This window comes from Liolophura sinensis, chromosome 6 (genome assembly GCF_032854445.1).
Source record: "Liolophura sinensis isolate JHLJ2023 chromosome 6, CUHK_Ljap_v2, whole genome shotgun sequence".
In the NCBI taxonomy this organism is placed as follows: Eukaryota; Metazoa; Mollusca; class Polyplacophora; order Chitonida; family Chitonidae; genus Liolophura; species Liolophura sinensis.
In genome coordinates, this window is record NC_088300.1 from 27352146 (window position 1) to 27486477 (window position 134332).

General features: G+C 37.9%; 3 protein-coding genes across 3 annotated transcripts; 1 reads left to right on the top strand and 2 right to left on the bottom strand.

The window, feature by feature from the left end:
• Positions 1-4801: 4801 nt before the first annotated feature.
• LOC135467987 (ligand of Numb protein X 2-like) lies at positions 4802-60473 on the top strand. Its single transcript, XM_064745963.1, has 15 exons — positions 4802-5032; positions 36702-37183; positions 46961-47053; positions 47862-47977; positions 50725-50825; positions 51227-51310; positions 51965-52094; positions 53734-53800; positions 54196-54226; positions 54756-54872; positions 55047-55226; positions 55639-55761; positions 56527-56714; positions 57216-57374; positions 58116-60473. Exons 2-15 carry the CDS (start codon positions 36879-36881, stop codon positions 58249-58251), a joined length of 1830 nt encoding a protein of 609 aa, XP_064602033.1. The 5' UTR covers positions 4802-5032; positions 36702-36878; the 3' UTR covers positions 58252-60473.
• A 578-nt stretch (positions 60474-61051) lies between these two features.
• LOC135468627 (uncharacterized) lies at positions 61052-65139 on the bottom strand. The gene is made up of 3 exons (XM_064746990.1): positions 64962-65139; positions 64468-64607; positions 61052-64006 (listed from the first exon to the last, which is right to left on the bottom strand). Exons 1-3 carry the CDS (start codon positions 65085-65087, stop codon positions 63661-63663), a joined length of 612 nt encoding a protein of 203 aa, XP_064603060.1. The 5' UTR covers positions 65088-65139; the 3' UTR covers positions 61052-63660.
• Positions 65140-65488: 349 nt separating this feature from the next.
• On the bottom strand, positions 65489-74489 carry LOC135467064 (uncharacterized). The gene is made up of 11 exons (XM_064744824.1): positions 74433-74489; positions 74094-74150; positions 72136-72202; positions 71534-71678; positions 69869-69919; positions 69458-69630; positions 68070-68184; positions 67533-67631; positions 66849-66942; positions 66157-66240; positions 65489-65590 (listed from the first exon to the last, which is right to left on the bottom strand). Exons 1-11 carry the CDS (start codon positions 74487-74489, stop codon positions 65489-65491), a joined length of 1044 nt encoding a protein of 347 aa, XP_064600894.1.
• Between the last annotated feature and the right edge of the window lie 59843 nt (positions 74490-134332).

The following is a 134332-nucleotide window of genomic DNA, read 5'->3' on the forward strand; positions in this document are numbered from 1 at the left end:
TCATCACACTGCGCTAGTGCGCTAACCAACAGAGCCACGAAGGCCCCCGCTTCCTGTTATGCCCTGTGTGTATTAACATTTTATGATGTCAAAAGCCATTAATACCAGCACATTCTTGCCCCTTTCTACTGTTTGTCACTGTCATAACACCTCAACAGGACTTACAGTTAATAATTTTGAAAATTGCCCCTTTGTCATATTAGTATATCCCAAAGGGATTATGCTGTCTCAGTATCCTTCTGTGCATCCAGAATCACAATAAAACTGAAAGCACTTTGGTAAAGATTTCATATTTGGTGTGTACATTCATATTGAGATGAACTAAGTAATGCATGAAGTAAATTTCTGGTTTCCATCCAACTGATTAGAAGAAGCATTTCACACTGGTTCATATTGAGGGAGCTGCTGAACTTTCTTAACGAAAATGGGGCTATTCGGATGAAATTTATTGTTTCCATGGTAACATGAAATCCTGTTTCTGTGCACACAATGCAAGTTATACTGATGTACACGTACATGTATATTTCAAATTTGGTATTCATATGGGGACTTTCATATGAAGTCCTTTCCAATTTGCCCGGTTTCTTCCCACCATAATGCTGGCTGCCATCATGTAAGAAAAATATTCTTGAGTACGGCAGAAATCAGCAGTCAAAAAAAGAAATAAATAAATACTTTCCAATTTGAACTGGGACTGATTTTTAGGTTTCTACACATGTATAACTACCTCAGCCAACTGGAAATAGTTTTTAGGACTTGAAACTTGTCGTTTTCAGTTGATTGTTAAAGAAACCTACATGAAATTTTTTTTCACCTGACTGTTTTGCATTTAACAAATTTAACAGTCATGTAAGCAGTTGTGTGTGTCACAATCCTTTCTCTTTCCTATTTATTTTACCATTTTATTTGTCAACTGCAAAACAAGAGCCTAACGGTTCCTGTTTACAAAATATTTGCCCTTTGACAGTATTACTATGCTCCTCACATATTTTCAGGGCATATGTACATGATGGCACACCATGATAGTATATGTATCAGTTAACCCGAGGAATTTATCTGTTACTACAAGCTGCAAAATTCCTGTTGGGCTTAGAGACCATCACTCTTCCATACATATCTGTTAAGTTTGAATATAGGCTTTTTTTTGTTGTACCTGGGAATAACTGTCAAAAGCAAGCTATTGTCTATTGTCTTGGGATGAAAGATGCAGTTTTAACTTGTACATACATGTATGTTTATCACAGTGTCAGACATAGATATTACATATGTTTATAATAGTTAGAGCGTCAGTCTCAAGGTCTGGAGACACGTGGTCAAACCTACGTTGCATCATACTGAAAACATCAAAAATGATTCTTGTTGCTGCCTTGCTTGGCATTTAGCACTGAGAGGTTAGAGCAAGGCAAGATGACTGGAATTTCCCTTTTGAAAATTTTTCTGTTACCTCTGTAAAAAATACTGATTGTAAAATCACTGATCAATGATTTGGGTAATATGGAGTATATGTAACTTGTAATATAAAGCTTATGGAATGGTCTATTCTTTTTCAGAAAAGTGACAATCTTAATACATGTAAAGTATGTCTTTTGGAATTAATATGAGACAAAGTAGGCTAAATGGGTGAATTATTCTGTTTTATGTCATGTCTTTTTTTTTAATGGAGAATTCTCTCGCAGTTAAACTTGAAGGAAGGGTTCAAGGATCAAATGGGTGCTTATCATGGTTAAGCTAAATTTCCAGGAAGTTTCTTTAAGAGTTAAGTAATCTGCTTCTCTTTTTTTTCTCCTACTAAATGTCTTTGGTATGAGTTTGAGGAAATTCATTCACATTGACATGTGAATCAAAAGAAAAAAGTTCACTATTGGGGTTCAGTAGTTTAGTTTTGCTGAATCTGTCTAATTTTGAATTTTAGATTTAAATGAAATGAATGATTGTTCCAGTCATGCATGTTCATGTATTAAGAATGGAAATGTTATCACTCTTTCTTGTACGTGTTCTTTTCATGTGGTTTCAAAACCATGTCTTTGTAATTAAAGGACTAATATTTGCCTGAATACATGAATAATGACTAGCTGCTAATGTGTTGCTCAGAAAAACATTAGAGTACCAGTATTAAGAAAATATGTGTTCTGGATTTCTGTGTAAAGAAAGCGACTAATAACAATGATTAGCTTTTGTATGAATAAAAACTTCCTGATTGTAGTTTATCATCCATGGTGGAACAGAATTACAGGCAACGGGAAAAACTTCACAGTCTGATTAGCACATTTGTCCTGGAAGAAGCTTTTTTATCATTTTTTAAATGTTTTTACAGATAATAATCTATGATATAAATCAAGTGTATCTCGTCATAGATCTTATGTTGGTTGTACCGTTTTTCTTTGGTTTTACGTCTGCAGTGGTGTACACTATAAGTTGGCAAGCAAGTAAAGGAGGAAGTTATGTTCTGACAAGAATGTTGGTAGATGAGAGTTTTGATGGTGCAAAGTTATTCTAGCTGGATGATTTCCAGACCTCATTAGACTGTGCCAAGTAATTTATCTTCCTTTTTCTGCGTTGGTGAGTAAAATTTACCTCCTTAATAGTTCCTTTTTCTACTGGCAGACATTTTCCCATTAAATCTTGTCTTTGACCAAGCCAAAGTTTTGTGTGCTTCTTTTTTTTTTTTTTTTCTTGGATAGCTGTGTTCTGGCGCAACACATTTTCTTGGGTTATTTTGGTCTTTTGTTAAGGACTGTCAGTTGTGATAAGGCTGTGTACAATAACATGCAAGTTTCTTCAGCAAGACTTATGGCTTTAAAGGTGTACTTTGTGGCAGTAAGTAATTGAGTGATTATATACTGTTATTATGTTAGGCGCCTATAGCTGTTTTTTTCTTCCTTGTTTTACTGAAATGAGAATAGGTTCTATATGGGCCAGTTGTGTTCAATAAGCCTATATCTGATTACAATTCATACGGGGGAAAAAAAAACATTGCTTTCTTAATTCTTTTTCTCAAGAATTCTCATTCCAATAACCAAATCACCTGAAACTGTCCTGTTATGACTGAATCACACAGTTGTGTTTCTCTCTTCGTTGATAGCTCCCTGTGCATGCATGACCTGATGTACATAGATGTATGTATCTACATGTAACTGTATTTATGCAAGTGAAAAAAAATGCCGGTTTCCAGAATATAGTTATGTCGCTTGATTTATATAGGTATTTCGTTTCACCCGGCTATTTTCTACTATAAAGGCGATGTCCTGTGCGTTTAAATGTTTCCAGCTTCTCAGTAACTGGCTAACCAAATGCTGATTTTACAATTTTTCTGTTCAGCTATGCAGGGCTTACATTATCTTTTTGAGCAATAGGCTACCCTGGAATAGTAGTTGGATGGATGTACCTGACAGATAATGAAATGAAGTAAATTGGGACTATTGTCAGAGTATGAAGGGACTGCTTCGATGGCCGAATGGTTAGAGCGCCTCAAAGTTGGATGACCCAGGATCAAGTCCGAATATGGTCATATCAAACACTTTAAATTTGTACTTGTTGCTGCCTCACTTGGCACTTGGCACTAAGAGCTTCATGCAAGGAAACTGGACAGGTTGGCATGGTGTCTTCTGCCTGATACTTCAGCATGATACTCGCCCTGCCTCAAAAAGTCACAGTATATGTACACACACCTAATGACTCCTCGTCATGACTGAAAAATTGTTAAGTACGACGTTAAACCCAAAGCATTCATTCATTCAAAGTACTAAGGTGGCTGATCAGTTTTTTTTACAAAAGTAACAGGCTACTTCCTTGTATTTTTTTCAACCTAATGCACAACAAATATGTCAAATGTCTGAAACTGAACGCAGAAGTGCACTCCATTTGATACAAACAGCATTTGGTGAATGTTGTCAAAACCCTCATGTTATAGTGGTGACATGATGCTATGCAATGTATGTGTAGCCCCCGTGTAGGTAAAAAGCTCTGTTAACTTCTTATGCGCTCTAGACATAATTTGGGAAAGATTCCTCCAAAATGCAGTTAAATATGTGAGATGCCTACTGAAGTAAGCTGCTGACTGAAATATTGAAATGTGAATGTGTGTGTAAAGATGAGCTGGTTTGTCATGATATACTGAAAGATCCAGAAAACTCCGACTTTATAGTTCAAACTACACATTACAAGCTGCATATTAAAACTAGGCCATATTTGTGGGAAAATACAGATATACACATGTATATGTAACAGTTTTGAAATGGAGAGAGAAAAATAAATCTGAAATATCTCAGTGCAGTATTTTTACATCTAGGGCCAACTGTTTTAAATTCATTTGAAGTGCCTGCAGTGTAAATGGATTCCAGAATGGAGTACTTTGTTGTATTGTTTTTTGTACAGAGAAACCTTGCATCTCTTTAACATGCTAGCAAATGCACATGTTAAATCATTTGTTTGTCGTGGCGTAGAGTTTTTTTTTATACCTGAGGTTGTCTTATTTGATACATGCACATCTTCTCATTATTTGCATCCATCATCATATAACATTGCATCATACATCATAGGCTTTTATCTGTTATCTTCTTTTACTTTATGCTACAAGTGGAGATTTAGAGTATTGCCAAGAAAACCCATATCAGATCATCTGTAGACTATTTGTTGGTTAATGAGTAGAAGATGTACAACAGGAACTGTGTTTGGCATGGCCTGTTGGATATTTCCGACTTGTGTCTAGGTTACTGCTCCATGTGCAATCCTTATCCAGCAGGCTATTTTCTACTGTGTGCCAACTTTATAGCTATAAAGCACCTCTTCTATCAGAAACAAGTGAAAACACTCTGGCGCTGCTTCGGTGGTAGCACCACACATGCTGTACAGTCCCGAGAAGATGAATGCCAAGCCGACTAGTAATGGTGTTGTTAAGGTGGTGGAAGCGAAGCCTATCCAGGTGGGCATGGTGGTCAATGTGATTGTCCTGCTGGTCTTGCTGGCTCTCCTGCTCAGCTGTGTCAACTGGTAACGTCATGTCCTCCACCCCCACAGACTTCAAACTTTACAGGTGAGCTGTGGAACTCTCAGGTGATGATAGCCCTGTCATTGTTCACAGTCTGTGCTACATATTGTTGGCCATAATTTAGCTGTTAAACCACACAGATTAATACACATTATATTCTCTCAATATCATTATTCATGCATCTGTCTGTGTAAATATGGTTGTAAAGTACATTTATGTCAAGGAATGCAGGAACCTGTATACTAATATACCAGTTTGCTGTTTAGTTTTCAGGCAGTGAAAGTTATGGATATAGTGAGATTTGAGCTCCTGTCACTTTGGGTCTTTTTTAGTCAAATGCATATTTATTTCTGTTTTTATCTGCTGGTTAATCAGCCATTAGGGGACATTTTGATACCCTGACCATTTAACTTGGGCTAATGACTTGATAAGGGGCCCAAGTGTAAGACAGCATCAACTTTTTGTGGGATGTAGCAGCTATTGCAAAGTTTCATTTGTTCATATCCATGTATAGTTTTTAACTCAGAAAATTGTAGCTGTTGGTGAGATTTGAACTCATGACTGCAATTACAATAGATATGTTTTACATAGATATTTGGCTCATATCATCAGTGTATGTCGATTAGAAGGCATTACGAACAATCATAACTGCAAAAACTGAAAGTATAGGTACACCTATGTATGTGTTGGAAATATGTGTTGATGACCCATTTGTTTAGACCTGAATATGTAGAAGATGTTAAACAACAGTGACTGCCTAATGAAAGACACCTGGCTGCCGTGAGGTTCCTACTCCTCATTAGCTTTTACCGTTTGTGTTTGTAGATCTGTACACAAGTCGACTCCCTTTTCAGTAGGTGCTAAGTAAACATTACCTGAGTCAGAAATGTGCAGGATAATTTTGGGGGCACTAGAACATAGAAAATGGCAGGGTTTCTTTGTGGACCGTCTGGCATGGGGAGAACATGTATAGCTCCAGGTACTAATTTGGGGCTTGTATACAGTGTGCATAGATGAGTGTGGGAATTCGGTGTTAACTGACCTGGCTAACCCCCAGGTATGTCCAGTATAACAGGAAACATGGACAAGTACACACAACTAGGGTGGAGGCTATTCTAGGTGAAGCAGGGTGAGAGCTGAATTCAGATAAGAGGGAAATTGGGTGAAGCAGTGTGCTTGTACTGGGCACATGGCTGATATAACTTCCACCTGTTGTGTGCTGTTTTAACTGCAGGCCAGTTCCTCACAGATAAGTATCCTGATAGGAAGCTGGCAGGTCATTGTACTGGTCTATATGATGTTAGCCCTTCTCCTATTGCAAGTCGGTTTAAGTACATGCTGTAATAAGTAATAAGGAGTATTCAACTTCCACTGACAGATGTCGCGAGAAAGTATAAGAGATTACATGAGTGCCTTTCACTTTACTCAGTCGATATTGGCTTGACCATCAGTGTACATACACAAATTAAAATGTTTAGTCGTTCGCTTGTTTTTGGGAGCACGAAATTATTGTGATGACCTCTAATTGAGACCAGATCTTCACAAAGATGACTTTGCATCATGCAAGTATTCTTAATTTAAGACACATGTATGATGGTTTTTTGCATGAACTTCCATGTTTCTTTACAATGATATAGATAGGATCTAAGACATTTCACAACATTAAATCATACTGGCTAAACGTGACATACTGTACACTCAAAGTTATGAATAGATTTTAATAAAAAATAAACCATTCATCTCCCTTTGATATGTGTCTACAAAGTACTAGCACTGACTACATAAATTTTTTTTTTTTTTTTTTTTTTTATATTTGAAAGCTTTGGTATAGATTAATTTCAGAGCAAATAATAATAAATAACAAATCCTGTGTGAAGTGAAAGATCTTCCTGCATTCTGTTACCCCCTACTCACAAAGCCTTGTTCCTGCAGACATTCAGCGGAAACCACATACTGATCCTCAAATGTGCAGATTTTAATGGAAGCACATAGCTAGCGAATGTTGTAAACTTTAAATGGGATAATAAGTCTACCGGCGCCCTAATGACATCACCACCTTGCATTTTGAGATTGGAGTGGTTATTATTTAATATAGGCATATCATAAACAAATGCACGGAAAAGTTAACAATTAAGCTGTTGTCAACTGTACTTTATCTTTTAATAATCTAAGCATTTTTTTCTTAAACCAGCAAACTTCAATATACGTATGTTCCCATAGAAACTTCAATTGATAAAAAAATTGTTCATAAATTTAATCCTCAGATCGATCAATTCTTAGGTTACATGTACATGTATATCATTCACTCCTCGAATTAAAAATACATAGGTTAGAATATTACTAATATGCTTTGTTTTATTTCTGTAAATTTATTCCATTCAGGATCTAGTTGGTATTAATGTGATATTGAGCTCTTTGCTTGATTGTTTCTGGATAAAGACCTGCATTCATGTAGAATGCTGAAGGTATTAAGGACGTGTCAGTCATGGATAGTTTCAGTTGGAAACTAACACCAGGTACTCAAAGGGCTATAAATACGGGACAAATTGCTGTAAGCCAAGGAGGCTGAGGGCCAGTAAATCCAGCTACACACTGATTGTTTTCTCTGTCCCTGATGGGTAGCAGGGTGGGTCTTTTGGAGAAATCAGAGAGATATGGATATGTTTGCTAATTTCAGTACAGCCAGCTAGGAGCTCTCAGGTTAACGGGGTCTCAGTTTAGGGTATAAGGTGTGAACAGCATTATGAAGCCATCTGATGACACTTAGTTTAGACATGAGTTATCTGATGACACTTAGTTTAGACATGAGTTATCGAAGTATTGCCTTCTGGGCCTCACAGCCTTCCAGCCTTGGATGAGGCGTGACAGGGAACAGCAGCCTAACTAACCAAGACTCTTACTTCCTACAGTCCATACTGTCTGCATTCATGCCCCCCCCCCCTCCCATCCTGAACCTGGTGAAAATCTAACATTCAATCGCTTCATATCTGTATTTTTTAAGTTTTTCAAACATTGCTGACTTTTCAGTTGAACTTTGTTCATGGTTTGATTTTTTTATCTTTGCCCAAATATTTTTGGTGTGTTGTAAATTCCTTTGATGTGAGACTTTTTATACCATTACTGAAGTCCTGAAATGTCACTTACCCTAATTCCTCAATCTTCTCACATAGGAAAGTGCAAGTTGTGCAGCTTTATAATACAATTTTGAAGAAGAAGAAAAATCCTGTGGTCAGTTCCAGGGTTTCACAAAAATTATTATTTTATCAGTTTACACAAAATAATGCCCTAAGATTATGCTTGAAGAACATGCGAAAAGGTTGAAGAATTACGGTATCTGTACTTTTTGTTTACATTTCCTTTTCTCCTCTCTTGTTGTACGTGGGAAGGTCTAGCAGCAACCTGTGGATGGTTGTGGGATTCTTCTGGGCTCAGCCCAGTTTCACTCCACCATAATGCTGGCCACCTCTGTATCAATGAGTATGGCATAAAACTCCAATCAAATTAATAAATAAAATACATGTAAATATATTTCCATTTCAAAGAGAAAGCAGATATGATTTACAATGTTCAAGTGCTTGTGACATGTAAGCCTTTTATTCTGGAAATTTAATACTGAAGTCCTGAAATGAAATCACTTGCTTTTTCTTTCTCTATTTTTTGAGACATAGAGAAAACAAGTAGGATTTATAATATTCAGATGCCTTGTGAGCCTTTTTATTCAAGTACTTGTACCTTGTGAGCCTTTTTATTCAAGTTCTTGTACCTTGTGAGCCTTTTTATTCAAGTACTTGTACCGTGTGAGCCATAAGTTCAACTACTTGTACTATTTGAGCCTTTTTATTCAAGTACTTGTACCGTGTGAGCCATAAGTTCAACTACTTGTACTATTTGAGCCTTTTTATTCAAGTACTTGTACCGTGTGAGCCATAAGTTCAACTACTTGTACTATTTGAGCCTTTTTATTCAAGTACTTGTACCTTGTGAGCCTTTTTATTCAAGTTCTTGTACCTTGTGAGCCTTAAGTTTAACTACTTGTACCTTGTGAGCCTTAAATTCAAGTGTATGTGTGTTGTGAGCCTTTCATTTAAGTGCTTGTACCTTTAGTTTTAAATTCAATCACTTGTATGTTATGAACCTGTTAACATTTCTATTATGTCACTCAGTTTATGTTTCTGTTTCCTTTTGAGATAGAGTGGAAATAGATATGATTTATCACATTCAAGTACTTGTACATGGACAGGAATTTGGTAACCCTTGTTATACATTTATTAATATTCACTGCTAAAGCCTTACCTGAAAGTTTTGTCATTGACAAAGAGAAAGTAGACATGATTTACAGTACTCAGACACTAATATACAGAGGAACATACACAGCAAGAAATCACATGTGTGTTCCCACGCTCCGTTTTCACAAGGAAATTGGTCTGCTGGGATGACAGGTAACCGCAGGTAACACAGGTAAGATTGGCTATTTATAAAGTTGTCGCCCGACCCACTCACAGGTGTCAGCCTGACAAGGACCGCTGATGAGATAGCTGATTGTCACGGCAGATTATTTACGTTTAGCATGTATCTGACAGTGTATCAAAGCAAGTGAACATGGAGGGAATACTTGATTACCCCTGTCATGATTACCCCACATGTAACCTGTCAACTGTCCACATACATCCCCTCCTCATGAATGGACCTACCCTGTATATAGTATACATGTAGGTCTATACACTATATGCTATAAACTTCACAAACTGTATATGATGCATCAGTTTGCATATGTAAAAGCTGTGTGATAAAGACTTAGTGCTGTTATACTATTTAGAATATTTCTGAATCCATTCTGTTTTTTTTTTTTTGTTTTTTTTTGGTTCTTTTTTAAAGATGATTTCTTTTGCTCCTTAGTATGTTTATTTGTAATTATTTGTCGAGTTAGACATTGACCCTCCCATCATTTCAACTAAGTATTAAAGAGTAACATTTATGGGACAGTCATGAAAGCACTGGAGGTTAGAATGGCATCTTGATGTCTTAAATTTTAAGAGGCTTTTCCGTAGTAAAGATTTTGTCACTCCTGACTCCCGAAGGACACAAAACCATCATGGATATTTGATGACTTTCCTATCCCAAAAATTAGCTGTCTGTGAGATTTCCGTGTGTTGTTGATGAAAGTTTGATCATCATATCTTAGGCCAAGATATGGTGAAAATTGCTTTGTAATTAAATGTTTCACAAAAGCCATAACATTTTTATTAATGATTCTGTTTTAATTCATTTCTTTAAATCCTTATCTCTAACTCTTTTTTTTTTATCTTTTTTTAATTGTTTTTGTATGCTGTATTTAATAATTCATAGCGTAAGTGCAGTCTGGTTTCTCAGGGTAGAAGAAATTAGGCATACAATGCCCCTCTCCAAACCGCCTGACTATAGGCTACAGGGAGACCATTTTATTTTGTTTAGATGAGCCAAGGCTATTAACATTTAAACTGGTGAGTGAAGTAACTGTGCTTTCCGACTGTTTTGACGTTTTAGGACAATGGCAGGTTGAAAAGGATCGCTCGGCAATTGAGTTATCTCTTTTCAGACCTTGTCATACAGGTGTAACTTTCTTGCTGTGACCATTAGACTGTTTGAAGGGAATGATGGTGAAGGGCAATGTGTCCCATGTTAATGTCATTGATATCATTCAAGTGTGTGTGTGGCATTTAAATCTAGCATTACCGTTTGTCTGTCGCCAGATATAATTAAAAGGTTAAAGACATTCCAGTGTAGGGAAGGTATGGAGCTGTCAGATCTAGTGTAGAGATCGGAATGTTAAATCATGTCTCAGTCTGTGGCAGGTGCTCAAACTTGTCTTGTTGAAGGCAGGAATTTGCTGCTGAAGTGAGTAACCTTGATGGGGTGTCGACGTGTCCTTCAAGTTTGATTCAGACTTGTTCTTTACAAAGTTGGGATTGTTCGTGTACTGATCCACTGTTTTGAAGTTGAATCACTGTTGCATCTGCAGCTGACAGATCCCCTGGGAGTACATTGACCTGTCAATTAAAGTACCTGTTCAGTGTAATAGTGGGAAAATTGTACACTCACATACAGTCATCCATTTTGCTTGTCAAGCTGGCATTATGCTAGGTATCAGTTAACCATGATAGTAAAGGAATTCAGGAAGTTCAGTGTATTTTGAGTGGAATGTGATAACGATAAGTGACGTAAAGTTTCGCCCCGTTGGGTACTGTCGTATCTGTAGGTTGTACAGATGTTCAGGGAATCTCTAGGTTATACAAGTGTTCAGGGAGTGGGTAGGTTGTACAAATGTTCTGGGAATCAAATAGGTTGTACAGAGGTTTAGGTAATCAGTAGGTTACACAAATGCTCAGGGGAATCAATAGGTTGCACAGATGTTCAAGGAATCTGTACATTGTACAAATATTCAGGGAATCCATAGGTTGTACAGATGTTCAGGGAATCAGTAGGTTGTAAAGGTGTTTGGGGAATCTGTAGGTTGTACAGGTTTCCAGGAATCCGCATGTGGTACAGATGTTCATGGAATCAGTAGGTTGTATAGATGTTCACGAAACCAGTAGGTTTTACAGACGTTTAGGGAATCAGTAAGTTGTAGAAATGTTCGCAGAATCATTACCTTGCTACATGTACATCTGTTTTCCGTCTTTGCACTAATGGGAAGGGTGAGTGAATGCTTATGGTTTAACATTTTTTCAGTCATATGTTGATGGAGGAATCCTTAGAGTACATGTAATGTGCCTCCTTGTTGCAGGACTGATTTCCACCTCTCGTGTATCTAGTGCTGCTTCACTAAGATGACTTACTGAAGTAAGATGCCCCACCTGAGGCATTATACTGATATGTGGTCAAGCAGTAGTTGCACTTAATGCTGAACGCCAAGCAAGGAAGCTATAACTTCCTCTTTTAAGGTGTGACATGACACAGGATTGACCCTGTATCTACCGCCCTTGAAGCAGACACTCTACCAACTGAGCCGTCGGGGCTGGTCTAATGGCAAGAGTATTTGGAGTATATGGGGACTGTTAGAGGAGATATCTATCTGCATGGTTACTATAAATCTAGCTGGTTAGAGCTGAGAACTGTGATGTACAGCGACTGGGATCCATTTACATTTAGATCATCTGTCAAGTAGCTAAATGAGATGGATTGTTCATTGTCTACAGATATGAATAAATCACTCAATTTTTGATTAGACCATGTCTGTGTGGTACCAGTTTTATCTATGTGACCACAAATGATCCCTGTGGTTCCAAGAATTGAAACATTATTTACAGCAAAACTCTTTTTCCCCATCATGAATGGTTAGACACGGGCGTGCATTTGGAATATTACCTATGCTTCGATGGTAATAGCCATTAACAATAATTTATTGTAAATTATTTCTACTTTCAAACTTATTTGTTGAGACTCCCTATTTAAGCTTATTGTTTTTGACTGCTGCCAGGGAAATGATTACATGTGTTTGACAGTGTGCTTTGCTATTTCCAGTTTATGGTTTTAAGATGTAATCCATGGTGTCGGCCATAGACGCTCAATAAAGAGCAGCTTGTCATAAATCAGAGTGTTACTCCAGTAATAGATGTTGCTCAGGGGAGTCTGGTCTCATCCCACATGCCTCATCAGGCGTTACAGTATTTGCCAGAAAAAATCACCGGAAAAAGTGCATTTTTTAAGAGACAAATACAGGCTCTTGAAATATTACTTTTGGTATTGGAACTTAAATACATTTTTCCATTAGGATATCATACTACCTTCAAAATAAACCTCAGGACAAATATCTAAAGTGAACAGAACTCACAGAATTGAGGAAAAACCTGTAAATTGGTCATGGACAAAGTTTTAGGTCAAACACAGTATTTTTAACTCTGTAATACTGAAACCTCTAGCTCTCAAGTGATAGGTATAGATGAGTGTGAGCTAAAATATCGTATGGTTGGATAGATCATCAGCGATGGCTGTGCTGTTATCTGATGCACATCACTGGTTTGGACAGTCCAAGATCACAGGTTCTCTGCTATAGCGTGTGCAATCAGATCATTGGTATTCTCCTGCATCGTCTGGCTGCCATTAGATGCCACTACACCTACTGGTTCATTATCAATCAGCTACATGGTGACTTGTTTGTGTGGGGTAAACACACGTACACTAACACATACATATGCACATATATATGTGTCTGCAGAGATCATTCTTTTTGTTTTATAGAGATCAGATCCATTTGCTTTTGCCCCGGGAGGCCATTACCATGTTATTGACAGTTAAATGTTGGACTGATAAGACGGTATTTCTGTGAGCCGGGTGCTTGTGGGTCTGCGGTAATGCCACAGTTCATGAGATGCCTGCTGTAGGCCGTACCTACTCTTATGGTATTAGCATTAGACTGATGAAACTTCTGGCAGATCACTCATCCAAGGATACTGTATTGGGCTCTCTCTCATACCTATATGATCATGTGGTAATGCACACAAACCGTATTTGTCCTAAAAATTCATTATTGTAGGCTAATAAAGCTCATAAAATATTACTTTTGGTATAACGTACCTTCCAAACAAATGTGAAAACACTTTAAAATTAGTACAACTCTCAGAAGCAAAATGGGTAATTTAATCTTGATCAACATTTTAGATCAAGTGTACATAATGTACAAGTTTACATACACACCCACATGTACAGGGCCTGTGGTCTAAATACGTATATTTCCACATTTTTGTTCTTACACAATGGCAACATAATTTTTCTGTTTTTTGCATTGTTGAAGATGGCAGATGCAGATGAATTTGAAAACATTTTCATTTACATTTGAATGCAAACAATAGTTTTGCTTCAGGACATGTCAGCAAATGCACTTAGACCTTTGCATTTTACCTGAATAATGACATTGACATTTTGAACCACTTTATTGCAAATTATCTTAAGGGTGGATATCTTTTGTAATCCTTATGTCTAGCCTCATGCCTTTTCCTTAACACATTACTTTTTATTGCCACATTTAATTAAATGCCCCAAGACGAAGTTATTGTGTTGTGAAGACATTTTTTTTTCCCACTGAACTGCCGATGAAACCTTCAAATGCTATGCATAAAACACATACACACAAAAAAAAATGTTCATAGAATTTCTCTTGAAATTAAAAATTGTTTTTTTAAAAAGCTTGTTTATGAGTATCCTTAACCAAAACTTTTTTTGTGTTTGCAGTTGAATGCAAACTGAAGCAGGTGTTCCGAAGTAGATACATGGACGTTTTGCGTGAAAACTTTTTGGTGTGTAACCTTTGTTTGCTTTGCTCCAAGTTGCACATCCACATGTTCATGTAGCTGTGTGAGTGTATACACATTTGTAGTATGTACAGATTGTACAGATTCGCAACATAAACATGTATCAGCAAGTCTTCATTGCTATTTTTGGATGCTTAGTGCTGAGTGATGGGTTTGCGTTTTGGTTAACACAAAAGCCTTTACAGTTACATGCATGTACCTTAATATATCAGGTTATATGTGATTTGATGAACCCAAAGGAACATTTTCAATTTTGGACAAAAATATTAGCATGGTGCATATATATATGTTACATTGTTTAAATAAACAGATGCTATGCATCAAGTTCTTTCACGAGAACACCGTCATTAGCTGCAGTAGGCAGCACTGTAGGTTGCTTTATCTGTTGATCAGTTGGCCAGATTTTTGACATTCTGTCTTTTAACCTGGGCCCTTCACTTTAACAAGATGCCTAAGTGCAAAATGAGCCAGCAGTATGTCACAGCTATTGTGAATTTGTCATTATAGGTATAGAAATGGTCTCTGCCATGAGGGAAAGACACCATGTCATCACTGCTAAAAGAAAATTTCACCCATTAACACCAATTAATTTGTTACTACCAATTAATGGTGTTGTTTTCTTTGCCAAGGGATGGTCTTGTTGTCTCTGCATGTAATGAGATTTGTCCCCGTGTCATTGCTGAATTCCCCTGGTACATCCTAAAAACTTGGGTCACATAGAGGTCATGATGCTAATTCATAGTCTGTCAGCTCTGATGCATGCACACTTTAATAAAGAAGATCAAGGCTTATTTTCAGTGACATTTAAATTTGCTCAATGCATCAGACATAGCAGGAGACTGTCAATATTTAATACACTATGTTTGCATTACAGAACATCCATGGATGCCCAGTTATTTTGTGAAATAAGAAGGATTGGTGGATCTTGCATAATAAAGCAAGTTGGCGTGGAATAATCAATAATCATGAAGTAAGAACAGATCCTAAGATGTTTTGGAAGAATATAATTCATAAAGCCAACTTGCCGTCCCTGCCATTTTACATGTTTGATATGGTGATTTTCCTGTACTTAGCTCATGTTGCAAAATATTTGATTCTGTTAAACAAGTCAAGGGTATAAAAGCTGGTTAGTAATTGCTGGAAGAATACATGGAATGAAAATAGGATTCATTATTGTGATTTTAGTATTTTAGCCCTATATTCCAGCAAAGTGATTCTTTTAGCATCTATGCATCTGTTACCTGCTGACATATTTTTCACTAGATTTTAGTCTCTGAGAAGAAATGTACATGGACTTGTTTATTCATGTGCGACTGCCAAAGGGACCAGTCATTTTGTCAACCAAGTGTTTTATGTTAAAGATGAATGTTCATGGTGTGTAGATCTGAAAACTGATTTGTGATGAATCATCTAACAGGCATAAGTATAGTGCTAAAGCTTTGATTAACGGTATCTATTTTTGGTACATTTCTGGGAATGGTTTGTTCTGGGATCGATGGCTTGTATTGTCAAGAGCCCATTGTGTGTAGATTAAATGATCATGAATGGCAATAGTAGATGTTTGGAGTCGTGAGCAGCGTGAGGTGTTTTAGATGTACATGTATATAAACCTGCTTCACATGTTTCTGCGCCTGATGAGCTGATGTGGTTTGACTGTGGACTTGAATCATTGGATTGTTCTTTGTGGTTCCTGATACCTAGTAGTGGTGTCTGGTGATGTTTTATGATGTCCCTTACTGGGTGGTGACAGCACTGGTTGCCCGGTGTTCTTCATTGCTCTTGAGATGGTGTTTTAGCCAGTTAATAAGCATTAAGCTAGTAAAAATCTTTACCTGCACTAGTAATTGCTTGGTTGGTGTTTTCACCAAATTGCTAAAGGTACATGGCATATTATCATCCTAAAGTACATGCATGCGTGTATATATCCTTTGTCTTCCTTTTATGTAAAATATACGAAGAAAAAGTATGCCTTGACAAAAACCCATCATGCGCTAGATGCACAAGAATACGACTCATAACCATATTGACTTTGAGATTCATTTTCTGTAGTAATTTTGGCGGCCATATTTAATTCACTGAAAGTCAACTATAATTGGTTGCACTTCACTTATTACAGAAGTGAGTAATATATGATCTGCTGTGTATTATCCATACATTAAAAGATGTAAAGAAATGAAATCTGATGTTCTGATTGGTAAATAAGTTTAATGACCAAATATTTTGAATTTCTCCTAAAGCTGCATTTTACTTACTGTTTTATAAAGAGATTAACACAGAACTTGCTACGTCAGTATGATGGGCCTGGGTGAGGTGTCATGTCTGGTGTCTTCAGCACGATATTTCAGCGATGACAGCACTTTGGCGGCATGGACCTGCCCTGCCACAAGAAGACACAGTATATGTACATACACCTAATAATTCTTCGTCGTCATATTACTGAAAAATTGTTAAGCACAACACAAAATCTCAAGCATACATAAATATACACAGATACATTTTGAATCCTGCACTGTCAAATTATCTTCCGTAGGCGAGGTGTCTCTAAGTGTTAATTTGCTGTAGGTTTCCAATGCTATCTTCTGGTGCCCATACCCTAAAAAAACTTTACATGTATTTAGGACGGGTGCATGTACCTAATTGAGTCTGGCTAGGTCCAGTTGTTACAGAGTACCTGGTCGTGGTTAGATTAACATGTACAGTGTACAACAATTTGACTGGTACCCAATTATGTGTATTAATCAGAATTTGGAGCACCACAAAGCTATCATAATTTGATTATAACTACCATGGCAACACATGTCAAAAGCATATGTTGTCATGGTAGTTAAAATCCACTTACCTCTATTAAAGATAGCTTTGTGTGCCAGGGTTCTGGTTCGAAGTGCTGTACTAAGAGGTAGTGTGGTTGCCATGTGCTGATAGGATTATTAAGGTGGTAGGGTAGTGTGGTGCCAAGTGAAAAGATGTACAGAGGTACTATGGTTTCCTAGTTACCATTGCTGATGAGGTCTTGACACTCAAGTTGTTACTGATGTGCCCTAAGGAACATGTAGTTACACGTATACAGTAGGTTGTAGTCAAGTGGTTAAGATGCTTGCCTTTTTATCGCTAGGATATACAAGGTGCAGGTTCAAACCTACCCTACAGGGAAATTGAAGATTTTCCGACTGTTATGGGTTATGGTTTTTTTTTTTTTTTTTTTTTTTTTTATGACAGTAAACAGTCAATGGCGATTGTTAAGACCACTTGTCTTCCAACAGTATGCTGAGCATACATTTGTCGGCATGTTACATGTGACAAAGTTTGTTAGTAACTTGTCAAAAGTCAGTGGTTTACCTCTGGCATTCTGGTTTCTTCCACCCAAAACCTGACTGCTGTCATAGAAACGAAAAATTCTTGAGTATGGAGTTGAACACCAATCAAATAAATAAATAAAATGGAAATTATATTTGACCTAAAATTTTTTTCATTATTTTGAGAGTTCCAGTGATTGTAGAAAAATGTTTTGAGGTTTGTTTGCAAGGTAGGGTGATTATTATAATTTCCCAGTGGAAAAGTGTAAGTTTCAGCATCAAAAGTAGTGTTTTCTGAGAAATTTTATGGTCAATTTTTTTAGAGTAGTTCCAGTAAATGTAAACATTTTACTGTTGTGTATGTGACAAGGAGCTCATAGATATGCACAATGTAGTTTCATGCACAATGTAGTTTCATGCACCTATTAAAGGTACACTGAAAGAAAGTAAAAAGAAATTAAGTATTATGTGTAAAGGGGAAAGACTGAAAGCTATTAATCTGAAACTATTTTTCCTGATTTTCATTTTTTCCCCAAGATTTCCTTTAGTGAATAAAGTGTAGTCAAATGGTTTAAACTATAATGACATCATTACTGAATTTTCAATCTTACAAGTATACTTTTTGTAAAACCTTAAAACTGGCCAACCCAATTAGTCTAGTTTTGTCTCCAAAATCAAATTTGAAATGTGCATAAATGATGCTTAAAGTTGCTCTTTCATAAGTGAAAATGTTGAGGATATAGGGTAAGTAAAGCAGTTTTCTGTGATGTTTCCTCTATAAGCACCAGATGAGTTTTTCTTTTCTTTCACTTTAGTGGTTTTATGCTCGTTGTTTACTCTTTTACTGATTTCCTGATACTGTATGCCTAGAGATACATAATTGCAGATGATAAGGATTCTGATGTGATGTATCCCACTGGCCATAAACCATGGTCAAACTGAACATGTCTGGACTTGTCCAAGCATTTATAGCTGCTGATGCAAGAAGAGAGCTATATATTGCTCCCTGATCAGCCTTATGTCAAGGCTATTTATACACAGCCCTGTGTTGTACTGTCAGCCTGTCAACAGGAAAAGATAATTTGGCTTCACATATGCCCCATTTAACTGCCGCAGAACTCACAGGCCGATTGTCCAAACCAATTAAGTAAATGTATTAAGCAATAAATGCTGTATGGCTCTGTTTCACCTTTATCAACATGTGTGATGAATGAAGAGACTTTAGTTTGGATAAAATTATGCCAGTGCAGTCTTTATTGGATTTTTCTCATGAGATGTTTAACGATGTAGCTACATCATCCTGGTGACTAACATTATCGTATTTACTATTACACTTTATTGCCATATTTATTTTTGTGCCTAGAACTATTCTTAGCTCTTATTAAGGTATCATGTTCAAGCATATATTTAAATTCATTATGTGACAATAGAATATCTGTATTATACACAATACATCACTATCACAGTTATTTAAATTTATTATATGACAATAGATGATAGAATATCTGTATTATACACAATACATCACTATCACAGTTAGTTAAATTTATTATATGACAATAGATGATAGAATATCTGTATTATACACAATACATCACTATCACAGTTAGTTAAATTTATTATATGACAATAGATGATAGAATATCTGTATTATACACAATACATCACTATCACAGTTAGTTAAATTTATTATATGACAATAGATGATAGAATATCTGAATTATACACAATACATCACTATCACAGTTAGTTAAATTTATTATATGGCAATAGATGATAGAATATCTGTATTATACACAATACATCACTATCACAGTTAGTTAAATTTATTATATGACAATAGATAATAGAATATTTGTATAATATACAGTAAATGACTATCACACTTTGATCAAAAGATAAAACATGCCATTGGCTATAAAAGTATTTAATTGTCATCAAATAATTTTGGTGGCTTAATGAAAATTTGATCAACCAAAATGAATTTCAGTGCTGTTTCTTTCATTCTAGATTTACATAGATCTAGTTGTATATACTAAGCATAATTTAAAATATTTTGGTATGTGGATTGATAGTATGAGGTTTTTTATTGTAAGCATCCACAATTTGATAAAGCAATTTGCTAATAAATTACAGGAAAATGAACTTTGTATGGATTTGTGTTGAGCCATTTGCAGTCTTCAGATTGTTTCACTGACAATGAAACATTGCTTAGTTATGATCAGTTTATTTTTCCATATGGGAAGTCATTTTTCTTCTGATTTCTAAGATGTGTTAAATATTCATACTGTCCCTTTTTTTACATTTTTTTTTATTTCCATCTCTGTTTATTTTGCATTGAGATGAGAATTGACCACACAAGGGGTTTATTTATTAATTTGTTCCCAAGTTCATATACAAACAGTATGTATGTGTCTATTAAGCCTTGGTTATAAACCTGAGTAATGTCATGAAGGCAGTCTATATATAGTGTTGATGACAGCTTAGATTGTCTCCTGGTTTACACAGGCAGATTGCCTCTCTATCCACTGAGCGAGACAGCGTTGTCGTCGTCAGTAAGCGTGAGTGTGTCACAAGGTGCTGTTGTGTTGTGCAGCCAGCTAGCTTACTTTGATTTCTGAGCTACTGACCTGTAAACATTCACTCAGCATTTGAACCAGCAATTGTGAACACATCTATATCTGACAGTGGCTGAATTAAGGCTATTAATTGCCCATAGTAAACTCAGCTGTCCGAAAGTGCATCAGTACGTGCGACACTCTACAAATGGTGCTGATTTACTGTATGAGTGCTGAGTGCTGGCTGATTGAGCTCCACAGGTGAAGACACTGGTCACTGTTTACCTGGCCTGCCTACAGGTGATTAACCACCTGAATAAGGTGATAACCAATGCAAGACAGTCTTGTGTGATTGTGTCAACACATCAATAGCAGTGATTTATCACAAGGATTCAAAGAAGAGATTTTGTATACAAGTAAGTTTGAGCATTTATATTACGGACATGTACCATAGGCTTTAAGTTTTACATTGTCTACCACTTTCCACAGGTTAATTTTGGGATTTGATGTGTAGCTATACATGAACATAAATATTGTAGTACATGTATGATTGGGTTATGTGAAAATATGCTGGGAACATTTTTATGTTTTTGATTATTGTACATGTATGTCCTGCAGATACATGTATATATACATGTACTTATCAGTACATAATATGACAAGCTACTGACAGCATGTCAGCTGAAACATGTGATATGATTTGGTGCTCACAGTATGAGGCCCACAACTGACTGCTGTCTTTATTTATACTCTATTTATTCAGTACTGGAGTCTTTAGATTTGCTCAGCCATGGGTGCATTCCACTGTCGTTTCATCCCGCTCTGGTCTCTTTAGTTATACATTGAAACAGTTTCTTCTACAAGTTGTGTAGATGGAAATTTTAGCAGCCTTATTTTCTGTGTCAGTGTAATTTCTTCTCATTGGTTACACTATCCCTTGGCTGCTCTAACAAACCAATCTCCTCCCAGGATGTACATGTATTTATGAAGCATAATTCTATCCTCAAGCTTTATTACTTTGTAGGCTGTTGCCACGTGGTACTGTTAACATCCCGTGGATTACAACTATCCTACTTTATGTACAGTAAATGGATGAATCTTTTATGCAGTTCATTTTCACTGGAATGTAAGAAAAAAAATGGACGTAACAGAAAAAGTGGTAAATCCTTTCATTGGTATAGATATATTTCATATCTCAGTTTACCAAAATGTTTCAGTGTATCTGTGAAATCAGGTATGTGTTGTTTTTTTGATCTAGATATGTGTTGCTAAAGATCAGATTTTATTTTAGGACTGATTTCTTTTCCTTTTTTGGGGGGTAGCTGTCAGCTGTAAATAATAAAGTAAAATTTTTATTATGAAGCACTGTGGCAGTTTTAAATGGGTAATTTATTTTTGATGCTTACTTACAATGTTTAAAAGTTACAGTTTCATGTTTATGAGTTTTCATTTCTCAAAGGTACCAGGATGTTACTTACATATGGATATATACATGTATGTAAATCTTCCTTGCATGATATAAAAGTCTGGCAGCTATGTCCTTTTTACCTTCCATACATCATTAAACCTGAGTGCCTATTGATGTGCTTTGCTGTTAAGCTAGCGGCTAAATCCCTCCTGTAGACGTTTTATTGAGGGATGTGTATTCACAAAAGAATGTCCTATTTTTCTTCTTCTCTTTTTTTTTTCTCTTCCTCATTTTGTGTGTCAGTGTTCAAGTTAAGCTGCAGTATAAATAGCTGTGAATAGCTGGTTTGTTACTGGTGCCTGTGCTCAGGAGTAAGTTTCTTTTGCATTGAGGTGCATAGAGTTGTGACGGCTGTGAAAAAGCTGAGGCACTCCTGCACATTCTTCCTGTCTGAACCTAGCCTTTGTATCAGTTGGTCTGTTGCTCTACACTTAAGTGCCTGGTGTTCAGGGACGATTGTTTTTATCTGTCGTACAGTATGCTTCAACTAATCTAATATGCTCATGTAGATGCTAGCACTTGATAACACAGTTCAGTTAATATTTATAAAGTTCCTGCAGATAAATTTGACACACTGTTTACAGAGTGCTCTGGCAATAAGTTGTCCCATGTTGAGTCTTTTCTTTATTCCTTTGTCTTTATGCATGTCTATGTTCACATAGAGTGAAGCTGAAGAAAATTACAACAGACTGAATTTTCTCTGACAAATTAAAATGGATTGCTATCAGTATATTAATAATGCATAGATGGTATCCATGTAAACATGTGTGAAAAAAAAAAACACAATCGTGGATCTTTATGTTGAGTTACTGGTAACTAAATACTTGAACTCTTCTGCCAGTCATTATGATTGTTTTTACATGTTTTAGGGCATAATAAGGGAGTTTATAAATTCTGTGTCTCTTGTGAAAAAAAAGAGAGAAAAAAAATAGGGCTAATTTTCATTTCATTTGACATTAAACTATAAATGTCATAAATTATAAAGGCCCAAGTGTCTTCTTCACATTGGTGTGGGAACTGGCAATAAAAATATCTCTGTTCATCAAGAATGTCTGTAATGTGTCATGTTACTCAATCTTCAACTTCCGCTCCATTTAACCTTTTCCAATGAACCCGGTGATTTAATAAACTGGATTGACGCAGTTACCATGTACAGATGTAACATGCACTGTACTGCTGGAGCAAACTTCAGTACACTGTTAGACTTCATTTCTAATGGTGTAAATGATCTAAAATTTTACCTAAAAATGCATATTTAAAGACAAATTAATGTTATAAACTATTACTTTTGGTGCTGGTATCATCCTACCTTTCAAAGAAACCTCGGATCACTTTTGTACATGTGCTAAGATCAATAAAGCTGTCACAGTTGGGCTATAAAATGAGTATGAAATTAGTCAAGAGTAAAATTTGGTCCTTTTGCCATATATGTACGTGACAAGACCAGGCCAAACCAGAAAATAAAATAAAGACAGAATTGGCCCTTATTGTCCACATACAAAATGATTCATGTTGTGCTTCTGGTCAGTCGAAGGACCACATCCTGGATGGTATGGTAATGTGCATGCTGGCCAGAGTTGGAGGGAGAATAAATTATGTCAGGATTTTGCCTTTCATCTCTCTTCATGAGTATTCATATATGCAGTGTTTCAGCTACTGTCCTGTTTAGCAAAGATTACAAACATGTACGTACAAGTGCCTTCTGAATGTGTTAGCATATATATTGTTTTCTTGCTTTTAGAACACTATATGAAATGGTGTACATGCAGAGTGTCCCTGTGTACTGATTGTTTTCTGTTTGTAGTACATGTATGCTTTTCTGCATTCCAACCACACTTTTAATAGTGTTTAGTGTACAAGTATATTTGCTTGACGTGCAGATTTGTGGTCATTTTCACATACAAGCCATTGGTAAAGTATGGACTTTTTATTTGCTCATCAGTGTGCATGCCAGTTATGAAACAAATTTGTCCTGTACCCCACTTGTATGTCAGTACATTGTGCCAGTGGTAATGTCAGATGTTACATATAGAGGAACATTGGAAATGCACATGTATTAGAAGTTATAGTGCTTCTTACATGTGTAAATATGCAGACCTAGTCATCTACACATGCATGTGTACACGTATTTCAAACTGCTCAATTTCTACCTACTAGATTTTGGCGTAATTTAATAAATCCTTTGTACTTATTCTTCTGGCCTTGAAAGTCAATCAACTGAGCTCCTATGTATATTGATAGAAACTCTTTTTTTGTATTTGAGGCTTCAGTGTGGAATAACACACCTTTACAGTTATAAAAAAGAACAGCACTTATTACTATAGGCTAAACTGACAGTATCAGTGTTGTGATTTAAATCATTAACCTCACTGAGTTCTGATATTAACCAGTGTCAGGGTAGAGGACACATGTGGTTGACAAATATATGTACATGCATTGCATATATCTGTTCAGTTTCATTGAGTGTGTTTCAGTGAAGGAGCTACTTCGTTAATTGGCATTTTCCATGTTTTGGCCTTCTGTCATTTGTACATGCCAACCAGGTAGTAGCCAGAAATGTGAATATATAGGTGCCCAAACAGCCCTTTTTTGAGACCATTTGGTTCAAGCAGGATGTCAAGATTTAAAATCATTTAAATTTTAATATAAATAAATGTGAAAAGTGATGAAGACAGGGAGCCTAGCACTGACTTTGTACTTCACCTGTCCATGTGGCTGACTGTCAGCTGACTAAACTGTATTAAGCTCAGCTGCATGTGTCAGTCAGATAGAGCCCTGTCATCATTCTGAGTCTGTGTCCTCTCAGTGCTAGTGTATGCATGTGACAACAATCTCTGTGGTTACTTCCCCTTGGATATGGATTTTCTTATTAGACTTTTGGCACTCCACCAAATCTGTTAGCAATCTCTTTCCTCCAGTGTACAGAAATCAAACAGATGGAAATTCGTGCCGCCAAGAATAATCAATGTTTGAATTAGGAGAATGTAACAGAAGCAGGCTTGGAGCTTTAACCCCAGCTTTCCACATCAAGAAGTTAAGACATTACCCTTGGTAAGTGACACAATAGTTTCATTCTCATCATCACACCAACGACAGACTTCTCGCGGTGTTCTGCTACATTCAGATTCATCTCCCTTTGTCTGTATTGTTGTTGATGTTGTTTCATGGATTAGCAGGATGGTTAGCCTCGTGGCAGACTCCTGTCCAAATCTCAGTGTCAGCCGAGTGTAAACTCTACCACCCTTAACGGTCAAACAATGGGCACAGACCTCAAAGGGTAAGGTCAGTGCTGTGGCCGTCACAACAGGGCCTCTGTCTGGTCCAGCCAGCCGTAGACATCCCACGACTTTTGCTCGTCATCTTTATCTGTAATAGCCAAGTATTGATCTGAAGACGCATCAGGCCAGGCATCAGCCAGCCATCCAGCTAGCAGCAGACGTAGACAGGGGATAATAATGGTCATCGTAAAGCCCACTCTTGTTCCCTATAATCAGCTTACCCAGCAGCCGGCTGTCAGATATAACCTAATACATATCTCACATTTAGAGCCGGTCTCACAACATTTAGATATTGCTTTTATGGTTTTTGTGTGATTTCTTCCTCCCATAGAAGCCTTGTATATGTTCTGGCACACTTGCCTAGGACAGCCATACGTTCATCATTTTGAGGTAATACAGTTTATTTATTTTCCCAACTCGCATTCTGTGATGACATTTAGCACCATATTTCTCATTAGATTTCCATTGACAGTGGGACTGTTTATGCATGAGCTCAGTTCAACATAGATCATTTTGGATAGGTCTGTATGCAGGATTATTGTACAGTAATTACTTACAGCACTCACCTATTTGTCCCACCTGTCATACTGCTCATATACATATATGTGAATTGCTCCCATTTCCTCATTTCCCATGCCATACATTTGAACATGATTTGATGTGTGTATTGTTGTGTACAAATTTAAGACATACATGTTCAAGCACAGTGACACATGTAGTTTCAGAAGAAAAACCAGAGAGCTGTAATCTTTGTTTTTTTGATTGGTGTTTTACACCATACTTAAGAATATTTCACTTATACGATGGCAGCCAGCATTATGGTGGGAGGAATCCGGGCAGAGCCCAGAGGAAACCCACAATCATCCACAGGTTGGTGCTAGACCTTCCCACTTACGGCCGGAGAGGAAGCCAGCATGAGCTGGACTTGAACTCACAGCGACTGCTTTGGTGAGAGACTCCTGGGGCATTATGCTGTGCTAGTGTGCTAACCAATCCTTTGTACATTTACATGTAGTACCTGTAGCTATCATCCGCCAACAAACATCCGCTGCTCCACATGTAAAACGCAACAGTTGTTATGGTGAACCTATATGTGTGCATGTAAATTTCATTGTTTCCAGACTCATAGGGAATGGAAATGTATTAAGGTGAAGTATTAAGGTGAAGTATTAAGGTAAATACATGTATTGAGCTTCAGGGTGCTATGGAGTCAGTCCATTTTTATACATGTACGCATTTAATGTATTACAAGATAAAACACTAGTGCAGTGTATGATGATGAAATGTCATGGGTGTTTGACAGTCACCTGTTCTAGGTGTGCACATACATGTAGGTAAAGATTATGGTCTATGGCTATGGTATATTTGCTGAGCGAATGGGGCCAGATTTAGCATACCTGTACTCACCTGACAGCCTGATTTATGTGCAGAGCTTGACTCCTTCATGTACCTGACCTAATGATATACAACTAAGTGACAGGTGATATCAGCTTGACAGGAAGTTACTGTAATATATACCTCTAGGACAGGGGGTAGGAAATCACTTGGTGAATTTCCCTATGGATGCCAGCTTCAGGTACATGGAAGTTTTTGGCTATCAGTTGTGTAACATTTATAGATTGTAGTTTAAATGTTGTGCCATCATATTTGTGGTTTTAAAGTTGTTAAATTTTCACTCAAGGTAAGGGAGTAAGGTCATCTGAAATGGCTGGATCTGCAAGGTACATCTAGTAATGGAAGTAGGTGTTCTGGTTTACTTAAGGCTGACATAATTCATCTGTGCAGCAAAGTAATGCTTGTGGGTAATTCATGTAGTATGGCATTGTATGTGTGAAAAGTTTGTATAAAACTTAGAACAGCAAATTCTTGAAACATTCTGATTTGTTTCATGATGACATAATTTCATCTGTAAAATGGAGTAGCTCTATAAATATACAAGGTGTTATGTAAAAAGTTCGTGTAAAATTTAGAGAAAAAAACGGTAGATTCCTTTAGCAATACTCACCACACCTCAGACTTAAACTGATAATGCACCAGATTGATCTTGGATTAATTACTTTATTTCTAATGCCTTAGGCTATTATTGTAGGACATTGTCTGTGTGTACTCATTTGTGTTGCATTCTAGCTAAGAATAGCGTGATGAAATCACTGGGAGTTTTCAGTTTTATGCATGTGTGTGGAAGTATTGCCCTCACCTTGCTGTTTTTAGAAAGATGTTAAATGAGTTCAGCATGAACACAGACTGTCTGTTAAGATGTCAGTATTTTATAGGTTTTTTTAATACAAAATGTAGTTCTCTTCACAGTTATATTTAATAATCTACACAAATGATTCTAGAATTTGAGGGTCCCATAGTCAGGGAAGATTTCTGTAACAGTGAGAAGCCAGCTAAATCGGTACTACCAAGCCATATAGGGCCTACATTGTACAGTGTTGCTGGCCCGTAGGATAGCTGGGTATATAGCAGTAATGTGGTCAGTATTATACTCTTCCTAAAAAAACAGATTGTGTCAATATTTGTCAAAAACATGTATAAAGGTACATGTAAATGATTAAGAAAATTCATGGGATGTCCTGATAAAACACACCTATACCTTAGTTACAGGTGTTTTGTATGACTCTGGTTGAGGTGCGGTGAAATTCTGCATATAAACTTGTCAGTCAGTTTTCATTGTCATTTGATATATTAAATCACAACTAGAACTGATTCAGATTTTGTTTCTGTCATCTGATATCTCGGTGTTGATACCCTGTTAAAAGTAATCACTAATGAATAATTTCTTCTTATTCTTTGTCTTCAAAACAATGTATTTGCTTTAAATGACCCAGAATTTCGTCCACAATTAACTATAAAATTTACTGTATTCTAATTCTTGAAAAGTGCTTTAAAGCTGATTTGGAAGATATTATGGTATCCTGCTGGAAAACTGTGTTTCAGCACCAAAAGTGGTATTGTATGCCATTAATTTGCCTCTAGAAAACCCCTTTTGTTGGCAAAAATTGGGGTCATTTTGAGTATCTAGATTGCAGCACATACATGATAGATCCACACTGCTGCAGACTTGTTTTTTGTATGCTACTGTCATTAACCTATTCCACTGTGATGGAAATAAACAGGTAAACAATCTCAACTGCCCTTCCAGCCTTGTTGCAATATTTATGTCTGCTAGACGAATCACTGTATTTATTTCAAAATTTATAAGGATAAATCAGATATTAATGGAAGTGTCTTCAGGAGATAAGCAAGCAGGAAGTTCCCTGTCTGATCAACTTCCTTCACAGTTCATTGGTCAACAACCTGTGATTTCAGGGACAGCATTTCACCAATCAGAACGGTGGTATAGGTAGCTTGTGGCATGGGTTTGCTGAACTTTGTTCTATATGCAAGCAGGTTGTTCTATTCGCGGTTTTAATACAGTTGAAGAAATCAGAAGGTACATCAGACAGTAGTTAAACATTAATAGATGTGATTGTTAGAAATTTCTAACTTGGGTGGAAAAGCACATGTTTTTGTGTTGGAAAACTACATGTTGTTTCCTATATGCCTATTTGTAAGCATTCACACAGTGTATTATATTTATTGCATTAAAGATGGCAAATTTTTGTATTGGATTAGCCTGGCTATCGTATAAATAATATGTATTAATATGTTATTCACTATATGTACGTATATCTGTCAAATGGTTGTGTATAAACTACATTCTGTGTACATGTAATTGGACCATCACATGTATATGTGCTAACACATTATACAGTATTCCCCTGTTCTGTTTCTTTTGGCCACAGCTTTGTGTTGTTAGCGGCCAATTGAGTCCTGCATGTGCAGATTTTCTCGTTTGTATTTTAAGCCAAGAGGCTCAGGTGTGTCACTAATAATTTATATAGACAGATATTGAAATACCTAATTATTGTTCCAGTCTAAATGTTGCCATAACTCACATGCCCTTCCATAGACAATTCAATATAACCAATTGGTAATTCGAAACACAGAATTTCTCCATCCATGTAGGCATAATTAGTTTACACAAATATTTAATCAATTTCTTGTAACAGATATTTTTACTGGTGTTGTTATGTATATACAATAGACATACAAAGTGTATGTTTATAAACATGTGTACATATGTTTGTTTCCCTGTACATATGTTTATTTATCAAAACAGGGCACTCTTTATATTTAGGCTGTTGTTGAAAGGCTAGGGTAATTTCCCTTTAGACAAGCAGCTTGACCTGCAGCACGAAGTGGACAATGGCAGGGCTGTCGTGGGAAAGTCTGTATTGATTGGTACAGTAGAAGGCTGCCCAAACAAAGGTTTCACATTCATATGAAAGACAGCATAGAATTTTGACTGTAATGTTCACTGTATTTGTGTGCTAACAGTCGCACTATGTATGCACATCAGCTGATATTTGTAATCAAGCGTTGTGCGTAAAGTCATGTGTCTTGTGAAATGCTGGCAGGATTATTGAATACTAATCCTACTCAAAGCCCTCACAGTATATGATCAGTGGCCATAGTGTCTAGATTGTATTTCACGATCAATGACAGCTGAGAAATCACATGGAAGTTACAGCCATTTGTATGAGCTAAGACAATATATTCCATGGCATGGTTTGGCAGATACTTTGAGATCTACTTTATATTCTTGTCTTTGTTAATATAAAGCACGTGTAGTTCTATCCAGTCCAAATGTGAATGCGATTTTTTTTCCCCTTTATTCTTTTTTTCTTTTTTTTCTTCTGCACTTCACTATGAATTGCTAAGCTCTGAGCCTTGAAGAATGTGTGATGTCAGTCAGCTGATTGGTCAGCTTGTAATATTCTAGAACATGCAACTAGGCCAATAGTCTGAGGACACCCCATATGTTCTGCGAGAAGACCCTTTCCACCCCTTCTTTTGTGCGATATGATTCCAAGAGCCTAATTACCGCCTTGCCCATTTCCTTGTACATCATGTATCCAGACCAGCCCATGCTGTAAGTAGGGGAGGTGGGAATGAAGCGGAAATGCTGAGAGGCCATTGTCTGGAGATGGGGTCGGGGGACTGCTTTAGTGTATTAGGCTGATGTATGGTTGTAAGCGGGACAGATTGGGCCAGATATATGTAAGCTGGTGTACCCTCGTCTGGCCCCTGTCTATGACCTCTAACTGATTAAGCACTATTGATTGGTTTGGAGAAAAGAGGCTGGTATAGACGCCTGGCTGGCCCACTCGGTTACCGTGCCCACAACTTGACCTCGGGCGGCGGACAGTTACCTTGTGTGGAAAGGTGTGGGCGGGTGGTGATCGAGGCTCTGGCTCAGCTGCAGTCATGTGCAGTCTACCATTCGGCTTGCTCTGGCTTCAGGCTGCTATTAGCCTTACAAATTTATGGACACAACATATTCCTGTAATTATGTGATCAATGTTCATGTAGTGCCTCTGCTCGTGATGCGTGTCCACGCCAGCTGTGTGCTCGTCTCTGGCCTTGGCAGGGTGTGAAGTCTGTCTGTAGGTTGTACAAATCCATGTGTGGGTGAGTAGAATGCATATCCAGTATTGGTCTGTACAGTTAAGCCTTGCAATAGCATGTATCACATGTGGCATAGCAAACAATCTATATTTATAGTACAGGACCCCATGATGTCATTTCTTTTTCAACCTCAGAGATTTCTCGATACCAATTCAGCTTTCCTCGTAGAGGTTATAGATTAATGGAAATCTGTTGGTTTCCTGTAGAAAAGGTGTTTGTTGCATAAGGTTTCGAGATAGAATGGGAACATTTAGTTTGTCGATCCCATTGGGTTATGTGCGGTAACATATTGTGAAAATTTACCCATTAACATTTAGTCTGCCAAGATGATCTGGGCCAACACGAAATCGGTTACATATGATTTGCTGATGGCATAAAACTGTGATCATTCACTGTCTCTTACCCACGGACAAGTTGCATAGATTGTGATAGACATAACTCCATAAATTGTTTCGTAAATGTACATTGGTCAAGGAATGGTAAGTCTAAATATCGAAGAACTTCCCATAGCTTCATGTTGCATGTATTCTAAAATTATCACCCAACATGTCTAGAAAATCTCTTTAGAACAGTGACGTCTTTAAGGCGACATTTTGCTGTTTATGAATTCAATACATTTGCCTGTTTGTCCCGATCGTAATGAAACTTGTTTTTTTTTTTTCATGAGTTTTTATTTAGACTGTATTAACTGTAACATATCATACAGAATCAGTGTTGTGACATTGCAGTTGGCTAAAAATCATTGATTAAAATAATGGAACGATTTTTCTGTTTTTCACTGCTATGAAAGATTATGGATAATTACATTTTTTGCATTTACAGCCTGTTTGCTTGAGAACAGGAGTATGTGTTTTAATGAGATTTGACAGCTTAAAGCCTGAAAAGCATTTGTTAAACAGACAGTTACTATAATTAGAGTTACCTAACAGCTTTTTTGTCACGGGAGAGGTTTACTCTTTAAAAACCAAGATGAAAGTGATAAGCATTGTTTTGACAGAACTTGAGCGTAAATCTTTATGTTAAAATGATGTGATCTTGTTTAACAGTGTACAGTTATCCAAGTTTGACTTCTTTAAAATAGTGGAAATAATTACATGTTCATTTATTCTTGTCACTTTTTTTTTTCCATATCTCTTTTTATAATTTTTCTCTAACAATGTCCAAATTTATTTTCCAAATATACCTTATCTGATCAAACCGCCCTTACCTAGATAACATATGCATGTTCATTGTAGAAATATATATGTGTATATGCACCTAGTTGTCCATGCATACATAGTTTACAATAATAGTTGTACTGAAGGTCAATTTAATACAAAACAACTTCACCCCTAGCATGTCTAATGAAGCTCTCCGCTGGGATATTGCAGAATACAAGGTTCACCGGAAAGATTTGAACGCATACATGTATGTTAAATCCAGTGTAAGTTTTTCTGTGATATGCTGTTGAGAGGAATCCTTTGATTATTAAACATAAAGTGTCAAACTATAATTTACCATTTAGGCATTTAGGAATTGAAAACAATTGATATAACTGACAACCACTGTATCAGTGAGTTACAAACACTGTAATCAATGAGTTACAACCACTGTATCAGTGAGTTACAAACACTGTATCAGTAAGTCACAACCACTGTATCAGTGAGTTATAATGAGAATAATTATTGACTCATACTGGTGCATATATTTTACATTTGATTGTCCATCTTGTCACAAACACAACATATATGACACTTGTATCGCCTTTATTTTGTCACCTCAGATTCCTTTCATTTTACTCACACTTAAAGATACCACTGTGTCTGTAACATGTTTTTGCATTAGATAGTTTATCGCTCATTAATCCTAAGATGTCCGTCTAGTGGATATGTATAAACCACTACAAGTAACATAACTTGTAACAGATGACCCCATTGCTGTTCACTACAAGTAACATAACTTGTAACAGATGACCCCATTGCTGTTCACTACAAGTAACATAACTTGTAACAGATGACCCCATTGCTGTTCACTACAAGTAACATAACTTGTAAACAGATGACCTCATTGCTGTTCACTACAAGTAACATAACTTGTAACAGATGACCCCATTGCTGTTCACTACAAGTAACATAACTTGTAACAGATGACCCCATTACTGACGTCCAAATTATGTATCTTGACAAGACTTGGGATTATTGACCTCCCAAACCTTATCAAATGACTGATGGACCCTCGATGTATGTGTATCCAATCTATTTCAAGGATTTTGTGTGCCCTAGTGTAAACTGTTTTCTGAACAGAGAGATTTTCTTGCTATATTTATTTATTTATTTGATTGGTGCTTAAGCTGTACTCAAGAATATTTCACTTATGTGATGGTGACCAGCATTATTGTGGGAGTTTCTTTCTCTAGAACCTTGTTCTATTATATTTTGGAGATACATATAGATGTATATGCTGTATGTGTTATCACAATTTTTGGGCTTGAAAGAGGTGCAAGTTGTGCAACTAACACAGAGCCCAAATTATATACGATCAGACAGCTCTGCTTGTTCAATCTGCTATATGTTTATTGTTTCCAAGCTGGAACTGGTGGAGGGACTTGATATCTCAAGACCTCTTTAATTGATTGTTTTCGAACTTGAACAGTTGTATAATATATCTGAGTAGATGGCTAGGATTGGTGTTCATGAAGCTGCACAAAACAATATGACAGCCACTGTCATCTTTGTGTGCAGGCCATTGCACTTTGTAAGGATGATAACTCGAATCTGTTTGGACCAATTGCCCTCAGACTTAAGACAGTGACATGAGATGATTGGGAGACCCTCAGAGATTGGCTTAACTTTGATGATATGGCAGCCATATTTCCTGGTTGATACATTTTGTGGGGATGACAACGTTTTGAACGTTTGTGCTTTCCACCAATCACATGCATTTTGATATCCATGGTGGGCTGTTGTAGGATAATGGCACACACTGACTGCTGTATGTGACTGTTGAAGAGGCGAATATGTGTACAGATAAAAGATTAACTTCACTAAGGCCAATATTAGGCAAGGCACATGGACTATGAGTCTAATTTTAAACCGAAAATAGATTTATTGCCAGAATACACTGAAATCCCAAGTGGGTGTATATCATTTTCATCGCCCATCATTTTTGTACACATTCAGAGTGAATGCAAAGAGAGGTGACCATACAAAACAAAATCCGCTGTTGTTCTCAAACAGTGGAACATTAGCACAAGATCATCTGATTCACAGTAGCAGTGTGGCCATTGGCAGCTATTCCTTAAAGGGACATACCGCCTAAAGAAATTCAGAATTTTTGTGTTGTTTCAGCTAAATACAAAAATAAAGTCCATTTGACTCCTATAAAACTAAACCTCCTTGGCCTTTATTTTCCGAAAAATGTCATTTAAAAGAGTTATAACGGGAAATCTGTCATTGCTGTAAACTGTCCGCCCGATAAGATTACTCATAAATGAGACAGCGCAAAGATTCCCACGGTGAAATGGTGGCTTGTGGATCGCACATCGGTCTAGTAAACCAAATACAATCATACTTAATTGAAGTTAAGTTACATGGTAGGGGCTGCATCACAACACAATACCATTTCAAAGTCTGACGAACATCAACTGTCGACTAGACAAGGGGAAGTAACCCAGTCAAAAAATGTCAGTCATCGGCCATGTTTCTATTAACTATAGTGACTTGCGTGAGTTGATGATTGAAGGGAAACCCTGGATAAAACTGAACATTCAATTGTTTACTCAGCCAGATACATGTCATTAGACATCTGGAAGTCTCAACTTTATGCAGATGATGTCTAACATAACAGCACAATTTTTTTCTGCGGATGTAATTTGTATCATGAAACATTTGCATTGCAGCAGCATTTCAACTTAGATGCTTTACCATCATGATTTGCAGATTCAGCATTCTGTAATGATCATAAACTTGTATTAGAATAAATTATATCATCGTAAGGCACAATGATAATATTGGATACCCGAAGTGCTTGGTTTTTATTTCTTAATACAGAGCATATGATGTGGGGTAACATATAAAAGTACCAAAAAGCTTCTTAGCTGTCTTCTTCGGGCGTAAAAATGGCTTTAAACTACAGTTTCTTAAGGCCGCAGCTGTCAGTCTGAAAATTAAGTAGCCCACAGTGATGACGTCTACAGGGGTAGCTCTCAAAACAACTTTGTTGGGGGGAGAGTCAAACTTTGGGGCACTGAGCTGATTGCTTGCTCCCATTGTGTTCATCGATGACATCATTTTTAAATATACCTGATCAATGATGGAAAATATGCATAAAATACAGGGGTTATTAAAAAAATTTTTTAGTCATATCTTTATTTTTCCTTTTTAAAGCCATAATTGTCGTTTTTTTATAGTACCTTTCATGTTTCCTTTTACAGATAATTAGGGCCATTATCGTAGCTATAAGAAAAGGTTACAAAAGAGATATACTGTCCATGAAGCTGACATTAGGATCATGTGTTTTCATTTTTACATACCACTAGTCTCGCTCCACGATTCGCATGTGGTACACAAAGGATAATTTTATTAGCAGTGAAACTGACATTCATGACAAAATAATGTAGTCACATGTCTGAGGCCACTCTCCAGTTTTTCTTAGGTGAAGTATGTGGAAGAGCGATCTCTCCTTTTTTTAGAGGGGGGAGGTGGGACAGGAAGGTCTGACATTGATGAATACCCTGTAATTACCCGCACAAGATCCATTGTTGTCTAAGATAGGTGCTGTCTGAGTTCTAGCCATGGGAGACCTGGCAAGCCAGACACACTAATTGATACATCAGAAGGAATGTTAATAGATCAGAATTCCTGATGAAGGAATTAACACAGCGAAAACGCTTTTGTGCTAATGCCTTGTGCATTTCTTATTCGTGTCATTTTTCCCCTACATGTCTAGTAAATCCTCTCAGATAGATAGATAGATAGGAAGTGAAGGTATTGTTGTAACCATTTACTTAGCTGTGTATTGCACATGTATACACTGGTATACAATCCCACTACAAACAAAGCTACCCTATTTCTTCTAAAATTTAGGACACTTGGTCTGCTCGTTTTAGCCAAAATATTCGTAAAATCTAACAGGAATATTCAGTTTCTTTTCCCTAACATGGTTGGACCATTTAATGAACAACATACTTGTATCTTTACTTTTCCAAAAGGCTGGTAAAGAAATGTAATATTCTATATATGTTATAATTTCATATTTTGTACTTAAGCTATGCATGTACTAGTATCATCATGTCTGACAATGTGTAAAAGATGTTATCTTAATACTCAACCTGGTAGCTGATACTCTGGTTGACTGATTCTTATTCACAAGCTGAACGTTGATCGAGACTGATAGCGTACACAGCACACAACGTGGTGAGAGCACGATATCGTACCCAGAAGACGCTTCAGTCCCGGAGGGTAATTCTTTTTCTGTGTGTCATACTGTGCAAAGTATCACACCTATAGACATGTTGTTGTTAAGTTCTTATTTATGTACATGTTGATTAGGCAAAGTGATAAAATATTCATTTTTTTGCATACTTGAATTCATGTTTCATCTATTGTGTATAGTGTAAGTGTTAGCACTTGAAGGCCTATCAGATAGATGTATTATATTGTACATCCAAATCCACAACTTGATGCTGTTATTTATACGTGTATGTAGTGGTGAAAACATGTTTGGGAACTGAATTCACAATATTGGGCTTATGTATAGGGCCTATTTATGCATTCATTAATGACCAGCTTTAGAATTTAAAGGGAAATGACTCCGTCTTGGAGACTTCGTGTATGGTGTGCAGCCATTTAAAATTCGCAGTAGAGAATCGAAATTGCTGTTGGTGATGTTTATTTACTGTGGGTTAAATTATCAGATTTGGGAAATGGCATAGCAGGCTGATTGGCTTTGGTACATCCCATGTTTTCCTGTGAGTGGAATTCAGGATGTTAAGTGCGATGTGTTCTCTGTTTTTTGTCTCTAAATTGTTCCCTCTTCTGTTACATGATGGGCCAAGTTGTCTGTACTGTATTTCGCCTAAAGTTTGGTCTGTAAAAAGGCTCTTTCGGAAGGACATGGCGGCTTTAACGTTATGCTTTGATGGCAATGCCTTCTTGTACCTAATTTTTCTATTAAGGAATTTAATCAAACTTAAGTTTACCTCTAAGAAGAAATCACTCAGAATCAAGCAGAATGTGTCATGTGAAAAATGATCATTTTCAGGTGAAATGTACACATGTAGTACCTGTAACACTATTCTGCCTGTGCTCTTACAATTTGTGACTTTGTGTGTTTTCAGATACCCCTGATGTAGCTGAGGACTTGACGGTAATAGTAACGATGGGCTAGACGATGACCATGCTCTTCTACTCTACTAACAGAGGTGTACATATTGCTTCTTTGAGCTTGACTGGTCTGAATGGCTGTGGTGTGAGTTGCTCCCCCTAGCTATCTTTACCTCCCCTCCTGCCACCACATGATGGCACTACAAGCAAGAATGTCCATGAGGCGGCGGATCCGGCGGGAAGCGATCTGCGCAGCCTGTGGACAGTTCCACGAGCCGGGTGGCACCCACCTGTATGATTACCACACGGCCGTGGACGAGGACCTGATGTGTCAGATCTGTCTACAACCCCTGGTCAACCCCATAGACACCAAGTGTGGGCACACCTTCTGCTCCCGCTGCCTGCGCAACTACCTCAAGGTGCAGCCAATGTGTACCATCGATAAGTCTGTGATCAACCTGAAGGACTGCCAACAGTCTAGTATACTCGTCAGAAGGTGAGTGGTCATGTTTTTTTATCAGCTAAAAATAATTTCTGATCGCAGAAGTTGTGATTAGGAAAAGCACCACACATTTGAACACAGTTGAATGCTTAAGTCTAATGATATGATCTGAATTTAAGAAACTAAAGAAAAATTCTTCCTGTTTCCAGGTTGGTGTTGAGGCACAAGGCATGCAACAATTAATGAGGTGTCACTTCTATTTGGGGCGAATCTTCTCAGACTGTTTCATAACTTTTTACATGCTCATCCATAATCAAGAAATAGCTTCGCAGTGAAGCCTACATGAACATTGCGATGCTGTTTAGAGTTGTAATTCTGAACAAGTGCAAATTTACAATAGCGTCAACATTCCAAAAAAAAGCCCCACAAAAATTGTTAAATGTCAAAAATTTTACCGACCAAGAGACAGACACACTGATTGACAGAGGGGGATGTATAGAACTGCTTGTTGCAGAGAATAAGACTATTGCATGAATACTCTACACATGTGTTACACTTTGAGATCTCATTAAATACCACATCTATATGGCTGTTACACCCTATTGCATGAATACTCTACACATGTGTTACACTTTGAGATCTCATTAAATACCACATCTATATGGCTGTTACACCCTATTGCATGAATACTCTACACATGTGTTACACTTTGAGATCTCATTAAATACCACATCTATATGGCTGTTACACCCTATTGCATGAATACTCTACACATGTGTTACACTTTGAGATCTCATTAAATACCACATCTATATGGCTGTTACACCCTATTGCATGAATACTCTACACATGTGTTACACTTTGAGATCTCATTAAATACCACATCTATATGACTGTTACACCATTGGCCCAAAAGCAGAGGATCTGTGTCTTACATTTGTCTAGCTGAAACCCCATTCATGATTATACATTCATAACCATGATTATTCTGAAAGGCATCTTACCTGAATGGCATAAGAGAAAGTGAAAACATCCTCAGTTATATGTCTATGTTTACAGTGAAATCTTTAAAGGCAAATAAAGGCTGTAATGTATTACTTTTGATAGTGAAACTTACATTTTTTCATGGAATCATCCTACCTTCCAAACAAACTTGAAGATTAACAGATCTCTTGGAATGCGGCACATTGAATAACTTAGTCATGGACGTAATTTTATGTTGAATAGAGTAGGTGTACATTAACAGAATGTAGTGTTGATATACATGGGCCTGTTTCTTGATGGAAGACAACATTGTACAGGCTATTAATATGATTGATGGAGTGCAAAGGGTATGTTTTATTTCCTAGTTTGAGACAATCTTTGGTGTAAAGCAGGTTCCAAATATTTGAATTAAGCGGGAAAAGAAAAGTATTTCATATTTTTCTTATTGTTTCATATTCCTTCATTTGTAAGAAGTTAATCCAGTATCAGGTAACATGTACATTGGGTAGTATAAAATCTGATATGTTTTTGTGATTTTCTTGGTGTGATGATGTGATCCACATAGATGGATGTATCACATGTATGCATTGCATTCACTTTTTCTACATGTTCCTCATGTAAAGAATGAACAGCACTTGCCATGGATCAGCCAACAAATCGAGGGGAGACAACTCTTACTGTACAAGTTGAATTACCTGTGGATCTCAGACATGCCATGTTGTAATGTATGAACATAAATGTCCAGGGCTAAAAAAAAAACAAACCTGTGGATCTATGTTCAGCATGGTTTATAGTTAGCCTTTTGTGAAAAAAAAATGAGGCATGAGAATTCAGATTTAAAGTACACTTTTTCTTACTAGTGGAAGATGACCAACACATGGTATTGACATTCAGATCAATGGAGTGGAATTGATATTGAAGTTTATGTAGTAGGTAACATCTGTGATGAAAAATGAGCATTCCATCTGCAGCTGACTCGTATTTTGATTGGATTTGTTCTGTCAAGACTCTTTTTATTTCAGTTCACATCTACTACATGTACATGTATATTTATGCCATTAGACATTTCACACACACTGAATAAATAAGACAATATGCAGATCCATTAATTTGTTTTCATGAGCAAGTTGATTATTTGCGAGTAATGAAATTTAGTTTTGAAACGGTATATTTATTTATTTGATTGGTGTTTTACGACATACTCACTTGAGTATGCCAGCAATGAAGTGGGAGGATACCATGCAGTGCCCGTGCTGAAACTGACGACCATCCACAAATTCCTTTAAGACCTTTCCACTTACCACTGGCAACTTGAGCTCACAGCGGCTTTATTGGTGAGAGACTCCTGGCTCATTGCGCTGTGTTAGCATACTGGTTACAGAGGCTCCCAGGTTTTGAAATGAAGTTTTGCTCAGAACACTCAACAAACTTGGCACACCATGAATGGAAGAACTTTAATAAACACATGCACATGCTTTAGATTAAAGTTATCCTGCTGACATTTTGTTCACTAGCTTAAAAGCTGTATGCTGAGTGACATTAAAACAATCAATGAGTGAATCAATCTCAGTCAAGCTCTTGCTCTGTCACAGTAAACAGGTGTTAACCGCTTTGCCCCCAAATTGCCAGGATGGATGTTTGAATAAATCTGGTATATTGATTACTGCAGTGTCTGCAGCTCATTTTTCCAATCAGGCTAGTATTTATAATGTGTAAAATCTCCTGGGAGTGCTGAGTACATTTTGTGTAATTACTGGAGAGTGGGTTTGGTGCTGTTAGCATAAGGGCACAGGCCTCCTTGGGGTGATGGTGTATGGACCCTGGAGGGTGACGGTCTGTGGTACCTAGTCTCATCAGTGCACTAGCAAGTCGTGTTGCTGGATATTGCTCTGACACTCACATTCTAGGTCGGGTGCGGGTAGGCCATTATATTTGCTGCTCATCAGAAGTTTTTAGGCTGATACGAGGATGCAAAGTAATTAGGATATGTTGTGGAACATAATTACAGTGTTGTAGGTGTGTAGGGTTGCATGTCTATAAAATATGATGTGGACAGGGTTTAGTTTTGACATGTGGTCAGCGCAGTGCCTGAAGGAGTTATACACCCCCTGTGATTTGCATGCTTCTATCTACATCGAAGCAGTAGGTCCACTTTTATGTTGGACACTGGCATGTACATGCATTTTAGTTTCCTTTAATTAATGGGTACTTTTTAGTTAGTGGACAAGTGCGGACCAGCTAACTTTATAGTACATACTTTTTACCATAAGCTGGAAGTTGGACTCAAACTGCACTAAAACATCTCAAGTCATGCTTTATAGGGCTTCAAATGTTTGGTATTAAGTGAAGGGAGGGGGTGGGGTGGGGGGGGGGGCGGCACTGGTACTTTTTGATTCCTATTTGGACTCCTTGGAATATGCGATGAAAAAGAAAACATGATATTTTCCAGGACCCAAAGTTAGGAGCATTTGGCCCCTAAATTGCCTTATTTTTTGAAGCCTTCTTTTAGTGTTTGACACGTATGGTTTATACGTACCTAAAATTGAACCAAACCTTCTAAAATGATTGTGTTGAAACATTTCACATAAAACATATCAAGTTTCTAGTAAAACGTTCAAAGCAGTTTCTGAAGAAAGATATTTTTATATCATAAATAACTATTTGTAACTAAATATTTTGCAAACATGTATTGCAAAAGATGGTGGAAAAAGTTATATAATGTTATATCACTTGCATGTGGCCTCTAAAACAGCAACTGATGTAGATCTGTTAGGTTTGTTGGGATGTATTTTTGCTTTGAGCAAAAATTTACTTCAAAAGCTTAACATAGATGTCTTTGGGACTACTTAAGTGGAGATAACTTTTTTGATTATGTCTGTTCAGTGTGACAGGTGCTGGTGTCGATCTGATACGGGCCTGTACAGTAAAATGCCTGACTGCCTCCATGGACAGCCAATAGGCTCTCTGTCGATAAGAGTACAAAAGCGTAGTAGGATATGGTGGTGTGTTTTGGCCAGTGTGGAGTGTAGAGCAGAGTTCATGTTACAAATGTGAGGCGAGCACGTCAACCCCTGCCGCTCTGCTGATTTAGTACACTACATTTGAGGACTGTGATTAAGTCCAACTTGGGTTTCCTGTATGCTGAGTCTGCAAGTAGCCCATACCTGTTAGTGTAAGGTTATTGATTAGAGGTGGGCGTGAGGCGAGCATTGAGGACAGACACTGGCTTTACCTGGCAGTGACAAGCTCAGGTGAGACCGTTGTGATTGGAACTGCCAAACTCTTAATTGTGTATTGACTCCCAGTAGTCTTGTTACGAGCCAGCAGAAAAACACACCTGGACTGCAGAGCCACACACAGTATAAATACTGTTAGCCACTATCCCCCAGCAACTGTGAAGGGAGAGGTTAATCACTGATGCTGAGGAACAAAAACTCTCTGTCTGATTACAGGTGTGACAGATTACGGATGCTGTGTATTGACTTGCAGTGTAATGCATCTGACAGATTATAAATGGTGGTAAAATAATTATGAGCATGCACAAGGCAAGCATCATTATTGTCATAGAATAAGAAGACTGCTGCTGCAGTCTGTCGTAAACTCGGAGGTGGTTTGGCTGTTGTGTAATTGGCACACGGGAATCATCATAGGAATATGGACGAGATGGAATTACTTTAATTATCCAGCAGAGCCTGGCTACGGGATTACCAGAGAGTTTAACTGACGGCTGAGAAACAACTTCAGGTACAATGGATGGCTGTATGTGTATTGTGTTCCTTGATGAGTGGGATTGACTCTGGGGAAAGACTGGCAAGATTATAGAATGAAATGATGGGCCATAGGCTTTATACATTTTGTGTAGGGGAGAACTTACTAGATGTATGTGATAAACATATTTGTTAGTCTTGATCATGAAAAAGATTTTGTGTGGCACCCAGAAATACATATATGCATGATAAAATATGTGAACAGTGTGAAGTCTGGCCAAGCCTACAAGACGAGCATGTGGAGAAAGCATTGTGTCTGTTTGGGAGAGAAACGAATGACTTTCTGTTAGACTAATTAAGGACTGATGTGAAGAGAGGTCCTAGTTAGTGGCTATCCCAGCCAGCAGTTATTTACCTCTGCTGGAGTTAGGCACTAGACCCTCTCCCCCCAATGGTACCTGTTATGATATTGACAATCTGAATCAGCTGATGTGTAATCCAATCTCTCTCTGCACGTGAACATGAATCGACATGATGGTGAAATAATGGCCACTTAAATATGTCAATACTAACATGACTCTATTGATTGATCGAGGTCTGCTCTGGGCCATGCCGCCAGTCAGAAGTGGGGGTATGGGAACTCCGGTGCGGCAACTAGAGGAACCGCTGTGTTTGTTTGACTGACAAAGCCCATTGCATGATTGTGCCTTTGAAATGTTTTGTGGTGGAGTTGAATCAGCTAGCTACCCATGAGAATGAAGCTGTGTGGTGTACAGTTCAACAAACTATTCACCTAGGTGGAGTGCTGTGTTATTGGTAATCAAGCCAGTAGGTCTTGTTAGTTCAGCTGGCTGACTGGTCAAACTTTGTTATTACCTGTATCAGACACTGGTATGAGTTCACGCATCACTTGCGATAAGATAGCTGTCTGGTTTATCTACATGTAATTGTCCTGGCTGGCTGCTGAGGAATAAGCCATTGTACCTGATGTTCACAAAAACTGACTGCCATCACTCATGGAGTGTTGCGAACTGTATATGCACTTTATTGAAAGTTGGCTTACCTTCATAACCTGGATGTTTAGGTTTTGCCTGGAGCGATGAGATTGCAGAAATCAGATTTCCGATGGAATTTGAATGTATGTTGATATATGGTTCCTTTGTCCCAAGAGACATTCAAAAGGGCTGAAAGCCACAAACTTGCTTGCATTGGAGAGTCCGGCAGTTTGTTCTGACATTTTCCTCACATGACATGCTGCACAGACAAACAGGCTAACTGATAGCCCTGTGCACTATAAAGGCAGCGGTGAATAAACTCTTTGGATATAAGGGGGATATAAAACTAGTAATGGTAGATGGCTTTGTTGTTTCCTGATTACAAAACTCAGCAAACAGAACAGAAACCAGTTAAGAAAACATGTTTAAAACATTGAAAATGAAAGGTAAGCATGTGATCAGTGGCACAGTTGACAATTTGACATCTCACCAGTAAACAGTAGACTGTGTGACAGGGAGGATTTGAAGTCAGAAAACCAGTGAAATGTGTGAAGTCAGGCAACAGTGTGACTTCTTTTCAGGGGACAGTTGATTGTGTGACATTGGTTGAATTGTACAATGGATTTTGTGACATCTGATCTGGGAAGATTGTGACGTATGATCAGGGGAACAGTGTATGATGTGGCACCATATCTGACAGTCAGTAACATTGTATGGTTTTAGAGTATGATCCGTTGAGTATGCGACACAGACTTGTACATAGATGTGGAACCAACAATGTCGGACGAGAGCCATCAGGGAGGACTTGGATGGCCTTTGTAAATTGAATTTGAGTAAATGTCTTCAGGAAAGTCTTGAGGGTAAATTCTGCCCATTTTATTCCTGTGTCAGACTGATTATGTGAGGAATAAAATACACTTTTGAAATTGGATGATATTGAACAAAAAAAAAATTGAAAGAAAACCCCCATTCTTTTTTGGAATGTAAAGTGTTGTCTAAAAATGGCTTTATATACAAGGTAAAGTTGTCAAGTACGTGTACCGGCACTTTTGGCATTGTTGCGTAACTACATCGCCAGAGGGAGAAAAACACAAGAATGCTCATGTTAATTTCATGATCGGCATGAATACAGGATGCACTGGTAATGTGATACTGCTGTGGTCGGTGTATATCAGTGCAAATTCATTGTAAGTCTTTGAAATCACCGCAGGATTGAGGACAGTTAAAATGTCAGCTCTGATGAGTTACTATGACTACGAGCACTCTTCACTTCTGCTTCTATCTCCATTACAGTAAGTATACTATCAAACATGCACAGTTTGGGATTTTCACTGATTTCCTCAAATACACACCCAGGGTTCCCCTTGTCCTTGACACACATGAAAGTGTTTGAATCTTCTTGAAAGGATTTTCAAGATCTTAAAAGTTCTTGGAAAAAAATTTTTTTTTTAATTACATGTATATACTTGTATTGTATTTTTGAAATAAACACATGGCTAAGCTACCAAAATGGTATCTGTTAATCGCCACATGAAGGCTCAAACGGAGAACTGAACAGCCCTTAAAAGTATTTAAAACCTGATAAAGAAGATTTAAGGTCCTTGAAAGTAATTTAGAATATTGTTTGTCATGGGGGAGAACCTTGAACACAGAAAACTTGCATAATGCACGTGTACTTGTTACTTCAAGTGTTTAGATTTTGGCATGGTTGTGTTGTGACAAGTTAATATTACATGTGTTATTACTTTTGCCTAGGTTGGTACTGTGTTGATGAAATATACTGGCTGTTTAAAAGTCAGATGAATTGATTAGTTTCTGACATGCCCCTAGGATTCTGGCTGTAAACCTGTTCTTATCTTTCACAACTGACAAGTTAATTTATTTTTTACAGTATGTGCACACAAATCAAGTTACGTAATATCTTCTGAACAGACCTGTCGTTATATTTAAAATGCTCCAGGCATGTACATGTACATATATGCTTACAAGAACACTAGTATAAAATGCACGTACTTGTGGAAGTCAACAGGAACATTTTTCCACTGTCTAGCTGTTTGTTTTAAGGATAAATTGTAGGTTGTACAGTGCATGTACATATTAATTAGCCTATTGATGCGTAGATTAATGGCTGCTTGCCCATTAATTTGGTTGATTGCCTAATAACGTGGATGGCAGTGATGCTCAGTAAAATGTGTACAAACCAAAGTATAGGGAATATTTTTCTGAAGATTTCAGTTAAGGTAGGAAAGATATGAATTTATTTCCATGCTTTTATTTTATACATGGATTTAATTAACCTTGCACATGTGTTATCAGTGCATAGCATGATGCCTGACACGACATTGTTAAAAATTAACTTACAAGTGTCAGTACTGATTTAAAGATAAGGACAGTGTTAATTACTCCTTCGTTTCTCATGACCCTCTTACACATACATGTACAATTTGAGGGGAAATAAGCACTTGACCTTTCAAAAGATTTATTTGCTGAAATTATAATAATTATCAAAAGTGTTAATCATATACATATATATTGTTCTCCTATTTCACTGTAGTAAGTGGAAAGGTCTGCCAGCAACCTGCGGATGGTCGTTTGTTTCCCCATCATAATGCTGACCGCCGTCGTATAAGTGAAATATTCTTGAGTACTGCGTAAAACACCAATCAAATAAATAAATAAATACATATTTCACTGTATGGAGCCTAGTCTTGGCTAGCCATGGCTGTTTGTCTTTGCCCCTGATACTGTTTGGAATACATTATTCTGTGTTTTTGTTTTGCCTAAAAAATAAAAGTTATGAATGAAAGATTTTTAAAAAATGAAAACATGACCAGTAGTCTGTATACTTTAGGTAGGCCTACATTGAGTCCTTAACCTTTTCATTTTGATTCATGTGCCGATTTAGTTTGATTTTTTGAGACTAAATTACTGGTATATTGGTTGCGTTGGCTAATTCCAGTGCTTCAGAAGATGTATACATTTATTAGCCTACATGCACATGTATAAGTTAGCCCATATGACCATTTCTATAGGATTATCCAGACCAATGAATATAAATATCTGTAATTTGTGCACCGATTCACCTGGCAGCACCAAGGCACACCATTGGCCAGAAATGACTTGTTTCATTAATGCAGCTTTCATGATCTGATGTTCTGATGTACCAGATCAATTGGAAATTACCTGTCAATTTGCTAATTGAATCTTTGTATGCAAATGTAGTAATGTAAAGTTACTATATTTGTTTATAATTTATAACATGGTCAAACTGGCTCCTGCTTGTAGCAGGAAAGGCGAACATATGTAAAAATGTAGTTCTGTGTAATGCATTGCCATGAGAGTCGATTTCTATGAAGTGCTATATTTAGAGCTTAAAAGAAATATAACTTATTGTGCACTAGCTACGACATTCTCACATAGGATTTTGTGCCGTCTTGCACTCAGGCCTTTTATTAAATTAATTTGCCCATGTTACAAAGTAGGACACCCATGGACATATTAAAAGGTTCTTTACGGACTGACCACCAAATTGAGTAAACGACTGAGTTATAGAGCTGCTTTGTAGTCCCAGCTATAAATGCATCTCCGGTGAATGTTGATTTTTAATAAAAAAAACTGGAGATTAAATTATTATCATTAATTCCTCAACCTTGTCACATATGTAAGAGCAACTTTCATTGCAATTTATGCACATTTTTAATTTCATTTCGGAGACATTTGTTGGATTAGCCAATTTCAGGGTTTCACAACAAGTATAATTTTATCAGTCAGCACAGAATAATACCTTCAGAATATGTTTGAATAAACAGCTTGCAAACATTCAAAAAGGTTGAAGAATTACTGTAGTCCAAGATAAATTTGTCAAAAGAATCCTGTGTGTTTTAGTTAGAAGTCTCTATAATACATGTACAATAGATCACCTGTATTCAGTAACTAGAGTCCCTCAGACAAATACACCAAGGCTATAGGGAACAGCTTCTGACAGCATTTTTTTGTCTTTTTTTTTTGATTTGTAGAACTTATACATGTACATGTATGTCTGTTCACATCTTGAAATATAGATTTTACAAATGGAGGTTTGATAACAGAGGTGTGACTGGTGTGTTTGTAGTTTGACTATTTATTTCCTGTGTTCTGTGTTACAGATTGTTGGACAAGTTACTGGTGGTTTGCCCTAATGTAGATTATTGTGAAGAGGTATTGCCTAGGTCAGAGCTCGAGGCACATCTCTTACAGAGGTAAGGCGTTTTCCACCTACTCCATCCATATATATGCATGCCATTTTTTTCTCCTTCCTCTGCTAATGCATTTTGACAATAGCATGCGATATGAAATTGTTTCAGTTGTCAGCCAAGTCTAATAGAAAATCTCCTGATTTACCTGTACTCGTCACGCTGGCTTTGAATGGCCCATTTTTCTGGATTGTTGTTTGATATTGATTTCGCTCAAGTGATATTTCAACATCAAAGCGAGACAGTAGTTGTAACACAGGATTAGGCTAACCTTCCATTACATGACAATCCTCTATCAATCCACATGCATTCTGTCTGTGTCAGAGTTGAGCATTTACAAATTACAATGTGCATATATAGGTAGTTTTATTTGCAGAATTATTCTTAAGTTTTTTTTCTGGCCATATATGGCAAAAGTTGAATTGTTACATTTTCCAAAACCATGCTTACTGGCTTCCTCACTGCCTACATGTATTGATATATACTGATAGATGAAATACCATTAACTTTAATACCTACATGTAACAACGTGAAAAAACATATTTGTATTGAAATAAACTGATTTGGTCAAGTTCAGTTGACTGGTAAACTTTTATAATAATAGGAGCAAATATAAGCAAAATTCAGACATGGCGCTCCTTGCATTTTGGATATGTAATTTTTTTGTTATTTGTCTTGATTTATGTGTTATTTTCTCGATCATCTAATGTAATGGACTGTTGTACAAGTGAATTGATGAGGGGGCTGACAGAAACCTCCAGTAAAATAGATAAGTTAGTAAATAAATGATAAGTCTGTGTGGTGTTGTGCTCAGGTGCCGTGGAGCTGTGACGAGGTGCATCAAGGCAGGGTTAGGTTGTACATTTCGTGGTCCAAGGAGTGCCCTGCAGAGTCACCTGTGGGAATGTCCTTACCGGGACTGTGAAGCTGGTATGTATGCACACTCAACCACCCCTTTCATCATTCAAAATTAATCCCTGGCAGTTCTGTGTATAATATGATCTGTAGATACTGCTGAACCTGGAGTCAGAATAAGGTTAATTTCAGAGTTTTTTCTCAGAATAGGAAGATTGAAAGAAAATTGTTTTTCTAATTTAGTTTTTCAAAACTGGCTATCTTGCACAATTAAAATGAAATGCATTTGATTTCTTAATTTTGTGGTCGAGAAGCCAGCACGGTGCAATGACCCAGGAGCCTCCCACCAATGCGGTTGCTGTGAGTTGAAGCTCAGCTCATGCTGGCTTCCTCTCTGGCCATATGTGGGAAGTTCTGCCAGGAACCTGTGGATGGTCGTGGGTTTTCCCCGGGCTCTGTCCGATTTTCTGCCACCATAATGCTAGTTTTTATCATATAAGTGAAATATTCTTGATTATGGGGTAAAACACCAATCAAATAAATAAATAAATTTCTCCATTTGTATTTCATCACTCATTCTTTTGATGATATTTTCATGTTCTTCTCAGACTTTTGTATACTGACATTAACCTAGGATTTATGGACTGCATCTGAAATAATATCATCTCTGTAGAAACTTGTACGACACAAATATGAACATTATCTTCTGTACATAAAAAATTATCTGACATTGTGCCATCTGACATCTGTCTGCATTAAAGTGAAAGACAGCACCTGACTAATGTTTATGTCCACTGAAAGACTACCATTCAAAATATCTTAAATTGGCATTAAGTATGTTTTTTTTAGATTTTTTCAACCCTGTAAAAGTTTGCATGAAACTGTCTTGACACAGCTTCAGCAAGTCTCCATTAACGAAGGCAAGTTGTGGACTTCGGCGATGAAGGCCAAAGTGATAAATATAGTTTTGTCAGAAATTGGACATACTGGAAGAATATTTGTTTCACTGCTTGAAGTGTCGATGCAGCAGGCCTACTATATCATTTACAAGGAACTCCAGCGACCCTGTTTAAAAAGTTCAGATGCAGATGCATAGCCAGGGTATTCCTGGTTTGGTAGCCTCTGGAAGGGTTGTGCTTGTAATTTTGACCCCAATTAAATGTTTACAAAATTACAATAGGATTGTTATACAGCTGGATTCATGCTCAGTTGTGAAACAAATGGAAATAAATCCACTGAGTACCACTGAGACTCATCTAAGCATTTGATGTTGTTGCATTTTATCCTTCAGTTTTGCAGCGGTGCCTTCTAAGATGAAAGCAGTGCTGACCTAGTTATGGCGGACGTCAGAGAAAGCACTTCAGCTTGAATACGGAGTTTCAATAATTTTACTGTATTTTATAAAAGAGAACAGAAAAATAACATCCTCTGTATGTGAAAAAGACAAAGGAGCAAAATTTAAATTCTTCAGTTGTATTAAATTCAGGGAAAAAAAATTACATCATACAATTTTTAAGTAATTTTAAGCGTTGTTCGGTGAGATGGCGTCTTCTCATTCCCATAAACATTCGGCATCCCGAATGAATTTTATGCTGACTGGGATATTTGTTATTTAGAAACTGCTGACTAAATGCTAAAATGAACAATAAAAATGTATTTGGGGAGATGATTACAGTTTGAGCCAAAACGGTATGCTACTGTCTGACATCTCAAAACGATGTCTTATGCAGTAGATTTGTGTTATCATATGTCACTTCATGGAGTGAATAGGTAAAGGCTATGTCAAAGCTTAGGTCGTGCAATCTAATAGCAACGTATTTAATTGGAGAAAATACTCAAGATGGCCACCTCAACTCAAACCAGCCATTTTGGTTTACATGCTATTCGGTGAAATCTTATTAAAATAATAAAGTATGAAACTTTTTAGAAAGCTTGAGTATCCTGCTTTCAATTGAAATATGTTTTAACCAGATGCTGTCATGTCCTTTAAATCTCAGATGCCATCTGTCTGCATTAAAACTCTTGTGACATCTGTCTGCATAGAGACTTATCTGATTTCAGATGAGAAACTTGTTTGATCATACAACTCGTACAATGTGATCTGTGTGGAGTGTACCATGGTGTCTGTGTACATATCTCTGTCTTACATTGGCCTCCCTACCTTTCTGACATGATACACGTGTTTCATTGATTGTCTGGCATCAATATCTACCTTCATGTCTTATCTGTCTGTACTGATGTAGCAGGCCCGGCAATGTCATTATTATGTTCCTCTGACATCTGTCAGACATATATGTACACCCATATGACATTACATATCACTAGTGTCAGTCAATCAATCATGGGACATTTGTCTATGTTCAGAGCAGGTGCTATACATCTTTAATGTATCTCTATTGTTTATGTGTGATCAATGTACCAGTCTTTAGGTTTGTCTGGTAACCGCCTTGTTATTTGTAATGTTCTCATCTGTTTTACCCTGGAGCTTTTCTACCCCCCTGTTTTAACAAGAGTCTGACATGTCTACCTGAGGTTTTGTAATCAGTGTCCTGCATCAAAAGGTTGAATATTCAATATTCAGTTATCAGCCTTGTTGTTGATATTGGATAATTTCCAGTCTTGTTCTGCAGGTCTGGATGGTGCAAGCTCTCTAATCATGCTTATGGACTTTACAGTTTGCATAATTAAATATGTCTGGACTGAGAGCTGTAGGTTTATGTTTCTGCTTTATGCTTTGTCTCCATGGTTTTGTGTTACACATACACTGCTGCACCACTGGTTACTCAGGTTTTAACGTAGATTTGCTGCCGTCTCTGTTTCAGATAAGAACCCAGTAGTAGACGGAGAAGTGTCCACAATCGAAATCAAGAGAACCTGTCCAGACCTGGGCATGAGTATAGTGGGTGGAGTAGACACACCTCTGGTAAGTGCATACTTTATATAGGCTGCCCAGTTTCTGATGGTTTGACAGCTTCCTACAAGGAAACTTGAAATAGTATTTCTCAATTCTAAAAACTTTAATAGGTTTAAAGTTAAGCTACGAATTCAAATGATTTTTGGAAATGCCCCCATGGATCGAAAAATTCTGCATCATATTAAATTTATATTGCTACAAGGATCATCAAATTGGTGATACAATAAGATTAGGGAAAGATTAATGCTGGAGGAATGCACTGCACCTATTAACCAGATTGTGAAAAACCTGTACTGTAGAGTGCTGTGGTGTATATTATATGGATAACCACTTCATTCTATCTGTGAATACATGTACAGCTATAGTGTACTTGTGTTGACATTACTTCATTGGCACTAATCTATTTGCAGCCATGTATTGTAATACAAGAAGTCTTCCCTGATGGTGTGGTGGCCAAAGATGGCCGACTTTTACAAGGTGATCAAATCCTAGAGGTGAGAAAGTTTTTTCATGTGATTAAATTTTTCATAATTAAATTTGGGTATATTTTTAGCTTTATTCAATGGTATCTCATAATAAATCAAGTGTGTTTTAAATGTAATAAAAATAAATTTCAGAAATAGTTCTGTTGTCTCATGTCTTTTGTCATGCAGTATGTGCTAGAGAAAACAACATACACATTGGTCTTGTATGCATGTGTTTTTGGGGTGTGCTTTCAATATCTAGTATAGTTGAAGAATACCCTTATTATTAAAATTAATCAATATATGAATGGCAGAAGTCTGTTCTCATAATTTATTGTATTCAGTAGGCTGTGATATACATAATATTAGACCCTGTTGTATATTATCATAGAAATTTATACAGTTTGTGTATTATAGGCCAAATCATCATAATATCATGGCTTTAATAATTACCATATGCTAACCATGAATTTCAGTGCCCCACCCCCAATATAAATGTGAGAGTTTTTCTTCACTGAAATCTTTAAAAGTATGTACAAATTTGTAGAAAACCTTTGTGGAACATTTTAGAGACACATGTGTGACCGTGTTACATGTGTACACCCTGTATTGAATGGTGTAGTGTAATGAGGAAGAGGTGTACATTCTATCTCTACTGACTGTATTCCACTTGTTTCCTCTCAGGTAAATGGTGAGGATTTGACCCAGGTAACTCACACCCAAGCTCAGCAGGCCTTGGTTCAGTTCTCTCCTGTGTTCAGGGTGACCGTGTACAGAGAAAAAGCTGAAGAGAGTAAACCCATAGAGAAAGAAGGTCAGTACTAGTCCAGCAAATTTGTCAACCTTTGATCTTTCATTCTTTTCAGTACAAAATATACTGTCACACCTGACAATACAAAATATACTGTCACACCTGACAATACAAAATATACTGTCACACCTGACAATACACCTGAAAGAGTGGGATCAAGGCTTTAAAATTGAAATTGCACAGTATGATAGAGTTCGTTGAATGCAGCTTATGTGCAAAATTACAGCTTTCGTCTATGTCCCATATTCGTGTAATAAGGCTCCAAACTTCCAACTTTCGGGCGAATTTTCCAGGTGACAGCATGCTTGCTTACAAACGACCAGTCCCCAACCAATGATAGATTCAGGTTCATTTGGAAATGTAGTCTTGTGGTCATGTGATGCAAATAGCTGTCGATCAAAGTGGCGATAGACAAGAAAGGCTACAGGAGAGAAAATACGCATGAGTCTGAGATAAAAAGTAAATAAATAAATAAAAAAAAAAGAATTCAGGATAGAGACAGGGGTAAGTTGAGATTGAGAAAAGGAAGTATTGAAAGGGAGAGAAGGAAAGATAAGGTGCACTTAAAACTGAAATTGTCAAGTAAGCCTCAAAGTTTTTCTTGAGTACGTAAGTAAAACATTACTGCAGTAAGTTGAGCAACAACGACCTTTGAGTGTCACTAGCTCAGTAGTGATTTCTGGTGACCGCAATCCTTTTCCTCTGAGTTAAGTTGAATGCCTCACTTCATTTTTGTTTTATAATTACTTGTAATTGAAAAATATTCATAAACGGACAGTAAGGCAGGACCGTCTTATAATCTGCCAGTGGGTTGGGATCTAAAACTTGTGAAAGTTAGCCTTTCAGCAGATAGCTCTCGTAGGCAACAGGCTTTAGGCTCTGCCCAGTCCAGGAAGTTCAGGCAATCAGGAAATTCTGTTGTCAAAGACGTCGACAGTCAGCCACGAAGGATGAAAACAAATACATTCTGATTTTGTTACATACATATAATAGCCAGATCTCAAAACTGCAACAGCATATGCTTGAAAAGACCACTCAAACAGATCCAAATAAACACTTAATAATAAGAAAATAATATTTTTACTAACTGCTCCAACTACTTCCCTTTGAAAGCACATAACATAGAAGATAGTGAAATTGTTATATAATTCAGGCCAAAAAAAAAAATCAAGACAGACATAACATTTGTGACTGATGAAAACATATTCTGGTCATGGCACTATTCGTCTATGGTTCGTTGACTGATATACCTGTTTTCCTTTAATAGTAAACACCTTTCAGTTCCAGTGGTGGGTTTCCAGTCGTGCGTTTATAAAGTGTTGCAGTATTTGACTCATATGACTGAAAAGCCTTTCTGAGATTTCTTCCCCAAAAGTTCAGCTAATATTCTTATTTCTGATTATTTCTTTAAATTTCAGTTATGAATCTCTGTGTATGGAATAAAATTGTACTTTAGTCAGTCACCAGATGGGAAAATTATAACTGTGAAATTGCGTGTTTTAGTCTCTTTAGATATGTGCATAAAATGGTCCACAGTCTTTCTTAAATGTATGAAACCATTTTTTCTCTTCCTGTGTAGACTTTTATCTCCATGTGTATGACAAAACGTAAGGCATAACTTGTTTGTTTCATATTTTTCCAGAAATATTGAAGTGTACGTTAAGCAAAAGCAGAGGGAAGCAGTTAGGCATAAAGTTGGTTGGAAAGAGGTATGTACACCTTATGTAACACATCAACGCTGTTTATATACGTTTATGTGTTTATTATGTGCCCATATGTTACATTGAGTTTTTGCATTAACATTACTGCATATTTCAAATGTAGCATTTATCTCAACTGCTATTCAATTTGTTGTGAGTAACTGTATATCAGAAATTCACTTTATTGCTGAAAATTGCATGTTTCATGTACATGTGAATCCACATTTTTGGCAGGCGTGTTCTGATATGAACACATGAGCCCTTTGCTCTTTATGTCCTGGAGAGTGGAATATAATGATACAAACCAGGCACAACTACATTTGAATGCTAGAGGCATAAACTGTTAGGTCAATTTGTGCTGTGTAAATTTGTATTAATTTAAATAATCATTTTTTGACTTTCAGAAATGGTCCTGGACTCTTTATATTAAATTTGGTAAGTTCGATCTCTCAGTTTTGTAACTACCAGCCCATATTGATACAGGATTAACGACCAAATTTTAGTATAGTGTGACTGTTACGAGGTATTAATTCATGGGCACAACCATATGAAGTGGTTAAGTATGGTCCCTTGGTAGAGGAGTCAGTACAAACAAATGAACTCTGGTCAAAAAATTTTTAAAAATCCAAACATAATCTCTCTGACCAAGCTGCGGAGCAGAAATGTTTTGAAATTATAGGGTTGGAATTTGAAATTTTGTTAATCGTTGCACTTATTTCATCCTTTCTTCACTTCATATCCACATACATTTCCAGCAGGAGGGGACTTCTTACAGTTCACACTGATATTTAACATTGTGTTTTGTCACATCGTTTATCATTTTCTTAATGAGGGGCCTAATTGTAAGACAATGCAAAACTCTACACTTGTTTGCAGAAAGTCACAGTTATTGCATTGGTTAAATACTTGCATTTTGTTAAGTAGTTGATATCATATCACTACCATATGTTTTTCACGTTCTCAGGTACCCAGCGGGCAAGCTTCAATAGATGGAAGGCTCAAACCTGATGACCGAGTGTTAGAAATTAATGGTCAAGACTTAAGCTATGGCTCACAGGAACAAGCGGCCCGTATAATCCAGGTCAGTCTTTGATTTTATTGTATGGTGTGTAGAAATTGCTGAAACTGGATGTTATGTCTGGTGTTAAAATCCTGTGTAGACGACAGTATTGTTTTGTGATGGTGCAGTATTACAATCTCGTGCGTTTGGTGATATCTCCATCTTACACAACCGTGTGGACTCTCTGTATTACAGTCCAGCGTAGACAAAGTACAGTTTGTGATATCCCGGAGAAGTCGTCCGCAAACCCCTGACCTCATTCGCTCCAGTTCTACAGCTCAAGATGTTGTCTCAGAAAGCGGCTCTAGTGACTCTGACGTGACCAAGGTTGTCCTCTGTAAGAAATGTACTGAGAGATTCATTACTGTTACAAAGGTAAGACATACATGTCGTCAAGGATACAGGTTGTTTTGTCATTCACTGATGTTTACATTTATAATTTAAAACTGAATTATAGCGGGAAATTCTGATTGGACAAATTCAGCCAAATTTGAATATGATCAGATGGACTCCTATTCTTGTGTCAGTCTTATTGTGACAAACATGATTATTCATTACATGAGATGTTTACCCACATGTTGTATATGTATTTGTCATGTGAGATGAAATCCTCAATGAGATTTGAAATCTGGTTATTTTGGCATTATGGACTAATTTCAGTCTTTTTGTACAAATGCGGTAACTAAACACATGCTAGCTGTGAATGTTGCCAGTGGATTCAGCGTAATTTTGCTGCTTGATTCCTGTACTGTCTGTAATGTCCAGTATTATTGCCTTGTCACTGCAGGCACCTTTGGAGACCTTGGGGATTGGGGTAGCTGGTGGGTTGAGGAGCCCTCGCGGGGACACCCCTATCTACATCACGAATATTAACCCTACAGGCTGCCTGGGGAGAACAAGACAAGTAAAGGTGGGTCAGTTGTAAGGAGACCATAGGCTGATTGGTGCTCGTTACACCAGTATTTGCACTAATGCGATTGCTATGAGTTCAAGTCCAGCTCATGCTGGCTTCCTCTCTGGCGGTGTGTGGGAAGGCCTGTCAGCAAACTGCGGATGGTCGTGGGTTTCAGCCGGGCTCTGCCTGGTTTCCTCCCATCATAATGCTGGCGGCTGTCGGCGTAAAACACCAATCAAATAAATAAATAAATAAATACACCAGTACTTGCATACAGTAACCAGGTGTCGCATCTGGTGTCTTCAGCATGGCTCTGCAGTAAGGCAGCATTATAAATATGGCTGTATTGGGTCTCCTTGTTGAAAGGAGACATCCCAGTTAACAAATCAGTGAAATAATGTTGAGAGTGACTTTTGAATTCTTCCAGGATTGGGATATGTGTCCTGTGGTTACATGGTGTCTGATGATGTTAAATTTGACATGTTCTTGGTAACACCCTATTTTCCTGTGCAGTTTTATTACTTCAGCTCTCTGTAAGTGGGAAGGTCTGTCAGCAACCTGTAGATGGTCGTGGGTTTCCCCTGGGCTGTGCCCGGTTTCCACCCGCCACAATGCTGGCCGCCGTCATATAAGTGAAATATTCTTGAGTACGGCGTAAAACACCAATCAAATAAATAAATACTTCAACTCTCTAAATCTGCTATCACGTGTACATAACTAACAATAACTTCTCATGTGAATATGTAGTGTATAAATGTATATGTATGTGTTTGTTTGCAGAAAGGTGACATTTTGCTCTCTATCAATGGGACTAGTTTATTCGGGTTGTCTCATGCAGAGGCTGTTAAAATACTCAAATGCAATGCTGAAGCCAAATCCATCACACTGAGGATAATGGAGGGGCCAGAGACATGTGAGGGCCCAGAGAACTTCACCCCCTCCTGGCTCTACTGGCTACAACTCCCTGAGTACGTACACACACTACATCTCTCTATGTATTTTATTGCGGTATGTGTCTGTCAGTCCATTGGCCTGTATAGAATCTCATCGTTTTTTGAGAGTTTTGAGCCCGGTTGTTGAAAACTGGTTTAAGGCTTGAAGGAAAAGGAACTATAAAGGAGTTGTGCCCTGGCTTCCCCTTTGGCTGTACATGGAATGGTCTGCCAACAACCTGATGGTTGTGGATTCCTCCAAAGCTCTGCCTGATTTCCTCCTACCGTAATGTTGGCGGCCATCATATAAGTGAAATATTCATGATTATGGCATAAGACACCCATCAAATAAATAAATAAATCATCTAGAGTTATCAGATTTTTTCACCTGAAATTTTGCTTGTAGAAACTTTTACTCTGGCTCTAGAAGACTTACTTCCCTCCAAATTTAGTTCTTACTGGATGATGTCATGTGTAAAACAGATTTACTGTCGTCAAACTTTTGAACTAAGTTGTGCACGCATATACTCTTTGCAGAGTGTACCAGTCTCTCAAGGTGATAACCCTACTGCGGAGCCCCATAGGCAGCCTGGGGTTCTCAGTGGTGGGCGGCTGTGATAGCAGTCAGGGAAATGTGCCCATCTATGTGAAATCTGTTGTCTTAGATACCCCTGCATCCAAGGACGGTCGTCTCAGGTAAGCACAACAGATAGAACTGGCTGTGAGATGTCTTTGTAGCTGTAGGGATAAAAACTTTGTATTTGGTTTCTCCTTGATAACACAGTATTCTTTCTGTTGCTCAATACAAATGATAATGAATGAATTTAATATTGTGTTATTATCGAGTCAGGTAAAAGCCTACCAATTCTATGATGCGGAGTGAGCTGTCAAATTATTTGAGGGAGTCAACATTTTAATCTATTTTGATACCATAAGCAGGGTTCTTACACTTAAATTTTGTTGTAAGGTTTCCAAGACCTTGAAAAAGAGTTCATTTTGGGATGTCATTGAAAGTACTCAATTTTTCAGTGTTAAATATCAATTTATATTATGCTTGCACAGGATTGCTCAATAAGCTTAAAAAAATTCAATTATTATTGTCCTTGTGAAGACTTAGAACTGAATGGTCTTTGAAAGAATTGGAAAACATAGGATGTGAAATCTTTGAAACACACTTTTTTTCTTGGATGGTTGCAGAATGAAGCTTGATGTCTAGAACAACGTTCAGGTATTCTTTGTTCTTTGGCTACCGATAAACATATCGGGATTTGAAGTACATGTAGCCGCAAATGTAATTAGTAGAATGAATGATTATGGCATCATGCCACTTCTGTAATTAGTAGAGAAAGTTGCTGTATGTGCTAACAATCAATTCTTGTTATCAATTTTTGGACAGTCAGCATCTTTTACATGACTTTGTCTTCTCTTCAATTACAGATGTGGCGACATGCTAGTCACAGTAAATGACCACTGCCTGCAGAATATTACCCACTCCAAGGCTGTCAACATCCTTAAACAAGTGGAGGGGAATGTGACCCTCACCATCGTGTCTTGGCCCGGCACTGTTGTGTAACTGCAACCTTGTATCTACCTCTCTAGTGTAAGAGGGGCAAATAGTCTCTACCTCTTTTGTCTTGGAGGTAAACAAAGCTTACCCCATACCTCTTCAGTTGTGAAGGACAACAAAGCGCAACAATCCACAGTTGCCATAATACACAGTTCTACTTTCTGATTCTTGTTCTCACTGTATTCCTCACAAATGGAGCAATGGAATATTTTTGACTGCAAGGTGACAAGTAATCAGTATTTGGTGGGAAAGCAAAAGTAACAGAACTGTTGCACCTCACCCCCACATAAAATGGTTCACAAACAGAATGGGTTGATTGTATACGATAACTTCTGCCTTATTTTGACTCTACATGTTTGTGAAATCTGTGTGGTTCCTGAAAAACAGACGCTCAATGGCCGACACTCGAGTTCATTTGTCCCCCGGCTTTTTATGTGACCTTAGTTTCAGCAGTCCATCATGTAACAAGAAGTTGAGAAATTATCATTTTTGCCTTGAAAGCTGGTATAAGGAGCACCAGTGCAGGATATAGTAATCCAGACTTCCATGGTGCTTGAGAGAGAGAGATCTTTAGCTGTGGTATTTATAACAGCCTGTATGCATACATATGTGACTATATTTTACTTCAAAGCTTTACAAATATATCCGGTTATATACATGCCTGTGTACTGGAGCATTTAGCTCAGCATTGAGCTATACGAATATGGTCTCTCTCCACTATGGACAAAAGCTGCCAAAATCATAAAAGCTACGCCTGTAAAACTGTGAACATGTTACAGTCTGCACTCCTGTAGGACCTCAGCTCAGACTATATCATCAGGTGAAACTAGTTAAAACAGGGGTGTTTTTTTGCTACTATTAGGTTATTTATTATGTTTATTCTGAATTTGGAATTCAGTTCCAGCTTAGTTCATAAGTGAGTGCTTATGCTGGTATACATGCAATATACGTGGTGGCATTGTGCTAAGTTTTGAATTATAGGTGTACAGCTGCATTGTGAAGTAAATGTGTACAGAACTCTGTGAATTAGTTGAAAATGGACAAATGGTCCATGAAATTCAGTGGCATATGTGTGTCTCCTAATACATGTATTAAAAGTCCTCATTCTGTGATAGACATACGAATGCCATATGAAGGTACGTGTGGTTTTAGACAGTTTTGTACGACAGTATTTCCAATGATCATGTAGTTATTAACAAGTCTATAGTTAAGTGTCTTTTTATATCATCACGTTTCTTGTTGATCTCTAAAAGTATTTCTATATATTTTTTATTGTGTAGTTAATTCTTGGCAAGTCGTTTGACTGTATTTCAAGAGACTCTAATCGTGGAAAAACCTAGTCCTGATTGTTTTTACCTGTATTATGATGTGTGAAATCTCCGAAGTGTGTAATAAGTGTTTAGCCAATCAGGAATTACATATTAAAAAGAACTCTGTAGCTAAAAATAAGTGTCTGGATTAAGACAAGACATGGTATTTTGTGAGTGATTGTGGCAGTAACATCTGGGCATGTAGTTTTCGGGGCTGAATTGCAGTTTTCTCCTTCAAATGCTAGTTGAATATTATCACTATTGTAGTGCTGAATATATTATATCAAAAAATAAATAATAGTTTTTCAAGCAGCCATATTTGTTTGTTAGCAGCAGGTCCATTGGCTTTATAAGAGACACAATCAGGTGATGCCATACTGATGTTTTTAGTTCATTTATGTGCTTTTTTAATCATTAGGAAAGTGCACAAAAGACTGAAAATGTTAGACTCTTGGTGACCATGGTGAAGGGTGGATGTACGTGTATGGTGTTTGAATCTTCTGCTGTTTGCCTAATGGGCAGAGTGCTCTCCCCTTACTGGTAACTCAAGCTTTCTGTGGGTGTGTGCCAGCTGTATGGGATAGCGTGTACATGTAGAAGTCCCCAGTAGATTTTAATGTGGTGTTGTGAAGCGGATACTTAACTGGATGTCCAGTGCTTACTGCCTTTACTGATTTATATACAAGCCTTTCAGCACCAAAGATTTGCTACGCATTTTTGATACTACTTTATGGGCCCGCTACTATTTTCCATGCTTGTAGCCCAGTTTGCAGCTTGTATCTGTACATAGTTTTGTATAGATCATTCCATGTCGTCAGTAATGCGCCAAACTGTACAGGTGTACCGTGATCATAGTCATGGACTGAAAGCTCAATTTTAAATAAAGATGAGCAAGGAAGTATTTTGTTGTTTTTTCCTCTCAGTATTCATGTACACAGCACAGGTAAATGTCTAACAGGGAAATATTTCCTGGATTTATAATGAAAATGTCATCCAGCACGACCCATTGTCTCAAAAATTTGTAAATGACACAGATGAAAGTACCAGAAAGTAATGACAGTTGCGAAGTTTTGTGAAAGTGGGCCCAAACTTTCTCAATCTCTCCCTTGCTCCGTTCTGTTTCAAAAGAAAATCCTCCCCTAACTGAAACAGTCTGCCTCTCGTTCAGAGTTGAATTGGTTTGTTGTTTTATGTTGTAATAAAGAATATTTCACACGCATGACTGTTGAGGAGAAAGAAACTGAACGCAACCAGGAGGAAACTAAGTTTCAAGGAGCCTCGAGAAAAATGATGATTCACTTCCTGCAGACTTTGTCTAAATCAGTAAGAGTAGTTTTAAGTAAAGAAGAGCAAGGAAATATTGTATGTATTTACAGATCTAACACATCTAGTATTCATACACTATCATAAATAATGGTGGCTCTCCAGTGATTTTTTACAAAACGCTGTAACCAAGCAAACAGATAAAATGATTTTTTTATTTATTTATTCCTGTCCATACAAAAAAAACATAACTATATTGTGCACTCGTCCTTTTGCAACAATATATTAATGTCCATATATTAGCACTAATATAGCTGCCAATCCAAAAGGTTGTATACAAAATACAACAAAGAAAAAGGTCACCCCCCAAGAAGGGTAAAAAAATATAAGCAAACTTATTTTGTACAGCATGTTAATGTTTAACAGCTAAAAACTATCACAAAGATAACATTCATATGAATCATTAGCATGTAGTATCCATAACAACCAACACTTCACATACAATACAGGGGCGTAGGAAGCAAATGAGAAGTGGGGTTGGGGGTTGGGGGGGACATTATCTTGACCAATGAGGGGAAGGTCCAGAGCCACCAAGGCCCCGGAAGCTCTTGGATTCAATATAACCTTACAAACATTTTCGCATGTTTTAAGAGAAAACAAATGTCCATCAACAAGTATGTGATGAAATATACTGCACATTTTGGCAAAAATCCCTAATCAGATCGCTTTCATACTTTACATGCCATGTGAGTTGTAAAATATTTACTCAAATAGCGCATGCGGATAAACTGAACAATGTTAATTGTACAATGACCACTATAATCAGGCCCAGAAGCAGCAACGTGGAGAGATGGTGGGGTTGTACATAGGCAAGATGAAAGACTATCTCAGTCAATTATAGGCGAGGGTCCAGGACCCATCCTCACCCTGGAAGTTCTGAGATTCCAGATGTCCAGAGACAGGTTCTAAACTCCTTTCCCACCAATTAAAGCAAATAGAAACAGAGCCTTTAACTTCAAAAATATTGAAAATTTGTGTGCTAAGATGGAGCTGATCTGAATGGGGAGCTAGGGGCATCCACAAACTCACAAAAGGGAATTCCCATTCAACATTATGATAAAAACCTAGGTAAACTTGATATCCTAACATTCTTTGTGATACAAAAATTTAAAGAAATGTTTAACATCTGATTCAAAATAGTTCAGAAAGCACTGAACATTCACTCTAAGTTATTTTTTTTTATATGGTTTGGTCAAAAAGTTGGAGGGCCAGAACATATGTTGGCCCCCAACCTTTGAAAGAATTGGGGCACAGGTCTCCCTGCCCTATCCCTCCCCACTCCCCTCCTCCACTTAAAATGCCTTTGCAATAACGTCAAATCAACAAGAAAAATGAATATGGGTGTACAGTTTATGATCTCCCAAATATATAAATGTATCTACAAATTCACCAATTATAGGCATTAATAAATAGAACTACATGTGTACTTATCCACATTTGCATGTAATTATTGATGAGCATGTGAAAACTCATGCATTTCACAGAAAGAATTTACATCATGGGATCGAGGGACCCGATACAATTATCCTGATGCTTATCTCTGGAGTTCATTAATATTGAGGATAATATTGGGTGTGAAGAAACTGAAATGAGAGTATAAAGTACAATAATAATAATACAATATTGCACACATTGGTTTCAAGAATGATAAAAAATATTTTGTTTAAATTCTAAAAAAGTTTAAATATAAATTCTTATATAGTTAACAAAAAACATATACTAATTTAACATATTCAAAATATTTCATAGGTTGCTGAACACATTATAATGGCAGCTTTATCTCTGGTGGTATAATTGAGCTGAGCAGGTAAGAGATCAATCCCAACCCTCAACAAGTTAAATGCAATTCCAATATACATGTAAAAGTGACTTTGGTGAGGTTTGAACATACAGTAATGTCAGTGTGTAGTCAAAATGATTATGTATATACAGGAAAAACCGGACAAGTCCGTTTGGTGAGTGGCCAGTGGAGCTTGTCAGTATTATTACATACATGTACAACAAACTCAACAGCCAACCAGTATTATTAATTAACACCAAGATTGATTTTTCAGTGGTTAGTGTACAACACAAAAAAAAAAAAAAAACACAAAATTTTATGTTTACCGCAAAGATGAAGAAATACTCACAATATTAAGCTGGAAAACAAAGTTGCATCTGTAAAATTATGAACTGGAATTAAAATTTCTGTTTCACGAAAAACTTTGTGTTTCCTCTTGACCAGGACATACATATAAACAAAAAAATAATTGAAAGTGTTGAAAGAGACAGACCTTGTTGTGTAATGTACCAAATGCAAAATAGAGACAAAAATCTTCAACAAATTTAACCAGCAAAATATAACTTGAGATGAAAATTCTGAACATTACAATCCTACAGTCTCAACATGTAATATGTAGGTGGTCATATTTTTTTTCTTTTTTTTGAGTGTTTGAAAAATTATTATGCACATTATAAATGCTACTAGGATTCAGTTATCCATTACATTTGTAAGATAACAATATTACAACACCTATGCATGCACCTGTGATCACATTCAGTGACACTAAAGTGTTCTAGCTGTCTCTCACATCTGCACAAACTGGTCAATGTTCTAAAATAATTTCTTCAAGCTTTACTGTTACTTTTATGGTTTCGATATTTGGCAGGCGGTATTTTTGGCATACAGTATATAATACAGTCTGGTTTTCAACCAGGGACACCATTAAAAGAAGGTGGGAGTTGGTGTATGAAAATAAAGGTCAAGAACCAGCCTGATTACTACACCACACCTACATGTATATCACAGACGAGAAACTTCTACCATCGGTGGACTAACACGATAATTTGAAGGACCCACCCGTGTTTGGTCAAGGTCATCCATATTGCCCTTGACAAACAACTCCTTAGCCTGTTGCCGATCCTGGTGGCGCTTGAGGATTTCCACGATGAAATAGATGATGAATAGGAGACAGAGGTAGGTGATCCACAGGGCCCAGATGACGATGTTTGCCACAGCCAGGAATACCCCAAGGGTGATGTTCACCAGAGCTAGGAGCAGAGCCAAGCGGCCATTGGTGTGGTGAATCCACCGCCAGATTAGTCGCGCGCTTGACTCGTCTACCAGTAGAACGGTTTTATGGGGTCGACTACAAAGACAATCACAGACTTAAAGAGGATATTTCATGGCAAGTGTATGCTATACAAGTATTTTGACAGGTGTAATTTGCTAATTCAGCATAAATCAACATACAAGCATAAATGTATGTTCTTAAACTAAACTTAAATTACTATTATATTGTAGCAAGCAAATTTGAAAAAACCAGAGAGGTGCCACGTAAGGTCAGTAAAATAGTGTCCAATAACATTCACTTTCAATAGTCCTACCTGTAATGAGAGGCAGAAATGAAAAAAAATATACAAAATTTAAAAGCTACTTTTACATGAATCGGTTCACAAGATATTGCAGTAATTTTGGATGGACAACTGGTTGGACATGACTGACAATAGCCTTTGGCTGAATCTGCTATGGTAACATAGGAATAAAGAGATGCAAAGCTTTCCATATGTAATTTAGCCAGATGTATTCAATTGATATATATGTACTCACAGTACAGCATTTATTGGCTGTAAAATGCCTAGGATCATGACAATAAGACCGAGGATTCCATGTGTGAATCTAAAATGGTCAAACTGCACAGAGAAGACTGCAAATACAAATCCCGCTATGGAGCAACACAGTCCAGATATCTGAAAGCCAAAGTACCCGAGGGCTTTAAAAAGAATGTGAATCCTCATGAGGACAACAAATATAACACCACTTGTGTTTTATTGTGTGAAGTTTAATTTAACAGACATACTCATTCCACTTATAAGATAGCAATGAGGTCCAGTTTACAAGTGGTAGAAACTGGTCAGAGCTATGAGAAAACTGTCACAGGTCAACCAGTCGTTGAACTTCCCCTTAATACCGAACACCAAGAAAAGTCTATGTTGCAGCACCAAAAGTAATATTTTATGAAATTTGGTTGCCTCTAAAAATGTAATTTTTGGGTGAAATTAGCAAACTTTTAGTAAGGACGTTTTCTGCATACTGCCACCTACTTGTACTGTTGTATGAAAATAAAACCAGAATGGATTTCTGTGACGGGCATATCTAGCAACGAAGGCTCCCCACTGGAGAAAAACTCCCCAGCCAATTGTCATGAGGATTCCATGGACCATGATCATATTGAAAAATCGCTGAGAACAGTCAATCCTTTCTGCGCTATCAGCAGTCAACGCATTTCCATGAAGAAGCCAAAGATCATTCAGAAGAGCACCTCTGGACAGAAAATAATCAACCACTTCATTATTGTATCAACTAACGGTATACTGTCTAACAAAGAATGAATGACTTAAGCCTATGATTAAAACGATATCACAGTGATTAACATAATGCAAGTAAGCCTTAATTAAAATTACCACCTTTTCTCTGAATGAATTCAATTTTAAGCTTTGAAGACAAAAAAGTTGCATTGAGAAATTACATACTGTTGAGGTTTTATATAATCCATCACATGCATAACAGGACATACTGCATATACGCATACGCTCACAGTTTTCAGATGCACACCAATTCAAAAACATATCTATATAATGACACACCCTTCAGTCTCAAATCCTCCAAACATATAGACACCCTCTTCTCCCGTGGCCATGGCAACGGATGCTCTCTTACTGGGGTAGGTGTCCTACCAGAAACATATATTACATATGTGAGTAGGTAGAGAAATTATTCAGGTAATGGGTGTATTTATAAGGACAGGTATCTTATCCCGTCACAAGTGTTTTCTTATAATCAACAAATCCCCCCACCACCACCACCTTAATTAAAATTGGAATATAATTCTGTTAAAAACATACCCCACAACAACAACAAAGGACAAGAAAAGAAGGTTTTGAAGGAAAGCCAAGATAATATAAATTTCAATTTTCTTTGCCCTTACTCTACTTTCAAAACCTTTGCATGTTAAGAGACGGGTGAATATCCTATGTTATAATCAACCTGCATTGTGTCCATGTCTCTATTTGTAATACAAATATACACATCTTAACACACTTAATTTACATCATTATTTACAAATGTACAATGTATTTTAACCAATACACCTATTTTTTCCATGCGTATCTTCCACTGATAACCTTGGACACTATGCAATGATTTTACACATCTTTCTGCCTATGATTAGACATTTTTATGCTGCTTCATCACATTGATACAAGATCAAGGGAAATAACTCACTTAACTTTCCCTTACCTGAGAACTTAACGTTTTCCTCCGTGTCCACAGTCCTGAGCCAGGATTTAACAATCCAATTTCGTTTTCTTTAGTAGGCACAGTCTAAAAGTATGACAAAAAGGTATGAAAAATGCTATCAAATATCCAAACAAGACACGTAGATGCGGTGTAAATATTCAGTTCCCTTTTGTAATTGTGAAAAAACTTTACCACGAAACAATCAATGTTAATATCTATGAAGACATACACTAGTATACATGTAATACATAGAGACAGTGTTAACTCTGTATGAATCAAATTTATCTGTGCTAAATCTGCATTAAACATATATACATGTATTTGTTCCCATGGAATAGTACATTACACTATGAGGGAAGCATTCCTATATTATGAACTGGATTCCCCTTTTGTAGGCTAAATCTTTGTTTACGCTACATAAAATGCTGCAAAATGCCGTCACTGAATGACACTAATGGGGAAAAATTTCTGTACTTTTAGTCTAACTTTAGATTGTGCAAAGTCATACACCTAAATGAACCCACATAATTCTAATATTTCACTGTATCTTATTCAGTCAAAAATCTCCCACCACAACTGACCCTATAGACAAAAATATAAAAATAGTTAGGAATAGTTTTCTGTGGTTTTTCTACTAATGCTTATTTCATGTTTTTTTCTAGCACTTGGTATTACATTGGATATAGATGTACCTCTAGGACCTGTGGCGTTTTGTTTATTCCTCCATACAGGACCACTCTCCTCTCTCCTGTGCTGATTGGTAGCATAGCCATGGCAGCATACATACTGTAGACAAAAAGGTGTAACATTTCACTCATTTCTGGTTACAGAAACTTTGTTAAACATAATTAATATCATGATCGCATGTAAATGCATAGCTATACACCAATTCTATCCACATAAATTTAATACTTTTCAAATTGCACGCATTAATTGTCAACATAAGTCTGCATACCCTCTTCCAAGCAAATAACAAAATTCTATTTCTTGTGGAAGATATTTCATAAGAATTTAATCTTTGACTTTCAAGTACTTTCTCTGTTTCAGTATTATTGTTTCAATATTATTGTTTTATTATTGTGTCAGCATTATCGTTTTACTATTGCTGTTTCAGTATTATTGTTTCAATATTATTGTTTTATTATTGTGTCAGCATTATTGTTTTACTATTACTGTTTCAGTATTATTGTTTCACTATTATTGTTTTATTATTGTTTCAGTATTATTGTTTCAGTATTAATGATTATTATTTACATTTTGTGTCTAATGAAAGATACTGATACTTTTTAAATAGCTATGGCTCATTTGTATAGAATATCTCCTACTTGTTTTTGAATACTATATTTACATGTATGTAAGGTCATTTGATGTCTCACCTCGGCATAACACAATCCTGTAACTTTGTCCAGAGTTTTGACCTACCATCAAATAGCCATGAGTCCCCAGACGGGCAGGGGCCAGCCACACCACCACCTCTGGTAAACAATACAATATGTATGTACTGTATTTTTTCAACCTTTTTGCATGAAATTCAAAAAGTGGTATCCTATGTAGAAAGTGGTATCCTATGTAGATCGATAAAATTATATTGTTTGTGAATTAGGGAATACATAACAAAATGCCTATAGCTTTATCCAGAGTCTCAGTAATATAACACGGTATGCAAAAATTAGCAAAATTCATGTAACCATACTATAATTTGACCTAGTGGCTGGCAACTAAAGTTCTCCTACACATGTACATCAAAAATAAATAAATGAATGAATATGGCTTAACAGTACTATGGCAATACTGTAGCCATATTGTGGCGATTACACCAGATCTCCATGTTCTTTCAGTGTTAAAACTTTCAAGAAATCAATCTACAATAATTCACATTTGAAAACATTTTTTAAAGACTGAAAATTGCCTACGTTAAGCATCCCCCAAAGATGACCAGCTCCTCAGAGTTCACCATGACCCCGCTGTGAAGACATCGTGCATGAGGGTACGTCACGCTGTACGGGTGACATTGATAACAAGGGAATTCTGAAATCATACAGTGCTTTTAGAGATTTTTTAACCAATTGCATCATCATTATATTCATCATGACTATTACTTTGTAACCAGGGACTTCTTTGTGATTCATTATAAACAATTTTCAATTTGATACTTTTGACGAAACAAATGTTGGGATTAGTCTAAATACAGACGGATAGATTCATCGGTGGGTAGGTGAAAGGATGGATGGAAGCATGGGTGGGTTGGTGAAAAAATGCATGGGTGGTAGGTCAAATGGATGGATGTGTGAAGTTTGCATTGGTATGTAGGTGAATGGGTGAGTGGGTAGGTCAGTGGATGTGTGCATGGGTGGGTAGGTGAATGGTTACATGGGTGAGTAGGTGAATGGTTACATGGGTGAGTAGGTGAATGGTTACATGGGTGAGTAGGTGAATGGTTACATGGGTGGGTAGGTGAATGGATGGGTGCATAAGCAGGTGAATAGATGCATGGGTGGGTAGGACAGTGGATGGGTGCCTGGGTGGGTAGGTGAATAGATGCATGGGTGAGTAGGTGAATGGATACATGGGTGGGTAGGTGAATGGATGGGTGCATAAGCAGGTGAATAGATGCATGGGTGAGTAGGTGAATGGATACATGGGTGGGTAGGTGAATGGATGGGTGCATAAGTAGGTGAATGGATACATGGGTGAGATAGGTGAATGGATGGGCGCACAAGTAGGTCAATGGATGGATGGGTGGGTAGGTCAGTGGATGGGTGCATGGGTGGGTAGGTGAATAGATGCATGGGTGAGTAGGTGAATGAATACATGGATGGGTAGGTGAATGGATGGGTGCACAAGTAGGTGGATGGATTGCTTGGCCGATTGGAGTTTAAAGTCAACTGAAGAATTTTCCACTTCTGCCAGGTTCTGCTCATTTCCTCTCCAAGTAAACCAGACTGATGATATATCAGTTAAATACTAAGAGCGATAAAAAGCCAATGAAACAAATAATATCAGAGTTACGAAATCAATAAGAAAGTGTCAATTATTTTTAACAAATTCCACTGTGAAAATATCTACTTTTAGACTCAAAGTGCTCAAAGGCTTTAACTGACTAAATCCTCAACAGATATCGGACACAAAAATTAATACATACAATGTGCCAAATATTCATCTTACTTATGGTACCTAAAAATATAGTTATTAAGGAAAATGTAGAAAAAATTCAGATGCACAAAACTAATGGTACAGGCACAGTGTATACATCAACAGCAGAAGACATAAGACATATACATTTAGAACTCCTGCCAGTTACCTGAGTGCCAAGATCTCTGATGTACATCGTAGACGACTGTGTCATAGTACCTCTGCTTGGAGAAGCCCATGGACACGTACAGGTGTGGGGAACCAGGGAAGATCCCACCCGCAGCCCCATATCGTGCCTGAGGGCTGTATGCAAACTGAGAAACACCATTCCATTCACTGGCGCTACAACACACAAATACATCTGTACAATCTATACAAATACAAAATTCTAGACAGATCCCTAGGTTTCATTGTCAAGTTGCCAAGTGATAGCTGTGTCAAAATCATTCTATGAGGTCTTAAATTAAATTTAAATCATTTAGTACAGCTATTAGATCTACAAATTCATACAATGTCATATCACTGAACAAAATATCTTCATGCATTTCAAATAGAAAAACAAATATAGTGCAAAATTTACCTTAAAAATGAGGGCTGAGGTTGGCCTGGTAACTTCTCCCAGCGTTCTGTCCTAGGGGATGTACAACACATGTAGAGACAAATTCAAAACAACTCTATACTGCTTACTATGGTAAGCAAGTTCAACAAAATTCCTAAATTCTGGTAATAATTATTCATTGAATGGTTTAACACCAATTATAATAATTAAGACTGTATGAGTTGATGTGATTGTTTACCTCTTTTTTCCTTTTTTGTGTATATTATTCATTTTCTTGTAGCAAAAAACAAACAATGGTGTGGTTCAAGAAATGCTGTAGTGTTGTGATTTGGAGTGTATGGGGTACTAGACCTAACTTCGGCAGTTCAAGGGGAAAGGAATATAAAATCTGTATACATCTGGAATGTAGTGTATGGGCTAGGGGACCTAAAATCTGTAGAGTGGACATCTGGAATGTAGTGTATGGCTACAAGACCTAAAATCTGTACTGTGGAAATCTGGAATGTAGTGTTTCGGCTACAAGACCTAAAATCTGTAGCTTGGACATTTGGAGAGTGGTGTATGGGCTACGAGACCTAAAATCTGTAGCGTGAGCATTTGGAATGTGGTGTATGGGCTACAAGACCTAAAATCTGTACTGTGGACATTTGGAATGTGGTGTTTGAGCTACAACACCTAAAATCTGTAGAGTGAGCGTCTGGAATGTAGTGTATTGGTGACGAGACCTTAAATCTGTAGTGTGGACATTTCAAATGTAACAGCAAGGATGTCAATATAAAATTGATAGTATTGATATCTGTGATGTGTTTCCTTGGTTACTAGATATAAAATCTTGTGTATTGAAAATTATGTAGTTCAGGAGGTACTGGGTATAAAATTTATAGTGCTGGCTTTTTGAATGTAGTTCAGCAGGTAGTGGGTATAAAATTTATAGGGCTGACATTTGGAATGTAATTTGTAAGGCTAACTTTAGGAATGTAGTTCAGGGGGCACTGGGTATAAAATCTGCAGCGCTGACATTTGGAATGTAGTTCTGGGGGTACTGGGTATAAAATTTGTAGTGCTCACATTTGGAATGTAGTTCAGGGGATATTGAGTATAAAATTTGTAGTGCTAACATTTGGAATGTAGTTCAGGGTGTACTGAGTATAAAATTTGTAGTGCTAACTATTGGAATGTAGTTCTGGGGTTACTGGGTATAAAATCTGCAGTGCTGACATTTGGAATGTAGTTCAGGGGGTGCGTGGTATAAAATTTGTATTGTTAACTTTTGGAATGTAGTTCAGGGGGTACTGGGTATAAAATTTGTAGTGCTAACTTTTGGAATGTAGTTCAGGGGATATTGAGTATAAAATTTGTAGTGCTAACTTTTGGAATGTAGTTCAGGGGATATTGAGTATAAAATTTGTAGTGCTAACTTTTGGAATGTAGTTCAGGGAGTACTGAGTATAAAACTTGTAGTGCTAACTTTTGGAATGTACTTCTGGAGGTACTGGGTATAAAATTTGTAGTGCTAACTTTTGGAATGTAGTTCAGGGGGTACTGGGTATAAAATCTGCAGTGCTGACATTTGGAATGTAGTTCAGGGGGTACTGGGTATAAAATTTGTAGTGCTAACTTTTGGAATGTAGCTTTGCCATGCTTTGCTACATGGCTGCATGTTTAATAACAGTGGTATGTCCTAACCTGAATTTAAACACCCAAATGTCATTGTAGAAAATCTTGTCCCTGCCCTGGCCCGTTGCAACATAGAACTTCCCTTCTGAAACACCGCTGACAAAGCTGTACCTCCCTGATGGATTTGTCTGGCCCATCACCTCTCTCCAGTGAGCTGAAAACATTTCACATATATAAAGTACCAATAATAAAAAAAAATAATCCCTATTTGTTTCAGTCACTACGATTGCATATATTTCAATTTCCTTTCAGAATGAACTCAACCAGAATGAAAACAGAAATCAATAATTATTGTTTTAAGGTACACTTCAACACATGACAAGCATTTGGTATTCACTCTTTACTGAAAAAAGCACAATACATGATCATATGTGCACTTGAAATCAAATTTAATATGAATTTAAAATATCACCAGGTTGAAGCACTAAGAAAATGTACATATATAGGCTTGCACAGAACTCACCTGAAGAAATGTTGTATATCCAGGTATCATTAAGCATTTTGGAGCTAGACCTACCCCCAAACAACACAAGGATATTAAGGGAGAGGTCAAAACCGAGTCCAGCATCACGACGTACAGGTGGCTGAGTGCTGCCTGTGATAACGGGTACCTTCTCCCAGGTCAGCTGTGCCAGACTCCAGGGCAGGTAACACAGGCATAGCACCCTCAGCAGCATACTGAGGGAATAACACAAATAACAGTATGTCATCATATTTTAACACTTCCTATGCGTTGAAATGGTGAATGACATTTTCAAGAATTTTTTATTTGTATATGGCAGAGAGTGGGACCTCTGGTTTATGGGTGGAGGAAATGGCAGTGCCCTGAGCTAATGAACTGCCCTTCACTAGGTGTTGGAGAAAACCTCTGGGGCAGGGCTGGCTGCAGCAAGACCAACACTTTAGCTCAGTGAGTCAGTAAGGCTAGTCTAAACAATACTAAAGTATGCTATTATAATATACCCCAATTCTTCAACCTTTTCGACTGCCTCTGCAATAAATATTCTGAAACATTCTGAGAGAGCTACATGTATGGGATGTAGAGAACTAATTTGCACAGTTTAATGTAGCTTGCATCTTTAGGGACACAGATAAATCATTTTAGCATCATTTTGATAATCATTGTGTGCTTAAATTCCACTGACAAAAATGCTTTAATGGTTGAAAAGGTAAGGCCTCTCATTACATCTACTAAGTAAAACTGCATTTTGAATGTTTTACTTACTGATCCTAATTTTACTTACCCAATATAATTATCAAGCTATACCCTTTAATATTAATCTTGCGTATTTGTACAACTTAAGTCTTGCCCGCTTCTTGCCACCAATGTAATTTCATGCCACCATGGTGGCATAGTTGCTACACAAAATGAATTCAACAAACTTAATCTGTTGATCTTCCTTATGGCATATTAGTACTTTTTTCTAGCTGGTCTAAATTACTTGTAATGTTCCTGTATAAATTTAGTCAGTCAACTTTTACAGTTTACAGAAATTTTAAAGATGAGTTTGTTGTTAGGTGGTAGAGTTACATTAATTCATTGTACAACCAGCTTTTCACAATAATGATCTGAGACGGGACATTTACTAACAAGAGGATCAATCCAGACCCTGCCCAATAATTAATTGATACAGGCATCAGCCTTCATTATGTAATACACCTACAGAGTAAATAACACATGGAGTGAAGGTGTAACACATTTACCCATCATCGCTGTAGACTGGTAGTATAATAGGCCTGCAGATTCTGTGCTATACCTCAATGTGTCAGTGGTTCCTGCAGCCACAACACTAACAAACACCTGCACCTGGTATTGATCGTAAGTCATCACAGGACAATGCAGAATTGAAACGCCGGGGAATAGTGTAGCAGGTAAAATATTGATGTTTTCTTACACTATTCTGTGTGTGAACGTAGATAGACGATTATGAATCAGGTTCATTTTCGACAAGCCTTTAACGCAGTCAGAAATAACGATCATCGATCACGCCCAAAACACTGATGCTGTAAAATTTAGATCTGGAGAACGTGAAATACGTAAATAAGATACAAATTAATGGATGAAATTTAGTTGTATACTTAACTCCGCCCTTCATTCATCAATTTGTTATATGCTATGGTATAGTCTAATATAGGCATATAGCCCTTAGCTGCTTACTGCTTATCCTACCAATACAACACACACATGATGTAAAAGTTCGAAATATACACCAAAAAACACAATACCTGTCATACACGCCTGGATGAATGCTCTTCACTTAAGTTCTACCAGTAAATTCCACACAAAACACATGGACCATTTTGCTGTCACAAAAGCGTTCCATTCTTCTTCACAGGTATTCTGGTGGTGCGGAGTTGAACCCAAAGCATCTCCAGGGGGTGATAGAATTGGTTTCTCTTCTTTACTTTACTTAAATGGTGTACTCTACTACTTCACTAGATTTTTAAAAAAAAAATCCTGTCAGATTAATGAGATTCAGTCAACTGCTTCAATGCAAAGCTCGTCAGTTCTGTTACTAACCTATTGACGGCTGACATTTTCACACCTTTGTGGGTTAAGTAGACTCACCTGCTGATGCCGACTGGCACTCAACTTACATCTCGGCAGTAGGAGGGGCGTGTTGGTCTGAGAGACAAACATGGGAGACAAATCTTCACGTACTTTTTGAAACCAACGAACATATCTATTCAAAGAACATGAACTACAATAACGTATTACAAAAATGAATGAAATGAATGCTGAAAGTAAAGGATACGGAGTGTTCGGCAACGGTTTGTAGCTCTGCGTAGTTATGAGGCTTTATACAGTCAGCCGTGTACATGATGAAGTGTTCAACACTGTGATGTGTTCAACATACAATGTCTCTTTACATTTTGCAAAAATCGTCTTCCACTTCGAATCGATTACTTCCTTTAGTTCCTCTTCTGGCCTCTTACAAACTGTTTTGTCTTCTCGTTGCAGCATTCCGCGAACAACTTCAAGTTTCTCTCCAATACAGCTGTTCATATAGGCCTATAATCTAAGTCCCTCTCCGGTCGTACGTGGGAAGGTCTGCCAGCAACCTGCGGATGGTCGTGGGTTTCCCCCGGGCTCTGCCCGGTTTCCACCCACCATAATGCTGGTCGCCGTCGTATAAGTGAAATATTCTTGAGTACGGCGTAAAACACCAATCAAAAAAAAAAAAAAAAAAAATAATCTAAGTCCAGTCAGCTTTCATCGAACATTGACTAGAACTATGTACGCAGGTGATCACATCTCCAACTTTCGGACACACTTAGGCTTTTCTTGTATACTAAAATTCAAGAATCACAGCGCCGTTCACTTGTTAATTTTAGCTGCCATATTTGTCGGTTCGTTGTTAACGTAATCGAAATCCAGCATGCCTTCGAATTGATTGGCCTTTGTGTGGGTTTTTTCCTCTGTCACGTACTTCCATTTAGCTTTTGGTAGAATGTAATAAAATGACTGAAACGTGCCTATATGTCTCGAAACAGACATTTGTATACCAACCGTCAGTCATTATATATAATGATTCTAAGGGGGCAATAATCACAAACCCAATTTCCAAAACAACGTGCAACACAAGGCTGACGAAAAGAAGGGGTCAAAAGCTTTTATTGACGACGAAAAGATACATGGAATTTTCTTGGCAAATAAATTAGATCAGTATCCAAGTCGTGCACCATGCTGGATCGTAAGTAACTAGAAGTCTCGAAAGACCGTCTACCTGTATCGAAGTCCAACATAGTTATTCAGAAATACGAGTTTACATAAAATGCCCAGGAAAAGTTCCCTGCATATGTGACAATACGTAGGCTGTAACAGTGAGGACCATTGTGTGCTTAAAGGAATCTGTGGTGTGTGTATATGCATATCAGAAAATGCATACATGTACGCTGAAAAAACATTTTTTGAGACATTACGATCAGCTTAGATGATAAGCTAACTGGTCACGCCCGTGCACATTAATCGTCAGTACATTTTTCTCGCAAATCACCTATTTTTATGGTAGTGTAATTTAGATCATTTCATTTAACGAAAATAACACACATTAACTAACTGTTTATGTGTTCCCTATGTCAGTCGTTTTGGTGTTTATTCTGTGATTATACATATATGTGCAAATAATTGTACGTATGTTCATTTCGTTTGCACATATGTATAAATATTTGTACATATTGGTGAAAAGTTTTTGTTTTTCGTTTACATATGTCTAATTCGTTCGTACATATGTATGTATATATGCCTAAAAAGTTTCATACATTGTTTTGTACATAAGTGGAAATATTTTGCACCAAAGATTACCTTATACAAAACAATAAGATATGTATACAAAGCCAAGGAATTGGGTATCTACACAATGCTTTTGCACATTGTATTGCACATTGAGAGGAAATACTATACTGGGTGGCCATTTTTTTTCTAGCTTATATGTAAACTAACTCATCAGGAAAGCAACCTATTCACCCAGGCTGATCCACCTAACATTCGAGCCAACTAGAGCACAATAACGCACGAAGGGAATAAATAACCATGACAGATATAAAAAGGAAAATGACCAGTTTGAGGTTCAAGGGAGACGACCCTAGGATACACATAGTCTTTCAGTCTGAAAGATGTAAGCAGAAATACATAGATGAGCTATAACTTATACATGCATGTACCTCTGATATAGGCTTATTCTATACTCAAGTCAAACTTGAAATCACAGTTTAAACATTACAATTATTTGAAATTTACACTGTTTCGACATATCAGATCTTCTGGTCGTGAAAATGACAAAGACCACCGAGTTTCGAACTAGCGACCTGAGAGTAGGATACCTAATCGCCAGCAATGCATGTTCAGCCGTATAGACTATCCAACAGGCTTCCTATATAAACTTGATTTGACTCTGATAAATGGCTTTTTGTCACACGTGAACATCGTCTAATACCACTACTAAAAGGCAAAGACTGCTCTAAAATGCAGTACAAATCAGACAAAAGACCATTAAAAACTGTCTAGGAAAATAGTTGGACTTATTTTTATTTTTTTAGAATTTTTCTAACATAGTAAAATTGAATTAAAAGATCAGATTCTACGGTGGTCTGTTGTGACCCAGAAGGTATACCAACTGCGTCACATCTATACTTTTTGCATAAGCTCATTCGTTTTAGGGTAAAATCAGCGAATGCATTCATAGATCTACGTGCATTTGCGGTTTAAGTGATGAAATGTAGCAGTCTAATGCGTGTTAAGTAGCAAAAACCTTATGTGATGTCACTGGTCCCACTGTGGTCAGAAAAGGCCACCACAGAATAAAATATTTGAACGCCTTTTACTAGGTTAAACAAATTGTAAAAAAAAAAATACATCAAACTATTTTCCTTGAGAGTTTTTAATGGTCTAACTTTTTCATCTGATACATACTTCATTTTAATGCTTTCTTTGCTTTTAAGTTTCATTCTCTAATCATATACACTTGACCCTAAGTGGAGAACGCCACATGAACAAGTTAAGTTCAAGACAAGGAGCGGTGGTTTCGATAACGTGCTCCAGAGCACCTCTTCGTTGCATGGCATGAACGGGGCTTCATGTCAGGGGATTGCGTTTTTACGTCAGGGGTACGGTGCGGTTGCCTATGACCTTTTCCCATCTATATATAGAATTGCCTTAAAAAGAACAGTATTAAAAGTACTTATTAAGCAAATAAATTTTACCATGCATTTTTGTGAATTCGAATGCAGTGTTGTTGTATTGATGACATGATAGTTATTTATTTATTTATTTTATTGGTGTTTTTCGCCGTACTCAAGAATATTTCACTTATACGACGGCGGCCAGCATTATGGTGGGAGGAATCCGGGCAGAGCCCAGAGGAAACCCACGACCATCCACAGGTTGCTGACAGACCTTCCCAAGTACGGCCGGAGAGGAAGCCAGCATGAGCTGGCCTTGAACACACAGTGACCGCATTGGTGAGACTCCTGGGACATTACGCTGCGCTAGCGCGCTAACCATGATAGTGACAATGTATTTGAATGTACTTTTCGGTTCACCGCCTCATACAATTCAAATGGAGGCAACATCTCGAAATTTAACCTTCAATTCGCTGTATTTATCGGATAAGGCCTGAAAGAACGAAAGACAAAAATGAACGTTTGAAAAATTTCGACTGGTTTGACAGCATTTATTAAGCAAAACAATGCTGTTGGTATACAACTGTTATAGTGCTGACAATACATAGTATACTATTTGCATTTACGGGCCTGCAATGCGACAATAGGCTTGCATCGACTATTATACTGATGCCAGGTTAGCTGAGGTCAGCAGCGGTAGTCAAGCGACAAATTGTTAATTGTAATCAAGAGTTAAGGTTATTTTGGTCACAGATGTCAGCAGTTCAGAGAAAGTTTTTTTTTTCATGCAATACGCAGATTATTACAGGAGAACATCATTAGTACCGTACATTGATGTTTTCATATTAAATTTCATGGCAGTCTTTTGTTCACATGAATATCTCAATCGCGCAGAACTTGCCAACACTGACATTTGACAGATGTAATTTACCTTACAATGACGTGAGCTTCATATGTTAACCTTTAATTATCAATGTATGTCACAGATCAATGTCTGGCACCTTTAAAAAAATTAACGGAATTCATTCGTGTTGTTATCTATAAATGCATTTTAGTCAGATTATTTTTCCCTCCTTGAACTTTGCTAACCGCACACACGCATGACTGCATGGGGAACGGGTTAACTAATTTGTTGCAGAGGACCACGGCTTTCATGCACCGCATACATAATGTAAATCTGCATTTAAAATGAAATTAATGTGGTGATTTATTGACAAATTCTTGGTTCAAAACTGCGGTGTATCGTTCATATACACTGGGCTTAGAAATCGCAGGCGTTTTGCAGGTATCGAGTGAATAAATAAATGTCAGGCACAGACATGAAGTGAACGAAGCTTTCATAAGTATCCATCTAGTGTATATCGATTGCATCTCAGTGGAACAGACATTATTGCAATGCCTTGAGACAACATCTAGCTTACAGAAAGGTTAATGATCCACAGATATCCTCCGCTATATCTATATGTGTTGGACATCACAAACTTGGTTAAATGAACACGTGCGACAAGGAATTTTAAAATGTTCGTAGTTTGAGATGGATGCCTGTTCAAGAATATCATCTCCTGCTCAGAGAAAACAGTGTATTTCAGAATAATCCGACAGAACAAAATCAGCTTGTCGTATGACAGTATTACAGTATAAACTTTGATCTACAGTTTTCCCATATGTGTTAACATCTCCCTGTCGGAAACCAGATAGGGCTGCTATATATGTTTATGTGTTTATTTATTGTTTGGTGTTTTACGCCGTACTCAAGAATATTTCACTTATACGACGGCGGCCAGCATTATGGTCTGAGGAAACCTGACAGAGCCCGGGGGAAACTGCTGTGTATGACAGGTATATATTATTAGTACACAGAAGTTCAGTTAATTAGTTAACAGAATATATAATAATCAATAATAGATTGAGCGTTTTTTTCTCTGCACGCTCAAGTTATGAAACTCGGTGGTTTACTCCGGGCACCCCAGTTTTCTCCACCCATAAAACCAGACCGCCGTGGGTAGAAGTGAAATATTCTTGATAAATAAATAAATGTACGCTCACACATACGCGTTAGCCTGAAACCAGATTTGGGTGCAGCATAACAACACTGTAAAGGTGTTATAACAGAACAAACGAATGAATTTGATCTATACCGATATTCCTATATGTTAACATATGTCAAAATAAACAATAAAAAAACTGGCGGCAATATGACGATTGGTTAGTCAAAGACTAACCAGTATGTCTGTTAGACAGTTTTATTTTTTATTTTTGTGGGGGTTTTTTTTCTTTTTTTTGTGTGTACGTCAGTCTGAAATCAGATTTTTCCAGCGGTATGACAGTTTGTAATAGGATAACGGTTGGATGTGATCTTTAGACTTGTATGTATACGTGTAGACATTAGCAGAGACCGTCAATGACGCCTTAGACAGACGTGACAACGCAATTTGCTGATAGAGAGAAGAGCGAATACTGGCAGACACGTCAGTTGCAAGAAAATGTCGTTTCGTATCTAGTTTCATATTTTTCATACCAGCAAACAACGGTGCATGAACGGACAAAAAGAATAACAAAAAAGTGCGATTTTCACGCCCATCATGGCATTCACTGACACCCCCAGCTATCTTTATATAATTCCTTCTATTACAGATCTACACAGTCACTCTGCATGACACACAAGGATATAGAAATGACTATAAACACGAACACTGCATTGTGGCAACTCCCTTTCAAATAAATTACTCACAATAATTATGTCAGTACATATTCAAGCCTTATTGAAGCAATCGTTAACAAAGTAAGTTTGAAGATAGTGTATGTTCCTCCGCTTTGTGGATGACATACATTTGCATTTTCTTCCTTTCAAGATTTTTTTCATTCTCTTGCAGGATATGAATCCATGCTAATTCTCCAACCTTTCCTCATGTGTTTATTTTTACATTGGTTGAACTGGCAAGTTTTATGGCTTCAGAAAAAGTATAATTTTATTAGTCTACACAGAATAATGGCTTCATAATAATTCATAATATGCTTAAACAAACACCTCGAAAAGACACGGAAAGACTGAAGAATTAAATTAACCTCTGTTCAGATTATTTGCATATTACCACATGTCTGTTTCCGCACAGGCCTACGGTCGAGTTGCCGCGTGTGCAGTACACACTGTGAAGGTCACACTCAAGATTTGTTATACGACGAACGTCAAGTTAAGTTTGAAAGATATTGGAGTGCCCGGTGTTAGTTACTCAAATAACCTCCTGGTTATTTCACCTTGGTCTAGTGGTAGAAGTGTGAACTCTAAACCGAGAAATCTCTGGTTCAAATCCCCAACTGGTAGGCCCGTCACACCACTAAAACATCACTTAAAAAAATAATAATAAATCCTGTAGCATTAGTCGCACCATCTTGTAACTATGCCTACTTACCCTATACAGCGAAGTGTGACAACAGAGCAGATTGGCATAGAATAAATTTGTTCTAAGGTGTAAGTATCCGTTTCAAATGGTTTATTTATATAGGGATTGCAATTGCACCACCTTTTGAAAGAATTACTTCCATAACGATGATTTGTTGTGAGTTGCCTTAATATTACATACAGTTCATTTTGCCAAATCTTTGACAACACCTGAAATCAGTTCTTACCAAATCCTCCATGTCCTTATAGGTCAGTAGCTTGTTTTGTGGTATATGGTGGGAATGTATATAAGAGCCTCTAGAAAATGGCTATATAGACAGAGAGATTATGAAATTGTCTGTCAGTTTGTGTAAATTATGTATTAATCTGGTCACGTGATCTGGTGTACTTATCATGTTAGGCAAACGTATGCCAGTAATTTTATTTGGAACAACATACCAAATCACAAATGAAAATTCAGAAAAAGTTTTTGTGATATGCGTGCAGCCTTGAATGTATTTTGTGCACGTTGATAAATTGTCACACTAAAAGATCTTAAGGTTGTCACTGAACGAGAGAAAGGATTATAAATACTCTGGGTGACACAAAAATAGACGAAAAGACTACAAACAGCTGTCATGTTGGTCAGATAAGGTATCTGTTCAAACTACTGGCAGTTCAATATCCGCTGCAGAGGATGACAACTGTCATTGCATGTTTGTCGGGCTCACGCCACATGACTTGAATTCATTTAGTTATCTTAGAGTTCATCTATACGTGGCATGCTGTAGAACCTGCTCTGTAGCGATACAAGCGCCATAGCGATGATACAGTTTCAAGATACAGAATCCCTTATGTTATACATGTAACTATAGGCTATATACCAAATGTTCTGACAAAATATCTTCCGAATCGCATCTGGACTAATTCAGTATTATATATGCACGCAGGTGTAATAAGGGGAAAAAATAGACCTTTGAGGTTCATATCCCACGCGTAATAATGAAGCAAAAGAAGCAACGGCGTGAGTGTTCTGTTTGCATATACATGTTAAGTTTATAAATATGCAATATCATGATATATATACAGAGAAAGAATGTTGTCAGTCACAATCGGTCAAAACGTTCTAAAGTTATATAGTCCGGACAAAGTCTGGGAAAGGCGCAGAAGCAAAGGTTGTCATCTTGAAAATCAATCCTATAATCCATATAACGTTTTGAAAAAAATAAATAAATACGTTATAGGCATAAATTCGCAAGTCTTTATAGAGTCAGCAGAATGAACTGTGCGACGCAAGAAGAAAAACTTATGTTTTAGACTTGTTTTTCGAACTGTTTGTTTGATAAGATATATAGATCTTAAGGTTCGATAGGTCCTTAATGAAGTCAATTACACTGATGTGTTTCTATACATCATGACTGACAACGTCCATTTATGAGCGCGACCTTCGCGACCTTCGGCCGGGTGCGCATTTTTCACAAAACCGCGAACTTCTTCCTATGCGGAACACGTGAAGATCTCGTAAGCCACAAAGGCCGTGGATACTCGCCTCCCTCGTCCTACACAAAGGCAGTGGTTATATTAAAACCGCAACCTTCGTCTTTGCGACCCTTTAATGAGCGTAGACCCCTTAGTGTTTGAATTCTTCTTTGAGTGATTGTGCTCATGTCAATCTTTGAAACTTCAATATAACTCGCCGTTTATGGTCCAAGAAGTTTGACACCTTACAGCACTATTTGAAATTTTTCTGAATTTTAGCTCATATTGTCCAAATATAAGCGTTGAAATATAAGTTTTCAGTCAAAACTTGCTTTATGGAAACGGTCCTTGCTGTCTGTATCTGCTAAGTGGCATAGTTTGTCCTAGCTTGAGGTTTAACGTCGTGCTCAGCAATTTTTCAGTCATATGACGATGAAGGAATCATTAGGGTGTATGTAATGTACCTACTTGTTGCAGGACGGATTTCCACCGCTCTTTTATCTAATGCTGCTTCACTGAGGCGACTTACCGAAGTTAAGTAAGCTGCCCCGCCTGTGCCATTATACTGCTATGGGTCAACCAGTCGTTGCACTATCCCCTTCAGGATTGATCCTGGATCTACCGCTCCGGAAGCGGACGCTCTACCAACTGTGCTATCCGGGGCGGTATGTGTTACCATGGGAATATTTATTCTGGTACTTAATATTCAGGCATATACTTGTATCGACGTCCAGGAATTTAGTAACTGTGACTGCTTCATGGGACCGATTCCACAAAGCCCTGTCTGACGCATTTAAAAACTCTGCACAATGCATTGTTTGTGGTAGTGGACGTTGAAATTTGGAAACATTTGTCTTAAAATAACATTGGTGAGGGGTACAAAATATTAATTTCTAAAACCCAAAAGTAAGCTTTGAGATCGTATTTTAAAGTTTGACATAAGTCAGAAATGGCCTTGTGGAGTCGGTCCCTGATTCCACGAAGCCATTTCTGACTTACGTCAAACTCTTTAATCCTCTTTACATTACTTCGTATTTGGTTCTGGAGGAAGAAATTTGGAACACTTTTGTCTTTAGCTAATACTGATGAGGTTGGCAAAATTTCAATTTGAAAAAGCCGAAAAATAATCCTTATGATCATATTTCAATTTTTGCCTTAAGTCAGAAATGGTTTTGTGGAATCGGGTCTTAATCCTGAGGACAATCCCATTTACTGTATTATATGCATGGGTCTTAATCAGTGAAATTAAATAGAACCTTGAGAACAAAATAGATGTCAAATAACTGAATAAAAAAAATTTCAAATATGATGTGAAAAATGGAGACATTTTCAATTTAGTTGAGTTGTTTATGCAGTAACATTTATTGTTTCATTTTTATCTTTTTACACGTAAAAAGCAAATACATGTTTGAAATAAACAACCTTTTAAAAAATTATGTTGCACGATTGATGAGGAAATTCCAGTCGTTATTTCGACGACAAGTTGGTGTGAGTTAATTAAAACAGTGGAACTAAAGATGAAACATCAGTGTTTCACATACCGGTACATAACTCAACCTTCTTTTTTGTTGGAACAGGTGCGTGTACACGTACGGTTGGATATTACACTGACAAGATTTTCAAATTCTATTTAAAAACTGAATTAAAATTGAAAGGGGTTTCATCTTATGTACTTAAACTGACCCAAAAACTATAGATACCTGTATTGCTAAATAAATGTATAGATGGTGATGATTGTGGGTGACGCTGAATGAGGTGACATCATCATCTGATCACAAGGTTCTGTCCTCAGATATTGTTGTATATGCACTTGTTTGCATGGGTGTGGCACACAGTATATTGGCCAGATCTCAGATCTCGGCTCCAGATTGACAACATATCAACAACGAAGAATATTGACTCCCTCGTTTAAAGTCTTTCCATTTTGTAAAGTATTAGATGGAAATCAATCAAGCCACCTTAGATATAAAAGAAACTTTCTTCATAAATAAATACAACCCATGTCTCAATGGTAGTCATCGGCCCCAATATCGTATCTCATAATATGATGATGTACCACGTGCTTGTGTAATTTATGTTGATTAATTTTGTCAAACAAGTTCATTTTTATTACTCATTGTATACATTACTCATTGTATATGTACAAATATTATGTCACAGATTATCCGCAGGGTCATCCGTTCGATGCTAATAAAGACGCATCGTGACTAGTCGCCCTGCGGAAAGACACTCTCAGGTATTGATTAATCTATTGTTCGCTACTTAACAGCTTTATACTTGTACGACCTTGTTCCAAGCAACAATTTATCCATGTATTATGCCTTGTAACTAAACCACTGCCTGTTTTGACATGTACGTAACATGTTCCTTAGTTACTGGTAACACATATCCTATATAAAGACCTCTGTGGATATTCATATTCCTTGAAAATAACACGAAGTTTTAAACTGCGGTTGGAATATAACAGAATGTAGAAAGTTGAGAAGGCGTTTTATTATTTTTTCCCGTGCAAATTCTCCTCACTAGAGGATCTTTCTCTATCTCTTATATATATACAGAAACTGCTTGAAAATCGTTAGGGATGTATACCACCTTTTGATAGAATGTCGAACTTTCAACAATAGAGTACCATAAGTAGCACCTAGGTACGCAAATTCAGACCTTCAAATTAAAAAAAATGCTTTTATTTTAGCAGAGATGTGCATGCTGTTGTCATTATTATAGTGATGTATTTCTCGAATATATCATACCACAGCTAGCATACGTTAGTGGAATTAGTGCATGTTACAACCAGTGAACTTCCAATTCCAAAAACTGTCAAAGAATCGAAACATTCTGACGTGTAATTAATCATTAATGTAATCATCATACACGAGTTACGTAATTTATTTACAGTAACGAGTTTTGCAGGGTTTTTTTTTTTTTTTTTTGCAAAAACACAGAACAGGAAAAACAATGTCTGCGAAATTTATCAAATTCGTGAGGAGTTTCCCGTGAAGCCGGTTTTCTTACTGAGCTGAGGGGAGGAATGCTTGTGAGTGATGTAGGTCTACTCACGTGATGACCCCCTACACCAATCCTCATTCTCATCTTTAGCAAGCAGACGATCGTTTGCAAGGACAAAAAGCTCATAGCAGTTTTAAAGAGTAATTGCTGAATTTAATGCGAGTATATAGTTATTATGCTTGTCGATGCATCCAGCCATATGAAAGAGGGGGGCGAAGATTAGATTTCCTTCACTGCATGGCTTTTACACCTCCGTCGAAAATAACGGCCTGCGGCTGTATACCATAACTTCTAAACTTATCTGGCATTACCTCACTTATGCTAATGAGGTTACGATTTTAGAGGAGAGAAAAACAAGGGCCCGAAGAGCACACTTCATTTTCCTCGCATGAGAGAGCAGATAAATGTAATTTATGACGATTTGATAATGCATCTAGTTATTTTCTTGCAACGGCTTTTCAGGATCAGGGTTTCAGGATCATTTATATAGCTTCTTTGTTCGTCTAAGTTGCAAGAATACAGAGAACAGATTGGAATATCATTTAGGTATGAAACTTGCATTTGTTGGCATAGGGCTTGCATATATATATATAATTTAATATACTATGTGTCAAGAACAAGGCATAATGTGACCTATAGGACAGACTTTCACAAACTGAGAGTGTCCGTGGAGAATTATAAAGGGTATTTAAATGTAGATGTGTTTTCAGATGAACAAATAGGGTACTTTTTTGGCTCAAGCCGGAACGACCATTGTTTTCTTCTATAAATACATGAATAGAATGTTACCAGTTTGCCCACAACTTGTTATTGTAACAGGATGCAGGAATTATCATTACAGGGTCGATATAGCTTTGGCCAGAATTATACTTAAGGTGGGAAAGGTTCTTTGTTCTGTATAACATTTACAAATTATATGTAGCTGGATATTTCCAGTATGCCTGAAAATTATAGCGCCCATACTCAGTAACCTTAAGGCTTAGAAATGTGGTCTTTCAACTAAAACCTGTTTAAGGAGCCTTTGAACAGAAGATTCCAAGCTCTTGTTAATTTGATTATGTGGTCTTATATCACGGACCTCTTAGTTTAAAGAAACGCTGCGTGGCAGACATAGGGAATGATAATTAAGTAAAAATGGAAAGTCGAAAGTAAGTACCTCTTAAAATCACGATCTGCTCATATAGACGAGGTTCACATTTGCTGTTCCGTGATTCTAACTCATCAAACTGACATATTGTTTATCCGACGGTTGTAAAATGTTGCCAAAACCTGTTGGTTTGGTTTGGTCAAAGTCCCCAGCCCCCACCCCAGTCCCCTTTTCACTCTGTCTCGTAAGCTAACTATCCCGTTATCCATAAAGCTGTGCTATCTAGTTTCTCTGTTAATGATGACAAAAATCTGAATTGGGATGACGCCAGTCATAGAAAATTTTCAGTTCAACTTCTTTTTCCTAAATTTACATTTCAAGTACTTTACCATCCATTTGACAATGCAGACGCTAAGGCTGCGGTAAGGAACTTTCCCATCACACAGTGTCAATGAACTGCATGCACTGACTGTAATTTTTAGATATTCGTGTACATAAACATACACTTTTATGTTAAGTCTTTTCTCTTTATGGAGTGGCATGTTGGACAGCTTATTTCCCCAAAGTATGTATATATATATATATATATATATATATATATATATATATATATATATATATATATATATATATATATATATGTGTGTGTGATATAATAAACGTTAGGTACGTGGGGATTTGAAAATGGAAAGTATGATCAGGTGTTCTAAATTTAAGCTTATTTATATATTTACTTGTTTCATTGGTGTTTTACGTTGTACTCACGAATATTTTACTTATATGACGGCGGCCAACATTAAGGTGGGAGGAAACCGGACAGAGCCCGGGTGAAACTCTCGACCGTCCATAGGTTGCTGGAAGACCTTCCCACTTACGGCCAGAGAGGAAGCCAGCATGAGCTGTTTAAGCTAATTAATTTGATCTGTAACGAAATGGCATATATATACTAGAATTTTTCACCTATATATGACAACGGTTAGGTTAATGGGAAGTATTTTAGAGTTAATGACCGTCCTTTGTCAGGTACTTCATAGACCTTAACCGACACCATCGCTAATTGTGATCATTGCGTCTATGCCTTCCAGTAGGCCTACCAGTTTTTGTATTGGAAGTTATACTGGTGTTTTAGCTTTGAGCAATCCACCGCAAGAAAAAAAAAATGTACAGCATCCACACATTTCTACATTTCGTTCACCCTTGTCGGAAATTCTTGATATTTGGGAGCAAGATGACCAGGTACAATGTTAAAGGGTTGCCGTCTCAATTATGGAGGGCAGTATATATAGAGTCACACCCGTTGTTAACGAATATATTATTTTGAACCTGTAGTAAATATAGAATATGAACGACATACTTTCTCAGCCCATTACTTATAGAACATCCCGTGTCGTCTACATGCTAACAGTAGTTTGAAAAAATTTTTGATTCCTGCTTACAAGTCATCTACACTATACAATATAGGTGTATACATTTGCTAATTTTGAACATTAGGTATGTATACTACGGATGTACCAACCTCACCCTTCATTCATCTGGCACTAGTCTTACACACAACATTGTTCAAGGTATTTGATTGATTATGATTGATGTAATCTTGTTTAAACGCCAATGTACGACAAGCCTAGCGGCCATTTGTAGGCTACAAACTATAAGCGATCATACGTTCCTTACATAGCTTACTTGGTAGTTAATATATAGGCGTTATTATCCTTGACGGTTCTTCTTCCCGTATAACTTGACCTTCGTAATAGGATCTGTGTATATAAGTAAAATATTTATTTATTTAAATACACATTTTAATTTATTTATTCGGTATTTAACACCATATTCAAGCACTTTATTACTTATTCGAAAAAAATTACGGCGGTGTATATTGTGCAGACAGTGGTGAGCTGTGTTGTAGCCTCGGACATATAGGGGATTGGTCAAGGGGCGATCCAGTACGAGAGAAACTGACAAAGAAGGAGGAGCCAGGAAGAGCATGAGTATTACGTAACCATGGAAGTAAGTTTAAGTAATTCATCAGATAAATAAAACTGTATATAGGCCTAGCCTTGATGGCGATTAAAGCGGTTTGCTATAGCCTACATACTATACACATGGCATCATAGAGCACCTAATGTGTGCGCGTGCTCCGCTATATATATATATATATTCGTGTATACTCACTCTGAATGAAAACAACTCGGCCAAGCCACGTGTTTCTTTCTCTGTCTCAAGCGAACAGTTTACTTATTAACTTAGTCTAAGCCAATTAACCGTGAGGTAAAGCAGTACTAAAACTTAACCATTAGTGTATATAATCCGTATGACCACTTGTTTAGTGGACCAGCTACCTGTTGAGAAATGTCATTTTGTAGAGAAAATGCCAAACTTTCCCACGTGTCTCGGCTAGTGTGTTTAGCGAGAAACGTCGATAATCCTGTTATAATTAATCCTTGCCCATAAGTCCGTACATTTTCACTGGAATAACAGAGTTTACTGTATTATTTCATGTTTTTAAGCGTAAGATAACGATACAAGTATACATACATTTTGCTTTATGCACGTGCTTCATGTTAAATGGGTTATAGTACATTGCATATGTATATATGAATATACATGCATACATAGGGCCTACATCCAGTTTATTGGCCAAGTAGATGAATGGATTCATGTAACCTTTATCCAGCCATTTACACGGATCATCTGTATCAATGAATAGTGCTAAAAATGAGTGTACTATACTTTGTCCTCGAAAATGGGTTAATCTCATGCAATGGTGATTGTTCGGTATAACAAATGAAGTTTAAACAAAGCTGATAAAATCATATAACAGAGTGTACGGCAAAATTGTTTCTCAGTACAGGTATACAAAATACTGATAGTCCATTCTGTCACGAGACGTTATTGTAGCAAAATGTATCATAATTATATATATATATATATATATATATATATATATATATATATATATATATATATATGTGTGTGTGTGTGTGTGTGTGTGTGTGTGTGTGTGCGTGTGTGTGTGTGTGCGGCAAAGCAAGTCATACCAACTCCATGAAGGTTTACTTGCACCTAAGGCATGTAGCATATAAAAAATACATGATACTGCAACTCATAATATTAACAGCTCTGAATGAAAATATATGACCAAAAAAAATACTTCAATCAGTGTTTATTTATTTATTTATTTGACTGATTGGTGTTTTACGCTGTACATTCAAGAATATTTCACGACCATCCACAGGTTAGCATAATATTTTTAAGGAAAACAGTATAAAATCAAGTGTTGCCTACAGCGAAGATTTTTATCTGATACGAAAGTCTCAGATCCCACATATCTCAATTCAGAATATATTAGTGTTATGGTGTTTTAAGATGACTCGTAAGATTCCCTAAGTACTTTTTGAAATAGTTTTTGAGAAATTTGAGTGCTGACAATATACATCAAAATGATGGATATAGATATACATTACTGGTATAGTGACTAAATACTAGTCATTTGTAACCATTATAAGACAACAAAGACAAACAGAAGTTTAAAGTACATGTAAATGTATATACAACAACAAAGATCCATTGTTAGAAATTAAATCAGTTGAGGATGACCACATCATGTATCCTGGTATTTATCATGGAATGTATGAACATGATACGTGAAAAAACAGACGTTCCACAGATCAATTATCTTGGTTAGCGGGAACTGATCATAAATGTTCCTATAACTGCCACTGTTCATCTGTCCATCAAAGTATTTCCATGATTGGTCTGGACGCCCCGCCTTGGTCATCAGAGACCCGAATGAATATATTCATCATGAATATATTAAATACACGCATTTATGAACAGTTCGTCTTGGTTTTTTTTTTACCTTGAGGATCTACTGATAAGTGATGCTAATGTCTATTGAGACCTGTACATGAAGAGCTATCCGGAGCGTAAACAATTTATGACCTATACCTTTGATATCTTACTCTGAGCAAAAAAAAACCCCCAAAAAACAAAAGAAAAATAAAGAGAAAGAGAAAAAAAATTATGTGTGCTTATTTTAGGTCGTGGTCATATCTCGGCCAAATCGCCGCCCTATAAACATGAAGGCGAATGACCACATATACAGTAAACACACAATCCAGTGTTTTCTCCTTGCAGTTTATGTAGGACAGGCGAGTCGATGTCATATAGGTATAATCTCTTCATCACGTATAAGCCCCCAAAGCGACTTTATCGCTGTCAACATATATTGATTTATTTATTTGATTGGTGTTTTATGCCGTACTCTGCAAGATATTGCTGTCATGTGTTTGACGATAATCGGGTTCCAGAGCCTGGGAAATGCGACATTCAAGAGTTTTTCACACACACATATATATATATATATATATATATATATATATATATATATATATATATATATATATATATATATATATATATACGAGGGCGGTCAAAATTCTGCATTGAAGTGTAGGAAGCCGAAGCCATCGACCTTTGCCAGCTTACACGTGAGACATGGAAATATGCGCACCATACACCATATCGGTGGTCGAGTGGTCTTCAGTGAACTTAAGAGGCCCCCACGAACCTAGAGAGCGTTGACAGTTATGTGCGGTCCTTCTTCAAGGCCGGGATTGAACCCGCACCTGAAGGACGTATAGTCTTCAGGAACAACTCATTAAATGATTTGATCATGCAGTGAGGACCCTGCTGCGCTTTACATGACATACTACCATGATGTGCTCTGACATGGTTGTAGTACAAATCTAAACACCAAAAGTTCGTTTTTGTCAACATATAAGGTCTCATATACATATATGTATATATATAAAGACCTAAAAGAGGAGGCATGATAGGTATATAGCGTTCATTCTAGAAAATAAACCTTCCTTATTAACAGAAAAAAGGTTGTTTCTTTTATTAAAAGATGCAACACTTCAAAGGAACGGAGGCAAATTTTCGTTGGTAAAATCAAAAATACACTTTCGGAATCTTTTAGCATATATCATCATACAGTTCTCTAAAACTCCTTGAGGAGCATAAACATGCAAAAGAATATATAATATTCAAATCAGGGGTGACAAAGTATAGTGTAATACACGATATGAAGTCAGTATAGATTTATTTATTTATTTATTTCATTGGTGTTTTACGCCGTACTCAAAAATATTTCACTTATACGACGGCAGCCAGCATTGTGGTGGGTGGAAACCAGGCAGAGCCAACGGGAAACCCACGACCATCTGCAGGTTGCTGATGACCTACCCACGGACGGCCGGAGAGGAAGCCAGCATGAGCTCACAGCGACCGCAGTGGTGAGAGACTCCTGAGTCATTACGCTGGGCTAGCGCGCTAACCAACTGAGCCAGGGAGGCCCCTCTCCGCAGAATAGAGAATATACATTTAACACAATATGAGGTTAATTACAACATGTTTCACTTATGGGAAATTTTGACAGGCTACAAAAAAGAAGTCCACATCACACTAAACACGTCGCTTTTCTGCACTGCTTTTGTGCGGTACTTCAGTGGTTTGTGAACCGTAAAGCAAGTAGAGTTACAGAATGACTTTCAACCGCTTTGTAGAATGTGGGAAGCAGCTTTATGAGACCCGCATTATAGCTTTTTTCCTGAGACCTATTAAAACTTAATGATATGCCCCCAAACACTCTATATATTGAAACTGGAAATCAAATATATTTCACTTACTATAGTATTTTTGCACAGCACATGCATGTGGGGATAACTAGGTAGACGTAGTGCGTAGTAAATTCCCAGCATCACTTCTTGTTCCGCTTATTTAAAGGTAAGTCAATAGATTCCTACATGAACTGGTACGCGGAAAAGGAAACAAGTCAGTTATAATCGCATTTTAAATCGTCTACACATATACACACCCTGTGAGAAGTACATGGATACCCTGTAACAACAAATTACGTAGTTTTACGTGGTTACAATATTCCGGTGCATCTGATGCAAAATTTACCGTACGTAAAATGTTGTGGTCAGTGGTAAGAAATTAGTGCATGACAGCCTAAGCCTAATTAAGAGTATGGGAGCATGGATATAAGAAGTTTAACCACGAACTCCCTTTACTTTACGCGCGCGTCACCACAGAAATTGTGTGGTCAGGTGTCGGCCTAGTACATAAAAAAAGTCACGCCTTTATACTTGTATATCTACATAGTTTATCGTGCAGTATACAACCTTTTGAAGGACTAACTCACCTCAACTTCCGTGAGGTATACAAAATATTGTGGCACGAGTTAATTGCATTCGGCTGATATCAGGTGCACTTTATATGGAAAGAAGTACAACAATACTGTAAAATTAACATGTATAGATGGAATTCCTGTAAGAAAAGCCTGATTTGAATATCTAATCTATTAATTCCCGATCCATTTCAGGTTGACTTTATATTATCATTCCTACTGACTTTTTGTCTAAGCGGACAGTCTTTTTTCTCATGCCTTATCTGATACAGCAGATGTTTTTTTTTTTAATTGGTCATTGTGAATTACAAGCTTAAGGGTCACTTATCATGCATCTTCACATAAGCTATCCAGGACAGCCTTTTCACAGGCACCACCACTATATAGTCTTAATGGCATCTGTAAGACACATACTAATACATCTGTATTATTGCGTATTTTATTCACTATAGTAATGAACCAGGAAAAGACATTTACATTTACCCCCGCCCGAAAAACCCACCCCATTAATCCTTCGCAAGATTATATCCTCATATGACTGGACTGGCAAATAAAATACACGTTTTCAAATGAACTCATTTTATGTAGAGTCTATGTTCGTCGTGAGGGTAAGCTTTAGGGCACTGATATGGTCATATAACTTCCTTTGCCAGCATATGTATTTCTGAATCATGAGACGCATTTCTCAACCTGTGATGTAATAACCAATAACCATTATTATATAAAACCAGATGTAATTACACACTGCGTATTAAAAGGAGTTAGTGGTGGTAGAGAAGTTAATGTGATTGCCTTTCAGTCGCGAGGACCTACACGATGGGAGATCAAGTTTGTAGATCTCCTCGCTGTTTGGGTTCATATCTCGTGCGGAATAATATGGACTACAATTTAAATACTAGTCTTTTGGTCAAATGAACACCATTACGTATTAAAAGGAAACTTCTGTACGTTTACTGCATTTATATAGCAGTGCACACAGTAATTATGGATTTTGTGTTTATCCTGTAGAGCAAAAACAGACATACAATATAAATATAATTATATAGACGCACAGCATAGACAGTGAAACCAGAGCAGCGACCTCAGTGTGATGGCAACAGTGTTAACAAACAGACACACGTAACCGATGAAGTTTTACTCTAACTGTTCATGTATAAATACTAAATTATTAGCAAATTACACGCCCCCTATTACCATGGATTAAGCGGAACTAGGTTAAAATATAAATACACGGATATTGATTACAATTTATAAGTCATCACATTTAACAATTTAATATTAAGTTATTTATACAATAACATTAAATGACCCTTTGTATGACCCCATGTTGTCAACAGGAATTCTGATCGCTGTTATATAAGCTTAGAATATGCACCTCACCATGAGGCTACAAGAAACACCTCGATTTCTGTTGGTAAACATTGCTCTGTTTATTTGAGTGGTGCACAAGCCGTGTGTGAGTGTGATTCCTTCCCATGAATCTCTGTTGATGTTGTCTGCAACGTGCATGGTTTAGATCAAAATATCACACTGTGTATGTGGTACTATATTGCATATCACACGATGAGAGATACGGTTTTTTGTTTTTTGTCAGCAATCCTCTGTGGGTCATGGCATTTATGAGATGATATACAACGTTTCAAACGAGCAAGACCGACACATAGGCCTATATCTGTTTCTCTATCAGCATTACGTATATGGCTTACATTAAATTGCGCTTTTACATAATTATTTCTTAATTACTTCAGCCCTAAAAAGAAAAAATGACGTGGGCCCTAATGAGGTGGATTCACTTTATTTTATTTTTTATTTGATTGGTATTATAATGTCGTGACTCCAAAATGTTTTTTATTTACCACGACAGCTTCGTGAATGGAGGAAATCAAAGTACCCAGATTAAATAACACATCTTCTCCAGGTACTTGATAAACCTCCTGATTTAAAGCCGCAGATAACCTCTTGGATTCGGGCACATTACCTCATTGATCAAGGGCCCAATTGTCACAGCTATACAACAATCAAACCATCAAACGAGGCTCCAAGCGCAATTCAGGGTATGCACAATGTATGCATGGAACTGTATTCATACTTAGGGCACAAGTGAAACTGAGATTCTTAGATGATTAAAGATATTTATGCAAAACACGTCTACAGGATCACCGAGACGATTGAAGATATGTCTGGAAAACACGTCTATAGTATCACAGAGTGGATTGAATCAGGGAAGCGTCTACATCGTGATATTTGATGTTGGTTATATTCTTACTTTAAACAGAGTATCTCTATGATTTAATTATATATTTGTTCTTTAGGCCTAATGCCACAGGCCTACTTAAGAATTTTTCATATATACCAAGGTACTCAGAAGGCCATTTTATGCAGACACTCAGCTCGTGCATCACTGAAACCGACAGGGATAGAGATCGAAATATTTCTCAACACCATTGAGAGTTTGTATATTGTGGGCACGAAACATTTATACTTTCGTGGGCGACAAGTGGTGTCCAATGAACTCTAAACAATCTAACCGGCCAACTAGACCCCTTATTGTCACCAAGGCCTTGCAAGCTACAAATTCCTTTCACAACACCAGATTTCCTCACATCGTGTGTTCCAGCGATTGAAAGAGAACCCACTAAACAGACCGCTCTCTCAAGGTGTAAATGACCGATCGACCTTCGGAAAATTAGACCAACTTTTCTATCTGTTGCGTACAAAGATGCACACAATATTGATGGAAGACAAATGGCCTCCAAAAAGCGATATACTGCACAAACGAGCACATTGCTGACATCAATGCCCAACGAAAACTCTCAGCGGGTGAATCTACATTTTCCTTACCAAATTCAGTGTTAAATCTGCTCCTCTTGTAGCTTATCTCTGTGAATCTTGTCAAATCATACAACCCAACTGCCGACTTAAGTGAAATGTTTTTAGTGTACCTGGATCCCCGATCGACGTCTGGTACACGAAGACATTGTTCATTGATTTGTGTTGTAAATAATAAGCACATCGATTCTGGGTGAACTTATTATGTCGTGTGTTCAGTGGATGTCGTCTGCTCTCACGCCTTGACGGTTTTTACCTCCGACGCAGGTGAACTCTGACTGCAGATGACAACCTATGAAATATGCAAGCTCCTCTCATTAACAAGTCATGGCCCCGGTAAATATGCATGCGGTGACCATGCTAGTAATTTTCATAAGTTATGCGAGAAAGAGGCTTCGGGGTATCACGTAAATCGGATTAGTTCGTGTTTATCTTTAGAACAAATTACATGTTACAACCTAATGGTTGCTCAACCTCGACTAAGTAATTTAAATCCCATGGTTTAGTAGTTCCGCAATATACATGTGTGATGGTGTGTAAAAGTGTTATGTGTGTGAGGAGATCTTATGGTGTGGGGAGATCTAATGGTGTAACTCATGTGATGTGACTATAGTGTCATCAAAATTCTGATTTAGATTGTGTCAATTAATGAGTCAACTCAACTGAAGCAAATTGAAAGTGACACATAATCTAAATTTTGCAGCAAACATCTAAAATATCTCAAGGCTGTATTCGATAGGCTAATTCCTTCAACAATAGTTGATAAAGAATGCCCTTAAAGTTATTGTTCTTGCTGTTTGAATATTAAGCGACCTCTGTGAATACCCTTTCCCAGACCGATGGGTTGGATAAGTTTGGATGTTTTCACAGCCGGCTTTGATCGGATTGATAGCTCACCTCTACCACTCTGTAGAATTTTTACATCGTAATCCCGAATAGTTATCTGAAACCTTCTTTTTCTGTGTTCTGCAAAAGTTTTGTACAGCTGAATTTTGAAGAGATAATGGCGATCTCGCATGTTTTTTTTATTGCACGCACACAATACCACTAACCGCAAATACGAGAAATGAACAAATGCATTTATATCAGTCACTGCCATACCCAAAAGTAATCAGGGAGATATGCATTTAACTTGCCCATTTGTATGTGGAAACCCTCCGGTAATTTAAAAATAGCTGTTTAAAAATAACACGTAAACTAAGTTTATAATGCAATGTTGAAATCTGTCAAAGTTGGATGGAAGTTGTTGGAAGAGACCTCTGAAATCAACTGTCACTCATTCATCTCCGAGAGCCCGTGCTTTTGTTTTACGTGAGACACGATTTAAATGCGCAGTCATGTGGAACTAGACATCTTTCCTGGGCATGAAGCCTTCAGGCCTAGCCCACTGATAGGTTCATCTAGCCTATCTACCACCACTCCTAATCACACTCAGTCACAAGTCACAAGAAGAAGCTAAGCAGCTTGAGCTAGACCCGAGTCGTGCTCACTTACAGTTATAAAAGGGACTGGACTCCCTATGCTACTCTTAATGTTCAGTTGAAGATGACACCGTGCGTTGTATACTCCGCTTGTGACAGATGAGGAGATGTAACTATCAGGATGTATTCGGGAATGATATGTCCCCGTGCAGCTTTTCTACTTGTGATATTCCTCAGTGGACCCCACCGTGCGCGTTCTCGGGAATGTATCCCACTAAAAAACTGCTACCCCCCGGAGTGTAGGTGTGCGGAGCGGACACCTCCGACTTCCGAAAATGTAAAGAACATTCCACAAATGGTTCTTTTCACCTTCGACGACGCGGTTCGAAACCAAGATTCTACGTGGTATAAAAGACTGTTCGCCTCCAACCGAAAAAATCCGAACGGCTGTCCTATTTGCATGACTTTATTTCTGCAGGACAGGTATACGAATTACGGTGCCGTGCGGGAATTGCATAAGAGTGGCATGGAAATCGCTGTTCACAGTGTTTCACATCGAAACCCGGCGTCCTTTTGGGAGAGCATTTCTAGGAATAACTTTGTTAATGAGGCCTGCAAGCAGAAGCGCAATATTCATGAAAAGGCGGGAGTTCCTTTGGATAAAATCAAGGGTTGGAGAAGTCCTTTTCTCCAGCCTTCCGGAGAAACACAATATTCTGTTCTACGATCTTGTAATTTCACTTATGATTCGACTCTAACAATACAAAAGTCCAGACTAAAGACGGATACCACTTGGCCGTTCACTTTGGACTTTGGGTGGCCGTTGAAATGTGGTGTTCCACCTTGTCCGAGGTCCAGCTACCCTGGCTTCTGGCTTCTCCCTGTCGTCTCGCTCGTCACCAACATGCATACACCAGCTGTCTACGTGGATTCGCATCGACCCAATAGTGTCCAGGAGGCGTACGACTTTCTGTGGAATAATTTTGAAAGTTATTACACCCGAAAGAGAGCCCCATTTATGCTGAATATGCACTCGGCTTGGTTTTGGTTCCCAAATAATCTGGAGGCCATGGACAAATTCATCAAAAAGCTGATCACTTTGCCGGACGTCTTCATCGTAACAGCACAGCAGGCCATAGACTGGATGAAAGAACCCGTGAGTTTGTCGAATATTTCACAGTTAGCGTCTTGGGGGTGTCCTGAGCTCAACCCTGTTCCCAGAGTGTCAACGTCACGAACAACGACTACCACTTTACCGCCGACGACAACCACGACTACAACATTACCGCCGACGACAACCACGACTACCATTTTACCACAAGCGACAACCACTACTACCGCTTCACCATCAATGACAACCACCACTACGACTTCCCCATCAACGACAACCACGACTACAACTTTACCACTGACGACAATCCCTACTACCACTTTACTGCCGACGACATCCACCACTACGACTTCCCCATCAACGACAACCACGACTACCACTTTACCACCGACGACAACCACTACTACCACTTTACCACCGACGACAACCACTACTACCACTTTACCACCGACGACAACCACCACTACCACTTTACCACCGACGACAACCACCACTACCACTTTACCACCGACGACAACCACTACTACCACTTTACCACCGACGACAACCACCACTACCACTTTACCACCGACGACAACCACTACTACCACTTTACAGCCCACCACTACAACCTTACCTCAGACGACAACCACGACTACAACTTTAACACCGACGACAACCATTACCACCACTTTACCGCTGATGACAACCACTACTAACACATTACCGTCCACCGCTACAAATTTACCACCAACGACAACCACGACTTCCCTACCGACGAATACCGCTACTGCAATTTCATCCGTATTCCAAAGATCGACCCTTCCATCTACAGCTGAACCCCCACCGAGGACCTCTCCTGCACTGACAAACTCAGTGTTCCTCACTAAGATCATACATCATGAGACCGACAAGCCCCCCACGGAAGCCCCAGTGCAGCCGACCAGTGGTGTCGACAGATTGTCACATGATGGACGTGTTTCTATCATATTAACATTGTTATGTGCACTCCAAGTTGTTCGGTCCCAAAGTTAGAAGTTCTGCTCCAGCTTCAATGTGTAATCACATTTAACCAAAGGAATCCCTGGAGCGTCTTTAACATGTGACAGACCAAAGAAAGTAAGTACTACATGCCACTCGTGAGAAGACAATTTATCGGACTCATTTCAATGGTTGCTTGCCGACGTTATGATGAATAGTGTCAGTTCATCATCAGTTCAACAATTCATGTCTTAAAATGTTACATTTTAGTTAATGGACGTTTAATAATGTTTTTTCTTAGTTTGCTCGCGGCAACTGCGATACTCCAATCTCCAACTCACACTCACAGATTATATATAGGCATAAATGTTCATAGGAATGCTTTCTTCTACTTTCAAATCTTACGATGATAAATGGATCTGTATTTACATATCCGGTGAATTGTAGAAAACATAACTGGAATTCAGCCACAGATATGTTGTTTGCAAATTGAAAAATTAATTGTACTAATTGAATATTTTGTAGTTGAAACCTTTTTTCCCAAATTTAGCTGGGAATATCGATTTTTCTACCCACAAAGCTCACCACTTTACCATTTTGAATCAACAAAAGTTGCTTTAAAAACAGAAACTCCAGAAATCGGATTTAAAATGACTAGAATGTTTCAAATGCTCAAATTAACCAAATTTTTTTTTCTTTTAAAAGGTGGAACTTATTGAGATTAAAATAAAATTGTCAGTAGTAATTAGCGAGTAAATAATGACCTTGCATGAACTTAAACTTTAACATGTCATTAGAAGCTGTCAGGTATAGATGTTCTCATGTACTCAGCACCAGTGTCATATACACTCCCCAATGTGTACACTTCTGGGATAGTCCGGTGCAGCGTCCACACAAAGAAATAACTGGTACCGCATAGTATATAAGTGGGCTATAGTGATTTAGCATGTGAAATGTGGCGCGATTCAAAAACAAAAGCTGAGGGCAGCTGGAGGGTATCCAGTATAACATCATGTGCTCCAGTGATCCTGAATTGTATCGTCTGTATATATAAATAGTGTATATATACAGAGTATATATAAATGTAACCTTCCCGAATGAACAGCTGTGACCATATATATATATATATATTGAAACATTTGGAAAACGCATAACTGACAAACAACCAGTGAAAATGATAGCTGTATCATTAAACAAAAGAAAACAGGAATATTGTCATGACCAGAATACGTCTTTACCTCTGACAAATATTTTTTGGGAGTGAATTATATAAATATTTCACCAATTTATATATAATGGTGGCAAACTAATGAAGACCACCATCCACCAATATTGTCACGTGTGGGAAAGTTCGACAGTAACGTACCAAAGGACGGTGGATTACGCCGGTCATAAAAACTGACCGCCATCGTATAAGTGAAAAATTCTTGGGGCTAATCAACAATCAGATATATAAATAAGTAAATACAGTTTACAGGACTAGTCTGACTCAACTATCTATATATGTATATATGTGTGTGTGTGTGCTTATTTTTTAAATGTTATTTTGATGGAGCTTTACGTTTCACGCATAGAGCGTTACGGCATGGAGGAAAAATTACCCAGCGACAAAATGTGATAGCATATTATATGACAGTAACTGTTTGTATATTGGTTTCGAAGTTAATTTATTTTTCGTCGGAAAATATCGAAATATTGAAGAAACTGTGAAACAGTTAGCAATGTATACGCTAGTCTATTCTATTATGATTTGATAACGAATAAGCTTTCATGGATGCCAAATGGATATGAAGACATGATGGATACCAAATAAATAATTTCTTAATTCGACGTTAAACATTGTTATCTGAGAAAGGTGCTAAGTTGTGAAGTATATTTACGTGATATAAATGGTAGACATAAATGTGGCATTTTGAACTACCGGGAAGATGAGGAAATAGTCAGTATTTTGCATTGTTTATATGCAGCTGGATAATGTTTCTAATTAAATTCAACAATATAACGCCGTTTCATATAGATGGAACAAGAATGCATGTTGTTTGTGTTGATTTCTTACGTGATTTTGTCCTACAGGATGTATTTGTAGGGCAACAATATATAAAGTGTACTCGGCTTTTAATCATATATACTATTCAAAAATTAGGGGATATTTCTCTTTTGTGTCGCTATATCTCCAAAATATAGTTGTATAAATTGTGGCTGAATAAAGATTTATTTGTTTATTTGGTTGGTTTTTCACGCCGTTCTCAAGAGTATTTCACTTTTATGAGCCCGGGGGAAATCCATGACCATCCACAGGTTGCTGGCAGACCTTCCCACGTACGACTGAATAAAAAATGCAATCGAATCTCTGAATGTCGAATTGTGCAAAGTAGCATTCAAACATGCCTGAATCAGTTTCCATACATTTGGTTGATTAAAACCCGACTAACACTCGACAGTATATAAGTTTCCTCCAGATGTCTCAGTGTCATGATAAATTGTTTTTCTAATTACATATTTTGAATATTAATATAGCAGAGGCTCATTTTTCGCGAGTGTCCCTTACTGCTGTTTTTTTTTTCAAATAGTATACAACACCATACAAACAATGCAAGCTTTTGTGAGATGTCTGTATGAAAGCGAGCAGTTCGTCACTATAATAGTTTAAGAAGACAAAAACAAGGAGAGATGTTAGCTGTGATATGTCATATATTGTTTGACTTTGTTACACGTCTTCTTGTTTTTTATCCAAAGGCCCATTCACGACACGGGGTCATTGACTCGCATATAGTGATTGGTTGTTTGGGTGCATGGGTATAACATGGCGTTCCTTTCAATTGCGGATGTGTCGTCATCGAGATTATTCCGCGAAGAAACGCCGGTGTGCAAGGTTTGATCGCATTAACAAAATAATGACACACGGAACAATGAAAGCAAACATAGATTGGGACAACAAATTTATGTATTTGACATATTCACATACAAAACCCCTCGCTGACCGGGTCTCCTAATGGGTTTGATAAGAAGCAAAAAGAAGTTCTTGACTAATAAGGTAGCACTGCAAGCCATTAATTGGCCAATGAGGTTGTACGACAAGCCCTTAATTGGCCAGCGAGGTCGTGCGGCAAGCCCTTGACCAATGAAGTTGCACGACAAGCCCTTCAGTGACTATTAAATGGGACCGCGTGTTTGAATCCAGCTCATTCTGGTTCGAATGGGACAGTGAGTCAGATGGTTTGGCGCATGAGATAGTTTCTCGCAGGCTCTACTCGGTTTTCTGCACCCCGAAACATCATCACCAGTATATATTCCGGATATGTGGCATAAACCATCAATCAAATACGTATTCATGCGATGTAGTCATGCACAACGCTATTGACAGAGGAATATAAATAGTAATCCGAGGACTATGTTCCTTTCCAGGCGGATTAATTGGTTTAATTAACAGATTAGAGTATTTGACTCGGATTTATAAGTAGCACTATGTAGATAACGAAACAAAAGGAACAATGTAATAAGCATGCAAAAAAAAAAAAAACAACTTTCGGCTGTCGGCCTACTTGTTCATCTATTCAGAATGAGGATTTCGCTGTCCTACGCTTTGTTTTCACTACAAGTGCTTGATTCATAACAAAAATTTTCAAGTGTTGCTTGGCTTAAGTTATCAGCTGAGACAGTTATCTCCCGAGCCTCACAGCTGGCTAGCCCTCTTGATTGTAAAGGACTCCGCCTTATCTTGACGTCTTGACGATGTACTAGTCTAAGTGATAACAGAGGCCCAGAGACAATATAAAAGGCCTGTTTAAATATGGGATGCGATGCGTTCTCTCTCACCTAAGCATATGATAAGATGTAGTACTGCTGAAAGCAACAACCAGCATAGGCTAATTAAGATTCTTATCTTACGCGAGGAAAACTTCGTCAAGCTAAAAACTTGGCGCTGTGTTTAACTAGGATCACTGTCGAGAATCGATAGGTGAGAAAAGTCAGGGCCATGTAATGAGGGTCATTCCATCAGCCAGTTTGTAGCGTGTAATGCTAGGGCGGCTGGTCCGATTTGTAGCGGGTAATGCTAGGGCGGCTGGACCGATTTGTCAGTGTGTTCCTGCAGAAAATAAAAAAGCACAGAACTGTGTTGAAAATGGAATGTGAAGTATGGGTATAGCTGTGTACGATCATCAAAACGACTGGAACATGTGTGTGAATAGCATTCCAGCCTGACTGCTATATGCAAGCCTTCAAGAAAAATTCCCACCGTGGGAGTTGGGGAGGTTGGGGACAGGAAAGGTAAAGAGGATTGGAGAAAGAGAAAAGTAGAAAGGGTTAGGGATTGGGGCGGTAGAGTGGTTTGAGGATTGCAAAGAAAAGAAGATCGGGAATCGGAATGATAAAGTGGGATGAGAAATTTAGAGAGGATTAAAAGGGAGGATGATAAAGTTGTGGATGGGGAAAGATAGCGTGATTTGATACGGGAAAGGTAGAGTGAATTGAGTATGGGGAATGTAGAGTGGTTTGGAATAGGAAAGGTAGAGTGGTTGGAGAATGGGGAACATAGAGTGGTTTGGAATGGGAAAGATAGAGTGCTTGGAATGGGAGAGGTGGAGTGGTTTGGAATGGGAAAGATAGAGTCACTTGAGAATGGGGAAATGCGCAGAGGTTTGTAATGGGGAAGGTAGAGAGGTGTGGAATGGGGAAGGTAGAGTGGTTTGCAATGGGAAAGGTAGAGAGGTGTAGAACGGGAAAGGGGAAGTGGTTTGCAATGGGGAAGGTAAATAGATTTGGAATGAGAAATGTACAGTGATTTAGAATGGGAATTATAGGGAGGTTTGAAGTGGGAAAGGTAGAGAATTTGGGAATGAGGAAAGGTGTAGAGGTTTGTAATGGGTAAGGGAGAGAAGTGTTGAATGGGAGAGGTACAGATGTTTGGAATGGGAAAGGTAGAGAGGTGTAGAACGGGAAAGGGGAAGTGGTTTGCAATGGGGAAGGTAAATAGATTTGGAATGAGAAATGTACAGTGATTTAGAATGGGAATTATAGGGAGGTTTGAAGTGGAAAAGGTAGAGAATTTGGGAATGAGGAAAGGTGTAGAGGTTTGTAATGGGTAAGGGAGAGAAGTGTTGAATGGGAGAGGTACAGATGTTTGGAATGGAGGGGATAGAGAGGTTTGGAAAGAGGAAAAGTTAGACAGGTTAGAAATGAGGAAGGTAGACATGCTTGGTAACGGGTAAAAGTATTGAGGTTTGTAATGGGGAAGGTAGAGAGGTTTGGAATAGAGAAAGGTGTAGAGGTTTGTAATGGGGAAGGTAAAGAGGTTTGGAATAGGGAAAGGTGTAGAGGTTTGTAATGGGGAAGGTAGAGAGGTCTGGAATGGGGAGTGTCGAATGGGAAAAGTTAGAGAGGTTTGGAATGGGGAGGAGAGAGGCGCGGAATGGGAGAAACTGGAGAGATTTGGAATGGGAAAGGTAGAGATGTTTTGGAAATGGGACAGGTACAGTGGTTTAGAATGAGAATGGTAGGGAGGTTAGGAATGGGAAGGTATAGAGCGTTGGAATGAGGAAGGTAGAGAGATGTGGAAATGGAAATGGTGGAAAGGTTTGGAGAGGACGTTGGGGGTAGGGGAGGTAAAGGGGATTAAGCGTCGGAAAGTTGTAGAGGTTTGGGGATTGGTGATGTAGAGAGAGATTGAATCCAAGGTACAGAGGAGCATAGGGATGTGGAAAGTATAAATAATTGTGTATGATATAAGCACATGAGTTCAGTATATAACTTCGTGAATTGAATAATAACGAAAATGACTACACTCTGAGAAATGTGTGTAGGGCCTAAACACAAAGCTCCATACAATCTTACTGTCACTTTTTTAGCACATGGTTGGCTAAACATGTAATGAGAAAAGGTGTTTAGGTTGAAAGGTAGAGGCATTAAACATGTGGAGGACAAAAAATACTTTTGTTTGGGAATCATAAACATGTTTACCCCCAAAACACATGGTAAGCTAAAAATGTCTGATACCTAAGCACAAAGCAACTGCAAATCTCCACGCAGTAGCCGCGTCTACTTTTTAATATGTCATCAACTAGACATGTATAAAAAAAGAATTGCTTAGCTTGTTCTGCTGTCAAATTAATTGTCTTCATTCACACCAGTATTTAAGGAAGGTCTGTGGAACATTTAACCATTCAATAAAAAAGCATTGAAGTAATGTTGAAAATGACATTAAACCGTAACAAACAAACAGATCTCTCACAAGACCTACACCCATTCTTCCTGAATGGTTCACCTTTATTGTTTAACCAATGTCCAGTCAAAGGCTTGTTGTTGCCGTGAGTTAACTATTTTCAAATAATAACGTAACAATTAATGTAATAAGAAAATATAAGCTCACCAAACTTTTAATCATGCAAAAGTAATAGATAAACATTTCCATGGAACCGTATTACTATGAGAAAAACGATAATAACGATTGATAAATGTCTTCTCTCTTCACCTGAACTGAAAGTTTAAATCGAGACAACTCCATGCAGTAAACGTAATGTAATAATGTACTTACAGACATTGCCAAGGAAAACATTATTTGCCGGTAATTAACAAATAAAACTCTTGTCCTGATATTATGATAATGAACTGACTTTCTGTATGCCACAATTTACCGCTTCGTTCACGTTCACTTCGTTAACCTGGATTGAGTTGAACACTGCAGGTAAGTGTAGTTCCATTTGAGTCTTGAGTCAGGTGAGTCTTCACTGGGCCAAGCACTGAATCTCTCAGGTTCAACACATATCTTCAATAACATGTCATGTTGTTCCAATAAAACTCCAAATGTGATTGTCGGCAGAGGTGTACACTTAAGACGGATAATGTAACTGGCCAAAACACCTTTGCTCTAGCACTTTCACCGACTATTACCGATGAAAGACACCGGAGCCAAAAGTGAAGAGATGAAGGAATATGACCATAAAAACTTGCCAACACAATGTATGCGCCAATGAACAGTTAATACAAAACAAGATGTAAGCAACGAATTTTATAATCAGTGAAATTATGCTATACACGTGTATCATAGCAGTTACAAGCATTAGCAGTTAAGATGTTTCCGGTTACTATTGTTGGATGTTAGAATAATCAGATATAACTTAGTCGTAACATTCAGTAAAATCGTTTATTGTTGGTAAATACCTTACTAATTTAAAGAATTATCTGGCATGCAATTCATTAGCCTTTATTATTACTGTTCAGTACATGTACAAATAGCATCTTACATAATTCTCAATCATCAGTAAATTTTGCTTGTTCATTTACTTGCATGCTTTGGGTTTTAAATGGTAAGGATGTCGCATTATTTTCGTGTACAATATACATGGTGATAGTGTCACCTTACTCTCTTTCAACCGTGAAATACTATTTTTAAGCAAGAACTGCAGTCATAATGATATGCAAATGTACAGGCGCAAAATAAGACCTGTACAACAGTCATAAATGGGTGAAGTTTGTTGGACTTCTCCTCATTATCTTCTCCAGATATTTAACAACTTCAATTCATCTGAAACACAAACCAGTGACTTTATTTTATTTTCAAACAGTAGAACTGGTTAACAATCGGTGATATAATATATGGGTTTATAATAACCATGGTTCAAATTTCACTTCACATACATCTGGCTGTCACTTCACATACATCTGGCTGTCACTTCACATACATCTGGCTGTCACTTCTGTGGAAACGCAAGCGTATATTGCTGTTGACAATAAATATCTGTATTTTGGCACCTGATTCCCATAATTACACAGGCCTGTATTGTAGGCCTACATGTATCCTCCGGTACATGCTTCTGTGCACATCCAGTGCTATGTTGTTACATTCAAGCTGGGATTTCGCTTCGATTCCTAAATGTATCTGCTCTGCCAGTGTGACAATATCTTCCCAAATCAAAGAAGATACACTTTTAATCTATTAATATTTACACCAAATTCTAGGTCGCCTTTCTTCCATTCTCTTCTTGATGACTGACAACAAAGTACCAAGTATATCATTTCATTGTTTCTACATACATTGCTTCGTAGACCTTTCCTCTTGTCAGATTTCGATTCAGGAGTATCTGAAAAGTTAGGAGATGAAGTCAAGCATCGATAATATTGCATAAACATGCGAGTCATCATACACATACACATGCTGATTAACACACTGACTGCGTCAACTAACGCTGCATGTGGCTGAAATGATGTTATTTTGAAGCTAATTAAAATGTATCAGGATTTTTGCCGGATTTGGACTGAACTGTAAACTGTTTGTCATGCATGGGCTTTTTACTTGTTAGTGTTTCTGAAAGGTAAGTTGGCAGGAATTGAACAGATCTCAGATCTAAATAACCTACATCCACAACACATCGACCACATCACTACTCGCCACAACTCCGTAGGTATATAATGATGCACGACACAACATAGATTGTGCAGCAGACACAAACAGTTTGACGAGAAAAGATAGAAACAGTTAGTACATACCAATACCGTAATTGCCAGATACAGAGACACTTCTCCACATCTTCTCTTCCAAAAATGAGCAGACAACCAGTCCCGTTTTCAATAAGATAACGTGTACTATGACGAACATACACAAATAGGACGTGTAGGGGCCTACACACGTTTAGACTAAACACAATCTGTTAGCAAATGAACTAAAATAACAGCGTCATAAAAATCGCCATGTAGACATGTTTAAGTGTTGCGTGTGTTCTTAATAATGTGACGTGCTTACTTTTCCGTGAAGCAATTCTACATGTTTAGGTAGATAAGTGCTTAGCTTTGTGTTCTCTTTATGTTTAGCTCGGATATGCTCAGACAAATGCCTTAATGCCAATTACATATTTACACTAATCGTGTGTAGCAATTAAACGTCATGAAACAGATACTTCGTGAATTTCGCTAAACGCGTTTGGCATTTTGATACACTGTGTGACATGCCAAACCTTTTCAAGTGTCTCCAGTGTGTGTTAATCCTCCACGCCACATTTAGAGTGTACCTCATCTGGAAATTATATCAGTTTCACGAAGCTATCCGTTAAGACACGTGCGTGTAATTCTTCTTCCTTTGGCGTGCATGCCAAAAAAAGTGGAAAAAAATTATCCATCACTACCCGTCTATGGGAACTTAAGAATTACATGTATTCTCTTATAATAAATAAATAAATAAATAAATAGTGGTGTGACGCAGGCTAATACTTTTATTACAAAGTATGAAACTGCTACCTGTGTATTTATACATAGGAACATCATGTGGGAGGCATGTTTGATACTACCTATAGCTATTAAAGGTATAATATTAAAAAATACTATGTAGTAGATGGCTTTGGCATACCAATGCATTATATATTAAAATACCGCTTACATAGCTTGGGGCTTTAAATTTAACGAATCATTTCGTCTTAACATGAAATGAAAACATGCCTGGGTATACATAGATGAGTTTTCCTCACTGTAAACAATAGCTTAGCATTACTCTCAAAAAGTAAAGATATACGTGTATACATGTAGCTACATATACATATATGATACCATGGACATGTAAATAAGTGGGCTAAAATATTTCACTTCAGATTTTGTTATATTTTAGGAGTTATACACAACGCCCGACATATTGGGCAAACGACACCCTACAACGCCACAGTGGTGTGTACGGCATAAAATATAGGAGACTCGTCAATTGTATGACAGTCTTATCTTGATACATAGCTTTTACTAAAAACTGCAGCATATTGCGATATATAACCCACAAATCACAATAGTGTCAACTATAGTTTTTATAGTTTTATGGCGTTACAGGAACCCAACAAGAGAGCATAGTTCTCTGTCATACTTTGGCTCTGTATATAACACTCATCGATGTTGACACCCTTCGTGGGTTATTCTCTGAAGGAGAGACCTGAGTAGAAGACATCAACTATTTGCAAGATTATTTTTTTTATTTTTTTTTTAACGAAAGCTAGTGGTATCATTGATGTTAATAGTTTTTCTAGGTTAATTAACAACCATATGATTAATCGTAAATACACTTCTAAGGTTGTACTTCTATTCATAAATTTACTCACGTTTTCCACAACACTCCCGCAACGATACAAAAAATATTACAGGTATTGCCTTCTCCATGGAGATCGGAACCTATATATTTACACGTAATATTACGATTTTTTAAACTCTTAATGGTGGCTCTTCTTGTGGCGTCTTCACGCTTCTTGCGGCTTCTTTTTGGAAAATCACCCAGTTCAGAAGACACAAAGCATGCACGGGAGCTAGCGAGATGCTGTCTCAACCCTGGCCATGCTCCCTTTGACACTGTTTATTTACTACTGCCATATATACATGGTTTTGTTATTTATATCAAGATCCAGAGTTATATATAAATTTCAATGACAGATGAAAGTAATTATTTCGTACCGTGTAATACGACAGTGTGATTACGAGATTATCAATACACGGATGGGTATACTAACCTTTGGCTTGTGGTTATAACTTTGTACTATTGCCTTCAGGTTATTATAGACAAGGCTGTTGATAGAAAGGACAAATAAAGCATAAAACGGTGAATTAAAATAGGACAAATACTGTTCTCGTGGAAAATCAAAACGAAAACACCTCACATCACTTACTAGGGTTATCTTTCACCTGGGACTAACATAACTATAATATCAGTCCCAGCTTTCACATCTTGCTTCACTAATGCTGAGAGTTCGTTCAGATTTCCCTGTGCATTATTTATTTATTATTTATTTATTATTTGTTGACAATTGCATGACGAATTAAGGAATTTTTGATTCTGAAGATGATCTAAACCACAAATCTTTGAGAAGTAAATGACTAACTGTCCCATGTACGTGTGATAAGCAGATTTTCATCGGCAGTGTGCCCAAAGCATATAAAGCATTGATGGTGGACAAGCTTTTAAGCCCCGTTCTCACGTAGACGGACTTTGTGCCCAACCGTCACGAATTGACGTCGCAGTGTAATTCTGTTTGCATTCGTGGCGTTTCGTACTGATTCACTGAATGATTACGAATTTTCGATGGAAGGCATTCTTAATTATTCGCCGTAGGTCTGTCATAAACGTAGTGCGGAGATCTTGGATTGAATTACTTCAAAACGTCAAAGAATGCGATAACCATGACGTCATCGATTGTAACACAGCTTGTCCATGAGTGTCGTAAGGCTGTCGTGAAATTCACGCCAAGTTACCTCTTGCTACATGATGCAATACGCATCTTATGTCGTAGCGGTTTGGGTAGCATTCCGTATGTGGGAATGGAACTTAAGTGGTAGTAAGGGAATCAAGAAAATTGTCTGTCCTAGCCGGCTGGAAATGAACAAACACTTGTAGTCGTTACTCGGTGGAAATACAAGCACCTCTATTAACCATTCAGACACTAGGGCCACTGCCGTCCTTCCGTTTTGGATAAGTACAGAGTTTATAGGCATGGCAAAATTCCAATTGTTCTCGTGAGATGAATTAGCATGTGACTTAAGACTGTGCATGTTGTACACAGTCATTAGAAATCAAATATTTATATATACCCATTGTACCCGACGTCGGGCCTAATCCCTTTACACAGTCTGCACGGGATAGCGTGAGAAAGTTTGGATAACTTGGTACACATGACATGTTGTATATTTATCTTGGCCTACATGTAAATCTTGATAGACAACTTTGAATCTGTATACGACACTTTAACAAAAAAACAGTCCTGTTTTACTTTTATGAAAAATATAACAAAATGAATAATAATAATAACTGTGTAATTAACATTCAGGGTTCTTAAATTGATTTCGTAATCACGCACTCTCTTCATGTGTTGGCGCAAGTTGGATGTTATATTAAACAGTATTGGTCGGTTATGAGAGGCTGGTTAATAATTTATGATAAATGAAACATAACACTGATTGTCAAAGTACAAATAACCAGGGTGGTTTACACTCTCCGTCTTTCCTAGGTTTACATTCTTGGCGCTAGACTGGTTTACACTTTCCGTCTTTTTCTGGTTTACACTCTTAGTCCTAGTCAGGTTTTACACTCTTAGTCCTAGTCTGGTTATGCTCTTAGCGTTAGACTGGTTTCCATTCTCCGTCTTTGTCTGGTTTACACTCTCCGTCTGATTGGTTTACACTTTCAGGCCGTCAGGTTTTACACTCTGTGTCTTTGTCTGGTTTACAATCTTTTTCCTAGTCTGGTTTACACTCTTCACCTTTTAACGTTAGTCAGGTTTTCACTCTCTGTTTTTGTCTGGATTACACTCTCAGCCCTAGTCCGTTGTACACTCTCAGCCATAGTCTGGTTTCCACTCTCAGCCATAGTCTGGTTTACACTCTCAGCCATACTCTGGTTTCCACTCTCAGCCATACTCTGGTTTCCACTCTTAGCCATAGTCTGGTTTACACTCTCAACTATAATCTGGTTTACATTCTCAGCCATAGTCTGGTTCAGACTCTCAGCCATAGTCTGGGGCCACACTCTCACTTCTACTTTGTTTTACACTCTCCGTCTTTGCTTAGTTTACACTATCAAGCCTTCTCTGGTTTCCACTCTCAGCCATGGTCTGGTTTACACTTCAGCCCTAGTCTGGTTTCCACTCTCAGCCATAGTCTTGTTTACATTCTCAGCCATAGCCTGGTTTCCACTCAGCTATAGTCTGTTTTGCACTCTCAGCCATGGTATGGTTTACACTCTCAGCCATAGTCTGCTTTACACTCTCAGCCATAGTCTGGTTTACACTCTCAATTTTAGTTTGTTTTTCACTCTCCGTCTTTGCCTAGTTTACACTATCAAGCCTAGTCTTGTTCACACTCTCAGCCATAGTCTGGGTCACACTCTCAACCCTAGTCTGGTTCACACTCTCAGCCATAGTCTGGGGCACACTCTCACTTCTAGTTTGTTTTACACTCTCTGCCTTCATCTAGTTTACACTATCAAGCCTAGTCTTGTTCTAGTCTGGTTTACACTCTCACTTCTAGTTTGTTTTACACTCTCCGTCTTTGCCTAGTTCACACTATCAGGACTAGACTGGTTCACACTCGCAGCCATAGTCTGGTTTACATTCTAACTTCTAGTTTGTTTTACACTCTCCGTCTTTGCCTAGTTTACACTATCAAGCGTAGTCTGGTTCACACTCTCAGCCATAGTCTGGAGCACACTCTCAACCCTAGTCTGGGGCACACTCTCACTTCTAGTTTGTTTTACATTCTCCGCCTTCACCTATTTTACACTATCAAGCCTAGTCTGGTTCACAATCTCAGCCATAGTCTGGTTTCCACTCTCACTTCTAGTTTGTTTTACACTCTCCGTCTTTGCTTAGTTTACACTATCAAGCCTAGTCTGGTTCACACTCTCAGCCATAGTCTGGGGCACACTCTCAACCCTAGTCTGGGGCACACTCTCACTTCTAGTCTGTTTTACACTCTCCGTCTTTGCTTAGTTTACACAATCAAGCCTAGTCTGGTTCACATTCTCAGCCATAGCCTGGGGCACACTCTCAACCCTAGTCTGGGGCACACTCTCACTTCTAGTTTGTTTTACATTCTCCGCCTTCACCTATTTTACACTATCAAGCCTAGTCTGGTTCACAATCTCAGCCATAGTCTGGGGCACACTCTCACTTCTAGTTTGTTTTACACTCTCCGTCTTTGCTTAGTTTACACTATCAAGCCTAGTCTGGTTCACACTCTCAGCCATAGTCTGGTTTACACTCTCAACCATAGTCTGGGGCACACTCTCACTTCTAGTCTGATTTACACTCTCCGCCTTCATCTAGTTTACACTATCAAGCCTAGTCTGGTTTACACTCTCAGTCATAGTCTGGGGCACACTCTCAACCATAGTCTGGTTTACACTCTCACTTCTAGTCTGATTTACACTCTCCGCCTTCACCTAGTTTACACTATCAAGCCTAGTCTGGTTCACACTCTCAGCCATAGTCTGGGGTACACTCTCAACAATAGTCTGGTTTACGCTCTCAATCCTAGTCTGGTTTACACTGTCCACTTTCATCTAATTTACACTATCAAGCCATACTCAGCAACCTACAGATGGTCGTGGGTTTCCCCCGGGCTCTGCCCGGTTTCCTCCCGCCATAATGCTGGCCGCCGTCGTATAAGTGAAATATTCTTGAGCACGGCGTAAAACACCAATCAAATAAATAAATACATAAATAAATCAAGCCATAGTCTGGTTTACACACTCAGTCTTAGTGTGGTTTACACTCTCAGAATTAGTCTGGTTTACACTCTCAACTCTAGTCTTGCTTACCCTCACAGCCCTAGTCTGTCTTACTCTCAATCTATGTCTAGATATTACTCTTCACTCTAGTCTTGTTTACACTCTCAGCCCTAATCTGTCTTACTCTCAGTCTTTGTCTGTTTTACACTCTCGGCCATAGTCTGGTGTACACTGTCAGTCCTAGTTTGGTTTCTATTTTCAGCCGTTCTTCTGTATCTGTTCTGGTTTACACTAAGTTTGCCTTACATACACTCTCAAATACAGTGTTCTTACACTCTCAAACACACACAGCCTTACACTCTCAAACGCAGTCTTGCTTACACTCTCAAACGCAGTCTTGCTCATCAAAATCAGTCTTGCTTACACTCTCAAACTCAGTCTTGCTTACACTCTCAAACACAGTCTTGCTTACACTCTCAAACACAGCCTGTCTTACACTCTCAAACTCTCGGTCTGGCTTTCCCTCTCAAACACAGTTTGTCTTACACTCTCAAACTCCCGGTGTAATTTTCCCTTTAAAACTTAGTCTGAATACACCCTAAAATTCAGTCTGGCTATCCCTCTCAAACCCAGTCTTGCTTACACTTTCATCCAGTCTGGCTTACACTCTTAAACCCAATCTTGCTTACACTCTCATCCAGTCTGACTTACACTTTCAAACCCAGTCTTGCTTACATTCTCACCCAGTATGGCTTACACTCTCAAACCCAATCTTGCTTACACTCTCATCCAGTCTGACTTACACTCTCAAACCCAGTCTTGCTTACACTCTCATCCAGTCTGACTTACACTCTCAAACCCAGCCTTGCTTACACTCTCATCCAGTCTGACTTACACTCTCAAACCCAGTCTTGCTTACATTCTCACCCAGTATGGCTTACACTCTCAAATACAATTTTTCTTCTCTTTTTTCCTCTCAAAAAGTTGTAGACATTCACCTTCAGATTTGTCACAGGTTACTTTATCCGTTGAAAGAGCGAAATAACATACTGAATAAATCTAATGAAAGGTGTATTGTGGGAGGGGGTGTCGGGTGTGTGTGGGGGGGAGGCGCTAATTTACCAGTAGTGTGCAGATGGATTCAATTACACAAACTTCTAGCAGAGTGACATGCTTTTGCAATCTACATGTGTAATGGTTCAGTCAACCACAAACTATAATCTTTTGATAATGAACCTCAAGTGGAGTGTTAGATTTAATCAGTGTTTATTCAGTATGATATGGATGTAAAGTCATTATACCATCCTGACATATATATAACGAGGTTGTCCCAAAAAACCTTCAGATCGTCGCGTCAATGAACTGAGGGTCGGGTTGAGCAACGGTTTATCATAGTTCATCTATTAAATGTACTTTTCAGGCTCTAACACCATGCACTAGGAATAAGGATTCAGGAGACGCTACACTCCCCTATTCCAAACCTATATTAATAACGCTAAAGTACATATAATAGAACTTACTGTTCAGAAATAGCACGACTAAGTCATACAGCAGTCTCGATTACTTATCGGTAGGTTACCCATGTGAGGAATGGGTAACATGGAGAACAATAAAAGCACAAGGCCATTTATGCCGATGACACTGCGCTGTAAGCTTTGACGACACCCCAGCTCTATGCATTTTTATGGATATTTGTATATTTATATTTGTATATTTTTGTGTAAATTGTAGGTTTAAATTTACATGCACTTGCCCATGTAAAGTTTTAGGCGTCACAAAGATAAAAAGGAGGAAAGGAAAATTTGACGCACGCTTAAACTAACTCCTGTAAATTACAGTTGAAATCTAAGCTTTTTCAGAATGGAAAAGCACTGTTCTAACACACTGCCCCCCACCCCCCACCCCCAACACACTCACATATAACTACTCGCTTATGAGATCTATATACATTGTAAACCCCAACAAGGATGTATGTAATGCTCAAGGGCTTTCCAGTCAAGCATTAAAATTTTAGGAAAATAAAACTTGGTGTTACAATGCGGTGAATGTTTTTCATCTGAGTCACATTGATGGTCAACCACAAATACACAGAGACAAAACACCACTCCACATCTGGTGTCGACCTCTGTCATCAACTTGTTGCCCATCCTTCATATATGAACACACGTAAACTTGAACATATCGATACGATATACTGATGATTCCCTTGGCCGTTTGTTTTATCTGTATTACCATCTCGCTACATGTGTATTCGTCTGTATCAATCTGACTTATTCACACAGTTGATATTCCATGCAGTCCTTGAATAATTTCTAGGTGGGAATACAAACTATACGTATCTCAGTTGCGAACTGATAGCAACTATTAATAAAACGCCATGCATAATGGTGTAATAAACTCCAATGCTTATACAGCCCCTTCTCTCGGGTTAAGCGAAATTGGATACAACTGTAACAACTATGAAACAGGTCGCCAGGGGACTTGAGCGTTCTCTGTCATATCAAAATGGTACTTTCTTGTAGTAGGTTGGCATGTTCATGGTATATGTTTACGTGCTACCTCACTGGACCACCATACAAACCCAAGACACCGGACCTGACACCGCACCGAGTTACAGTTAACTGACACGGACCGAAATGAAATTCGGTGCAGCAGAGAGGTTTAATTTTTTTCATGTAGAAAAAACAAGTAAAATTTACTTGAGTATGAAGTACAATTACTGAAGAATATGTGTGTGAAAAATTTGGAGTGATACGATTTATAATTATTGTTTTATCAAAAGACAAAAGAAGGGTCAAAAGACCCTTGCTATTTTAAGCCGTTTTCTTGTGGGAAATCCCTTCATCATAAAAATGTGATTACACATGAGCCAAATTCATTTCCACATATTTGGTGTCTGTCAAGGGAGTAGTAAGCTACAACGAAGTATCGTGTTGGTTCACGCAATCATATTTTTATAGTTCCAAAAATAAGTAAATAAATAAATTGGAAGTTCCAAGTAATTCAGCATTCACCATAAAATTTCATGGCTTTGAACGCATGGTCCGCATTAAGCCCACAGTAGCATGCCTGCCTTGAAACCGTTGTGTCGAACAGGATAACGAGTTTGATTCCTATAATTACATACTTTATTCCTTTTAGTGCCTAACAAAGAGAGTTAATGGAGTGGGAGTGGGGAGAGGGGGGGGGGTTAATTTGAACCACACAAGGAATTCTTCTATTATATTTCTTCATATATTGTCAAGCTGTTGGATAAGTTAATTATATTATTGTAAATCTATACAGATTGTATGCAGTATTTATCCAGTGAAAGTTCAACTTAATTTACTTCAGATAACAGCATATTTTACAATTAGGCGCCTGTTTATGAGTTCGGCTTCGTAATAAATTCTGTTAAAGTCACTGTCATATATTCACGGTACAATTCGTAAGACAAAACTTGTAAACTCGTCAGACCAACATTAGAATGAAAGAGATAGTATCCTATGCATTTAATCGCATACAATAAGCCGATGATTACCAACGAATGTTTTAGCTTGGCTACACCTGTTACATAACAAGTTCAACCGCGTACCAGAGAAGCGTTTGTGTCGTTGTGTCACACTTTGGACAGGTTAGCAATAGACCTGAAGACGATTTCCCATAAACAAAATTCATACATAGAATGAAACGTTGAAGCATCTGCTACAAAATTACACCACTTTATAACAAGCAGGGAAAAAAAAGGCAGCCAAAATATAATATTTGCGCAAGTACTTAATCTGATTTCATCTACAAAAATATTTGGGTGTTGGTTAGAATTGCATACATTTTGCATACATCAGAGAAAGAGAATGCACATCTACATTGCATTATTTTGTGGGATTTCTGACATCACTTCCTGCCTGGTCACTGTGTCTCCAGTCATTTGCTAGTGTTGATGGTGATGTTTATGGCATGCGCTATAAAGAATATGGTTGTACACATGTACGTATATTGGATAAAGTATTTTTAATTTTTTTTATGTGTGGATAGGACAGGTTAAATATCCCCGTGTAATTCAAACTGATTTTTAGAAGACAAATTTACCCGAATTTATGTTTCTAGGGAAAGTTTATGCTTTCATCGACGGTGCAGATCTAAAGAACAACGGATGGATAAAGGACAATTGTCTTTAAGCTGAAAGCAGGCAGTTCATAACTTGGAAAAGGCAGGATAGGAATAAGACATGAATAAGACATGGCAATCTTGGTATTTCTTCGTTTGGTGCCCTGAATAAGAATCTTGGCACCTCTTCGTATAAATCGTGGAAAACTTGGTACGTCTTCCCTTGTCGAACAAGATTAACATTTCTGGTACTTCTTCGTTTGGCGCTTATGAATGGCATGACAGTCTTGTTATTTCTTCGCTTGACAACTATGAATAAATCGCAGTCTTGGTACTTCTACACTTTAAGGCTCAAGAATAAGACATGGCAGTTTCGAACTCCTTCACTTGGGTTACATCTATGTGTCCGCAGTGTGACCGGTAATTACAATTAAGAGACACCATCCTCTTGTATAACCAAAATAACGATGAATCAATAATGTCGACGGTTGCGTCCTTGTTTCCCTTGTACTTGAAGTCGCTTCTACTATTTATAACAACATATGGATATATTTTACGTGTCTAATATGCACCTCTGCCTTTGCTTGTACGTAGTTTATTTCACCCAAACCAGTTCTGATGCAATACAAAATTTTCGTGGCTTAATTAAAAACATCCTGTTAACCCTTGACAGGAACAAACACAACAGTTATATAAATGCGAATAAAAAATTAAATTTAATTCAGGAAAGGAATGACAGTATAGGTTTTTCCAAAATATTTGGAGAAGAGTTACAAAATATTAAGGATTAACAATTCTTAATTTGCCAAAATTTAGATGTGCTTAGTAACATTTTTTCCATTGTAAACTCATTATTTACGGTAATTATATCTCCCAAAACTCCCCGAAGGACAAGATTCATACACATGATATAGATGGATCGAGGCCACTTTCACAAAGCTTCAGACACACATTTTATCGTTTTTTAACCCTGCAGACAATGGATTGAGTAATACCACTTATGTAAATGTGACCCTTGTTATACACCAACAAACTCACGTCTACATACATACTCCTTGGTGCACCTTTATAACCGTCACCTGCTGCACAATTGTGCCACCCACTGATTAGTATTCTACCAGCGTGTACCTAATCGCCCACAGCAGCTGAGACATTGGAGGTCTGGATTCGGATTAAGTTTATGAGATTACCTGCGATCACCTGACACACATGTGCAGCTGAACTCTGATTAACCTGTCAGAGCATTAACACCCATCCCACGTTAAGCTATGAAATGTTCTTTAATTCACGATTAGCATATAAAGCGTTAACGGTGTAGATAGCGATTTATGTCCATACAAGTACCTTAAGCACACATGCATAACCTACCGCATACCGTATATTACAGAGTTCAAACTATACTTCTGCCTTATGCACAGCATTCGTCGTGGACAATCCAGGAGTTTCATATAAGCAACAATCGTCTTAGAAAGGCTTTAAAGTGTCATCTATGACTTCGACTCCAGTTTCCCAAAATGCTCTTCCTGATTGGTGTATATGCACCCGAAATATCCATCTACACGTACACTTAAAGCAGAAGAAAATTAAAATATCAATCAAATACCATTGAAAAGAGTATGCATTTCCTCGCAGGTACATGCCATAAAAAATTCTAATATGTACCTCAAGGTGATAAATTATAAACAAAGTCCGCGCCAACATCTGTTGTGGAGGATAATTGTCGCCGGAAACCGCCGAAGTGCGCTTGACAATCTGGAAAGCGGAATGTTGTACGTACGTTACGAGTGTACACGAACAAGCCGGTAGTTTTTAACGACTCTTAATGGTTGAGAGGCAACACACCCCCAGCATAAATTACAGATGCAGGGCGCGATGGACTCAGTGATTTATGCCAGCTTAGCCGTATTCAGGGTTTTACGTGTATGGCGAGGAAAAATCGCAAAATTATGTGGCAGGCAGTACCAGATAGAAAAAAATGTGCTCTTTTCAGCCTTTGGTGTCATGTTTTTAAGTTTTCTTCTCCTTTAAAGCCCCGATCTTTGTAATTACGAGATATACTGTCTGAAAACGACTATACAGGTGTACACATTTTCACATTCACAATTCACATTAGGCGTGTAAAAACATAATTTGTTCGTCTTTGTTAGCCCGTTGAAAACGTGAAAACGATCGCTGTATATAATAACTGTTCCTGAGGTGTTATGACGTGTTCACATATGAATCTGCTGGCAAAAAGCTTTAGCTGTAACGAAACATGCAGGCGCTAGCCTCTGGACATTACCGTTAAATATCTTCATAAATAATTGACAGTTAAAACGCACACACTATGGTGGCTTATAGCGGCCATTTTTACCGCACCTTCCTCGCCCCAGCGCAAAGCGCGGTTTTAAGAGAACGGCGCACTTCTCGGGGTCGCGGGGATCGCGTAGGGTTCCGCGACCTCCGCGTGTTCCGCGACCCCGCCTGGAGCGCGGAGGTCGCGGTTCCGCGACGTGGGCGACCTCCGCGCCCCCGCGGAACATGCAGAGGGCACGGTTTTAACAAAACATTCCGCGAGTTGCGCGGGGGCGCCAAGGTCGCGGTGGGCGCGGATTTAATAAAATCGCGCCCTCGGCGACCCCGCGGAGGACGCAGAAAGCACGAAGGGCGCGGTTTGGCGCCCTCCGCGACCTCCGCGCCTTCCGCGTGTTCCGCACCCCCGCGGAGGTCGCGGTTTTCTTAAAACCGCGCCACCATACACATACTGCAGTTTTAAGGAAGTCGAGAAGTTAGGCTCCATGCAATATTGTTTCATAGGTTGACTTTATCGGAAACATAAAGAAAGTTCATGTTCACCAATCCACAATGATTACCATCGCCACTGTACATGGCTGAAACATTGCTAACACTACGAGCCATATTCATCCATTCATCCATAAAATACTTCCTGAGTGGGAAGGTATGCCGGCAAACCTGCGGATAGTGGTGGCTTTCCCCCAGGCTCTGTCCGACTGAATATAGTATATATAGTAGTAACCCACCCATCCCTACCAACTGGAATGGATGCATATCCATGCAAACAAAATAACACAAGTAGTATATAATACAGAACGTCCAGAATTATAGGCTGTTACACCTTACAAGTTTAATGCAAATTTGAAGGAGATTAAAAATCCATTTTATCCCACTCGCAAATATATTTAATCATGGGATTCCACAAATTTATTTCTTACATTTGTATAGTTTTCCATCCCCCGCTTTCATAAGAAAAATACAAGAATGGATATACAAGACTGTAGCATAGGAAAAAAAATCAAACCAGAGTATAGTAACGACTGTCACAGTGTGATAGTTGACATATGTTCACACGTAACCGATGAAATGTGGCCTTTTGTCAGTTTGCACTTATACACTTTATGACAATTGAATTCATTTTTTAATTGACGAAGTCATATTTTGAACGACCGCTTTGGTGGCCTGATGGTTAGAGCGTCAGCCCCGAAGTCGGCACATACCAAAGATTTTATAAATGACGCTCAGCATTGGAGCAAGGAAACGGGACTGCTTAACCTGGTGTCAGTATAATGTGACTGGGATGTCATATCCGGTGCCTTCGACATGATACTTCAATGACGGCACTTTGGCGACACAGACTCGCCCTCCCAGAAGAAGACATAGTATATATATACACACTTCACGACTCCTGGTCATCATATGACTGAAAAAATGTTAAGTTCGACGTTGAACCCCACGCATTCATTCATTCATTCATTCATTCATTCATTCATTTATTCATTCATTCACCGTAAGTGGGAAGGTCTGCCAGTCACCTGCGGATGGTCGTGGGTTTCCACCCACCATAATGCTGGCCGCCGTCGTATAAGTGAAATATTCTTGAGTACGGCGTAAAACACCAATCCAAAAAAAAAAAAAAAAAATCATTCATTCATATTTTGATCATAGTTTAACCTCCGAAATATTTTGGGCATGAGGTTTATCGTAATATATATATATATATATATATATATATATATATATATATATATATATATATATATATATATATATATATATATATATATATATATATATATATATTGCTCATCTTAATGGAGCGGTCAAGCTTCACCTTCAGTAGGTCTACTTGGCTACAATCAAGTGATCAACACCTCCTATAGGCCTACATGGCCACAATCAAGTGATCAAGGTGAAAAAGGTTGACTGATTGTTTAATGCCATTCTCAAGAATGTTTTACATATACGATAGTGGTCATGCAGTTTAATTAGCGGATTATAGCAAATTATACTGACTTTCAAGCCATGTACTGGTGGAAGACAAATGGTCTTCGAAGAACACACTGCACGGGGGATTTCACAAAATTCAGTGTCTAAGAGCGGGATACGCTAACAAGAAATAAAAATACTGGCCTGACTTTTTATTGCATCTTTTCTCAATGACCGTAGTCTATCAGCCCATGTCAGTAAAACGTTATCTTGATCAGCACCGCATAGAAGAAATCGTCTTCATCACAAATTTTAACACAAACAGAGCATGTCGTCTGATTTCATGATAATATTTTTGTAATGAAAGGAAATGAATTCAGTCGGTCCTAAAACTCAAGTAAACCTTAGCAAAAAACTAAAATAAATTTAATGTTGGTCTACTTTGGATACAAATCCTCTTTGAATGAAAGAGGCCATACACAGGAGATTTCCGCTAAAATCCATCAGCACAAATCCAGTAGAATTTTTGCTTTATTACTTTGGAATGGTCAAAATAATTACATTTCACAAATATCATGCACCCTCTTCTGTGCACGAGTTCAAAATCGGAGAAAAAGTTTCAACATTTTCAAACTTATAATAATTTTAACAGTGTAAATAGAACAGGTACTAGTCTGATATTTAGTGAGAGGCAATAATTTGATCGATTCTTGGTAACTACAGAAAATTTGATTTGATCAGCGAATATTTTTGCTTTCATTTTGCTAGTCCGGCGATCAAAATCGCCGGTCTAGCCTCTTTACAGATCTTCCAATAATAAGATTTTATGAAAACGCAAACAATCAATCACAGCTTACATGCATGAATTCTAAATTTATGTGACACAAAATGTCCATGATGTTTTAGTCTGGTCAAGCCGTGTGCACAGTGTGATGTAAATATATACGTTTCATACTTGATACATATCCCCTGTAGGTCAAGAATTGCTTCAGGAGAGACAATCACGACTGTACCTAATGGTGCATCTAATTTTCTGTTCGTGTCAAAGTCCTCGCCTGTCCGTCATGACTAATCTGTACATCTGACAGATCTATAATTGAATTGTGCCAGTCTACATTAATTTCATGCTCATCTGGTGACAAGTATATATGCGTTACCTATACCTGAAAAAAAGACATGTGCATGCATTATGGCGTGAACTGTTTCGTGAAAATGTTCAAAAAGCTAAATATTGGTATTTAATCTGTATGAGTATTAAGCAAAAGGATATTTTCAACTTATTTACAGATGACATCAAATATATACACCGTTACTAAAATCGGGTTTCATTCTCAGTCCTATAAGCCACATCATTGGGAAACTATCACGTGTATATGTACACGTCTATATTCCAATTTGATTTTTTTTTTTTTTTTTTTTGATTGGTGTTTTACGCCGTACTCATGAATATTTCACTTATACGACGGCGGCCAGCATTATGGTGGGTGGCAACCGGGCACAGCCCGGGGGAAACCCACGACCATCCGCAGGTTGCTGGCTGGCCTTCTCACGTACGGCCAGAGAGGAAGCCAGCATGAGCTGGACTTGAACTCACAGCGACCGCATTGGTGAGAGACTCCTGGGTCATTACACTGCGCTAGCGCTTTAACCGACTGAGCCACGGAGGCCCCATTCCAATTTGATAATCGTTGTTCATTATCATTATTTTTAATGAATATAACGTTAATAAATAGCATTAATAAATAACATTAATAGTAACATTAATAAATAACATTAATAGTAACATTAATAAATAACATTAATAAATAAAATTAAATAGCATGCATTAATCCATATTTTTTTGTATGAATGTGGTCAGTTCTGTATGTACATTACAGCCTTTACGATGTTAAGTGGTGCTGATTTGGTAAGTGTCCTTATCTAATATGATAGAGAATCATTTATTAATTTGCCTGTTTTATTTGACTGGTGTTTTACACCGTATATATTCACAAATATTTCACTTATACGAGTGCGGCCAGCATTACGGTGGGAGGAAACCGGATATGACCATACTTATAACTGGAAAAGAAGACAGTGTAAGCTGGATTTGAACTCACTAGAGGGTTCATTAGGCTAACCACTCGGTCATGGAGGTCCCAATAAGGCATCATAGTAAAAAAAAGCCCTGCATGGGAATGTAATATCATAGGCTAACATGCCACGTATACAGCCACGGAATATAGTGTCAAAGGATAGCATGCAACATAGTCAGCTACAGAATATAATATGATCGGATGGCTTGTCGCGTCCCAAGGAAAAAATCCGAGAGCCATATTTAGACGTACGACTAACTTTTTACAGTCTTTCATACAGTTTGCATTATTTTTATGTTTTCTCCTCCTCTCTCATGGCCACGACAGGGCTGCAATATTTAAGTGCCGTTACAGGATATAATCATTCTTTCCAGCTTTAAAGCCCTTGGAATTGTGAACTTCGAAACGTTTTTTTTATTCACTATTGACGGCTTGGGTGGTGAATTTTGCGCCTGGCCTAATAATTAGCGTTTTTAATGAAAGACATATTTTTAAAATAATGATTGATTTTATATATGAATCAAATGTACCGGGGGTGATGTACTCTTTGACGCGGAGCGAATCTCTACCGGAACTTCATTCATTAGAGCGCGACGATTTACACCAATTTCTCTGCTAACTGTCTGTCAAATTTTTCTTCCCCGCTTTGTGATAATTATTCTGTAAAGATTAAGATCTGATGAAGTATTTGTCGACGCAATGAAAGCAGAATTAGTCACAGATTAACATTAAAAGGCAGGTCATTTGTTAACATGTCAAGAACAGAGCTATCTAAATCATTCCTGGACCACCCTACCAATATTCCAGAGGCGAAAAGCCAGTAGGTAGGCAATGACGCGTGTAGTACACATTTTTTCATTCATCAGTACACATATGAGTAAAATTTTTCTCCTAGACTTTGCAGACAGATAGACCAACTTTACAAGGCGATTTTTGAGTACGTAAAACCTTTTTATAATAAACAGTTTATAGTTCAAGGGTTAACCATTTCGATGCATTTAACATGTATTATGTGTTCCTAATTGTGGTTTATATGGTGTAAAAATAAGCGTAAATAAGTCAACACCGAATTTGTTAAATCGGCACTGGATGAAGTTGTCACAGTATTAATTCTCATTATTGGATCAGCTAAGTATATTTATTTATTTCATTATTGTTTTACGCCGTACTCAAGAATATTTCACTTATACGACGGTGACCAGCATTATGCTGCCTGCTCTGTCACAGAGCCGCGCTCCCTACATAGGGATACACATCTGCCTGCTCTGTCACAGAGCCGTGCTCCCTACACAGGGATACACATCTGCCTGCTCTGTCACAGAGCCGTGTTCCCTACATAGGAATACACACCTGCTGTGTTCCCTCATAATACTTTAATGTCAGCAACACTTGGCGTTCCCTATGAACACTTTTGTTTCTATTCTATCACCCCGAGATAGTTTATGTTTGTTATCTAAGAGTTAGGTGTTACCTTATGAGATTTTCCTGTTCGCTCTGCAGAGCCCAGTATTCTTTAGGCATACTTTTATGCCAGCTCCGCAAACTTGTGTTGACTTGGAATACTTATATGTCGGTTTTATTCACGAGGTAAGGTGCTCTGTAAGGTTTTTTCAGTCACATGACGACGAAGGAATTCTTAGAGTACATGTGATGTGCCTCCTTGTTGCAGGACGGATTTCCACCGCTTTTTAATCTAGTGCTGCTTCACTGAGCTGCTTTACCGAAGTCAAGTAAGCCGCACCGCCCAAGCCATTATACTGATTCGGGTCAACCAGTTGTTGCACTATGTTGCACCAGGTATTTACAACTTCCTCTTTTAAAGTCTTTTGTGAGACTCGTCTCAGGATTGACCCAGGATCTACCGCTCCCAAAGCGAGCGCTCTATCAACTGTGCTCTCGAGGCCGGTGTGTTTGTTAGGAACACCTTTAGGTGTGCTATATGGTAGTGTCGTTTTCCATAGTAAAACTTACCAGTGACCACTTAAAATTTATGTGTGCTCCATTAGATCCCCGTGTTCCCTATGATCACCTTTGTGTCTGCTTCAATAGATACTGTTCCCTAGGAGCACCTTATGTTTTCTCTATTAGATCCCCGTGTTCCCTACAACCACCTTCGCGTCTGCTTCATTAGACCCCGTGTTCCCTAGGACCACCTTATGTCTGCTTCACTGGATACTGTGTTCTGTAGGATCACCTTTTGTCTGCTCTGTTAGATCCCCAAAGTTCCCTAGGACCACCATCGCGTCTACTTCATTAGATCCCGTGTTTCCTAGGACTACCTTTTTGCCTGTTCTATTAGATGCCAGTGTTCCCAAGGATTATCTTTTGTCTCCTTTATTAGATCCCCGTGTTCCCTAGGATAACCTTTTGTTTGCTCTATTAGATCCCCGTGTTCCCTAGGATCACCTTTTGTTTGCTCTATTAGATTCCCGTGTTACCTATGACCACCTTTGCGTCTGCTTCATTATATCCCGTGTTCCATAGGATCACCTTTTGTATGCTCTGTTAGATCCTAGTGTTCCCTACATGAGTAGAACGATGTTACAAACACCTGTACCTGAAGCAACTTAACTGATATTATTTCGGTCAAAACAAGCACGTAACTTGGTTTGGAACCTAGGAACGTGACTATAGCTAACAATAATGGAGATCAAGTTGTTGTCTGCTTTTAAGCTAGTGGCTTAAATAGTAACTGACAGGAGAAATTAATAAAATGATATAGATAGTGGTTTAAATTGAATTTTTAGACAATTTAAAAGCGACATGCCCTGTAAGTACTCACGGACATGCCACAGGTCTCGTATAATATGTTACCTGACAAATTAAAACCAGCAAGGTGACATTCAGGCCATGCTTTCTTTTCAAAAGCAATGCACGAAGATGAATCGTTCTAACTAAGGCCTGGCCACCGGCTGTGACCTGGAGGCCAAACCCCACATGGGCTCAATGAATTCAGTGAACTCTGTGACAGTCTGTGGCTTGTCAGTTTCTATGATATATATATATATATATATACTCGGTTAAATATCACATGATTCCTGTTTGCCTTTTTTGATTTTATTTTTGATTTTAAGTAAAGCCTTTTGAGGACTAATGAATTAATCAGCTTTTTAAATACATAGGTCATAACATATACAAGCTAACACAAGTTTAAAATGTTGGCATAAAGTTCACATGGCTGGTCTCAGTAGAAGGTGCATATGAGATGCTTTAAACATTGCTGTTTTCGCAGATATACTCACGGCTAGGAAACTATAATAAATAAAGATATAATAACAGTAGGAGTATGAGGTAAACCACGAACGATGTAAAAAGTTTATAGATGAGCAACAACTTTATAACTACGTGTGTATATCTTTATAACTACATGTATATATAGGTTCCATAATTTCTAAAGCATTTGAAATCATACCATGCTTAAGCGCAAAGATAATTGAATTAGCGCCCTGGTATAATTGTCCATTCCTCATGCCTGTCGTTAATAGTCAATCCATCTTCCACGGTAACTTGAGCGCGCTTAGGTGCGTGTAACTTGTGCCTCCCCCCCCCCCATTCTCCCCCACCAAGTGGTTGTTCCCTTAGCCTGGTTATGGCCCTCATGGGGTGCTTTCATCGAGAAACTATCCTATTAAGCTGGCTTGATTATCGTGATTTGACGGCTTTTTGTTATGGCCAAAAAGATAGCGGTAATAAAGATGATGGCAATGATAAAGGTGATAAACAAGCGAGTACCTGCTTAAGGTATAATACTACTATACCGGCTTTCTGAAAGCTATAATGACTATTCAGGTGTATTAAATATACTTATTATTGTGATGAGTTTATTCCTGTTCTTTTTTTGGTTTTTTTTTCATTCTAGATAATGGATATCCATTTTCACGAAAGGTGTTAATCGTCTAACAAGGGCCATAAACGATAGCTACATGACCTGAACTAATGTCCTTCTTAGACAATTGTATAAAGCGCTGAATCGCATATCGTGATAGCATTACTTTGCTATTAGTTACGGGTTCACACAGTTATAAATATTTATTTCATTTATTTATTTATTTCATTGGTTTTACCGTCATACTCTAATATTACTAATATACTTCCACGATGACGGATTGTTTTACCGACACACTCACACACAAAAGGAAACAAATGACTAATATAAAGTTGGTTGGCCTTGAAGAAAGCCATATTTGAATTAAGAACAAAACTTGCAGAACGCATATAAAGAAAAGTGCAGAATTGTATGCGAGGGTCAACAAGGAGTTCGAGAATATTCATAGGCCCACTAGTCAGCGTGTATGCATGTAAATATCATATCGGTCTCAGTGGCGTAGAGGTTAGTGTTCTAGTGCAGCGCAATGACGCAGGAATCTCTCATCAATGGGGTGGCTCTGAGTTAAGTCCAGCCCATGCTGGCTTCCTCTCCGATCGTAGGTGGGAAGGTTTTCCAGTAAACTGCGGATGGTTCTGCTCGGTTTTCTCCCACCATAATGCTGGCCACAATCGCATGGGTGAAATATTCTTGAGTAGGGCGTAAAACATCAATCATGTAAATAAATAAATTTTTTATGTACTTGACAGCATTTACTCTTATTAGGGAAAGGTCCAAGCGTCGAAACCATGCATCGCCAAATACTGGGAAATCCTCCTAGAGTAAAGCAAATCGTAAGGCGTGGAGTCCTTCGAAATCCCGATTTCGTTCGCTAAAACTTACGTGCTTAGTCACTGGAGCTGCTTAAAGACCTTAGTTGAAGAAATCTCAACCTGATTTAGTAAATGCACGCTTGGAGTTGAAGCGTTTAACTGTAGTAAATGACGAACATTTCCCCATGTGACGCCCAACTCAATACAGCTCAAGGTGCAGAAACTCTGGGACTCTGCTTCATGGTGGTATCTGATTTCGCTTAACTCGGTGTTAAAGGCGGTAGATTAATCATGCTGAATTAGATCGCAACCGAGACATTATCCACAACTCATATCCTATAGCATGGTACACGATTTAAATACTGATTTCACTCATTTGCCTTGAATATGCCTTGGGTCTTTCCAACATCATTGATTTACGTCTTCTCTTTGCATGATTTCGTCCTAATTTCGTATTATAAATAGTTATTTCAGTTTTTTGGTGGTTTGTGTTAAACGTTCTGTTGGGAATTATTGACTTGTAATTATTGACCTGGAATGTCGATATTGGTTGACGGCTGGTATACGATTATCTGTTTCGTGGCATAGATTCGGTAAAAATACCTTGACAACATGTGTCTGTGAGGTAGTTACAGTCAACTAAGGCGACGAATGCTTTTTGCAAGATGTCCCATGCACAACGATACAAAGACAAGCAACTCGAGCAATTACGAGATCTAACAAACGCTTTTAGGAAATAATGTTCCCATTGGAACACTTCTGTATTTACTGAAACGGAAGATGATCCTATACTGTTGTTAGCACTAATCTAGCCTTCATTTACAAAGATGTCGAAGAAATTCACATTAATCTTCAATCATTGTTTACCTCTCTGGAAGATCAAAATTTCTTTCCGGAGACATTTAAGTTAATAGCATGGCAAAATTGTATTTGGAATAGAGCCCTAGCAAAAAATCAATATCTGTTATCAGGTCTTGGGAATCTATCAAAGGTGCGATACACGTATATTTTGAGCATGCCGAAGACTTTTTATGAAAATGACTTTAAAGAACTGTGATGCTTTGGTGCATATATAATTATTTAAATCGCAGATGTGCAACGTTATACCCGATGTATTTCAAGGGTCCATAGAGAGTATTATTAATGAAGCGACAGTATAGGATGAAGAACCTTTGAACTACAGACGGTGTTTTCACCAGACATTCACCTCACCGACAAGACGGTCATACACCACAGTATGTGAACTCAATAACCGTGTCTCGGCCACCACGGACTCTAAGAAGCTAAGTATCCAGATACTAGCCACGGTTACCTTGCCTGTACACGTACGTCAAACAATCAGCGCGTACTGGCAACGATATACAAAATATACAATAACTACATACTTTGTCACTTTATCAACAGTATCATAGTGTTTCATTTCATTTCCATAATGACATCATCAGATACATGAGGCAGTTACAAGCAGGCACGGCGACAATCGCGACCGATGTGGTTTGTCAAGAGGGTGTTTCCTAGCACCTTCGACATCTGTATTCAAGAAATAATTATTGATATATATTAATGTCAAATTCAATACGTACACCCTTGTTAGATTTTCCGGAACATTACCCCCGGTCTAAAGAAGTATGGGGAGACAGACTAATCCTGAACAAGGCTATTGTTAACACCGAGTAACGGTAACACATGGGCCAAATCCAGGTCAATGACGACACTTAACGATTATTCCGGTTGTTTGACAGTTTCTGCTTGGAAAGTCAAACACAACGTCGGTGCCAAATTAAATAACACCGATGAACGTGACCTGCGGGAGTTTGCATACAAATAACCCTAAAATGACAATCATAATAAAGGGCAGCTATACATTAAATTACTTTACTCCATGATTAAGTTATTAACGGCTATAATCATGTGTAATCAACCCGAATAATCACCGAATTTGTTAAACCGTCTATTTGGGGTTTTACAAGTGTATCTCTATCTTCATCACTTTACAGTTGGCTTTTAAATCACATGAAAAGCTCCATTGTCAGACACGCGGCCCAGAACGCCACATATAACACCTCCACCTCAACTACTTCGGGCACGAAACATCAAGAATAGCGCTATTTATAAACAATGATGACAATGGTTGAGGTAGAGAGTGACCTGTGTGACCAATGCTGAAGATGGTTGAAGAAAGGAACGACAGGTGAGTGCTCAACTTCGGTCTCGACTATTGCTGACAATGGCTGAGGTAGTGGTCATCATCGTAAATACACCAATGCTGGCAATGGATGAGGTAGAAAATGACCCATGGGTAGTCAGCTTCAACGCAAAGGCAAATAGACTAACGCTGACACCGGTTGAGGTAGAGAATGACCCGCGGATTGCCAGTCTCAATGCGGGTAAAAACAGACAGGTGCCAACCATGGTTGAGGTAGAGTGTGACCCACATGTGGTCATCTTCAATGCGGGAGTAAATAGGGAGTAAATAACTCCAATGGTTGAAAAAGACAATGGTTCGTGGGTTGTCAACTTCACAAAGGAATTAAATAGACCAATGGTTGCAGTGGTAGACAATCAATGCGTCGAAACAGATATTCGTGTACCATCCAGGTTAATAATCACAAGGCCAATTCTCAAAAACAATGTATAACACAAACCGAGTAAGAACTAAGAAAGTATATAATGGTATAGAAAATAAGACGGAATCATGCAATGACAATCAGTTTTCAATGATGTGGGAAAGACGCAAGGTATCTTCTAGGCGACTGAATGAAATCAGTATTCAAATCGTGTAACACGCTAGAATATCACTTGTCGATAACAAAATATCTCAGATGCGCATTGATTGCAACTGTTCATATATCCAACGTGACGAGCTAATTCAACATGATGAATATACAGCCCCCTGTATATATTATTACATATTTTATTTATTTATTTTATATATATTATATTAGATATTTTATCCTACCCAACATTCTCTTTTAGAATAACATGCCCTGTATGAAACAGGATGTTGGGTGGCATAAAATTTTCATGGCCCATCATCCTGCCGAAACATGACAAAAAAAAAATTCCAAACATGACTGACGTTGATTTGAGATGCGGGATTCGAAAGTTTAAACAGCTGGAACAGTCCACATGAAGTTTAACTTTTTGATTTTTCAATAATTGACCTTGCATTGAAAGAAAAATGTTTTAAAAGCACAGTTACACGTACATGATGCTTTATAAACTACATTTTCATCGTTTTACACGACTTTGCGTTTGACTGCTTTTTCTTTCTTTCTTTTTTTTTTCTTTCTCTTTTTTTCTTCATATAAACTGCGGTATAAACTATAAACTCCACATACGCGTAATGATTTGGAAGCGTCGTGCCGGCCACCGCGCTACCAGATACTACGCCAAGCAACAGAGTGCGAAGTATATAGGCCCTACATGGATTTTAATGTCCCAGAATAGCTTTCATAGGATGTATATGGTAAATAGCGGGAGAGTATTTATTTATTTATTTATTTCATTGGTGTTTTATGCCGTACTCAAGAATATTTCACTTATACAACGGCGGCCAGCATTATGGTGGGTGGAAACCGGGCACAACCCGGGGAAACCCACGACCATCCGCGTGTTACTGACAGACCTTCCCACGTAAATAGCGGGAGATATCGATATGGCAACACAACCTGCAAAGAACGAGAGCCATACGACGATGCAGATCAGCACAGTGTACTGATAATCTCTAAGTATTCACATTATTTTCGGTAACGCTAGCTTTAGTAAAAACACATCGTTTTCTACCTAACTGTATTATTAGCACACTGCTTACACCGAAAAGAACCGCATTCTTCAAGGCCCGAGCGAGTTATACGAAAGCACCATGAGAAACCCACTGTGTAGTTGGTCGGCACGTGATCATCAGACGAGGCTGCAACCACATTGCAGTTCTCGCTATAATTCGGCTGGGGTTTGAAGGCACCAGGTTATGATCATGGATTTACACCGGGCACCCCGGTTTCTGTCCAAAAACATGACTGCTGTCTCACTGCTTGAGTACAGAGTAAAACGCCAATCAGATAGATTAATAAATAGAGACGCACACTGTCGAAATCATGAGGTCAGCATTCGCATTTCTTCACTGTTTGGTGACAGTGATCTCCCCTGCTGCGGGTTTTCGAAGATGGTACGCAGAGGCGTTTATACGAGATTGTGTCACGATTAAACACGCTCAGGTGGCGGTGGAAGACAAGTGGACACCAAAGGACATTGGACTGCATGTACGCCACACCAGATCTGTTGGCCGCTTTATATTGTCACCAAGGCCCCACGAACAGTAAGATTTGGAGAATCCACAATTTTCCTCTCCAAGAACCGGTTTAAATCCGCACATCGTGTATTTAATAGATTTATTTAATATTTGTTGGGTATTTTACCATATACTGGCACTCAGGAATAGTTCACTTTTATACGATGCAGATTTATCATATACCCTAATGACCCTAACTCAGTGATAATTCAACAGCACAGCAGTGGACTCAATTGATTTCCGTGAAAAATTGGAATATGATGAACGACTTGTAAGACCTAAAGATCTTCAGTGAAGTGCTGTATTTTGGCATCATTTACGGTGTTGGTCATCAAAACTGTCATAGTCTACATCTTTGATTATCAGTCAGTGGTGTTCATAGTTGCAGACAGACGTTTTCTCTTGTGAACTTTCTCCCTGCACAGACTAACACAGATCTACCACCAAGTAGGTGAAGCACATTCCTCACAACAAGGTTTGATTTAGTCAAACTTTTGAGCTCCAGTACACTGCATAGTGTAGAGCTTAAGAAATTTCAAGTTATAACAGATTTGTTATAATTTTAAATCCATGCATCCAAAAATTAGCGCTCATGTTGAGTTTCAAATTTTGCTTCAGTTAAACTGGCTTTACGGAATGTGAACGAAACAGTACAATTTCCTTCTTTCACATGCCTGACGTTCACTTCAATACCTTTCACATAATACAGTGCAGTGCTTTAATGAACGCTGAATGGAAATGACAGACAACAATATGAACAATACCAAGTTTATTGCCTGTCGGTATTTGTGAATAAATACACAAACAATATTTCAGCTTTATTCTATAAATAGCCAATCAGGCTTGGCGAGTCCTGAATGCTCCAGAACACTGAGCCAGGAACTGCTGCACTATGCTGTATTACCAAGTGCCATAATACATGTATATACAAACAGGAGGTGAATTGATTATTTCAGCCAAATATTTGATCAGATTAACTGTAGTTCAGTCCTCTTTTAAACAAACTTCCGGTATTGTGGATACAATTTACACACACATTACAGCAGCCGAATAGGCCTGACATATTACCTTTTATATCAAGAACTAGTTTATACTGGCATCATGGGATATTTTGGCAAATACAAAAACAAATTTGTATAATGTAGGGGAAAAAATACACTAATCTCTGGTAAACTGATGTGAAATGATCAAGAGAAGGATAGTAGTGAATAATCATTTCCATCCAAAGTTAAAATTCTTAAGACATTCTAATCATAGTTAAATGACACCAGTAAGCTTTGATTTAATAGTATTTAGTAGGAAACGCATTCGTTGTCTATGCGGATACTTCAAATTACCATGATGTATGGAGTCTTCAATCATCTTTTAAGATAAATACATTTCCTCAGGTTGAATTAAAGAATATTGTAAATTTTCTCATGGTACAAAACAGAAGAGAAACCATAGCAAACTCAATGGGCGACAAAAATGGGCATGGAATTTGACATTTTGTACAAAAGATGGATATACATATATAGATAGATATATACAAGTACAACAAATAAGACTGCATCATGACAAGGTACATTTTACATAATGTATCTACATAAATTCCTCAACAATTCCCACCCTCTGGTTCAAAGATGCCATCAGGTAAACTGACAAGTGGGTGTAGTATTCCTCTATTCACTGACAAATGTCCTCCATTGCACTAGCTCCAGTCTACTACAGTATATCGGGTTGGTAGACCTCAGTATACACTTGATCCTGCATCAATCTTACAACATGTGACAGTACAACTCTGTAAAAATCCTCCACTTATCAAGTATACACCGTAAATGTTCATGATCCATACTACAGCTTGAAAGAAATGCTACTGCACAGTTCCAACACAGCTTGACTTTAATACAGAAGAGCTTCAAATCCAATTAGAGGGAGATAATCCTTCAAATATCTGACAACAACTAGCTCAACTGATCTGACAATTGTAGCTAAGGGAACATGCACACTGATCATACAACATGAGCAACTGAGAGTACAACATACACAGCATGAGGGAAATTTACTTTCTCCTACACATCCCAGCGCTCCATTACAGGACTCCTTAGCAGCCAAGATTGATCTCACTACATCTTTACTGATCTGATGGACAACTCACAACATGGACAACCAGCTATATACCCATTAACCTGTATCTTCTCCTAGAAAGGGTTTCAATATTCAGATGGTTCAAATATATTCATTTCTTTCAAATGTATTTCATTGTTTCTACC

What these genes read in the sequence shown, in the direction of transcription:
- LOC135468627 (XM_064746990.1), bottom strand. Translation starts at nt 65,087, where the DNA reads ATGATCATGGTCCATGGAATCCTCATGACAATTGGCTGGGGAGTTTTT. An exon ending in ATTTTCATACAACAGTACAA is followed by an intron (nt 64,608 to 64,961) that starts GTAGGTGGCAGT and finishes TTTGGCTTTCAG; the next exon opens with ATATCTGGACTGTGTTGCTC. An exon ending in CAGCCAATAAATGCTGTACT is followed by an intron (nt 64,007 to 64,467) that starts GTGAGTACATAT and finishes TTGTCTTTGTAG; the next exon opens with TCGACCCCATAAAACCGTTC.
- LOC135467987 (XM_064745963.1), top strand. Translation starts at nt 36,879, where the DNA reads ATGATGGCACTACAAGCAAGAATGTCCATGAGGCGGCGGATCCGGCGG. An exon ending in GATTCATTACTGTTACAAAG is followed by an intron (nt 55,227 to 55,638) that starts GTAAGACATACA and finishes TTGTCACTGCAG; the next exon opens with GCACCTTTGGAGACCTTGGG. An exon ending in TCCAAGGACGGTCGTCTCAG is followed by an intron (nt 57,375 to 58,115) that starts GTAAGCACAACA and finishes CTTCAATTACAG; the next exon opens with ATGTGGCGACATGCTAGTCA.
- LOC135467064 (XM_064744824.1), bottom strand. Translation starts at nt 74,489, where the DNA reads ATGCTGCAACGAGAAGACAAAACAGTTTGTAAGAGGCCAGAAGAGGAA. An exon ending in CCTCAGCCCTCATTTTTAAG is followed by an intron (nt 69,631 to 69,868) that starts GTAAATTTTGCA and finishes TGTGTGTTGTAG; the next exon opens with CGCCAGTGAATGGAATGGTG. An exon ending in ATCTTTGGGGGATGCTTAAC is followed by an intron (nt 67,632 to 68,069) that starts GTAGGCAATTTT and finishes ATTGTTTACCAG; the next exon opens with AGGTGGTGGTGTGGCTGGCC.